General features: G+C 43.8%; 1 protein-coding gene across 1 annotated transcript; it reads left to right on the top strand.

Moving 5' to 3' along the window:
- The first annotated feature begins 26243 nt into the window (after positions 1–26243).
- Positions 26244–114894, top strand: LOC124722673. The gene is made up of 8 exons (XM_047247817.1): positions 26244–26259; positions 53342–53460; positions 72229–72405; positions 76256–77036; positions 99124–99332; positions 105129–105314; positions 108925–109057; positions 113845–114894. Exons 1-8 carry the CDS (start codon positions 26244–26246, stop codon positions 113967–113969), a joined length of 1746 nt encoding a protein of 581 aa, XP_047103773.1. The 3' UTR covers positions 113970–114894.
- Positions 114895–144179: the final 29285 nt, after the last annotated feature.

The raw sequence follows: 144179 nt of genomic DNA, 5'->3' as shown, positions 1-144179 counted from the left end.
TTGCCTCTGGGTTCTAGGTTTCGGACGTCATTCAAGAGACGAATGGCCACATTTGGATTCAGCTGACATTTCTAAAGCGTTAAAAATCAATGAGCAGACTCCCTGTAAACTTTTAGCAACTATGGATGAATTTACATTGGTGAAAAACCATCCAAAAACATTGAAATCAAAAAATGACGGCATAGTACACTAGTTTATCCATTTCACCGTAATACAAATAATATTATTTCTTCAAGAAACGGTATTATGGAAACTATTCTGCAATTGATACTAACAATTAAGTTATTCGGTATGAGAACCAACATAATGAAAACAAAATTTCAGTACCAACTTCATCTCTGTAACTGGACGAGACATGTTCTCTTTTCTTTCCAATTTTCACTAACAGGGAACTTATCTCGTATCATCCATGGGGTGACTTCCTTGGAAAAGCTAACTGGCTTTTTCCTAAATTTTTTTTTCATTTTAAAAAGTATTGGCTGGGACCAATATGTTTACGGGTAGGTACTCCAAAACCTTTCGTATCTTTATAGCCGTATCAGTTTATTCCAAATTAATTTTTCTAGTTTATTTTCTGGGCACAGTCCGTCATGACACGATCACGTCTCTAATAAAAGCTCTTCTCTGGAAACCCTACTTCCTCTGACGCGCTACAATGGAAGCAGAAAGTACGGAAACAAAAACAATTTAAAAGATTCTATGGAAGAAGGTGAACGGTAAACAAAAATTTACATCATAAAGAGTGTACTGATTACTGATAACTACGTTTTGTTTCAAAACTTCTACTTATTTTTGCAATAATTTCTCTTCGGACAACATGTTACTTTCTTAGATTGTGTTCTCCTACTCTGGCATAATTTTTACGAAATCCTTTGCTGTTAGACGCAGTTGGAACCAATGACTTTGGTGGAGAGGGAGAAGGAGCTACATATGAAAAACAGTAGGTGCAGTTGGTTTATTCTGGTAGGGTTCGGTTTATTCTAATAGAAAATACGTAATAATCACTCATTGCAGAATTTAAGACAGTACAGTGTACATCCATTAGCAGCTCAGTTTGAGACACCTAACCAGTTGCGTATAGCTCGCCTGCGATGAAAGCGACGACGTGAAGAAATAACGATTCTACGTAATGGAGCTATTCTGATCCATACCCGCTTAACCACTGCCGACAAATCAAGGCTATTGATCAGAGTTGAGTTCAAGACGCGCCCGTCTTTATCGATGGCGTCCCAGATACGTGCAACGGAATTGAGGTCAAGTGATTTTATGGTCCACCCAAGCGCTCTCATGTCACTGGAGAGATCCTCAGACCATTCTGGCAGAATTAGGGAGAGACGAGGTACTGCATTGTCTTGCTGAAGATACTGGACGTCTACGAGATGCTAATGACGAGCAAATGGACGCCCAGAATCTGAGAGTAAGTTCTTGTGAGACAGCAGTCGACGTATCTGTTTCCCCACTTCATTGTCTATCAACTACGCACACTAGAGGAGAATATCACCACCACATACCTGAACGCTAACCTGCTGTCAAGTTGGAATCATCGCCTCATGTTGTCCTGACTTATCCTATTATCAGTATGTCCCGAAATTTACTGCGACTTATCAGTCTAGGTGACATTTTTCTGTGCTTCTAATGTGTAAGGTCAGTCGTCTTGTAACTATTCCAAACTCTTTGCACTATCACAAATGTTGAACAGAGGTACACGTGTGAGGCAGTGTGTGGTGTTGTGGGTGACGTGGCTCCACTTCTTTTTGTCCAGCGCTGAATTACTAACTATAATCAACGGCAACTGATTTCAACACTCTGTTGCCCATTGCAGTTGACTATGGTGACCCAAAAGGACGTACTCACAGCGCACAATTTATATGGCCGAATCAAATTCGATGATGTCATGCCTCTTCCCTGTTCTGTGCTCGACTGTACGTTGTCATCAGCATAAGGTGTGACTGTTCTGTGTAACGTTGGAGCATACCACTGGCCGTGAAGACGGGAGCAGTCACTTTCCATTACAGTAGCTACTTTAATTCAACAGCTTAGAGTTAGCTGCCATTCTTTACACCAGTCACAAATCCTGTCCAAGTCATCTTGTATCCTCCTACAGTCACTCAACGACGACACCTTCCCGTACACCACAGCGTAATCAGCAAACAGCCGCACATTGATATCCACCCTATCCAAAAGATCACTTATGTAGATACAAAACAACAGCGGACCTACCACACTTTCCTGGGGCACTCCAGATGATACCCTCACCTGCGATGAACACTCACCATTGAGGACAACATACTGAGTTCTATTACTTAAGAAGTCTTCGAGCCACTCATATATTTGGGAACCAATCCCATATGCTCGTACCTTAGTTGGGAGTCTGCAGTGGGGCATCGAGTCAAACGCTTTCCGGAAGTCAAGGAATATGGCATCCGTCGGATACCCTTCATCCATGGTTCGCAAGATATCATGTGAGAAAAGGGCGAGTTGCGTTTCGCAGGAGCGATGCTTTCTAAAGCCGTGCTGATGCATGGACAGCAACTTCTCTGTCTCAAGAAAATTCATTATATTCGGACTGAGAATATGTTCGAGAATCCTGCAACAAACCGATGTTAAGGATATTGGTCTGTAATTTTGAGGATCCGTTTTTCTTACCCTTCTTATATACAGGCGTCACCTGCGCTTTTTTCCAGTCGCTCGGGACTTTACGTTGGGCAAGAGATTCGCGATAAATGCAAGCTAAGTAAGGAGCCAGTGCAGTAGAGTACTCTCTGTAAAACCGAACTGGAATCCCATCAGGACCTGGCGATTTATTTATTTTCAACCCATTCAGCTGCTTCACAACCCCAGGGATATCTATCACTATGTCCTCCATACGGGAATCTGTACCAGACTCAAACGGCAGTATGTTTGTACGATCCTCCTGCGTGAAAGATTTCTCAAATGCTAAATTTAAAATTTCAGCTTTCGTTTTGCTGTCTTCCGATGCCAGGCCAGACTGATCAGAGAGTGACTGGATGGAAGCCTTCGACCCGCTTACCGATCTTACGTAAGACCAGAATTTCCTTGGGTTTTCAGCAAGATCTTTTTTTCTAAGGTATGACGGTGGTCGTGGTTGTATGCTTCGCGCATCGCTCTTTTTACAGGAGCACGAATCTCTACTAACTTTTGCCTGTCCTCATGTACAGTGTATATTAGCGAAATATCGCCCTCGCGCTATTTCCATCACTAATGGTATGTTAAATTTAAAGAAGCATTCGACGGTTAGTTATAAAGTTGTAGTTACGAGAGTCGTTCAGTAAACAACGCCTCACATTTTTTTGTAATCTCTTATAAATATAGGGAAATGTCGTCTTATGTGCTTCAGATTTTATGTTCCTTCTACACATAGTGAAATTTCAAACAATTTCGATAGGTGGCAGCGCCGTAGTGGGCCATCAAAGTAACGTCTACACAAGACACTGGTTATAAACAACGTGCTGTAATTGAATTCTTGGTTGTAGAAAAAGAAACTGTGGTGAATATCCATACACATATGTGTGCAGTGTACAGTAATGATGTAGTTGTTGGCAGTAATGTTGGGCGATGAGTAGAGAGACTTGACAAGTCAGGAAAGGCAGAAACTGAGATGCATGACCGGCCACGTTCGGAACGTACTGTCACAGCCTCTGCTCCCTGCATGGCGAATCACGCGGATGACAATGAAATTATTCGTGCAGACCAGTATATCACTACTGACAGTTGACTCTGTAGCTATGGATGACGATTGGAAGTGCTTAAGCAATAACTGAGACTCTTCGATACTCAATACTGTGTTCAAAATGAGTTTCACAAAAGCTCAGAACATATCATAATACCCACACTACAGCCACATCATCTGAATTACTGAAGCAGTTCGAAGCCAATGGAGAGCCCTTTCTGTCATGAATCGTTACAGGTGACGAACCTGGGTGCATTACTTTGAGCTTCCACCAATAGGGAATCCCTTATCTTAGACAACGCAGGCGTAAGGCCATAGAAAGTGACGTAGACTACGTGTGTAGAAAAATAGAACATGTGAAAGAAATATTGACTGATATTGCAATCAAATTCCAACTCTTAAGAATCCATGTGTTCTGAGAAAAAAAAATTGAGGGCCATTATTTACAGAACGAGCCTCGATGTTCAATTTGCCATTGAGCTCCACCATTTTATTCTGGCTTCCCCATTGACATCTTATGGTGCTGTGGTGTCGGGATTGCCATGTATACCAGGACTATGGACATGTATTGGTAAACAAACACAAATTAATTGCCTGACTTTATTTCTTTGAGATGACGATTAAAACTTCATGACTACCTCTTGATAAAATGTGGACAACCGTGCACAGTACAAAACAGAACTAGGTTAAGTAATATACATACTACTTTTTTTTCATAATATGAAAGTTGCGACCCAGAAACGTGTACACATACCTGAATACAGACATAAGAAATAGCTTTCAAACAAAATCGAGGGCCGAGTCAAACTGCCATTCTCAAGAGAAATTTGCTAGAGTACATGAGCATCGCCGAAAAACTTGAGAAATGTAGTGATGACACAGTAACCTGCAGATTAGTAAACATTTTGCTTTCCTGTAATGTACAGTACTTCCCACAGTTGTGTTTGTTCCTTTCTTCTCGTTTATTTTTAACAAAGTTTAGGATGGTCATTATTGGTTAAAATCGATAGTCTGAGGGAAATATTTTGTAATAACTGAATGGAAACCCAGAAATAAATTATCAAGTGATATATTCCCCTGTATTTTAACGTAGTTCGAATAATGTCTAAAAACAAATTTGGGCCTGTAGACCCCACATTCTCAACGGCTGACTAGTTCTATGTTAACAGACGTAAGTATGTTGTCTCCAAAACGGTAAGGGCTCATCAGATAAATTGGTTGTTGAACTCAGTTTTTCAGGTGTCTCTACATCACAGATGGCGAATTACGGAATGAGTTCTTCAGCAACATGAAAACAACATTTGTGTCTGGTTATTGTCAACTCCAAGGTAAAGCTCTGTCCCTAACCATGCCAATTATCTTGGTGCTACTTTCTAGCGTGCTTATCTTACAATGATCCAATAATTACTGCAATAAATCTTTCTCTGATGAGTCGCTCTATAGAAATTCTGTGTATCAGGATCTTTATCACTGAAGAACGAAATGATATTTCTGTATTAACTGTCCATCATGCAGATGTTGAGGATGTTGAGGATGGAACTACACTGTGACTGGATGCCGAACATCTGCAGTTTCAGTCTCACTCCATATGTTCGTCAATTTCAGAGCATTCGTATTTTATAAATGCACAATTACAGTACCACCGAGCGAGTTGGCGCAGTGGTAGCACACTGGACTCGCATTCGGGAGGACGACGGTTCAATCCCGCGTCCGGCCATCCTGATTTAGGTTTTCCGTGATTTCCCTAAATCGCTCCAGGCAAATGCTGGGATGGGTCCTTTGAAAGGGCACGGCCGACTTCCTTCCCCATCCTTCCCTTATCCGATGAGACCGATGACCTCGCTGTTTGGTCTCTTCCCCCAAACAACCCAACCCCCAATTACAGTACCACTAGCAATTCTATTTCTTAAAGAGTAAAGAAAAAGGATCTAAATAGTGTTGATGATGTTCTGATCCCTGAAGATTTTTCTAGAAGACCAGATACAGTGATACCTCCACCGGGGGCCACTTCCGCCATCTCACAGCGCCAATGGCCCTGGAGGAGGTGGAAGCTGATGTGGCGAGCACCCGAGACGCGGATACTGGTGCCATTCTGCAACCACACAGGGAGTAAACGGGAGGGCCCTCGCCTCGCTTAAGAATGGACACCTTGCGAAGAGCTTGACAGATAATGAGAAGCGTGCCAAAAACTGATGGATTCTTACATCGTCTAAGACAGAGCGTCAAAAATGCACACGCGAAGGTATGTTTATCTTCTAGACTGGCAGCAGCCGCTTTAGCTACCGTAGAAAGTAAGAACGTGTTGACAGGCACTGGGAGGAGCGTGCACAAAGCGCAAAGAATTCGCACAGGTTAGCATCTGAAAGAAGTCAGCCGGCTTAAAAAAATGTTTTCTGGACAGCACGGATGCTCCTTATAATCCAAGAAGGCCAGCAGGTTCTTAGACGGAACACAGGCTCGAGACTCTCCAGGCTTCATGTAGGTTTCAAATGGTTCAAATGGCTCTGAGTACTATGGGACTTAACATCTGAGGTACTCAGTCCCCTACAACTTAGCACTACTTAAACCTAACTAACCTAAGGACAACACTCACATCCATGCCCGAGGTAGGATTCGAACCTGCGACCGTAGCGGTCGCGCGGTTCCAGTCTGAAGCGCCTAGAACTGCTCGGCCACTTCGGCCGGCCTCATGTAGGGAGATCCGTTATGAAGACTCTTGTGTGTCTGCTTTCACAACAACTTCGAATGCAGAAAAACAACGAAACAGTGGGCGAGCAATGCTGGGAACAGACTTCACGGTGAAATCGTGAGGAAAAAGCCAGTTCCCGAGTAACATACCAGCCCACGCAAGATAGGAAATTTCCCCCTGCACGGAGAAATGGCGATCATTCATTAGGCGGCTTTGCAAATTTAATTCGCCAGTGGCAATGTCGAGAGGAAGAAAATGTAAAGGGAGTTGTTGATCTTAGTGACAGATGAGGAGTGAAATAAGAGAGAGTCGGTGAGATAGAGCGAAAACAAGAGGACGTGTGGGCTCTTCCATCCATCACCAAAGACCACATTCCAATACTGCGATAAAGCTGCTTCGCCTACGGTAACACACGGCTGGCAGTCACAGCGGAGACCGTGCCTGGACCTAGCCGCAAGCCGCTGCTCTTTAATGAAAGCTGTCGATCTGTCGATTCACCACCGCGGCTACGAGGCGACATGCCGTTCCAACACAGCGACTGCCACCGTCAGCACTACACGACGATTGATCAGGAATAATGGTGAGATGGTTCATTCCCCCTTAATAAATGAGTCTTGTCCACGACCAGTCAATTCGGCCCTAAAGTTTGTAATTTTGTTTTGTTTTTGTAAACGGTACTGGAATAATTACATTTCTTTCATGTTTTAATCATCTAAGCAATCTGTTCCATCCACACATCAAACCCTTGGACTCATAATCTTTCGTGTTTCACTTCATTCAATTACTGATGTCACTTAATTATTAGTTCCTTATGTGGGGGCGAACTTCTGCTAATTTGTACGCTATGTGATATCACGGACAATTCGGCGCCCAGCGTGGGGCAATCTCATTAGTCATGTACATGTCATTTCATGGTAGAGAGCACAGGAGAATTCTCAGTTCACTACATTTTGGCACCCAGCGTAGAGCGGTCTCATTGGACGTGGGGGGCGGGGGCTCATTGTCCTACCGGAATTTTCCAAGCCCATCGGAATGCACAATGGACATTAATGGATGCATGTGATCACAGGATGCTTACGTACGTGTCACCTCTCAGAGTCACATCTAGACGTATCAGGGGTCCCACATCACTCCAGCTGCACACCCTCCATACCTTTACAGAACCTCCACCAACTTGAACAGTCCCCTGCTGGCACGTAGGGTCCCTGGATTTACGATGTTGCCTCCGTATCCGTACACGTCCGTCCGCTCGATAAAATTTGAAACGAGACTCGTCCGGCCAGGCAACATGTTTCCAGTCTTCAACAGTCCAATGTCGATGTTGACGGGCTCAGACGAGGCGTAAAGCATTGTGTCGTGCAGTCATCCAGGGCTCCGAAGGCCCATATCGATGATGTTTCGTTGAATGGTTCGTACGCTGATACTTGTTGATGGCCCAGTATTGAAATCTGCAGCAGTTTGCGGAAGGGTTGCACTTCTATCACGTTGAACGATTCTCTTCAGTCGTCGTTCCTCCCGTTATTGCAGGATCTTTTTCATGCCACAGCGATGTCGGACATTTAATGTTTTACCGGATTCCTACCATTCATGGTACACTCATCAAATGCTCGTACGGGAAAATCCCCACTTCATCGCTACCTCTGAGATGCTGAGCCCCATCACTCGTGCGTCGACTATAACACCATGTCCAAACTCACTTAAATTTTGATAACCTGCCGTTTTAGCAGCAGTAGGCGATCTAACAACTGCACCAGACGCGTGTTGTCTTATACAGGCGTTGCCGATCGCAGTGCCGTATTCTGCCTCTTTACAAATCTCTGTATTTGAATACGCATGTCTATACTAGTTTCTTTGGCACTACGGTGTATGTATGGAAGATGGGCGCTGAATTCGTTAAATTCTAACCAAAATCAAATGATGAAACGAATTAAGGATTCGAATAACAGTATTTAGATCTCTTTAAAGTCAATCCAACAGATTTTATGCGTTGATTAATTACTGTGGATCAATCACCTCTTAAACAGAAACGAAATCACAATCAAAAGAGTGTACCTGACCAAGTTTTCTTAAATCAGATAACGCCAAGTCGATTTCACCTGCTGTAAAATTTATGCGGATTGTTTTCTAGAAAAGATAGGGTTTTTCTTACTTATTGCCCTTTAGTAATAACTGATGAATGCCATGAAAGTGTTCCGGACTAACGAAGCGAGAAGATACAAGAGGCCTGGGTGTAGAAGATAAAATCATCTTTCGTCAGATGAATGGACCTATTTTGGCAAAATGAAGACAGAAAGATTTGGAGTCCGTCCTATTCTCCAGGCGTCTAAATAAATTTTTGTGTCGAGTCAAGTAACGTGGTGATGCGGGAGTTGATGGAATTTTGCAAACCCTCCACAATTGCAGTAAAGGGATTTACTCTACTTTCGGGAAAACGTTTGGAGTTTGGGCAGTTACCCAAAAGAGAACTACGAAGAAAAACAAATGCTTATTTTACCTAAGGAAACTATCTTTCACTGTTGTTGTTGTGGTCTTCAGTCCTGAGACTGGTTTGATGCAGCTCTCCATGCTACTCTATCCTGTTCAAGTTTCTTCATCTCCCAGTACCTACTGCTGCCTACATCCTTCTGAATCTGCTTAGTGTATTCATCTCTTGGTCTCCCTCTACGATTTTTACCCTCCACGCAGCCCTCCGGCACTAAATTGGTGATCCCTCGATGTCTCAGAACATGTCCTACCAGCCGATCCCTCCTTCTAGTCAAGTTATGCCACAAACTTCTCTTCTCCCCAATCCTATTCAGTACCTCCTCATTAGTTACGTGATCTACCCACCTTATCTTCAGCATTCTTCTGTAGCACCACATTTCGAAAGCTTCTATTCTCTTCTTGTCTAAACTATTTATCGTCCACGTTTCGCTTCCATACATGGCTACACTCCATACAAATACTTTCAGAAACGACTTCCTGACATTTAAATCTTTATTCGATGTTAACAAATTTTTCTTCTTCAGAAACGCTTTCCTTGCATTGCCAGTCTACATTTTATATCCTCTCTACTTCGACCATCATCAGTTATTTTGCTCCCCAAATAGCAAAACTTCTTTACTACTTAAAGCATCTCATTTCCTAATCTAATTCCCTCTGCATCACCCGACTTAATTCGACTACATTCAATTATCCTCGTTTTGCTTTTGTTGATGTTCATCTTATACCCTCCTTTCAAGACACTGTCCATTCCGTTCAGCTGCTCTTCCAAGTCCTTTGCTGTCTCTGACAGAATTACAATGTCATCGGCAAACCTCAAAGTTTTTATTTCTTCTCCATGGATTTTAATACCTACTCCGAACTTTTCTTTTGTTTCCTTTACTGCTTGCTCAATATTCAGATTGAATAACATCGGGGAAAGGCTACAACCCTGTCTCACTCCCTTCCCAACCACTGCTTCCCTTTCATACCCCTCGACTCGTATGGCTGTCATGCTGCTTTCTGTACAAATTGTAAATAGCCTTTCGCTCCCTGTATTTTACCCCTGCCACTTTCAGAATTTGAAAGAGAGTATTCCAATCAACATTGTCGAAAGCTTTCTCTACGTCTACAAATGCTAGAAACGTAGGTTTGCCTTTCCTTAATCTTTCTTCTAAGATACGTCGTAGGGTCAGTATTGCCTCACGTGTTCCAACATTTCTACGGAATCCAAACTGATCTTCCCCGAGGTCGGCTTCTATCAGTTTTTCCATTCGTCTGTAAAGAATTCGCGTTAGTATTTTGCAGCTGTGACTTATTAAACTGATAGTTCGGTAATTTTCACATCTGTCAACACTTGCTTTCTTTGGGATTGGAATTATTTGAAGTCTGAGGGTATTTCGCCTGTCTCATACATCTTGCTCACCAGATGGTAGAGTTTTGTCAGGACTGGCTCTCCCAAGGCTGTCAGTAGTTCTAATGGAATGTTGTCTACTCCCGGGCCTTGTTTCGACTCAGGTCTTTCAGTGCTCCGTCAAACTCTTCACGCAGTATCATATCTCCCATTTCATCTTCATCTACATCGTCTTCCATTTCCATAATATTGTCCTCAAGTACATCGCCCTTGTATAGACCCTCCATATACTCCTTCCACCTTTCTGCTTTCCCTTCTTTTCTTAGAACTGGGTTTCCATCAAAGCTCTTGATATTCATGCAAGTGGTTCTCCTTTCTCCAAAGGTCTCTCTAATTTTCCTGTAGGCAGTATCTATCTTACCCCTAGTGAGATAAGCCTCTACATCCTTACATTTGTCCTCTAGCCATCCCTGCTTAGCCATTTTGCACTTCCTGTCGATATCATTTTTGAGACGTTTATATTCCCTTTTGCCTGCTTCATTTACTGCGTTTTTATATTTTCTCTTTTCATCAATTAAATTCAATATTTCTTCTGTTACCCAAGGGTTTCTACTAGCCCTCGTCTTTTTACCTATTTGATCCTCTGCTGCCTTCACTATTGCATCCCTCAAAGCTACCCATTCTGCTTCTACTGTATTTCTTTCCCCCATTCCTGTCAATTGTTCCCTTATGCTCTCCCTAAAACTCTGTACAACCTCTGGTTCCGGTTTATCCAGGTCCCATCTCTTTAAATTCCCACCTTTTTGCAGTTTCTTCAGTTTTAATCTACAGTTCATAACCAATAGATTGTGGTCAGAGTCCACATCTGCCGCTGGAAACGTCTTACAATTTAAAACCTGGTTCCTAAATCTCTGTCTTACCATTATATAATCTATCTGATACCTTTTAGTATCTCAAGGTTTCTTCCATGTATACAACCTTCTTTCTAACAGCTACAACAATTTTCATCTTGTCTGTTATACAGGGTGTTCGAGGAGGATCGGTCAATGCTCAAAAAAGCATAACTTAAGAGCTATGAGCACTTGTTCAGTAAAAGAGATGTGTTTCACAGTCGTAAAGATGAACAAGTGCTTCAGGTATGCGCTTTACAGCGTATGTTTACCGGCCATTTTTTATTGTTTTTGGCGGTACTACCATCCCTAGAAATATCGAAAGCAAAGAGCTCGCCGTAGAAGAGATTTGTTTCACAGTATCGAAGATGAAGTAGTGCACATCGCTCTTAAGATATGCATCATAGAACGCATGTTTACTAGACTTTTTGCTTCGAATGGTCGTTCCTGTTATATCCCTGGTACCTCCGGACATCCCTGTAGCAAAAAGCCGGTCATTCCACGATAATGCTGTCTCAAAAATCCAGCCGCAGTTATCTGAAATCTACGCTATAACAACACAAGAACTGAAGTCCTTGACTGAAGCGATACTTCAGGGCTTTTTATTTTTTTATTTATTTAGCCAAGTAAAGAGTGAAAATCTCATTCTGAAAACATCCCCCAGGCTGTGGCTAAGCCATGTCTCCGCAATAGCCTTTCTTTCAGGAGTGCTAGTTCTGCAAGGTTCGCAGGAGAGCTTCTGTAAAGTTTGGAAGGTAGGAGACGAGGTACTGGCAGAAGTAAAGCTGTGAGTACCGGGCGTGAGTCATGCTTCGGTAGCTCAGATGGTAGAGCACTTGCTCACGAAAGGCAAAGGTCTTGAGTTCGAGTCTCGGTCGAGCACACAGTTTTAATCTGCCAGGAAGTTTCATGAGGATTTAAATTGTGGTCGTTAGTAGCAATAGACTTGTGAGAATAGATGAGAGAGGAGAGGATTAGGCATGTGACAGAATCACAAATAAAGGAGAGAGGATAAAAAGAAGTTACATGACAAAACGAGAAACGAAGAGATATGGCAACGTAGCTGGTAGAAGTTATGAATATTTACTTCGAATTACGACGGAGAGAGCAAGTCATGTACGGTAATTTTTAGGGAAACGTTATGAGATTGAAAAAGGCAAGCGCTCCAGTTTCTTTTAAAACGTATTTGTGTATCAATTGTGTGCAAATTGCAGGTAAGCTTGTCACCGAGGCGTACAGCAGCAATGGAGAAGGAGTTTTTGAATGGGTTCGTTATGCGTAAGTGGAAGGTACTTGATGTGTGATTCGTGATGCGTGGTGCTGGAGTGCATACACACCGAGGAATCGTTTAAGTACGAGCACAAAAAACGTATTGTTGTCTCTAACTTGTCTGGTCGCAACAATCCTAACAGGGCGTATGAGGCACTGACATGGTCAACTGGATGGATGTTGCAGATCTAAATCACACAAGTACTCGTGGTTAGTTCGAACCGTCTAGAATCTATAGGTTTTCCTACTGTCACACCGCAGTACTAGCGTTTCGAAAGAATGAATGAGTAAACGAGTGATTGCACAAGTTTAACATTCACGTCCTGTGGAAGGGTGTTCTCTAAACTTCTGGAGGTCACAGAAAGTAGTGAAAATCTTTTTACACTTGGAGACTGTATTTCCCGTGCCGTTGAGATGTTCAACCAAAGCTACAACAAGGTATTTCACCGTTTTCTCTAACAAAAATGGCTCTGAGCACTATGGGACTTAACATCTGTGGTCATCAGTCCCCTAGAACTTAGAACTACTTAAACCTAACTAACCTAAGATCATCACACACATCCATGCCCGAGGCAGGATTCGAACCTGCGACCGTAGCGGTCACGCGGTTCCAGACTGAAGCTCCTTTAACCGCACGGCCACACCGGCCGGCTTTTTCTCTAACAGTGTCGGGATACCATTTAGAAGCATAGAGTTAATTGTTCGCAGCATTGAGGACTGATTAATATCCGATGAGTCATTGAAACTGCTTGGGACTTCTTCTCCTTTAGCTTACGTAACACGTTTGTTTTTGCGATTTCAGCAATGAAGACTGTTATTTATTCACCTGAACGATGGCAGTATTGATAGCTTCAGTACAAAAGAACAGAACTGACAAGACGTCATTGACATACAAGGGGGTCAATTCCGAACCCTGGACTGACCTCCGTCGCATTCCTGAAAGAACTAGTTCCAGACGGATATGTTATTTCCATAGACAGTACGCTACAGTCAATTACTCAATCAGTTTTCAAACTACGTCAGTACTTCATCCGAACATTTTTGCTGTAGCATTTTTTTTAAGTAGTATGGCACACACAACGGCGTCAAATGCTTTGCTGATATCTAATAGTACCAATATTGTGGTCTCCCGGTTGTCTACGGCATATTTCAGGTCATCAGTTACCTGAATTAGTGCTGTTTTCTGTTATGGTGATTATGAAAATCGGATTGATATTTGTGAAGTACGTCGAATTTGTGTAAGTTTTTAGTCTGTCGATTGTGAACAAGTGCTAGGAGACAGTTAGTACAAGGGTGACGGGCTGGTAATCCTAACGTGATTGTTGCTTTCCTGCTCAGGCGGGATCATATCACGCTACTTTTCTATCCAATGGTATAAATCCGTTTCACGAGAGGAAAATTAATTGTCTCCAGACGTTCTGTAATGTGGTTATGCTGATGTGATCGTTGCCTGTCGCTTCAGAAAAGATTCTCGTTATTACACTCGGTGTTGTTTATATTGTAACACGTTTTAAGTGGAAAGGGACTGTGTTAGGTATGTGTCCTGGTGCTCTTGCTGCCAATAGTTTATTGGCGTATGAGGGATGACTTCCCGCAGTCCAGATACGCCCCCTCATTAAACTTTTAAACTTTAACAACAAATGGGATTCACAAAACTCAGTTGTCGGCACTTGAGTTTAGATGAGAAGCTACAATGACCACTAATATACGGGTTGGTGGAGGCACTGGTTACGTCGCCTTACACCACTAATTCAGAAATGATTTTATGTAGTTAGAACAGAAAAAGGGGATCAAGGCGCTGGAAGGACGCTGCCTCAAGGTGTTATCGCAATAAATTACCGACAAATTCTAAATTTTAGAGCAAAAATACACAAGATATAAACAATTGTGTAAGCGCACGATAGCACTTTACCTGGGATTGTTAGCCTGATTCATTATTCTTTAACCCATCTTAACACTTTTCATTCGGTTACAAATCTAGGTTTTTATACAAGAAGTATGCAATTTTGGAGATAATTAACTGATTATTTATCATTTTCCTGGTATACAAATATAAAAAAATCGAACAGATTTATACCTTCTATTAACATACATATTTGTAAAGAAGCAAATTAAAATTAATGCGACGACGAGTTCACTGGTGACGAAGGATATGTTCGGGCTGCGGACGTAATAAGGCCGTGACGTTCTAAGGAGCCACCCCAACTTATGCCTTAAGTTATTTATAAAAACTGCAGAAAACGAAGTCAGACAGCCGGAGGAGGTTTCGAACCGCATTTCTCGCCGATGGGTGTCCAGTGTCTTCCCCACAGCGAAACAACAGTCGCTTCCTACACTTCTCCTTATATTTATGGCCACTGTCGCAGACGGGCAACATCTTATGTATGAAATCGTTCACTTAGATAACTATGAAAGCACGCAATTTCCCAAGCTATAAAATAATTATTAATTATTTTACCTGTCTAAAGATATACAGAAACCTAAGAGACACCGGGTGCTTATAATTAAAGGGCAGCTACTCACAGAGATATTGTGTGAAATATAATTATTGTAGGGCAGCGAAACTAGGTACATATTCTAATGCGTTAACACGGAACCGATTTACGTTGCAAAAAAAGTTCCAATTTTGGCCCCCAGGTGCAAACCTGGCTCTGTCAATCCAAGAAAGACGTACAGAACTGTTTCCATATGTAAAGGATTAGAAACGTGACATGGACAGAGAAGGTCAAACAAATGAAAGATGCATAATACCGATTTATTATTAACCGCTGCTTACATAATTTGTTCAATATGGACACTGCAGACGTCAACGAGTTGCTGCTTCCGTAAAGCTATGTGTCAACAGTTGCTCGCAGCAGTTCCGCTTGAATCTGAGCGACGTGTTCCTGTATACTGCCCTTCAGATCAGGTAGAGACCGAACATATCTTTGGTAAATGCGTTCTTTTAGGTATCACCGGAGCCAAAATTCAGATGGATTCAGATCAGACGATCTTGCAGTCTATGCATCTGAAAAAAAACCGGAAATAACACATTCCTGGAAGGTTGCACTGAGCAGATCTCTCACTCGGCGAGCGACATGAGGTGCTGCCCCATCTTGCATGAAAACGGTGATTTCCATACAGTTGCACTCTTCAAAATGAGGAATCAAATGCTGTACAAGGAGGTCTTTATAACGTGCAGACGTCACGATACACCTGAAGAGCCTCTAGGTGTATTCTCTTCAAAGAATAATGGACAGATAATAAAAGTTCTTGCGAATCCACACCATAGCCACATACGGCGAGTGCAATGACTCTTCGTGCACAGCACGGGGTTTAATAGTACCCCAAATTCGGCAGTTCCATATATTCACTGCACTCCGTAGTGTAAAATGTGCCTCATCGCTGCACATGCCATCGACTTTGGTCTGTACCAGAAATCTAAGAGCAAATTCAGAACTCTGCTGTGAATGATAAAGTTCCTGTTGCTGCACAGTCTGGATCTTGTACGGATACCATTCCGTACTGTCGACTGTGGGACGAACAGTTATCGTGACAATGCAAGAGTACTAGCACTATCCGGTGCACGTGTTGCATGGCCAGTTACAGCAACAACTTCCACCGGTATAGGACGCCTTCCTCTTCCACGTGACACACTAAGCTCATCTGCATTTTCAAATTTCATTATCACCTTCTTTAAACAATTTAATGACATCGGGCCTCTCCTCATACCTTTCAGTAGGCGATACTCTCCCAATGAAGCACTGTAATTGCTGCCGTTCACGTAAAACAGTTTCACTAACAGCGCAATGTGTCTCTTGTCGATAGCCATACTGTTCACTCAGGTTATGGCTTGTCAAATGACAGCGTCGATGTCACACCTACATACAAACAGTGTACAGCACCAGATTTGCACCTGGTGGCCAAAGCTGGAATTAACTTTTTTCAGCGCAAATCGTATCCGCTTTAATGCGGTCAGCATATTTATCACTCTAGACCTCCATAAGGAGCTGCACTTCTAACCTCCCCGTATGTCATCTCCATATTCTTCAATCATTAAATTTCCACTGCCGTATAAAGGACCACAGTCTAACGTAACTTCGTTACTTCCACATATTTCCTAATGCCGTCTGTTCATCTTCCAGCAGCTCGTCGTCTCGTATTTCCTGAAGTATAGGAATGGACTTTGTTAATCTTTTCACCACACATTCTCCTGGTCACAAGCTCCTCCCATCTCCAACCCATCTTCATTATTAGTAATCTCAGCTAGAGATTCAGACTCATTTATTTATCTTTCTCTCTCTCTCTCAAGAAGAAAAAAAGGAAGATTAGATATTAACGTCCCATCGACAACACAATTACATACCGAGCATAAGCTCGGACTCAGGAACAAAACGGACGTTTCCTCTTCACTGGAATCCATCCCTGCATTTGACTTATTTTAAAGAAATCACAAAAAAACTCCATTTGGACTGCTGGACGGAAATTTGTACCCCCGTTCCAGCCCACTGACTTACGCGACCTCACTCGGTCACTTTACCCGTCCCTTCAGGTAGTTCTCAACGCGCATCTCTCCGCTGGTCGCTGACCAATCATGACTTCTCAGCAGTTTTCACATGTAAAGTCCACGTTTCACTACCATAAGTCAAAACTGGTAATACACTGTTAAGCTTTCATTTTCAGTCATATTGAGAATTTTGCACTGAAAATGCTATTTACTCTGCCAAAAGTCTACAGGCTGCTTTTAATCGTCTATTTACTTCTTTTTTTGCCACCTACTCGTCGTCCCACATCGCCCTACATACAAAAATTCATCAACTGCCTCTGTCGTTTAATTGATAATTCCGGCCTACCTTCAGACTTCCTAGTAACAAATATAAAGCGTGTTTTAAAAAGAACAGTTAATATTTTAGTAGGTGACAGCAGAGACTCGAATAAAACGTACCACATAAGATGTGTCTAAATAGCTGCGAAAAACAGCTAGTTACGGGGATACGTTTTCGTTTCTCGTGTTGGTAGTTCAGTTGCTATTTGTTTATTTGTCGATTTTGATTTTTGTTTTGAAGTTAAAGCTGTGAAATTGTGCTAAACTTAAAAAAATGAATTTTTCAACTGTCGTTCTTAAAACTGAGCCTCCAGCATTGTTGAACAATCATTCTTTGGCTTGAATCATGGATATGTTCTTTCAGCATGAAGAATCCCCTGCACATTTTAGTAGTCAAGAAACACATCATTTAACCGAACATTCTTCGGAAGATGGCTCAACAGGAATGGTTACGTTTCATGGCCACCTAGGTCGTCGGACCTTTAGATGTTTGCTTGTAGGGATATTTGTAATGCGAATTCTACAAAGAAAAAGTAAACACAAGAGACGAATTCATCGTTCCCATTTTGAATAGTGTTACCAATTAGAAAACCACGAAGACGCCCTCTTGAGTACAAATAACTGTTTGTTCTTCAGATGTTCAGCGGTTCTGATGAGGATGTATTAGCCACATAGAAATGTTGATACAAGACATGATACGTAAATAATTATGAACTTTTATACTTTCATGGTGGCTCGTAACCGAAACCGGCAGTGGTTATTAAAGACGTATAGACAGCTGCGTGTCATAGATTTCATAAACGTCTTAATAGCTTTTGGCAATCACTTTAACAAACTGTTTGGCTCAAGAAGAGTTGCGCGCGTCGGGAGCACTGAATTCGGTGGTGGTATCTAAGGAAATCGACTTTCAACGTGACAATTTGCCTTTGCTGAACACCTTCTGTGAGTATTTGGGATACATTCCAACAGCTGTATCTCTGTAACCAATTAAAACTGGACACGTTATTCGGAATGTTTTATTCGAATTACTCTGTACTATCATCCCACAAAACATGTACTATTCTTCCTAGACTGCCTTGTAGACCTTCTGATAATACGGATTAGTTGGGAAAGTATGAAAAGCTTTCTTTTGATTAATCTAATGCTGGTCAGTCTGTCACTACATGGTGTTGCCCATGCTAACAACTCGCATTGTGTTTTCTGTGACGTCCATTCGTAGCTACTACTGTCCCGTTCCCATGGTGCTATCGGCACCATCACAAGGTGCAAGCATAGATTTTCCAATATTGGCATTGTAGATTGCTGCAGTGCCAGTGGTGGTTCTCCTGAACGTAGCACAAAGTTCACATAGATTTATTCATCCCAGAGAAATTATTACACAAGGGAAACCATGTCGAGCTTCATAAGGATGAGGCTAAAGTTCTAAATCATCTGCAGTGTCTTGGACATTTACATCTACGTCTATACTGCGCAGTCAAATGTACAGCGTGTTTTGGGGTGGAGTACGGGTGCCATTAACTTTCTTATTCTGATCGCGAATGTTGCGTGGGGAGAATGATCCTGGCGACAAACGTTCAATTTCTCTGCTAATGAACTTTGTCATATGCACTGGAAACGGTGCGCATTGATTACCACACTATTACCACTACAGTCCCCTAGAACTACATAAACCTAACTAACCTAAGGACATCACACACATCCATGCCCGAGGTAGGATTCGAACCTGCGACCGTAGCAGTCGCGCGGTTCCAGACTGTAGCGCCTAGAACCGCTCGGCCACCCCGACCGGGAAGGAACCTTAATGTGAGTGCCTAAACGAAACCACTGCCTATGTCAAACACCATCCACATATTTAGCTCTGTGAAGAAATAAACATAACAACTAATTAATAAATTAATAAATGATCACTGTCAAAAAAATTTGATGTAAGCTACAAATGTTTTAAAAAATGGCCTCATAGTTCGTGAAGTGATTTGTTAAAAGTCGGAATTACAGATTACAGAAATACTGTCACATCTTTGAATTACACTCGAAAACACGTACATTTTTTTATCGGGAAAAGTGACTAAGCAAGAACAATGATGATTACAACACTTGCAAGATAGACGTTACTTCTTGCCCCACACGCAGTCTCTTTCCTAATACTTAAGAATTCTCTACTAAAACATTTTTGAAACTTAAAATTTGTTGATATTTTTCTAAATCTCCAGGTATAGACGACAGAAATTTCTCAGGGCCACACAACAGCTGACTGCACGATCTTCCTAATCAACCAGACAAATATGCTCTAATACTTTTCAAAATTCTAAAATTATAATTTAAATATCGGCGACTCATTTGCTGTACATGATTTCGAGCTTTATTTAAAGGCGAGTCAAATGTTTCTCTTAACTAATTTATTTCTTACTTTTATACAAATCATTTCACAAAATCTCTGACCTTTTTATTTTTCAAGATTTGTTCAGAAATTAGGAAATATAGCATATTTAAATATCGATTGGTATTCTATTCTTATTAATCTTACTAGCTATACCCGGCGAACTTCGTTCCGCCTCTGACAATCTTTGTATGTTATAGCTGACTCGACAAACGTTGTTTTGCCATATAAATTATCTCTAGGGAATATTTTGGTAGAAAAAAATAACTAACTTATTGTAAGTATGTGATGATTTGGTATATGGGTGGAAGAGGCAGGGAGCTCTGTGAACGATGAAAGAATATAAAAATACGAAACACCAAACATTTATTTTTTTTAATTTATCGTAATTTATTCTATGAATATATATATATATATATATATATATATATATATATATATATATATATATATAATGACAATATTACTTAAAAACAATATCAATACCTAATGCAATAGAGTGTACAATATTTTTTTGTCATCCCATCTTTAGCTAACACAAACAAACTGGATGGTTTGCCCACTCGAGAGCATGCCACGTATAACTGTCCGTGTGGAAAACACGGTATGCTCAAATCTAAGCCACTAACAGCATCGTTTGGCCTTGAGACTTATTGACAGTCACTGCAAATACCAATCTAATTGGAAATTGAAACATTTTAAACTGAATTGCATATATGTGTGTATAATAGGGATTCGTGGTAGTAATATATTTTCACCTTGGAATTTGCCATTTAAAATGGTGGCTTCGACAACGTTTATCATTAATTTTTTAATGACTAATCGCGTGCCGTTACACAGCCGTGGTGGATTCAAATTACAAAGCAAAATAACGAGAGATCTAACCTTCAGTTGTAAATTATGCGGTGACATGCCTGGTAAATCTAATGGGTTCAAAAACTCTGTTGGATAATTCACAGCTTCGGTGGCATCGCAAACAGTATCAATAGATTTGTATGACACCACGTCCCCTAGCAACATCTGTTGTGTCTTGAGATCCAGTTCGTTGACGTCGACATTTTTTGCTGCTAAAATTCCTCTTTCTGCCAGCCTCTCATGATTAGTGTATTGTGTGTGTATATCGGGAAATATCTGGTCAATGAGAGCATCTTGCGAATTAATGATTGTGCGGAAATCGGTCGGTAATTTTATGCATCCAGTTTCATTTATAGTAACTTTTCCATCGCCGATATCTAACAGTTGTTTTGAGAATGTTTCGGCAGATGGATCTTGAAGCATTTGAAAGCGCATTTTCACTTTCAGTTGTACTTTTTCAACATTACGCCCCAGTGGCGATAATTTTAAGCACGCGTTGATCTCATCAGCGTACGTTCAACGTGGAATAACGGGAAGTGTTTTCTTAAATCACGTGAAAGGAGTAACAGAGTGCCGCCAAGTAGTTTGTCGTTGTTTTTTATATCTTTCAATGTCCTGTTCAACGCCTCAAGGGAATGTTAATGTTCCATAGTGCATTCATCCCAGATGATAATTTTACACTGTGTCAGCACTGTGGCCATGGACGATTGTTTTTTTATTTTGCACACTGCGTCTGTCGTATTTTGAATATTTAATGGCAGCTTAAATACTGAATGAGCTGTTCTGCCTCCATCCAATAAAGTTGCCGCAATACCAGATGATGCAACGGCCAATGCGATGCCATTATTTGATCGTATTTCGGCGAGAATTAGCGAAATAAGGAATGTTTTGCCAGTTCTACATGGTGCATCTAAAAAATAAAAAGAATCCACCTTGTCCTGCTGAAACTGCGAGCATAATGTGGTCGTAAATAGTTCTTTGTTCCTCATTCATCAGTGGGACATTGCGAGTAACAACCGCTGCCATTCCTATAGTATTGTATTGCAGTTCACGATTCATTTCAGTGTTCATTAAATCAGATGCACTTCGATTTGGCGAATGCATACCGAAATGACTGAGTTCTAAGTTGGCAATGACAATGCAAAGATCCTCAATAGCAATCAATGTCTCATTGTACATAGCGTCGGTGAATGCTATCGTTAGATGGTTGCACCGTGTACTACGTTGATACAATATATCCTCGTTCATTGAATCTTTGTGATTATCCCACAATGTCTCTGCTCGAGCCGGGCAACATGTAGTCAACACTATAGCGAATAGTAGACGAATTTGTTTTGCTATACAGTTCAATGCTGCTTCATCAAGCATACATTCCCACTGGTTGTCGTCTTCCAGCAAGCCCAGTGCAAGGCATGCATCTTTATATGTTGGATACTGTTGTCCATTCACTTTACGTATATCTTGAAATGACAATGGGCCGGTAACATTACCCAACAACAGTCGAAGATAAAAACACTCAGTCTGCCTTGGATTCATTGTAAATACTCGCCCCAAGGTGTTTGATTTAAACAAACTGGGACATGCATCAATCGGTGTGCCTTTCTTGCGGGGCATCCATTTTTTTTAACAATATCAAACAGCAATGGATTAGTGGACGGATCTGGTATTTCCGCAGAAATTATACTATCGATTCCTTCAGGACGGATTTTGTCGATTAACGAAACAAAAATGTGTGCATGAGGAAATCCCCGCTTTTGCATTCAAACGTACGTCCAGCAACGTGTGGGACCCAATACATGTAATTTTGTAATAAAACTTATTAAAGACTTTAATTTTTGTCTGAACACATGTGCTGGAATGTCATGACGATGTATTGCATTTTGGCCAGGCAATAGCAAAGATGTAATTACCGGCCATTTTGGATAGCATGTGAACGTGATAAATAAACACGGTCGTCCATATTCGCGCACGGAAGCCAGAGCATCCTGTATATATTCTTGCATATGACGTGGACTGCCTGTGTACGATGATGGTAGAATGACAGAGTTACCGATTTCGGCGGCGTCGGCGTTGTTGACAATAGCGTCTCGCAAGTGAATGTATTCTTCCGCACGCAGCTTTTGTTGATTAAATCGAAAGTATCGTAGTCGTTCGCTCTCTATCTTCACGTACATGTCGACCATGAATTGCTGACAGAGCTCACGACATCGTAGAATGACGTTGTCCTGACCGCGTCTAATCATCAACCGATACGCATAATAATCCTTCGAACTAACATTCTTATTTGTTTCGGCTCCTGCAATATATATTAATGGATATTAATTAAAATTAGTTAAGTTCAATAATAAATTAGGAGTAATAAATGCAGCTTTTTTTTTTTGTCCGCAGCTCGTGGTCGTGCGGTAGCGTTCTCGCTTCCCGCGCCCGAGTTCCCGGGTTCGATTCCCGGCGGGGTCAGGGATTTTCTCTGCCTCGTGATGACTGGGTGTTGTGTGATGTCTTTAGGTTAGTTACGTTTAAGTAGTTCTAAGATGTAGGGGATTGATGACCATAGATGTTAAGTCCCATAGTGCTCAGAGCCATTTGAACCATTTTTTTTGCAGCTTTTTGTTAAATGAGTAATTATCAAGTTTATAATGAATAAAGTACCTGTTGCGGGATCTCGGTGTTTAATATTAATGCAATATCCGTCTTGTCCCTTCCAAAACATTAGCGGATATTGGAGAGCGTCATATGAACGGTGTGTATCAGCAATGAAATGGAGATTATTATTTCTTCTACGAATCACGATTCCTCGTGTAGCTGTACGATCGTCAACCATGATTCCAGCAACGTCGTCAGCAACAGGTGCATTGAATCTACGAATGTGCTGTCCAGCAGGTGTTTATCAGAACTGATGACAATAGCGTGATTATCGCTTTGTAATTTGTGCATGTGTGATTTGAATGTTTTCAACAGTTCATTGTGCTCATTCAGTAGAGCGTCCAGCTCGCCGACGATGTGTCTGGCAAAAAGTGAATTGAAGTTATTGTAGCCACAACGTGCTTCCACGCGTGCATCCTCACCGCCCGTAAAGTAGATTTTAAAAAATGTTTGTGGTAACTTTGTCATTGGCAGCAATGAGACTACTTTGTGATAAATGTGGCCTTTGATTTTGAATGTTGAATGGAAATGTTTGACCATTTACAGCATTATTCTTAACTATTTCTGTTGCTCCGAACGATATCATTTGGAAACATGAATTGAATGTTCGAATTGACTTCAGGAACAGGTCAGAATGTGTTTCCGTACCGATAAGTAAACCGTTCAGTGGTTCAGACAGTGTATCAATTTCCTGACGCGCAACACATCCCGGCTGGCTCGTTTTTAAATTTAAGAGCATTACAGTTCAGGCATTCCTTGTCCATAGCACTAATTACCACTTTTTTAGGAGCATAATATTGAATATCTGGCCGGCCGGGGTGGCCGAGCGATTCTAGGCGCTTCAGTCTGGAACCGCACGACCGCTACGGTCGCAGGTTCGAATCCTGCCTCGGGTATGGATGTGTGTGATGTCCTTAGGTTAGTTAGGTTTAAGTAGTTCTAAGTTCTAGGGGACTGATGACCTCAGTAGTTAAGTCCCACAGTGCTCAGAGCCATATGAACCTTTTTTTTTTTTTTTTAAATGTCGGGCTCATACTCGAATGCCAGACGCAGTAATGATTCAGATGTAAATGATCGATGTACCTGTTGGCGTTGTTGTTCATTTGTTCTGTGTCGGCTAACTATGAAACGGTGTGCTTGTCTTTGTTCTAATCTTCTTTGTTCATTCCGTTCAACTCGTGCATCTTCTGATTCTGCTTGACGGAATTGCGCCATGCTCACACGCGCATTAGTATTACCTTGCTGGATTTGTTCTTCTGTCCTTTGGGCTCTTGTATTTCGCATGCCTGCAGCTTTACGTGTTTGACGACCAAAGAAGCCCCTTTGCCTCTTCTTGGCGTTGTTCACTGTACAAAACACACATTAATAGAACAAACTGAATAACTCAGTGATGAAAAACAGTATAGTAATAATGTATTTATTCTTTGATTGTAGATCGGCCACTATTATTTCTAGCGTTTCTACGGTAGAACGTGCGGATTTAACAATTGCAGCCGGCTCGTCCATGATCATACAAACATAGCGGCAATTTCGTGTCGAAACGTGTTCGCCAGCATTATGAATAAGGCCAAGCCCACTCGCATCGAATTTTATCGTACGTAAGAATATTGTACGATTAAATTCTTTTAGAGGAACAAAGGAGAGCATAGAAACTTCTTTGTTCCACTACAAGAATTTGATCGTACGATATATTTCCGTACCATAGAAATCGATGAGTGTGCGCTAGGCCTAAATGTCGGTTTGGCGAATGACGCGTGCTACCTAGTTAAACTTCTCGGTCTAGTTACGTCGATTCAAAAAGGGATATTCGAGTCGTTGCTTTTGATACGTTTTCTTCAATTACCTATCTATCGAATAGTGGAAGACTATCACCGGTAGACACCTGGCGGGGATAACTGATGAAGTGATAATTGATCAGTTATCGACCGGGGTTGAAAATTATTAAATTACTAAAATCGCTATTAGAAAATGGGGATTGGTGGTAGAAGGTTAGGGATGTGTGTATTTTTTAATGCCACATCATAAAAAAAATAAAAAGTTCTGTCTAAAAAATAAGAAAAAATTTTTAGGGTGGACCACCCTCATCGCTTAGGGGTATGAAAAATAGATTACGACCGATTCTGAGACCTACCGAATATAAATGTAAAATATCATCAGAATCGATCGAGCCGTTTGGGAGGAGTATGGCAACTAACACTGTGACACGAGAATTTTATATATGGAAAAAAGATTAATTAACGAGTGAAGTTGGTACCAATTCGCGGTTTCCACCAATCTGTTATTGTCAGTATAAGGTGTTCAAAAATGGTTCAAATGGCTCTGAGCACTATGGGACTTAACATCTGAGGTCATCAGTCCCCTAGAACGTAGAACTACTTAAACCTAACTAACCTAACGACATCACACACATCCATGCCCGAGGCAGGATTCGAACCTGCGACCGTAGCGGTTGCGCGGTCCCAGACTGAAGCGCCTAGAAACGCTCGGCCACAACGGCCGGCCGTAGTTGTCAGCATAAATATTTCTCGGTTTTCTCGCTACGTCAGATTTGTGTGCACACTCAAGCTTTCAACTTCTCTGTCGTCAGGAAGTCATTAAAACACTGAGTGTCGAAATAATCTGCTGCACTGAGAAAGCGGAAACATTCATGTAAAATTGTATAAACGCCACATTAGAGGGTTTATAGTACATCAACAAGATATACTAGCGGGTTTATTCCATTTCGACAGTTGTGTCTAAGTTCTCACGATGAAGCCGTAAATGGCTTCGAAGTCGACCGTAGATAAAGTAAACAAGGAGTACTGCCCAGAGTAAAATTAGTGTGACAGTTGCCTTTACGATCCGTAGCAAAATAATTCACAGCCTAAGTCTCTCACATCCAAGGTCATAGAAGCAACATACGTAGTGCAACAGAAGTACCCTCCACCACTCACTTCACAGTGGTTTCAGATTATAGGCATAAACTAAAACATTTGTGAGTCAGTGTGCAGCAGAACAGCGGTTGTTATTTGACGTTAGGAGGTACTCGCGTTAGCTGGGGATGCAGCGTGGCCGTGGCCGAGAGCGGGCCATGGTCTCTGGCGGTCAACTGAGGGCAGGCCGTGCCTCGGCCTTGATGGACCGTTGCACGAAGCGGAAAAGCTACTGGGGCAGGGTGAATGCCCGGTGATGCTATAAGCTGGCGAGCGCCGCGGCGCCGTCGCACTCCGCGATGGGACTACCCGCAGGTAAGTCGTTCTGCCGCCAGGGAGCTCATACACAAACGTTACACTGTATTCAGAGCGTCGCAGAGTGAAATTTGATATGATCATCATATTCAGTGTTTCTACTCGTAGTACAACTTTTAGTGGAAATTGGTGACATTTTTAGCGTATACCCCGAAATACTAAGTGAACTCTGAAGTATTATTACAGTTTATGGACTTTGTAACTATTAACGAGTTATTTTGTCCAATATTTTTCTTCCGACACAGGGTGTACGTTACTGTAAGGATTATTTTTATTGAATTGCAGCACGAGCTGCACAAGAATTTCTCCGCGGACGGTTTAGGCTCGTAGGTCGTGTTATATGCTTACAGCTGAACAACGGAAGCCCATTCATCAGTTGGCGTGCACTCAGCGTGACAGGAAAGCTTTTTGTTGTTTATTTGTCACCACTGTAAACAGCCTAACAGCCGAAACCGGTCACGGTGAAATTTTGAGCAACTGGGGCTGAGATTCAAGAAAAATATTCACAAATAATAAGACTTAATTTACGTAGAGGTAGTTAATGGCGTATTTAAAGAATTTCTTCCTAACCTATAGCATAGGTACAAAGTTTACTTTTATCTGATGATTTCAGGTTTTACTATGTTAATACTTGATCAGTTCAATGCAGATATGGTTCAGATAGTAGGTAGTGGAAGTTAATGACTCGTGTGGTCTGACGTATGTAAGCGGCATTTCCTGTCTGCACTGTAAGCCAATGAGTCTTTCAGACTTCATTGTATATTAAAGACAAGTATGGTAAAGCAGTTCAGACACTTGAAACAGTTTCTGTAACGTGATACTATGAAATGATAAACGATAAATATTGAAGCATATTTATCACAACATTCAGATTAACCAAAGGTCTTTGGCTTCGTCGGCAAAGTGAACGGATTTGAATGGCAAATAAAGATTGTGGTAACAGACTGAACTGTAAAGTAGCCTAATGTTTACGTTTGCGCATTATTTAAACTTTGCCGTATTTAATGCAATTTTCATCATAAAAACTAATATTGCAAGGTAACGTCAGAATACCTATATTTAGACAACGTACTAATGAGTATTTTGGTACAAACTATGTACATATATTGATGCATAAATTATGAAAAGTGCAAGGGAATCCAGTACGTAATTTATACTAACCAAAGTGAAAATGTACATATGAGTATCATAATACTTCAGGAAGGAGAGAGTTGTCTAAATAGTACCTGCAGTAAACGAAGCGATGTGACCCACTTCAGAAGAAAGGTTCAAATAATTATTTTTCTTTGATATCGTTCAGCACCCGGTCGGAGACTTAGTTGAAAAATTGGAAAACTTAGCTATTGTCAGATTGCGGTTATATGGAAGCATACGGTTTTTTTAGTATTAGATATTTCAGAGGAGTCGAAAATCTACGTTCATTTGTTTCTATAGGGTCGTTGCATCCCCAACCGGGGAACGCAGTGCCGCCTCCGGCACCGTCGAGAGTTTAAATATGCCTTACCTGTGTTACTGGGTTTCGAACGTCCTCGGTAGCTGTTGGAACCTAATCAATGTTATTTCTATTTATATTACTGGTGCATCTGTGAGGAGGGGGAATGGAGGGGAGTGTTACCGTCCATATAGTTGCGAAGCCGAAGCCAGTTAAAATAGCTCGACTGTCTGAAGCCATGTGAGGCAGTGGTCAGACACTGTACTTACAGTACGGGTGTTCGTGACTTAAATCGCAGTATGGTCATCCAAATTTAGGTTTCCCTGCTTTCCTTAAACCGCATACAGCGAATGCCGAAATGGTTCCTTCCCCACTCAGAGCTTGTACACGGTGTCCAATCACCTCATAGTCGGCGGGACGTAAGACATTCCTTTTCTTCCTTCTGAAATTGGAAAAAAGCACAGAACTCCTACTAGAAAGTAAATGTACACTGTTGACACTGTAATATTGCTCAGCGAAAATTTTGCACTGATGGTATTTACAGATTGTTTACAGCCCCTGGATATTTAAAATTCACTTCTGTCTGCCACAGGCTGTTGCGTAACATACTGCCATCAACATACGTCTTAGGCCTCACTCGTTTTGAAGTCGTTACAATTCAATGCAATGTATGTCACTACGTAGCACGCTCGCAGCTGCACGTGCCTATTTAAAAAATGTCCTACGTCAATAGCTACGAAATAAGTGATTCGAGCTAAGGCCATCTGTGAGCTTAACAGTACTGGACCAGACATGTTGTAGCCCTAAATACAGCGCCGTCAGCGTATAGACAATTTCCGAATAAAAAAGGTCGAATTGTGCGGTTGTGAATAGATGTTTTGGGCTACCTTACATAGTTACACATTCGCACGCAGTATGGGAAAAGGGAATACCTTTACAATGCTTCTCACGAAGGAAGCAACTCACCAGAAGCAAAATCTAGTGCGGTGTTCAGTCGAAGTCAAATGTTTGACAACATTATGTTGGGCAACCGAGTGTCATCACTAGATGGCAGCAAGCTAGCGTATCCACCTTAATATTTGGATATAAACTAGTAAAACCAACTGACTGTTGTCACTTCCTGGATTTTTGACTTTGAATTTCTGAAACCTCTCCCAGTTTCTTCCGGTTAATCGTTTTCTGTTACATTGGGTTCCGAACTGAATTCTCGCGATCTCCTGTCTTAAGGAGTAACTTCTGCAGCAGACAATACCGCTCATACAAGCTTCGTAAAGAGCTCCCATTGTAGAGAAATAATCTACGTTGATGAGAAGGCACCGTAGACGTTGAGGAGAGGAAATCAGTTTACGTACCAGTGACAACCGTCGCTAGTTCTCATTTTGAAAGCTATAACAAAATTTCTAAACAGTAAACAGAAATCATGCTCTACTCTCAACATACCACATCCACGATCAACATTTGTTAGCTCTTCATAAGCCATAGCACAGTTTCTTACTAGATCACTTCAAAATTTTCGTCTTAGTTTTCTACTTATTCTCGACTACTAGAAAGAAAACTGTAATATTAACGAGAACATAGATTTGAATTTAAATAACAAAATGAAACCTTAACCGAGCAAAGGGTAACAGGTCTACGTGCATTGTTGTTGTTAATGAAACATGTGAACAGCCATTAAATTCAGAAATAAAGTACACGTACTTAATACGGAACATCCCATAGTGTAGTTGGTTGCCGTTATGTCACCTGGCATAAAACTGTCTACTGCAACAACAACACTAGTCTGCATCCACCACAAACAGCAGCATTAAGTTGTAAAACTGAAGCACAGGAGGAGCTACGATGAGGTTCGATGTCTTCCCAGTACCTGTTACTACAACGCCAGGATGTGCGTAGGTCTCTAATCCACAACGCGTGTTTTATCTTGCTACTAATGGCTTCTGGACAGAAGAAGTAGAATCGTAGCGAGTCCTATTCCCGCTGTATGGAGTTTTTGCCAACAACCTCTGTACGTAAGCAATACTTCATGTCTCTCATAGGTGAGAAGGATTTATAGTGACTGATTCGTGCAGCACACTAAGTTTTCATGTCACAACAACGTACATAATGATGGAATTGGACACATCTAACTCCTGTGAAATCTCTTACGAAAGGCATGAGATTAGGACCGCGTATTCCATATCCTCTGTTGCTGTTATGGTAGAAAACACACAAATTTCTACATGTCATAGTACAGTCGATCGCTCTCTCGGTTACAGCAAAATAAAATATTTTTGATGATGCATAAAAATCTTGGGCCCTTTTTGCTCGCTTGGCTAACTCCAGACAGTAGGTAATTTAAAGATTGCAGTAACTACTATGGATACTGCGTGGCATTTTCACACAAATTTCCGATAAAATCAATAGTCAGATGCATGATATATTAACAACTCAATGTCACAAAAGTAGTGGTCGTTGGGCAGGACGCGGGCAGCAATCTTTAACGCGTAGCAGTGACTCTGAGGAAAGCATGACTCGCGTTCCGCTGTTACAGAGCAGGCGTTTACGTTTTTCTCTTCCATAAGGAGACGTTTTCGTTCTGTTTTACCTCAATTTTGTAATTATTCCATAGCGACTAGGTAATCAACGCTCATTAAAAATACCTCTCAAAACTACTTCCAATCGAACAAATGGTTCAAATGGCTCTGAGCACTATGGGACTTAACATCTTAGGTCATCAGTCCCCTAGAACTTAGAACTACTTATACCTAACTAACCTAAAGACATCACACACATCCATGCCCGAGGCAGGATTCGAACCTGCGACCGTAGCAGTCCCGCCGTTCCGGACTGCAGCGCCTAGAACCGCAAGACCACCACGGCCGGCTCCAATCGAAGAAATTCAGTGTAGTTACAAAGTTGTTGTGCAGGACATCATTGTAATTATTTCTCTGCCTTAGAACATTCATTAGTGGCCCTCATTCAGTAGTTACTGAAGCCCTTGAACATTAGTGTTAGTTTTAGTATTACGATTAGTATTATACAGTAATTACAAAGATGGGATAGGTCGTCGGTACACTCCTTTTGGGCGACAGTTTACAAGCAGATTTCTTGTAATGTGTTACGTGGGTGAAGTATATGTTACTCATTTAAGAATGTTAGTATACGTGTTACAACATGAGCATTTATTTTTGCAGTATGCATGAGATGCTTCCCCTTCAAAACTGACCGAAAAGCTCAGTGTACTTTCGTGGAGTGGAGATAACAATGTGGAGGTATAAAAAACAGTTGTTACCAGTGCCATATTCAGAGACGTTGTACAAGTTCGTAATACTAATAATTGAGGTGTTTCATAAGATCAGATGTACTTTTAGTCTCGTATCTCCATAGGGAGGAGATGTAGGATGTCAAACTAAGAGCATACAATACGTATTTCCGAAAAAAGAAGAAATAAGCTAATATACCACCCACAATTCCCAGGTGAAATGGTCGTCACGGAAGAATTTTTCTATTTCTTTTTTTCTATTTCAAAGGTAATAATACTTGTCACAACAGGGAAATGCAAACCTTCTGAGGTGTATATACATTTATTAGGTTATTGCAGCCACGCATCATGAAAGAGAAAAACAGTTTACAATACTCATTTACATTACTACCCTGAAGATGTATAGAAGCCATTTTTAACTAGCATATTGATGCTTTTACAGATATAAGGGTGTCTCTCAATTCCTACTATAGGCTTCTAGAGGTTGTAGAAGTTACTTAGCAGGTAGTTTTGCTAATTTCTGTTTTAGACATTCAGATTCACTTGACAAAGTTGGTTAGTCAAATAAGTTTGACGTACTGCTACAGGAAACCTTTATTAAATGTTGCCTTGCCAGTACTTCTCTTGATCCCTAGATTCTATTCCAAAATAATGTTAGTAGGCTTTCTTTACAATGGGAGAAATCTTCTTATGCCTAGTAACCATGGACTCCACGCAGATGCAGCAGAAACTGTAGGGCGTATTGCTACAGGCACTGACAAGAAGCATTTTCTAGAAGAGAAATACATATTTCAAACTAAAATTTTATCATTGTGCGACAAGGTGGTTGTATATAGCCTTTTGACTTACAGTGTTAGTGATAGTTACTAAATTTAACATTCATTTTACGTATAAAAATTTAACTGTTTAAACATACTTAAATCTTATTATTAATCGTTTAACATTGTGAGCAATAAAATAAAACTGAAAAACAGGAACCAGCGGGGTTGGAACCAAAGTTGTCGATCTTAGGGTCCGCGGTCTTACCCACCTTTTTAATATTTTATTTTACTTTTTAGGGCCTCAAAGCTTCTCTTAAATAATTCCTTACTGTCACCAAACGTGTCTTCATAGGCTAGATTTCAGTGCCTTTGTTGAGTGCGTGCGTGACCTCATAATGAAATAATGTTGATACCACGAAATACAATTTTGTCATTCTTCCTACTTCACAATGCATTAAATTCCTGTTCCAAAGCAAAAAATTAACAAAATTCAGGCACATATTACTCTAGGCTGAATAAAATGTATTTCTTTTCACTTCAGAAGAAAAGGAACGTTTTTCAGGACACAATGGAGGAAGGTTTCTATATCTGCTGTAAAAAAAATTCTTCTAATAAAGCAATTTTCTGTTATTGGTTATCATGACATAATATAAGATTCATCTTTCTAGTGGGTAAAAGTCAATTGTCCTTTTTTTCTTTTGAGCAAATTTATATTATCCATGTACTTGTTTCTTCTTTGTTGCCGACTTCCCTTTCTACTCACACACATGTGTAACTTACATGTCATAGCCATAGCAGTGTAAGTCTCTTCTATAGTTTGTTTGATCACTGCGTCGGTTATCTATTAACTGGGGCGATTCCTTGATCATCATATACAGCATGTTACCAAATGTTTTCCGATGATTGTCATCCTGTGCAATCCGAAAATATTCCCATTAAATATAGGACAAATATTCTGAGAAGGTAGTCTTGGTTTTCAGTGTAGCTGACTGTATGTACGATCAGCCATAGCCGGCCGGTGTGGCCGAGCGGTTCTAGGCGCTGTAGTCTGGAACCGCGCGACCGCTACGGTAACAGGTTCGAATCCTGCCTCGGGCATGGATGTGTGTGATGTCCTTAGGTTAGTTAGGTTTAAGTAGTTCTAAGTTCTAGGGGACTGATGACCTCAGATGTTAAGTCCCATAGTGCTCAGAGCCATTTCAACCATTTCAGCCATAGTGCTGCATTTTGTATAGTAATAGGGTATCGCGTGCGGTCAGGCCGCGTCGGTTCTCGAACGTTCAGATAGCATGCGTTCGTCTCATCAATGATGGCTAGTCGGTAGCTGAGAAAATCCCATATGTCCTGCGCTGCTCCGCAAACAAATCTGTGTGCGAGCGATTCAACGTTTCCGCCTTTGTGGCAGGCGGCTGTTACATTGAGGGGGGATTCTGGGCAATTTGTTTGTAGTACGGATTTTGTCAGTGATAGATACCATCGTGAGCGAATCCGTGAAGGCCGTAAGGCTGGTTAATATTTAGCCACAGAACTGTCCAGTTCACCTGCGGTTCCCACTCTTCAATAGTGTTTCCACGTGCGTCCTTTTCCGTGATTGTACACTACTGGCCATTAAAATTGCTACACCACGAAGATGACGTGCTACGAAGGCGAAATTTAACCTACAGGAAGAAGATGCTGTATTGTGCAAATTATTAGCTTTTCAGAGCATTCACACAAGGTTGGCGCCGGTGGCGACACCTACAACGTGTTGACATGAGGAAAGTTTCCAACCGATTTCTCATACAAAAACAGCAGTTGACCGGCGTTGCCTGGTGAAACGTTGTTGTGATGCCTCGGGTAAGGAATATAAATGCGTACCATTACGTTTCCGACTTTGATAAAGGTCGGATTGTAGCCTATCGCGACTGCGGTTTATCATATCGCGACACTGCTGCTCGCATTGGTCGAGATCCAATGACTGTTAGCAGAATATGGAATTGGTGGGTTCAGGAAGGTAATACGGAATGCCGTGCTGGATCCCAACGGCCTCGTATCACTAATAATCGAGATAACAAGCATCTTATCCGCATAACTGTAACGGATAGTGCAGCCACGTCTCGATCCCTGAGTCAACAGATGGGGATGTTTGCAAGACAACAATCATCTGCATGAACACTTCGACGACGTTTCCAGCAGCATGGACTATCAGCTCGGAGACCATGGCTGCGGTTACCCTTGACGCTGCATCACAGACAGGAGCGCCTGCGATGGTGTGCTCAACGACGAACCTGGGTGCACAAATGGCAAAACGTCATTTTTTTCTGTTAACAGCATCATGATGGTCTCATCCGTGTTTGGCGACATCGTGGTGAACGCACATTGGAAGCGTGTATTCGTCATCGCCATACTGGCGCATCTCCAGGCGTGATGGTATGGGGTGCCATTGGTTACACGTCTCGGTCACCTCTTGTTCGCATTGACAGCACTTTCAACAGTGGACGTTACATTTCAGATGTGTTACGACCCGTGGCTCTACCCTTCATTCGATCCCTGTGAAACCCTACATTTCAGCAGGATAATGCACGACCACATGTTGCAGGTCCTGTATGGGCCTTTCTGGATACAGAAAATGTTCGACTGCTACCCTGGCCAGCACATTCTCCATATCTCTCACCAATTGAAAACGTTTGGTCAATGGTGACCGAGCAACTGGCTAGTCACAATACGTCAGTCACTACTCTTGATGAACTGTGGCATCGTGTTGAAGCTGCATGGGCAGCTGTACCTGTACACGCCATCCAAGCTCTGTTTGACTCAATGCCCAGGCATATCAAGGTCGTTATTACGGCCAGAGGTGGTTCTTCTGGGTACTGATTTGTCAGGATCTGTGCACCCAAATTGCGTGAAAATTTAATCACATGTCAGTTCTAATATAATATATTTGTCTAATGAATATCCGTTTATCATCTGCATTTCTTCTTGGTGTAGCAATTTTAATGGCTAGTGGTGTATACAGGGTGTTACAAAAAGGTACGGCCAAACTTTCAGGAAACATTCCTCACACACAAATAAAGAAAAGATGTTATGTGGACATGTGTCCGGAAACGCTTAATTTCCATGTTAGAGATCATTTTAGTTTCGTCACTATGTACTGTACTTCCTCGATTCTCCACCAGTTGGCCCAATTGAAGGAAGGTAATGTTGACTTCGGTGCTTGTGTTGACATGCGACTCATTGCTCTACAGTACTAGCATCAAGCACATCAGTACGTAGCATCAACAGGTTAGTGTTCATCACGAATGTGGTTTTTCAGACAGTGCAATGTTTACAATTGCGGAGTTTGCAGATGCCCATTTGATGTATGGATTAGCACGGGGCAATAGCCGTGGCGCGGTACGTTTGTATCGAGACAGATTTCCAGAACGAAGGTGTCCCGACAGGAAGACGTTCCAATCAATTGATCGGCATCTTAGGGAGCACGGAACATTCCAGACTATGACTCGCGACTGGGGAAGACCTAGAACGACGAGGACACCTGCAATGGATGAGGCAATTCTTCGTGCAGTTGACGATAACCCTAATGTCAGCGTCAGAGAAGTTGCTGCTGTACAAGGTAACGTTGACCACGTCACTGTATGGAGAGTGCTACGGGAGAACCAGTTGTTTCCGTACCATGTACAGCGTGTGCAGGCGCTATCAGCAGCTGATTGGCCTCCGCACTTACACTTCTGCGAATGGTTCATCCAACAATGTGTCAATCCTCATTTCAGTGCAAATGTTCTCTTTACGGATGAGGCTTCATTCCCACGTGATCAAATTGTAAATTTTCACAATCAACATGTGTGGGCTGATGAGAATCCGCACACAATTGTACAATCACGTCATCAACACAGATTTTCTGTGAAAGTTTGAGCAGGCATTGTTGGTGATATCTTGATTGGGGCCCCATGTTCTTCCACCTACGCTCAATGGAGCACGTTATCATGATTTCATACGGGATACTCTACCTGTGCTGCTAGAACATGTGCCTTTACAAGTACGACACAATATGTGGTTCATGCACGATGGAGCTCCTGCACATTTTAGTCGAAGTGTTCGTACGCTTCTCAGCAACAGATTCGGTGACCGATGGATTGGTAGAGGCGGACCAGTTCCATGGCCTCCACGCTCTCCTGACCTCAACCCTCTTGACTTTCATTTATGGGGGCATCGACTACGCAACCCCGGTACCAAATGTAGAGACTCTTCGTGCTCGTATTGTGGACGGCTGTGATACAATACGCCATTCTCCAGGGCTGCACCAGCGCATCAGGGAGTCCATGCGACGGAGGGTGGATGCATGTATCCTCGCTAACGGAGGACATTTTGAACATTTCGTGTAACAAAGTGTTTGAAGTCACGCTGGTACGTTCTGTTGCTGTGTGTTTCCATTCAATGATTAATTTGATATGAAGAGAAGTAATAAAATGAGCTCTAACATCGAAAGTAAGCGTTTACGGACACATGTCCACATAACATATTTTCTTTCTTTGTGTGTGAGGAATGTTTCCTGAAAGTTTGGCCGTACCTTTTTGTAACATCCTGTATATCGTCTTCTTAAGAATCTGTGCGTTTCTGGGATACTGGCGCGAACATAACTAAATTCAAGAAAATATATCTGGATGAGTTGGTATTCTGAAGGAATCGTAGCGAGGTAGATCAATGGCACTATGTTCGTTGGTCTCATGCTAGTTAAGAGACTGTGCAGAAGGGATGCGCATTAGGTTGATGAGGAGCGCCGCGAGTTTGTTTCTAATTCTAATGAGACAAGACCACCCCGTGAGCGAGGCAAGATGAGTGCCACGAACTGTACTTGTTGCCACAGAGAAGAAAACAGCTGAATGCCAGCTGAGTATTCGCCGCCAAACCTTCAGAGAGCGGAAGTACTTGGGTAGTATCGTAAATGTTGCTTGCGATGGATAATTGAACTTTTGTAGGAATATCAGGTGTCTTCCAGAGTGCAAATTCAGCGTGGCCCTGATGCGATTGAGAAGGTTCACATATTATTAGTTAACGTGCGGTCATGTATGGTCTCCCAGTAAATGGTAAGAGAACAGTGTGAGCTTTGTTACTCCGCCGATGTCACCTCAGGAGTTTTGCCAAAGCCACCAATGAGGGGAAGTATGGTGGTCTTCCTAGTGTTGGTTCGAGCACCAGATGCCTTCAAGTAGATTTTTAAATAAGTCTTCCAGGGAGGCCAGGTTTTGTTCGGAAGAGAGACAAACACGTCGTCTGCGTATGTTGTGCAGCAGATTCACGTGTTCTGTTCCCAATGAAACTTATTAGTGATTCAAAGGCCTCAGCATACAGAGCCTTCGACAGTGGGCGTACTTGTCGGACAGAGAAACAGACCGACCAATACGGGGAAATTTTATGAAGTGACGAGTGATAAAAATTTCAGAGGAAGCATTTGGTTACGCGCCGCGGAGGATTGCCGTAATACGAGTGCTGATATCCCGTTCTCGTCAACGCTTCTATTAAACTAATGGCTCACACGGTCAATCGCTTTAGAAAAGTTTAAAAATAAAATTGCTTCTTCAGTTCCGGCCGCTGCTGCGGAGAATATCGCATGTGTGTTCCACACACTGCAGTGAGAATGCTTATACGTGTTGGCACAATATTGGTAGCTGCGTTGTCTTCTCAAAGACTGATTCCATACGAGTCTTGGTCGAGCGCGTAATGAATCTGAAATCTGCATTAAGCAGCGTGATAGGCCGCAGGCTGCATACAGACCAGTTTCCGTGAAAACAACGACACTTTTTTTTTCGTAGCGTTGGGTACTTTGGCGCCTCGCCAAACGTCATTAGCAATAGCATGAAGGGATTCTCTGAGCATGTAACAGAACTGGCAAATTTCTGCTCAGAGGCCATCAGAACATGGCGACCTTCCCTTAAGTGCGCGGAAGGTTGCGCTCTCAATTTCGTCAGTTGTGAATGGAGCTTCCAGAGTGATTCTATCCACCTCTTGCAGGTGTTCTTGGATAGTGCTATGCACTGCGTGACCAGGGTGATCGATATTTTGCCTGTCATAGGGGGCACTGTAACACGCATAGGCATAGACTGCCTGTGTACAGAGAGAGTGGCCATAGGTGAAGTTGCCCGTGATTGGTTGATTAGCTTTGGAGCCATTTTTCTGCCAAACGTCTCTCGCGCTTCCTATGTTCGCCATGCTTTTGAGTTGAAGTTCAGAGGGCTTTTGGAAACGATTAAAAGGTATTTGAATTATTGAGAGACTTGTTGTGCGTTGTGCATGCATGTTCTATTTATTTGTATATCGTTTTTAGTACGTAATTAGCGTTTGCGATCTTAAATACGAGTTGAAATAATGAAGCGTTTTCTGATGAAGTCGGTAGGCCTACTTGTGGCCTAGTGGTTCTAGGCGCTTCAGTCTGAAACCGCCCGACCGCTACGGTCGCAGCTTCGAATCCTGCCTCGGGCATGGATGAGTGTGATGTCTTTAGGTTAGTTAGGTTTAAGTAGTTCTAAGTTCTAGGGGACTGATGACCTCAGAAGTTAAGTCCCATAGTGCTCAGAGCCATGTGAACCGGTATGCCTACATGTTTGAAATAAGCACCTTAGTAATTGTACAGTATTGTTTTTAACATCTGTAATTCGTACTGCAGACGTTCGTAAACGATACCAGGTTGTGCTGCATTTGGTTGTAAACAACTGCTTACGACTTTCATTCATCGGACGTAATACAGGTATGTTAAATCTTTAGCGTTATGCACTTCCGATACAAAACAAATGCTATACACTATTTTTTTTATTTACGTTACCTTCATTGCAATACGTCTAGTAAACGAACTTTAAACGAGATAAATGCAAGTAACGAATAATTTTACAGCAACTGTATCAAATTTTCCTGTGCTGTACGTAGTAGGCTACTATGAGTATATTATAGCTGTAAAGAAAGGCATTTAACGAAAGATTTCGCCATATTGTCCCGTGCTTTTGATTCGGCGAGTGTGTACTCCACTACTGCCCATTCAAAAGTCCCGCCAGCAGTTTGGCAGAAAAATGGCCGCCGTATCGTGCGGTTGGCCACTCTCTCCCTATACAGGCTCTCTACATAGGCACAGTCACAGTTCCTCTCTGGGTAACTTCTTGCAAGCCGGAGCCATTCACAAGTTCAGTATCAGTTGAAATTTCCGCCGGCGTGCAAGGCGCAAAAACATGGAACAGCGATACCCTTTTTCTCGCCAGCTATGTCTTCTGGTTGAGCCTGAAGAAATACTCCCGACAGCTGCTTTTGCAACACGTCGGTGATTTTTAGCTTTAAAAAAAATTTGATCTTTGCATATGTTGCAGCGCCTTGGATATTAGATATCTGGTAAAGGTTCCTGATACATTCATAGTAAAATTCTACGCTCGTTTTCACCATAACAGTTTCGCCTGATATATTGTTTCACTATTGACAAAAGCCAAGGCTTTTCGTAGCGAATCCACGATGTCAAAGCATCGGAATGACGGTGTCTTTGTAGAAGAGCTTAATCACAATTAGGTCTTAAGTCATTTCTAATCTTGGGATTTGCAGGAGATCAGTATTCAGCTTGCAGTAGCCGAAACCACGAGAGACCTGTCGTCTTTGAAGATTTATAAAACAAGAGTAGGCACAGTGGTCAGAAAAACTGATTATCGCTATGCCATCGCTCGTCACATGCGGTTACAGATCGGGAGAGACATATCTTATTCAGCCTGCTTGCTACACAGTGGGACAGACAGTAAATGATAAGCGGGGACCACGAAACTGTTCTCATTTGTCAACTAGATGAAGACCGGTGACTAGTTTCTAGTTAGACACTTTATAAAGTTGGGCGACTGATCCTTGGCATAGAGGACGCAGTTGGTCACCAGCAATGAGTGGCGGATCACCATTGGTGACGAGAACTCCTGGCAGCTCTCTTTAGAAAACAAGGAACGTTTGTCTTCCTTGAGTGGTGGTGGTTAGTGTTTAACGTCCCGTCGACAACGAGGTCATTAGAGACGGAGCGCAAGCTCGGGTTAGGGAAGGATTGGGAAGGAAATCGGCCGTGCCCTTTCAAAGGAACCATCCCGGCATTTGCCTGAAACGATTTAGGGAAATCACGGAAAACCTAAATCAGGATGACTGGAGACGGGATTGAACCGTCGTCCTCTCGAATGCGAGTCCAGTGTGCAACCACTGCGCCACCTCGCTCGGTCTGTCTTCCTTGAGCCTGATGGAGCATAGAGGTGTATTATTTGTATTTCGTTGATCGTACATGACGTACGTCGAGCTTTAAGATGTCGCTGGACATTAGTAAAAGGAATGACGCCACGAATCAGGATTGCAGTCCAGTAGAATTTTTATTACGCACGTTAACAATGGCTATATAACCTACAATAGTGATATCGGTGATGGTAACGTCCTGAAGAAGAGCAATATTGGCCACCGTGCCATACAGAAAGTCTGCAAGAGTATAGGTTTCGTGGCCACAAATACTCCGGGTACTACTGCTTGTAGTGATATTACACTGAAGTGACAGGTAATGGGACAGCGTTATGCACATATACAGATGGCGGTGGTAACGCGTACGCAAGATATGAGGGCAGTGTATTGGCGGAGCTGTCATTTGACTCTGATGATCTATGTGAAAAGGCTTCTGATGTAATTACGGACGAACGATGGGAGCAACGGACTCTGCACGCGGAATGGTGGTTGGCGCTAGGTGGACGCGAAATAACATTTTGGAAAACTTCAGTGAATGCAATATTCCGAAATCCACAGTGTTGAGAATGTGCCGAAAATACCAAATTTTAGGGATTAACTCTTACCACGGCCAACGAAGTGGCCGACGGCCTTCACTTAACACCCGAGAGCAGTGGCGTTGTCATTACTAGCAGACAAGCAACACTGACAGAAATAACCGCATAAATCAATGTGGGACGTTAGACGAACGTATCCTTTAGGACAGTGCGGCGAAATTCGGCATTAATGGGCCACGGCAGAAGACGATCGACGCGAGTGCCTTTGCTAACAGCACGACATCGCCTGCAGTGCTTCTCTTTGGCGCGTGAGCATATTGGCTGGACCCTAAATTGCAAAACCGTGGCCTAGTTAGGTGAATACCAATTTCAGCTGGTAAGAGCTGATACTAAAGTCAGAGTACGGTGCAGACTCCACGAAGCCGTGGATCAAATTAGCCAACAAGGCACTGGTGGTGGTGTGGTTCCATAATGGTGTGGACCGTATTTACATGGAATCGCCTGATTGTTCTGCTCCAACTGAACCGATCATAGACTGGTAATTATGTTCGGCTGCTTGGAGACAATTTTCAGCCAAACCACGATTGAATTTTTGTGGATGACAATGCGCCATGTCACCAGGCCGAAGTTGTTCGTGATTGATTCGAACAACATTCTGCACAATCCAAGTGACTGATTTAACCACCTAGATTTCCCGACATGAATCCCATCGAACATCTGTAGGACGTAATCGAGAGGTCAGTTCGTGCACAAGATCCTGCATCAGCAACACTATCGCAATGATTGACTTTTGTAGAGGCAGTTGGCGCAATATTTCTGCAGGGGACTTCCAACTACTTGTTAAGTCCATACTACTCCGAGGAAAATGAGATCCGATACGTTACTAGGAGATATCTCATGACTTCTGTCGCCTGACTGTATAACTCTGGCGCTGCATCACGGTGTTGTAGTTGCAGTGCAGCATGAGGTGGCATTTCATTCTTGACTTCTGTCCACCAGTGCGATGTTTCGGGCGTTGCGGGTGGGTCTTTTTCTATGGCTGTAGTGCCAGAAGTGACACCACGTGTAGAATCCGAAGAGGTTGGAGCTCCCTTTTGTAAAATCTCTTCGCCTGTTTTGTAAAGGCCTCGTCGCTGCTGCTGGAGTTTGTGAAACGGCTTCTGGTGCAGTACACCGCTAAGACAATTTCTCCCTGCCACTATTACACAGCTACGCCCCAGGATCAGGCAACAGGATCGGAGAACGAAGCTTCTACAACACTCCAACAAGTTAGTAAGTCACACAAATGTGTTATAAAGGTTTGCTTATCTTTGTTACTTGTTGAATGATTAAGTCTGCAACACTGCATGTAACGTAACAAAAAAAGGGCCCTCAATGGCTAAGGGCAAATAATCGTAGGTGGACTTCACAGTTCATAGCTAATGAAATTTACAACTACTGTCTGTTCACTAAGAGTTCACTAAACGACGTTCCCTGTCAGACCTGGACGAGGACCCATAACCAGGTGGGCAAGAGCTGCTCTTCTATCTTCCGAGTAGTCTTCTGTCTTCTGTCTTTGGGAGTCCGGTCAGTGGCGGATTGTACTCGGCCGGCAGTTGGCAGAGGCGGAGTCGATATCTTCATCCTCAGCGCCGCCTATGGCGTTGGTGGAACTTGCGCAAGCGGCGAGTGTCTATGGCACTGGCACCAGCTGGCATTTTTGTGCCTGTGGTGCTTTTGCTCTGGTTCTGGCTGTGTCTTTTTCGGACGACACAGCATGTTCAGCTTCCTTTTGCGCCCCGGAGTGCGAGACGTTATTCTTATTCTTATCGGGTGACATATAGGGTGTCTGCTTTTCCTTTGCCCCTCATATTCTTGTTACATGTCTCTTTAGGTCGCGTTTCGTCGTCGGAACGCGGTATGGAACCTGTGACGGTAACCACGGTACTGTCAGTAGTTACACTTGCTTATTTCGCCGGGAATTTCAACGTCTGAGTGGCAGATGAAACCCTTTGAGCATCGAGCTGCGTTCAGAAGACATAGGGTATCTGATACTCCCTCAGAAACATGTGAGGTCATCTCCTCCGTCACTATAGCTTCCTCCGATGCACGAGTGTGGTCCTCGGTAAGGGTAAGTGCGGCTGCCGGCAGCAGTGAGTTCGCCTCAGCGGCCGCGCCGGCCGTGTTAGCTAAAACATTACAAGAGAGCACGGGAGGGTAGCTGTTTATTTGCTGGAGCAGCATCTGGCTAGCTTCGCGTGGAAGTTGCACTGGCTTGTGCTTACTACAGTTTACCCGCAAGCGCTCTGTTGACCCGCAGAAGGAGCAGTCCACTATAAGATATGGATGTCCGTATGCCACTAGCGGACAGATACAACGGTATATGCTTAAAGTCAATACGAATATTTTTAACACCGCTGTGAACTTGGTGGATGTAAGCAGGCAACCGCTTCCCATTAGTGACGCTAAATATGGTTCCATAGGGACATAGCCATCTTCAGATATCAACATTCGAAAATTCGAAGCCGACCGCAGTGGCCGAGCGGTTCTAGGCGCTACAGTCTGGAACCACGCTGCCGCTACGGTCGCAGGTTCGAATCCTGCCTCGAGCATGGATGTGTGTGACGTCCTTTCGACTGACGCCAGTGGGACTTAAAATACTTTCACATAATTGAGGAGTTTCCAGTCTCATTAAGAGTTCAAAATCAAATCCAAATACAAACCGATGATATCTTCATGAGTGATCTTAAGTACATATTTCTTTTATTTACAATGTGTGTGTGTGTGTGTGTGTGTGTGTGTGTGTGTGTGCATGATGACGACGAGAAGGTGAGATCCGGTGCCGGCACATAGCCTACTCCCCGTGAATAGCAGTAAGGGGGCCGCCGAGATCAATCTCTGCATCTGACGGACAGATCACCATCAACAGTGTCGCATGGCCTCACGTATCGGATACGGCGGAGAGGTTTGATACTTTAACCGGGACATTGGTGCAAAGTCTAGTGATAAGCAACTTCACGCCACCACCTGTCCTCCCCTTTCCGGCCAAATACTGGCAGTGAAAATATTTGCCACCATCAGAATTCGAACCGGCTTAACCCCGGGTCGAGCGCCACTGCACAACCGTGCGTTAGCGACCGTGAAAGTACTAATCTGAGAAATTCTAAAGGTTCAGGACGCGGACAATGCCGATGGAAGATGTACTGGATACCAGTTGTTCTATTTAAGTTCGACGTGTTACGTATAGAACGGTGTTACGGCACAAACAAAATCGCGAATCTCACGCGATATGTAAACACACAGCTGCCAACGCGCTGGACGAGAGACCGCTGCCACGGTTGCCACTCGACTCGACTGCTGCACCCTTGCGAGATTTAGTGCTCGAAATTTTCTCATACTCTACGCATAAGTATTTACAGAGCGCTTCACCTTTTCCTATGGCACACTCAGGCAAAATATTCTAGAAACATGATACGAGCATTTACCTGTTTCTGTTCATATAGCTTGCGCCAAAGCGGTGAGCCTCGTTCGTCACCCCCCCCCCCCCCCAAACCCCCCAACCCTCCTATAAGCTTTATACTTGGAGAAGATTAATCTAACTTTAAAACTTCACGTCCTCCTCCAAAGATCTACTGGAAAAGGGCCTCTTTAGCAGATGACCTACAGCAAACACTTTCATGTTTCAATCAGGTGGAATTTTTCACTTTATCTATATTAATTATATTTTTTCACGACTAGTTTCAGCTTTCTAGGCCATTCTTAAGAAGTGTATACCCTACACACTGAAATGTCAGCGTCTTAAAGAGCTGTATTCTTTTTGGCTTACAAATCCTGTTTGTTGGTTTGATATCATTTGTGAAATAAAACGAACAGAAAACACGTGTTTAAATACGCTGACATTTTAGTATGTATACTTTTCTATTGCAGAACCACAACATCAATTTAGAACGGCGTAGAAGGTTTAAACTATTTGTCGAGAAAATTAACACAGCAAAAATGGAAAAGTTAACTTTCAATAAATTCATTACTGTGGTACCTGATACGGAAAAAAACTGTTGTAAAAAAATTTCAGAACGAAGTTTTCACTCCCCATCGGAGTCTGCGCTGACAGAAAACTCCGTGGCAGATCAAAACCGTTCCGGACCGAGACTCAAACTCGAGACCTTTATCTTTCGCGGGCAAGTGCACTCGATACCGGTTCCTACTGTATTTGCCTTTCAAAGAGCGCTGAAAAACAAGTGTTCGTCCATTTCATTTGCATACCAGCACTTATTCGAGAAAAATGTCGTAATTTTAGTGCGATTTCCCGCTCGCATTCAAAGAGAAACGGCATAATTTTAGTGCGATATGTACAGCGGGCCCGGTGATAACAGGCCGCCACTGGAAACTTTATTTGGATTGTAGAAACAAAGAGCTAATACTAAATGTAAACTGATATAAGCTACTCACATCATTTAACAAAGTCAAGATAACCACAAAATTCCACACGCTCTTTTCGTTAGAATCTGTTTAATCTGAGTCTTTGGTTGAAGATATTTCTTTGGAAGAGAAATATGAACAGTGGTACTTTTTTTATATACTGCAGTTATACACGTAATGCAGTTAAAATGTCAATATTTACGCACAGAAGAAACGTTTCCTCCAGTTAAATCATAGCTTAAGACTCTGTGTAACAATGACCTGCATATTGAGAAAATTATATTAAAAACATGGATGGAACCCAAACATCTAAAAAATGAAGCCGAAACACAATTACTGCCGACTGCTAAAAAGCAAATTTCAGCTACTTTAGTACCTAAAATGTATCAGATTACACATACATATCCTTGAATAGCTAAAAAACTGTCTTATAGCGAATTTCTTGTTTCATATTTGAATTTCTCACGTGAAACCTCTTTGTAAACGCATTTCCACAGGAGAAAAATGATCCCTGTAGGTCTTTGTAATAAAAAGGCAACGTGAAACATTCTCTACCTAGAGGAGAAACAGATTTTTGCTCATAAATGCCCCCAGTCTTCGATGAACTCTCATTGCATATCACTGCGCCGCTCCCTAGCTTTATTGAATAAGTAGATTCCATTCCTGAAGTGCAGGTTTGGGAGATGGGCAAAATACCCATCACGGGACTTCATACACCTTCACGGACTCAAGTTTTCACATCCACATTTTCTTTTCATAGTGGAATGAAAGAAGGTTATACGATACAGCATCTGGTCGATACGGTTGATGTTCTGATAATTCATTTCCCAAACGCCCTCAGTTACCCTAATACCAAGGCGCCTTTGTGCGGGAAGGTTCATTTTCCTGACAAAAAACTTTTTTTTTCCTTTTGCAATCTAGGCTTCTCCTTGCGTATTTTGTTATCTAATCGGTGCAGAAGACTCAAGTGACCCTCATACATATTTTGCTCCTTTGCAAGATAAAAAGTAGTAGTTATCTCCTTCGTATCATGGAAAGCAGCGCTTGTAGGCGCTTCAGTCCAGAACCGCGCTGCTGCTACTGTCGCAGGTTCGAATCCTGCCTCGGGCATGGATGTGTGTGATGTCCTTAGGTTAGTTACGATTAAGTAATTCTATGTCTAGGGGACTGATGACCTCATATGTTAGTCCCATTGTGCTTAGAGCCATTTGAACCATTTTGGAAAGCCGAATAGAACGTTTGCCACATGAAACTGACAACAACTTTCCTGCTGGAGTGCCATCGGCTCCCACAGGTAGCACAAACAGAATATTATGATAACATTGAAACTTACGTACTAACAGAAAGGGAAGAAATGTCATCGAAATCAGAGGATCTAAGAAGAAAACTTTCCTTAATTGGTAGTCGCCTTTAAATTCTTTCTTTGCATAGATATTTCGAAACAAGGTGTGTGTATTTTGGATAAATATTAATGCTCCGTGACAGCTACACTTACGTTTATTTTTTCACGTTAGTATTACAGTTTCATCTGTTACCTATTAGATATTACCGAGGAGCTGTGTGGAGTGAATCTTTCCATGTTCAAAATGGCTCTGAGCACTATGGGACTTAACATCTGAGGTCATCAGTCCCCTAGAACTTAGAACTACTTAAACCTATCTAACCTAAGGACATCACACACATCCATGCCCGAGGCAGGATTCGAACCTGCGACCGTAGCGGTCTCGCGGTTCCAGACTGTAGCGCCTAGAACCGCACGGCCACTCCGGCCCGCAAATCTTTCCATGTGATCGATTGGCGTCCCTCAGCACCAAACCAGCCAGTATTTGGAAACTCTGGGCGGAAAGCAGCCTAACTGCGCCTAGGCTAATCAACAAGTTTTATAGCTTCGGACAATACGTAGATTCGGCTGTATTTCGTCGTGCATCACACTGCAGAATTAAGCAGCGGGGAGCAGAGTGAAGCAGAGTCCTGCACCAGCCGCCGCCCCTCCAACTAATGAGCTCTTACCGTTCCATTAAGCGTAACGGCTCCCTTCCAGAGCCACTTTTTTACAGTCACCTCGTTACTCACGAGGGTTACCGTCTTCGTTATGTCATTGCTAAGTCATAATTCCCGGGTCCCTACAAAATCCTTCCAATTAATCTACATTTTTCTCGCCATTTTTTATCAGTTCCGGAAGAGGCGCCTGCTCTGTTAAAAATGGTAGCGGTAACAGTCTTGAAATGGGCCCATCTAATGGACAGCTACTGAATTAAAGATGTTATCTGGACCCTTGCTTCTTTATAACCAAATCTACGTGCACTTTGCCTGCCTTAAAAGGTGCTTGATACAGTTGGCAGCTAAGATTCACTTTATAAGTCGGATATCCTTTAAAGTCATTTTCTGTCTTTCACGAAAAACTACATAACGAGCTGTGTATATGGCATTAAGTTACCGTTTCAACCATCGATGGCGCAAGCGTTCGTTTTTCTTTTTCCTTTTTTTCCTAGTTGAAATAGCAAGGAACGTTAGCTGCGCACGTGACACCTTGCTACGAAGTTGCATACATTTTTTTGTTTTTCGTCGGTGGAAAGAAAAGTGGCGAAACGATCCCTCGCGAAAATATCGATTGGAGGGCAGAAATGGAGTTTCCGTTCAAAATATTCAGATCTACATCTACATGGGTACTCTGTAAATCACATTTAAGTGCCTGGCAGAGCGTTCATCGAACCACCTTCACAATTCTCTATTATTCCAATCTCGTATAGCGCGCGGAAAGAACGAACACCGATATCTTTCCGTACGAGCTCTGATTGCCCTTATTTTATCGTGGTGATCGTTTATCCCTATGTAAGTCGGTGTCAACAAAATATTTTTGCATTCAGAGGAGAAAGTTGATGATTGGAAGTTCGTGAGAAGATTCCGTAGCAACGAAAAACGCCTTCCTTTTAATGATGTCCAGTCCAAATCCTGTATCATTTCTGTGACACTCTCTCCCATATTTCACAATAATGCAAAACGTGCTGCCCTTCTTTGAACTTCTTCGACGTACTCCGTCAGTCCTGTCTGGTAAGTTTCCCACACAGCTCAGCATTATTCTAAAAGAGGACGCACAAGCGTAGAGTAGGCTGTCTCCTTACTAGGTCTGTTACATTTCCTAATTGTCCTGCCAATAAAACGCAGTCTTTGGTTAGCCTTCTCCACAACATTTTCTATGTGTTCCTTCCAATTTAAGTTGTTCGTAATAGTAATACCTAGGTATTTAGTTGAATTTACGGCTTTTAGGATGGACTGTAACCGAAGTTCAACGAATTCCTTTTAGCACTCATGTGGATGACCTCACACTTTTCGTTATTTAGGGTCAACTGCCAATTTTCACAACATTAAGATATCTTTTCTAAATCGTTTTGCAATTTGTTCTGACCTTCTGATGGCTTTATTAGTCGATAAACGACAGCGTCATCTGCAAACAACCTAAGACGGCTGCTCAGATTGCCTTCCACATCGTTTATATAGATAAGGAACAGTAAAGGGCCTATAACACTGCCTTGGGGAACGCCAGAAATCACTTCTGTTTTACTTTCAGAATCGGTGAGAACCGAGGAGCCGCCAGCACCAGCCATAGGATTCCCAAAAAATCTGTGGATCGCATTAACGTAAGTCGAAACCAGTCATGATAAACAAATGTTATGGCGATCTCAACTGTTGTTTTAACCAAAATAGTGGCATTTTTTGTGCTCCGACAATAGCATTTTTCCGCTAGTCTACTTCTTTTCCCTGCTAAAGCGGGACACGTAACTCTTAAAAAATGTATCGGTCAGTAAAATGTACATAGTTCTCTTATGTGAAATTGAAATAACTCGAAATTATATTTACATCTCAGACCTCACACTATGTGCAAAAAAATTTGCATGTGCTTCAGTACTGAAACATGGGGTTCCCGGATGATAATGGTGAGCCTTCACAGCGTATTTCTCCGTGCCTCGTTAGTTCATAAACCACGTTTTTTCCTCGCACTGGATTTCACATACCAATTTTACGTGAGTATTTTACGTGTACAAGTAGGGTAACTTTGAACCTCTGTATCTCTGAAAGGGGTAAATACATGAAGAAAATTTTTAAGATTGTGACAGAAAAGGATGTCAGGAATACATCGTAAAAATTTCAGCCATTAACTGTGTATAGCCGTCTCGGAAGCCGCGACTATATTTTGGTACCCAAAAAACTAATTTTTGAGGTGTTTTTCTATAATTTATAATGATTTTTGAAATTTGGGAGATACTCCTCTAAAAAAATGCCTAGCTAATATACAGTTAAAATCTGAGCAATTTGCTGTTGTTATTTATTATTTAGATTTCTCCTCGTACAAGATTTTACTTGTAGAAGTAGAGTAAATTGAAACCTCTGTATTTTGGATGCGGTTAAAAATACGAAAATTTTCTTGGCTATTAGATATCAGGACCTTAGGAATACATGGTTGAAATTTCAGACATTGCTGTGCATAACTGCTTGGAATCCTCAACCTATTTGCTCCATTTGCCTAAGCAGGAGAAAGTGTGTAATAGTAACACTTTAACACTGTACTGCAGGGCACTGACACTAAGACGAGCCTTCTGCTGAGTTTGAAAATGGTCCCAAGCCCAAGGGATATCAAATACACTTCACCTATCTTTTTATCGCCAATAGAAACAGAGGAATGAGAACCAGAAAATCCCGTGCTTATGCGCGGCGTTTTGGAACATGTTAGGTACGCATGCTATCGCATGCATACCAACTATATATATGTGTGCACTGGCAAGAAGCCAGACATATCGTTCACAGCCAAACTGTCGTGTTCCATCGTCCATCGTTTTTATCTTCGATGGGTTCCTTAACTGTAATATGGGTTCCATGATACCATAAATCTACGAACTAAAAACACCTGCCCAATTATCGTACTGTGGAAATGACAGTTACAGTTCACCTTTGAATCGGAATCAACGGTAGTTACTGGCGCATTTTCAAATGGCTGAGAGGTAAAAAGTAGCTTAAAGCCAGACTAAAAAACTTCGGGCTATGATTGGGATTAGATTCCTCGACCTTTAGGTTTCTAGGCAGGCACCTTACCGTCCGATCAGTTTTTTTATTTCGATCTGTTTCTTCGTAATTTTTCGCCAGGGGTTCTTTGCCGAAGTCGCTCTACATTTTTCAAATAACCATTGTACAATATGCGTCAGATGAGTATGTGCCAAGCAAGATCGTAAGAGATGGAAAACAGCCACCGTGGTACAACAACCGAGTTAGGAAACTGCTGCGGAAGCAAAGGGAACTTCACAGCAAACATAAACATAGCCAAAGCCTTGCAGACAAACAAAAATTACGCGAAACGAAATGTAGTGTGAGGAGGGCGATGCGAGAGGCGTTCAATGAAGTCGAAAGTAAAATTCTATGTACTGATTTGGCAGAAAATCCTAAGAAATTTTGGTCTTATGTCAAAGCGCTAGGTGGCTCAAAACAAAATGTCCAGACACTCTGTGACCAAAATGGTACTGAAACAGAGGATGACAGACCAAAGGCCGAAATACTAAATGTCTTTTTCCAAAGCTGTTTCACAGAGGAAGACTGCACTGTAGTCCCTTCTCTAGATTGTCGCACAGATGACAAAATGGTAGATATCGAAATAGACGATAGAGGGATAGAGAAACAATTAAAATCGCTCAAAAGAGGAAAGGCCGCTGGATTTAATGGGATACCAGTTCGATTTTACACAGAGTACGCAAAGGAACTTGACCCTCTTCTTGCAGCGGTGTACCGTAGGTCTGTAGAAGAGCGCAGCGTTCCAAAGGATTGGAAAAGGGCACAGGTCATCCCCATTTTCAAGAAGGGACGTCAAACAGATGTGCAGAACTATAGACCCATATCTCTAACGTCGATCAGTTGTAGAATTTTGGAACACGTACTATGTTAAAGTATAATGACTTTTCTGGAGACTAGAAATCTACTCTGCAGGAATCAGCATGGCTTTAGAAAAAGACGATCGTGTGAAACCCAGCTCGCGCTATTCGTCCACGAGACTCAGAGAGCCATAGACACGGGTTCACAGGTAGATGACGTGTTTCTTAACTTCCGCAAGGCGTTCGATACAGTTCCCCACAGTCGTTTAATGAACAACGTAAGAGCATATGGACTATCAGACCAATTGTGTGATTGGATTGAAGACTTCCTAGTTAACAGAACGCAGCATGTCATTCTCAATGGAGAGAAGTCTTCCGAAGTAAGAGTGATTTCAGGTGTGCCGCAGGGGAGTGTCATAGGACCGTTGCTATTCACAATATACATAAATGACCTTGTCGATGACATCGGAAGTTCACTGAGGCTTTTTGCAGATGATGCTGTGGTGTATCGAGAGGTTGTAACAATAGAAAATTGTACTGAAATGCAGGAGGATCTGCAGCGAATTGGCGCATGTTGCAGGGAATGGCAATTGAATCTCAATGTAGACAAGTGTAATGTTTTGCGAATACATAGAAAGATAGTTCCCTTATCATTTAGCTAAAAAACAGCAGGTCAGCAACTGGAAGCAGTTAATTCCATAAATTATCTGGGAGTACGCATTAGGAGTGATTTAAAAATGAATGATCATATAAAGTTGATCGTCGGTAAAGCAGATGCCAGACTGAGATTCATTGGAAGAATCCTAAGGAAATGCAATCCGAAAACAAAGGAAGTAGGTTACAGTACGCTTGTTGGCCCACTGCTTGAATACTGCTCAACAGTGTGGGATCCGTACCAGATAGGGTTGATAGAAGAGATAGAGAAGATCCAACGGAGAGCAGCGCGCTTCGTTACAGGATCATTTAGAAATCGCGAAAGCGTTACGGAGATGATAGATAAACTCCAGTGGAAGACTCTGCAGGAGAGACGCTCAGTAGCTCGGTACAGGCTTTTGTTAAAGTTTCGAGAACATACCTTCACCGAAGAGTCAAGCAGTATATTGCTCACTCCTACGTATATCTCGCGAAGAGACCATGAGGATAAAATCAGAGAGATTAGAGCCCACACAGAAGCATACCGACAATCCTTCTTTCCACGAACAATACGAGACTGGAATAGAAGGGAGAACCGATAGAGGTACTCAGGGTACCCTTCGCCAAACACCGCCAGGTGGCTTGCGGAGTATGGATGTAGATGTAGATGTAGATTCGATCGATAAGAAATTCATGCTTTTTTTTTTTTAATTTATTGCAGAAGGTGATCAGTCCTCTCACTGAACCATCTTAACTATCGTGCAGGCTACTGACCACCAGGCCTGACATTGAGCTACTAAAAATCTTTGTATTCTCCAACTTACACCAATGCGTCAAATATACAGATACAATTTTGAAAAAAATGCCTATTATGCTGTGGTATAATTATTTTTATAGCGTCTTCCAGAACTAATAGTCACATCGGTAATGAAATAAATATTCTAACCAAATTTATGTGACCAATAATGATTAGACTTGCTGCCTGCGTACGCCAGGCGCTCCCAGTTCAATGACAGGTCCTTGAAGTGACGTTTGTTTTTTGAAATTTCTAAAATTACTTCTTAACAGTGTACCGTTTCCTCTCGTAATTGGTAATTTTCTTCTGCAGTATTTACTGTTACATTTTCGTGGACAAATAACTGCTGCACTTAAACGATCAAATACCTAAAACAGGAGGTAGTACAGTCTGAGTATCGATAGAGGTACATATACTGTATGAAATCTTACGGACAAAAAATAAATGTAATAGACCTCGCTGTTGGGGATACGTAATCACTACAGGAATGGGTTAAGAGAGAACTTTGTCATAGCCTTTCCGAGGTATTAGAAATTGTCACCTGCATTCCATACCAACGGGAAAAATAACAGTTGACGGTTCAAATGGTTCAAATGGCTCAAAGCACTATGAGACTTAACATCTGAGGTCATCAGTCCCCAAGACTTACAACTACTTAAACCTAACTAACCTAAGGACATCACACACATCCATGTCCGAGGCAGGATTCGAACCAGCGACCGGAGCAGCAGCGCGGTTCCGGACTGAAGCGCCTAGAACCGCTCGGCCACAACGGCCGGATCGGGCTGCCGCAAATAAAGTTTAGGGCAATTGCGTGTTGCACTGTTAGGCATGCCAGTTTCTTTCACTGTCATCTACCGGATACTGTTCATTGCTTACTAAGACAGTTGCTGTTGAATACCCAGTTATGTTGGGTTCTGAGACAATACGCGGTAATGTCCGAGCAAAAAGTAGCTGCTTTTGCAACTCTAGGCAGTGAGATTTCAAACGGCAGAGTATAGGTTCCAGAAAGTCACTTTGCTCAGTTTCTGTCCCGTAACACGCCACAAAACCTAAGGTGTGTGTGAACATGAAATTGCAATGATGCAGTTATGACAGGGAATAATGACACAGCTGACGGGAACGACGGTCACATGATAGTAGACAGCAGTTAACTTACTGGTTTAGAGCTTCTTTGACATTGATACGTTGCTCTTCCACAAATATTTTTACTTTGTTCCAGGTTTGATTCTTCTGCTGCTACCCGCGTTTGGCCACTGCCTGCCGAGGCAGAGAACGGGTGCAGTTTCGGACAACTTCGTCGGCGATGGCACACAAGACATTGCTTTCTCCATCCTACAGGTAAATCTTAATGACCTTTTATCGAGATAGGGCTTCTAAAAGTAACGATTAAAACTGCAGGCCTCTGTTTATATAGCAAAGGAAATTCATTTCATGTGGGCTAGTAATTCGCTTCGCGACCCAATGAGTTTTGCGCCCGATCGGTCTACCTTTCTACGACTGTACCAGGCGTTGATTCAGTCCCGTCTCGATTATGGGGGCCTGGCTTACGGTTCGGCATCGCCTTCCGCGTTGCGGTTGCTTGACCCCCATACTTCACTGCGGGATCCAACTCGCAACTGGAGCTCTCCGCACAAGCCCTGTAAACAGCCTACTTGTGGAGGCTAGTGACCCTCCATTGCGGATCCGGCGCCAACGACTACTGGCCGCTTATGCTGCACATGTTTGTAGCTTGCCCGGGCATCCAAACTACCGTCTCCTGTTCCCCAACTCGGTCGCCCATCTTCCAGAACGGCGGCCCCGGTCAAGATGTACGATCGCGGTTCGCGTCCGGGCTCTTCTCTCTGGGGTTGAGTTTTTCCCTCTCCCACCTCTTTCCCCGGCCCATATACGCATACCACCGTGGTGTGTGGCCCCCCCCCCCCCCCCCATGCCTTCGGCTGGATTTGGCGCAGAGCCCGAAGGACTCAGGGCCTCCGCCGCGCTTTCTTTCCATCCTTGCCGCGTTTACGGCTCTGACGTGGTCTATACAGACGGTTCGATGGTTGCTGGTCGAGTTGGTTATGGTATTACTCTTTGGGATCATTCTGAACATTCTGAACAACATTCATTGTTGGCTGGCTGCAGTGTTTTCACTGCCGAGCTGGTCACCATCCCTCGCGCCCTAGAGTATATCCACTCCTGCTCAGCTAAGTCCTTCGTTATCTGTAGTGACACCCTGATCGGTTTACGAGCTATCGACCAGTGTTTCCCTCGCTCTCGTCTGGTGATGGCTATCCAGTAGTCCATCCATACTCTTGCCCTTTGCGGTCACTCCGTGGTTTTATATGGACCCCGTGTCATGTCGGCATCCCGGGTAATGAACGTGTTGATACGCTGGCCAAACAGGCTGTCGGTGCACCGGCTTTGGAGATTGGCCTTTCGGAGTGTGATCTCCGTTCAGTTTTGCGGCAGAAGGTCCTTGGTACCTGGGGTGATGAATGGCGCACCCAGTCTTCATCCAACAAACTTCGGATCGTCAAGAAGACTACCGGTGTCTGGCGCTCCTCCTTGCAGCCCTCTCGCAAGGACTCTGTTGTACTCTGCCGGCTGCTAATTGGCCACACCTGGATGACGCACGGTTATTTATTGCGCCGCAAGAACCCACCTCTCTGTCGATGTGGTTCAGCATTGACAGTGGTCCACATTTTGTTGGAATGTCCACTTTTAACTGCGCTCAGGCAGACGTTTGTGTTACATGATACGCTCCCTACAATGTAACGGATGACGCTGCCATGGCAGGTTCAAATGGTTCAAATGGCTCTGAGTACTATGGGACTCAACTGCTGAGGTCATTAGTCCCCTAGAACTTAGAACTAGTTAAACCTAACTAACCTAAGGACATCACAAACATCCATGCCCGAGGCAGGATTCGAACCTGCGACCGTAGCGGTCTTGCGGTTCCAGAATGCAGCGCCTTTAACCGCACGGCCACTTCGGCCTGCTGCCATGGCAGGTTTAGTTCTGAGTTTTATTCGTGCAGGGGGCTATTATCGCTCGGTCTGAGGGTTTGCCTCTTTCTTTTGTGTTGATTCTGGCCTTTGGCTTACGGTTTTGGATTGGGCTTTTTAGTGTCAATCTTGGTGGTTGGCTTTTCCGTTTTTTGTTTCCATGGTCGGCCAACCACTGTAACACACTGTGTGTTTTTAATTCCTCTTTTCTGGTCTTTGTCTATGTCTTTCTTGTTCTGTGTCATCCCTTGTCATCTCCGTTGCTAATTTTTGTTCCTTGTGGATGTTTCATGTTCGTGGAAAAAGGGACCGATTGCCTATGTAGTCTGGTCCCTTCAACCCCCACAAACCAACCAGCCAGTTTTGCGCCCATTGATTGGAATTTTTGTACTCAAACCCATACGTTCAGGTATCTTAAAGAAGAAAGACGGGAAATCAAGGTGCCGTCGACGACGTAGTCATCAGACATAGCACAAGCTCAGCGTTGCGAAAGACGGGGAAAGAAATCAGCCACACCCAATTGCACAGGAATCATACTGACACTTGAATTAAAGGATTCACGGAAACGATGAAAACCTAAATGTGGATAGTCGAATGGCATTTTAAAACGTCTAGCGTCTTAACAAATGGTTATTACACATGTTAAAAATCACAAAAATGCGGGACTTAAATTATTTAAATAGGAAATCAGTAAAAAAGTTGCCGAGCACTAAGAATGCTTTCACACTTAAATTTCTGCTTGTAAAGTGTATTTTCCTCTTCCCTGTCTAGACTATCTTGATCCAGTCTTCCAATGTATTATCTTATGCGAAGTTGGTCAAACGTCACTTCCAGCATGTTGCAAAATTTTGTTACCGAACCTTTTGGTGTCCTGGTAGAATATTTCTGTAGGTAGTGAAGTAGGGAAAGTTATCATACCGTCTGATGTTACTTTCATAATTGATGCAATGTCCCAGTAACCATATTACGGTGTTACGTTTTGTGGTCGGATACAGTTTGGATGCAGGCCGTTGTAGGTTGGTTTCGAAGCTCCATTTCAGCAGGACAAGTCTATCCCCGATAAGCCTCCAGTTGTTAAAATGACCACATGAAGTGAAACTGTGAAAAAAAGGAATCGACTACTCGACATGAAGAGCATTTATTTATGGCACTAAGTACTATTCTGCAGAACTTTTAGTTTGTTGTAATGGTCCTGTAAACAACACTGTACCATATGTATATAACGTCACATGTATGCATTTTGAGGACGGTTTGCTCAGTCTTCCAGTCGGTGAGCAGTTACTTGTATGTTGTTGGACTTACCCTCCGTTTCAGTTCACGCTGAAAAGGTCTCGTCTGGTGGTTCCTCTTTAGCGCACTAGCGTCTATGTCACGGGCTTGGAGGTAGAATTCACTAATACGTTGTAGCAGGTGTTAGCTTTGCTTATCTCGATCTGGGTATACATACTTCTCCATCGCACGATTTCGAAAAGATGTGTAGTGATATTGCCGGGACTTCGGTTTAACAGTGTTATATCCTCTTGAGAAACAACGCCTTACATTTCTGTTGATATGAAGTAGTTCTAGGCCGTCAGTCTCCATCGATTTGGTTAGCGTATCATACGACAGCTTGAATATGCTTCCATTTAATATGTATCTGCTAGTTAGTCAAATTATCCTTTGCCTTGGATTTTAGGAATTGGAAAAAAAACTGCGTGACATATGCGTAGTATTCGTTGCAGAATACGTAAGTTTTTAAGATTCTAACTTTTTAAAGTTATGTTCACGACTCGCCATTTATTCTCCATAATTGCCCCTTTTGTTCGTGACATATCTGCGACTTTTTGCCGCGCGGGATTAGCCGAGCGGTCGAAGGCGCTGCAGTCATGGACAGCACGGATGGTCCCGGCGGAGGTTCGAGTCCTTCCTCGGGCATGGGTGTGTTTGTCCTTAGGATGATCTAGGTTAAGTAGTGTGTAAGCTTAGGGACTGATGACCTTAGCAGTTAAGTCCCATAAAATTTCACACACATTTGAACATTTTTTTGCGTCTTTTTGATGATACCTTCAGCGGACACCTATGTAAAATGACTCCTAGTGTTCTGAGGTTGTCTAGAACTCGTGCCCACGGTATATCTAGGTTGTCGAAATGCCTTACATTTACGATTTTACATTTTGAGTCAGTTACGCCTGCGACGCGACGGTATATTCTTCAGTGGCTCGTTTCATTCCTTAAGACAGCGAAGTCATCAGCATATTCCCTTAGGATTAGCGTTTGATCAGTCATTGAAATACCTGATAAATTTTCGTTGACATTGTAGCAACGGCTCAAACGACAGCACGAAAAGAAGCATAGAGGGCGGACGCCGATGTGGCATACCGCATTAGATGTTAAAACATTTTGACCGTCGATAAATTTGTACTCTAGTGGATATGCCAGTGATCATATTTAGAATTTTATTACATACTCTTCCAGACAAACTTTCTCCATTCTTCTCGTTACATATTGACGACCGGAAAGATGAAAGGCTTTATGGAAGTAGACGAAAAAAGTCAAACAGCAGCAGTCAGCCGAGAGACACGCAGCAATAGGGAAGTAACCGATTTTGTGACTTTTACGAGTTCCTAACTAGGAGCGAATTTTATATCAACTGAGTGCTTTAATAGTTTCGTAAGTTTAATATCTAATATCCACAGTTCTCGCGTTTTCGTTTGCGCTGGAAACTAAACCGATTTCGTGACACATTACAACTTTCTAATCAGGGGCGAATTATTTAGTTTCGCTGAGTGCTTCGGTGGTTAGATTTTTTAATCTCTGTGTATTAATCTAATTTATTACACACATTTCCTGCGTTTTCGGCAGGGTCTACAGTATTGTTCCGCAGCACATGCCGATAGTCCGTTTATGTGGGTAGTTTAGTTTCCCACAGTCTTCAGTAATGGACAGGGACTGTGACTGTTGTGTGCAGATGTGAGCGTTGTTGGTGACACTTCGCACTCAGCTCCAGGCTGTGATAGCTTCGGTTACACACTTTAGGCTGCAGTGGATGAGCACCACTGTTGTGTGCCAGCCATGTGGATCCAACGGACGTTCAACACATCAGAGTCCTCCGATCAGTCTCGCTCATAACCAGCCCAGTTACATCTTGCACTGAGGTTGACCTCTCACCTGTGGTCCAGAGGGAGGTCGCCCCAGGCTGTACCAGGCGGCGAAATACTTCCCACATGTAAGGCCTCCCCAGTTAGCCATACAAATAGGTTCCAGGTGCTGTCTGTGGCTGACACTGTCGCTGAGCCAGATGCCATCGCCTGTCCTGTTTCAGAGGAAACCATTCAGCCTGCAAGACGCAGATAGAGGATGGGTTTATTGCTGGTTCAGAGCTCCAACATTAGGCGCATTGTGGGGCCCCTTCGGGACATGGCTTCGTATAAGGGGAAGAAAACCAGTGTGCACTCCGTGTGCATACCTGGTGGAGTCATTCCAGATGTGGAAAGGGTACACCCAGATGCCATGAAGAGCACACAGTGTAGCCAACGGCAGGTGGTGGCTCACGTTGGTACCAATGATATGTCACTTTGGATCAGAAGAGGTTCTCACTGGTTTCGAGTGGCTAACAGAACTGATAAAAGCTGCCAGTCTTTCTTGTGAGATGAAAGCAGAGCTAACCATTTGTAGCATAACTGACAGGACCTATTGCAGGCCTCTGGTACAGAGCCGAGTGGAAGGTCTGAATCAGAGGCTGATGGTTCTGCGACCGTGTAGGCTGCAGATTACTCGACTTGCCCCAAAGGGTGGTTGGGTTTCGGGTTCCGTTGAATAGTTCAGGAGTCCACTACACATTCAGGAGGTGGCTACTTGGGTAGCAGGGGCTGTGCAGCATGGACTGGGTGGTTTTTAGGTTAGAGGCTCTCCGTAAAACACCAAAAGGGCTTCAGTCAAAATGGGTGCAGGCCGAACACAGGAAGAACGTAGTTACAGGAACCATCGGTATAACGGTTGCAAATTGTCATACTGTGTTCGGAAAGTACCAGAGCTCCAAGCGCTAATATAAATCACTGATGATGAAATCGTTATAAGCACTGGAAGCAGGCTGAAGCCGGAGATAAGCACAGCCGAAATTTTTGCGAGAAACCTAATGGTGTTCCGAAAGGATAGGCTAAACACGGAGGACCGAAGACCTAAGCAGTTTGGTCCCATAAGATCTTGCCGCTAAACACGGTGGGCGGTAGCGTATTCGCTGCTGTTAGAAGTAGTTTATCTCGTCGCGAAATTGGAGTAGCCGGCCGAGGTGGCCGAACGGTTCTAGGCGCTACAGTCTGGAACCGCGCGATTGCAACGGTCGCAGGTTCGAATCCTGCCTCGGGCATGGATGTGTGTGATGTCCTTGGGTTAGTTAGGTTTAAGTAGTTCTAAGTTCTAGGGGACTGATGACCTCAGAAGTTAACTCCCATAGTGCTCAGAGCCATTTGAACCATTTTCTTTTTTTAAATAGGAATAGATAGTTCCTGTGAGTTAGTATGGGCAGAGATCATTGTTGGCAACCGGGATAAAATAATAATTGGATCCTTTTACCGACCTCCCAATTCAGATGATACAGTTGCTGAAAGGTTCGAAAAAAACTTGAGTTCGATTTCAAACACTACGTGACTCACACGATTATAGTTAGTGGTGACTTCAATTTACCCTCGTTATGTTGGCGAAAATACATCTTTAATTCTAGAGGTACACATAAAATATCCGAAATTGTGCTAAACGCATTCTCTGAAAATTATTTCGAGCTGTTAGTTCATGAGCGTACGCGAATAGTAAACGGTTGTGAAAACACACTTGACCTCGTAGCAACAAATAATCCTGAGTAAACAACTAGCATCAAAACGGATACAAGTATTAGTGGACACAGGGCAGGCTTAGCGAGATTGAATGTTGTATCCCCTAAATCCTCCAAAAATAAAGGAAAAATATACCTGTTAAAAAAGCCGACAAAGATACAGTTGACGCCTTTCTGAGAGACAATCTGCACTCATTCCAAATCAACAATATAAGTGTAGACCTTATGTGGCTTGAATTCAAAGAAATGTTATCAGCAGCAATTGAGAGATAGATACCAAATCAATTAACAAATGACGGAGCTGATCCTCATTGGTAAACAAAACGGGCCAGAACACTGTTGCAGAAACAACGGACAAACATGCAAAATTTAAACTGACGCAAAATCCCGAGGATTGGCGATCTTTTACAGAAGCTCGAAATTTAGTGCAGACTTCAATGCGAGATGCTTACAATAGTTTCCACAACAAAAGATTGTCTGGAGACCTGGTAGAAAATCCTAATAGATCCTGGTCGTATGTGAAGTATGCCAGCGGCAAGACACAATCAATGCCTTCTCTGCGCGATAGCAATGGAGGATACTAACGAAGACAGTGCTGCCAAATCAGAGCTGCTAAGCAAAGCCGCCCGAATTGTCTTCACAAAAGAAGAAGAAGTAAATATCCCATAATTCCAAACAAGAACAGCTACCAACGTGAGTAACGTAGAAGTAGATGTCCTCGGAGTAGTCAAGCACCTTAAATCACTTAATGAAACGAAATCTTCTGGTTCAGACTGTATACCAGTTAGGTTCCTTTCAGAGTATGTTGATGCAATATCTCCATACTTATCATATACAACTCTTCGCTCGACGAAAGATCCATACTCAAAGGCTGGAAAGTAGCACAGGTCACACCAATATTTAAGAAAGGTAGTAGAGTAATCTACTAAATTTCGGGCCCATATCATTAACGTAGATATGACGCAGGATTTTGGAACGTACATTGTGTTCCTATATTCTGAACTACCTCACACAGTCAACAGGGGTTTAGAAAACATTGTTGTTGTGAAACACAACTAGTTCTTTATTCGCATGAAGTGTTGAGTGCTATTGACAAGGTATTTCAGATTGATTACGTATTTCTGGATTTCCGGAAGGCTTTTGACACTGTACAAGAGAATCGGCTTGTAGTGAAATTGCGTGCTTCTGGAATACCGTCTCAGTTACGTGACTGGATTCGTGACTTCCTGTCAGAGGGGTCACAGTTCATAGTAATTGACGGAAAGTCATCGATTAAAACAGATGTGATTCCTGGCGTTCCCCAAGGTAGTATTATAGGCCCTTTGCTGTTCCTTATCTATATAAATTATTTGGGGGACAATCTGAGGAGCCGTCTTAGGTTGTTTGCAGATGACGCTGTCGTTTATCGACTAATAAAGTCATCAGAATTTGCAAAACGATTTAGAAAACTGTGTGGTGCAAAAATTGACAGTTGACCCTAAATAACGAAAGTGTGAGGTCATCCACATGAGTGTTAAAAGGAATCTTTTAAACTTCGGTTACACGATAAATCAGTCAAATCTAAAGGCCATAAATTCAAATAAATACCTAGGAATTACAATTACGAACAACTTAAATTGTAAGGAATACAGAAAATGTTGTGGAGAAGGCTAACCAAAGACTGCGTTTTATTGGCAGGACACTTAGAAAATGTAACACACTATGCTTGTCCGTCCTCTTTTAGAATGCTGCTGCGCGGTGTGGGATCCTTTCCAGATAGGATTGACGGAGTAATCGAAAAAGTTCAAAGAAGGGCAGAAAATTTTGTACTATCGCGAAATAGGGGGGAGAGTGTCACTGAAATGATACAGGATTTGGGGGGACATCATTAAAACAAAGGCGTTTTTCGTTGCGACGGAATCTTCTCACGAAATTCCAATCACCAAATTTCTCCTCCGAATGCGAAAATATTTTGTTGACACCGACCTACAAAGGGAGAAACGATCACCATGATAAAATAAGGGATATCAGAGGTCGTAGGGAAAGATACTGTGTTCGTTCTTTCAGCGCGCTATACGAGACTGGAATAATAGAACACTTTGCCAGGCACTTAAATGTGATTTACAGAGTATCGATGTAGATGTAGGGCCCATTTGATGCTGGACACGTCAGTTATTCAACTGACGTCACTAAATTTCAGAAACAGCTGACATTATAGTCCTTCCAGGGATGCAAACCTGATGCCTTTCAAGCACTTTTTAAGCAATAACGTCATCCTGTTGTTAATAGCTCTGGGGACTGTTTTGTGGCCAAAACTCAGCTGTGTAATAGGCCACAGATTTTCAAAGCTTTTCAGTCCGTTTTTATTTGGTGCGAGAACAGTTTTGCACTCTTTAATCTCGTCAGGTACAATTCCGCCACGTTTTATGTCATTTAAAATCGCAATGAAAGTATTTCCGACGATATTCCAGAATTTCAGCTGGTCCTGCAGCTTGATGAGCTGGTGATTTAATAACAAATTCAAATACTTCAGCCGCGCTAAAATCAGCTAAAAATTCTGTTTTTAGTGGTTCCTGTTTGCCATTTGTATGGCTTTAGCTATTAACAGCTCATCGGTGCGACTTTACTCCGTAGAACTCTGGTAATGCCATCCTATTTCATTCACCATCTCGATTTGGTGGTATATTTCTACCCTATGCTTGTAGTTCGTGTACAAATGAGTGTCTGCTGTTGGTTCGATTTTTGGTGGGGTGATACAGGGACGCTGTCTCGGTTCCTATTGTGGAGCTTGCTTCATAATTAAAGTCATCTCTTCCCTTTTGATTGAAATGAGTTTAATTTCTTTATCTGTTGCTTGTGTTCGTTTGTGAGGTTGGAGTTTTCGTACAGATATCTATGGATGCTGAAGTATAATTCCATGGTTTTCTTTACATTGGTTTTATGTCTTCCATGAAATACTAAACATGTTCGTAAGCATCTTTTAGCTGTTGTGGTCCAACAGTCAGCTTTCGACGTGAATCTACGAAGTGAACGTATGAAGTTGGTCCATGTTCAGACAACTCAAGTCTGTCTGTTATCTAAATGGGAGACGTTTGACGTCTATCGATCTTGATGCCTTTTTGTGGGTTATTCGTCTAGGTTTAACGTTGACAACGCAGAGTGATCAGGAAATGGAGTGGAGGTGACACCTATATTGAGTACTCGTTGACGAATGTTCTCTTTTTATCACTTTCGATGGCCTAAGTCGACCGTAGGAAAGTGTGTTGCACAAATGTGGGGTATTTTAACTCGCGTGTATCCCTGAGCCGCAAATTCTTCACAAATTCGCGCCATTTTTTACAGCATTTCAAATTCTGTCGCTGGCCTTTCCGATGAAGTACACAGACAGTCGCCTCCACTAAGCAGATTAGGCGTGTTTTGTCTGAGAAGGTAAATTGTCATATTTAAACAAGGCTGTTCGTTCCGCCTTTGTTTCTGCCTGATTGGACGTAAACTTTTAGAGGGTGTCGTAGTAAAGTTTGCACGCGATTCCTCTCCTGGATTCTAGTTTCTAAATATCTTCACCTGGGATATCTTCATGCAGAATGATGACCGTGCCTCTGTTTGCTTAGACTGCCATATTCACGGTTTTTTTGAAAGCCAAGTGCCTTTCTCTCTTCTTTTGCTCTCTTTAAGAGCATAATGTCGGCATCAGTGTCATATTAATTGCTACAGTGCAGCTATTTTTTAATCGTACGTTATTCTGTTAATGTTCAGAGTAAGAACTGTGTGTGCCTGCGAAGTTAGTTATCTTTCTCGTTTTACATTCATTCGGATTACTTCGTCTTCGGATCACTTCATTTGAGGGTCTTTTGCAGTGTTGGATACGTGACATTCACTACCTTTAGCTATGTTTTAATAGTCATTTTTTTATTACGTTAGCGTTGGGTTGTACTTCCGTACAAATCAGTGTACTAATGCTATCTCGTTCTACAGGTAAAAGTGATGGGAGGGCCATACTGACAGTCTGTTCTTATTCCACGTCTGTGACTTCGTGTGCATGGAAATCGGCTGTATTTTTTCAGCTGGTATGAATTTACGTCATGACTACCACTTCCCGAGTTCTTGTGTACTCCAGCTGCCCTGATGGAAACGTTGGCTATGGTAGGCTGGCAACGGGATTTTTACAGTATCTAGGTTTCGTGAGGTGTTTGTTTTCCTTGCTCGCATTGTCTGCTACTATTCGCTGGGGCCCCTGGTGGTGAGCATTACTCTCGGAAGGCGTGGCCATGACTTTATGATGCCGTTCGGGTAACTGATAGAATTCCTGTGTCATGGAATCAGTGGCGAACGTATTGTCTCATATTGTCGGACTCGGGTTTTTTGAATGTCTATAGACAGGTCACGTTTCGGTAATGCCGTCGTCGGAAACAACCTTTCTACGTTCCTCGTCTCTTGGTAGTTGTCATTGTAACTAGGTTTTTAGGTATAGATTTTTCAGTAACTGGTTTGCTTTCCAACGATATAAAATCTTTTTCACGTCAAGTTCAGTTTTTGCTCTATTCTGGATGGACTTGGTAGTATATAGTCAGGTGATGGACATTCAGTTAAGAGATCTGCTAACGTTAATTTCGTTGCTGTAAAATTTTACAAAACAAAAACTATTAAAGACAGTTCTGATGAAGGTGACCGCTTTCCTTACAAGTGAAACACTGGCTTGAGTATGAAACCTGCACCTTATTTTCTGCAGACATGATATATGACAGAATATTAACTTTTATTTCCATTTCTACAGATCACACGCCACTGGTAACTTTGCAACCCATATAGGCTGTACTAGCGCTCTCTTCTGTTCTTAACTATAGCAGACTTGAATAGTATCAATCGAGCACAATATTATTGCATCTGGAAGTGTGGGTGCTTCGGTCGGCTTATCGTGATTTTTTATCGTGATACTTCACGAGGGCCGGCCGGTGTGGCGGAGCGGTTCTAGGCGCTTCAGTCTGGAACCACGCGATCGCTACGGTCGCCTCGGGCATGGAAGGTTGTGATGTCCTTAGGTTAGTTAGGTTCAAGTAGTTCTAAGTGCTAGGGGACTGATGACCTCAGATGTAAAGTCCCATACTGCTCAGAGCCATTTGAACCACTTCACGAGGACAGGCTGAACCACTTGATAGTATACGCTCAGCAAGTCTTGAAGTCATGCTCAGTGCGACACGTTTTCCTTAATAATCACTCTAGTTGTTACCTTGGCCGTCACCACATATTTGTGAAACGACCTTTGGAGGCCCAAGTGCAAATTACTGTGGTCGGGTACTAACCATTTCAGATGTGTTATCTACTTGATATGGGAGGTTACAGACACGAAAAATTGCATAATTATCGTCTTTGCTAATAAGATACAGTACTTAAAATTCAGTTCTGCCTCCTTGCTTGGTCAGTAGTCGATCGAATAACACAGGATTCAACAGTTCTAAGAAAACGTTGTACTGTTCCAGGTCGTAATACGCCTCGTGAACTTGATAACATGTGATTCCTACTACATACACTATCCAGTCGTGTACTTTCAGACAACTTGGTTACACAGAATCTTTAGACTTGTCGAATTTTTCCTTGTAACTTTGACGTTTTTCCAACTAACCTGAGGAGTTACTAGCAAATGAACACTAAACAACGCAGTTGACAGAGCAAGAACATCACACACAGACCAAATGTTAACGTAGATGACACAAAACTAGTCAACTGCACTGGAGACTAGAGTACACAGAATGTCCGCACGCTACTGGGTGCCAGGAGGAACTGACTGCATCACATAGATATGTAAAGCATTTCATATTTCAGTGTACATTAGATAATTATTTCACAAAGTTGTACAATTCTCAGTATGTTTTCAATCCAATAGGTCAGATTTAATGATGCGAATGGTTACATTATTCATTAAGAGCGCTGTTAGTAGCCTGGATTAGAGACCCAGTTTGGGAGCAAATTTCAGTATATGTCTCGCTCTGCTACACAGTGCGAAACTGATTTAGGAAAAAAATTTTTGTAAATTTTCCCAGAGAAATAAAATTTCAGATGGCGTGTACAAGACTGAATTCACCTTCCATTGAGGCTGGAAAACCTTCACCAGCTGGTAACACAGACTAAACGTCAGACGTGTTAAATACGCATTATTGTAAGTGAATGGACTGAGAGTAATAGTCTTGAATATGCGTTTCAAAGCATAAACGGGCATGGTCCTGGTGTGACCCGGATGGAGTAGTGGTGGGCTCTGCGACATGGCTTCTATAACTAACGTTGAATATGACACACAAAACAGCAGGAATAGCCAATTCTAATCAGTAGCGCAATTGAATACAGCGTAAAGTTCGGCAGCTATGTCGCTGGACAGTGAACGCATTCTGAGATATGTTGATCTCACACAAATTCATCCATCTCTATAGTGCAAAATAAGGGGAGATGATACAATTCACTGTCGTGTTCACAGAACCAGTCCTGAACGATGCGAGCCATGTGAGTAGGGGCCCTGTTGGCTCTGAAAACAGCATCACCACTGGGGTACAAACATTGTATCATGGCACGGATCTGATCAGCCATAACTGTCACACAATCCTGGGCAGTAATGACACCTTGCAGAGTAGTAATGGAGCCCATGGAATACAACAAAATGGCTGCCCAAATCACCGAATCCCCTAGATATTTCATTCCTGGGACGTATCTTCGGCAGGATGTTGTTAACAACGTAAAACAACTCATTCGACCGAAAGACTTTCTTCCATTTTACCATAGTCGAGGTGTTCCGGCACAACGTTTTCTTGTCACGGGAATTGCATCGTTAATGGGTAGTTCGGGAGTTTCAGCTCGCCCTACAGTGCCCTACTTATCGAGCTCTCCTCATGTTTTGGTGCTGGCAGGATTCGTGAGTGCGGCATTTAGTTCTGTAGTGACTTTTGCAGCTGTCGTCCTCTTATTGTTCATCACTCCTCTTCAATGACCTTCCGTCACGATCACTCGACACACTCTTTCGTTCGCGCTGTGACTAAGCGGATGACGTTTTTCCGCATTCCCAGTATATATAAAACTTACACATGCTGCCTCCTGAAACACTTAACATTTCGGCTATCTCGATTACGGAAGCCCTCACCATACGACCACCAACAATTTGCGCAAGTTCAAATTTACTTAGCTCCGACACAACGCACTCAAAACTACATAGAACCTTGTAGTGACCCTGAGTGACATTCACAAGCTACGGAGGGCATTACGCAGATGCCGTTCGTGCCCAAACACAAAAACGCAAACTACCGGCTTCGCTACCATCTGCTTTTACAGGGTGAGAGTTATTGGACTGTACTACCACTACTACTACTACTACTACTACTCACACCACGTGATCAGGCCCAGTGGACCGCACGCTTCTACAGGTTTCCTCCTCCACTGTATTCTGTCCATTGCTACTATCCGCCATCCGTCCACATCTACTGACACTTGGTTTAAATCTTGATGGAGGCCATCCCTCCAACGCTTCTTGGGTCTCCCTGGGGTCTCCTTCCTGTAGGTGTGAAATCCAGGAGCTTCCGAGGCCATCTGTGATCCTCCATCCGGCGCCACATGTCCAGCCCACTGCATTCGTTTGGCTTTGACCGTTCCTACTATGTTGGGCTGCTGGTATAGTTCCTCAAGCTCTTGGTTGTATCTGAACCTCCATTCCCCTGTATCTGCATCCAGAACCTGACCGAAGATCTTCCGAAGCACTTTACTCTCAAAAACGAGGAGCTTATTGAAGTCCTATTTCCGGATACTCCATGTCTCACAGCCATATAGAACAACAGGCTGGATCAGGGTTTTGTACAGTCGAATCCTGAACTGTCTGGAGAGATATCTGGACCGAAGCAGTTGTGCTAGGCTGTGGTAAGATCGGTTTCCTCCTTGTATTCTGGCATTGCTCTCTGCTTCACATGACGAGTTCTCAGTGAAAAGTGCCCCTAGGTATTTGAATTCATGCACTCTCTTGTAGGACTGGTCTCCAACCTGCAGTGATTGTAGATGACCAGCAGTCTGACAATGACCACGCGTCATAACGAGGTACTCTGTCTCGGCTTCGTTTATGTTTAGCCCAAATTTGCTGTTTGCCTCCTTTAGTGCTTCGGTCATTTGCTCCAACTCCTCTTCAGACCTAGAGAGTAAACAGATGTCGTCTGCATAGGCTAAGTATGCCAGTCTCTTTCCTTCAAATTCAATCACTTCGTTCTCTTAGAAGGTCTCGCGTACGATCTTTATATTGAACTATATGAAATAAAATCGTCATAACTTTTGAGTGGCTTGCGTTAGGTGGTTCAGACTGCACAGTTGGCTGCGGGCATAATTAGAATTACTATGTGCATGCACACGCGCCTTGTTGTGGTCGGCTATTTGCATGTGAAAATGTCACGGTACAGCGTGCCTGAGCGTATAGCGCTTGTGGAGGCCTACTATGCGAGCAATAACAGCCCGACTGCGGCTCAAAGGAAGTTTGCGACAGAGTTAAGGCTGAAGGCAACCGTTCAAAGTGTGCTAACAACCAAGAATTTGATTCGCAAGTTTGAGAGAATGGGTACCGTTCGTTATGACAGTGTTGGCAATGTCGGTCGTCCAAAAAGGGTGAAAACGCCTGAAAACGTGGAGAACACACGCGCCGTAGTGTAAACCAATCCCAGAAAATCGATCAGACGTGCTGCACAGCAGATGGGAAACAACTGGGACACACTGCTACGAATTGTTGTTGGAGACCTGCACCTCTTCTCATACAAAATTCAGACCCATCAGCCATTAAGCCCCAGGGCCATGGAACAGCAGTTGTTTTGCCAACAGAATTGACGAACGGGCCTTTGATGTGTGCTTTAGCAAAGAGGCCCACTTTCGTTTGGATGGGTTCGTCAATAAGCAAAATTAGCGCATTTGGGGGACTGAGAAACAGCATTTCGCGATCGAGAAGCCTCTTCACCCTCAACGGGTGACTGTGTTGCGTGCAGTGTCCTGTCACAGAATGGCTCAAATGGCTCTAAGCACTATGGGACTTAACTGCTGAGGTCATCAGTCCCCTAGAACTTAGAACTACTTAAACCTAACTAACCTAAGGACATCACACACATCCATGCCCGAGGCAGGATTCGAACCTGCGACCGTAGCGGTCTCGCGGTTCCAGACCGTAGCGCCTAGAACCGCTCTTCCACCCCGGCCGGCTGTCACAGAATAATCGGTGCTATATTGCTTTAAGGCACGGTGACTACCGAACGGTACGTGAAGGTTCTGAAAGATAGTTTCATCCCCATTATCCAAAGTGACCCTGATTTCGATGAGCTGTGGTTCATGGAAGGTGGGGCTCTACCCCATCGAAACAGGAGTGTTTTTGATGTCCTGGAGCAGCACTTTGGGGACTGCATTCTGGCTCTGGGGTCCCCAGAGGTCACTGGCCATGGACCTCGGTTGGCTGCCATATTCTTCGTGTCTGAACACAAGCGATTCCTTTTTATGTGGCTATATTAAAGGCAAGGTGTACAGCAATAACCGCCAAAACCATAACTCAGCTGTAAGCAGCCATTCAGGTCACCGACAGCATCGATTTTCCGGCACTACAGCAGGTCATACAGAACTTCATATACGTCTGCACACCATCATTGCCAATGAGGGCAGGCATATCGGACACGTCATAACGTAAATCCGAATATCTGTAGTGACGTTTACATGTTGAATAAAGTACGTGCACTCCGCAGTTTGGTTTGTAACTAGTTTAAGTTTGTTTCATATAGTTAAATAGTTGTCACCCTAGGTTCCAGCGTGCATATTCGAAGTGTTCAGATATTCATGTGAAAACTCTGTACTTACCATGTAAATTGTCAGACTTGAGGCAACATCTCAACCACTCTCTCTAACAGGTTACTTGGCGGTGATAATGCCGTTAGCTGGTCACCAAAAATTGTTAAGCGCTTTTTAATGAAATGAGATGGGATGAAGCTAGAAATGTCTAGGAGAAATGTGGATACGCGAGGTGAGCAAGTTAGTATCATGGGAACTGCTACCGTGGCCAAGGAACCGAAGAATATATTAAGACAAACACAACTAGCTCTTTATTCACATGAAGTGCTGAGTGCTATTGACAAAGGGATTTCAGATCGATTCCGTATTCCTGGATTTCCGGAAGGCTTTTGACACTGTACCACACAAGCGGCACGTAGTAAAACTGCGTGCTATTGGAATATCGTCTCATTTATGTGACTGGATTTGCGATTTCCTGTCACAGAGGTCACAGTTCGTAGTAACTGATGGAAAGTCATCGAGTAAAACAGAAGTGATTTCAGGCGTTCCCCAAGGTAGTGTTATAGGTCCTATGCTGTTCCTTATCTATATAAACGATTTGGGAGACAATCTGAGCAGCCATATTCGGTTGTTTGCAGTTGACGCTGTCGTTTATCGACTAATAATGTCATCAGAAGATCAAAACAAACCGCAAAACGATTTAGAAAAAATATCTGAATTTTGCCAAAAGTGGAGTTGACCCTAAATAACGAAAAGTGAGGTCATCCACATGAGTACTAGAAGGAACTCGTTAAACTTCGTTTACAGTTAAATCGGTCTAATCTAAAAGCCGTAAATTCAACTAAATACCTAGGTATTACAATTAGGAACAACTTAAATTGGAAACAACACGTCGAAAACGTTGTGGGGAAGGCTAACCAAAGACTGCGTTTTATTGGCACGACACATAGAAAATGTAACAGACATACTAAGGAGACTGCCTACAATACGCTTGTCCGTCCTCTTTTAGAATACTGCTGTGCGGTGTGTGATCCTTACCAGGTAGGACTGACGGAGTACATCGAAAAAGTTCAAATAAATGGAGCACGTTTTGTATTATCGCGAAATATGGGAGAGGGTGTCACAGAAATGATACAGGATTTTGGTTGGAAATCATTAAAAGAAAGGCGTTTTCGTTGCGACGGAATCTTCTCACGAAATTCCAATCACGAACTTTCTCCTCCGAATGCGAAAATCTTTTGTTGACACCGACCTACATAGGGTGGAACGATCACCACGATAAAATAAGGGAAACCAGAGCTCGTACGGAAAGATATAGGTGTTCATTCTTTCCGCGCGCTATACGAGATTGGAATAATAGAGAATTGTGAAGGTGGTTCGATTAACTCTCTACCAGGCACTTAAATGTGATTCGCATAGTAGCCATGTAGATGCAGATGTAGACAAGCAGTAGGATATATGAAATTGTAACGCCAACAATAGACTAGAACAATACAGAGAAAAAATTTCTCGGTGATACTAAGTCTGTACTAACATCTGTGAACCCACATAAACCATTCTGCTTTCAACGACTTTGTCACCATCGCTTCGAAAAGCGGGATTAGCCGAGCGGTTTGGGGCGCTGCAGTCATGGACTGTACGGCTGGTCCCGGCGGAGGTTCGAGTTCTCCCTCGGACATGGGTGTGTGTGTTTGTCCTTAGGATAATTTAGGTTAAGTAGTGTGTAAGCTTATCGACTGATGACTTTAGCAGTTAAGTCCCATAACATTTTATACACATTTGAGCATTCACCAACGCTTCCAAAATACTTAATTCCTTGTTGGTAAACATTTCGTATGACTAGGGCCTCCCGTCGGGTAGACCGTTCGCCGGGTGCAAGTCTTTCGATTTGACGCCACTTCGGCGACTTGCGTGTCGATGGGGATGAAATGATTATGATTAAGACAACACAACACCCACCCAGTGCCTGAGCGAAGAAAATCTCCGACCCAGCCGGGAATCGAACCCGGGCCCTTAGGATGGACATTCCGTCGCCCTGACCACTTTTTTTTAATCTCACTTTGTTCGTTTTCGTTCGTTTCATCTGCTCGGGGCGGACGTCGCAAGACACCCGTTTCAGTTCGTCGTTGATCCATTAACTCAGTTTTTTATTACAGAGGGTAGCTAACCCTCTGACCGAATACGCTGAGCTACCGCGCCGGTGACCACTCAGCTACCGCGGCGGACTCCTTGTTGGTACCCGCGCGGTCGGGGCGAGTTGTCACGGCCCGCGCGGCTCCCCGCGTCGGAGGTTCGGGTCCTCCGTCGGGCATGGCTGTGTTGTCCTTAGCGTACGTTAAAGTTAGATTAAGTAGTGCGTAAGCTTAGGGACCGATGACCTCAGCAGTTTGGTCCCATAAGACCTTACCACAAATTCAAATTTCCCTGTTGTTAGTTCTCTTCTGACATGCCTGTAATATCCCATCATTAGCATATCACCCACATTCCGTTGGGAGTTTCGACGGTAGTGTAGTCTACAATGCTGACTGCCACACAATCTTTCACGCTGCTGTGCCGTAGGAGTACGCAGAGAGCGATCAGAACGTGGCTTTCTCGCCTCTGGGCTACGCGACTCTGCTGGCCGCTGCGGCGGAGGGTGCTTCCGGCATGACGCGTCGCCAACTGGAGTGGGCCCTGCGCCTGCCTGACGACAGACAGCTGACGAGGAGCGCCTACCAGACCGCCCTGCACGCCGTCGTAAGTATCGTAGTAGTGGTCATTCTTTAACCACTTCTGCTTTATTTCGTAATCCCGAAGGCAAACTAGTATAACTTTGTCACGACACTGAACACACATGCAAACACCATGCCTCCAAACGGCTCAGTTGTTCGAGCATAACGCATTGGCATCTGATCTCCTTCATCCAAAGATTAAAAAATTAACATTTCCTTAAAAAGAGAATGTGATTTATTTGGCCAGATAACCAAAAAGTAGGAATAGACTATAAAGATAGAAAAATGATATGGAACCTGTACAGAAACGAGACAGCAGTTATCCGTGGACGGATAAAACAAGTAGAGGTGCAGATACGGAAAGGTGTCCGACAAAGTTGCGTACTATCCCCTGTTATCTTTAACCTATACATTGAAGTGGCGCTGAAAAAAGTAAGGGAAAATTCACAGACAGGTGTAGTAATTCATGGCCAACGAATAGATATGATATGCCGATGATATAGCTGTCCTGGCTGAAAGTGAAGAAGATCTTGTAGTCCTACTGAATAGAATGGATAAAGTTATGGGGGAAGAGTATAATATGAGAATTAATAAAGCAAAAACAAAAGTAATGGCATGCGGCAAAAAAGATCTAGTGAAAGTCTAAATTCATGTAGGCAATGAACTGCTTGAACAAGTTGGTAAATTTACTTACCTGGGCAGTAATATTACCAGGGATGGAAGGATCAAGGCAGAAGTGAGAAGTAGAATTGCTCAAGCAAAGGCTGCTTTTAACAAGAAGAAAAACATCTTAACATCTAAGAGCATCAGCCTTGAAATCAGGAAAAGATTTTTGAAATCATATGTGTGGAGTGTGGCATGCTATGGGTGTGAAACATGGACTCTCGGGACAGAGGAAGACCAGAAGCTAAATTCTTTTGAAATGTGGTGCTATAGACGCATGCTCAAAATAAAATGTATCGACAAGGTCACAAACGAAGTGGTTCTGGAAAGAACAGGTGAGAAGAGAAGCTTCTGGAGTTTCATTGTTAAAAGAAGAGTGCAATTTACAGGCCATCTATTCAGACATAAAGGACTCCTGAACACAATCATATGAGGATATGTCGAGGGAAAAAGACCAAGAGGAATACCACGACTGAGGTACATGGATCAAATCGTGAAAGATGTGGGATGTAACACCTATAAAGAAATGAAGAGAATAGCTGAAAGACGCACAGAATGGAGACAAGCTGCCATTGTAGCTGTTGCAAACCAATCCTTGGATTGACCACTACAGAAGAAGAACCAAAATATATCGCCACATGCCACTGGTGAAGTAGACATTCAGATTAGTAAAGAAAAACTTTCTGTAATTTTCGTTAATACTTCCCTTGGCTACAAGATTGGGAAAACCCAACGCACTTCTCTTGCAGCTTCTGTTAGTCAGGTGCAAGAGTTAAAAATACCGTCACTGCGATAGTTAGAGGCAATCATTACACACTATCCGACTCAGATACTGAACATGACCACAAATAATACTAATCGGTACCCGCCATCGACTTATTTATAAAAATTTAGTCAGTCAGCTTATTATGACATCCTGTGGTTTAGAGTAATTAAATTGCTTCTTCTGTTTTAAAGCAATGTTACGTTACTAGAGCATTCTGAAAAGTAATACCTTCGTTTTCTTTGTGAAAACTGTTGATGCTGTTAAAATAAGACATTATCAACATTCTACATCTTTATTCTTCACGTGTTAATTTGTTAATACCGTCACTGTAAAATGTTTGGCCGTGTTGACAGAGCCAAAACCTTGCCTCCGCTTTCACCGCTGCAACACTATCAAAGTGACGTCCTCGAAACTGTTCTTTAAGTTTGGGAAACAGATGAAAATCGGATGAGGCCAATTCGGAATTGTATGGAGGATTATCGATGAAAATGAGCCCGAGGTTTCGGACTGTTGGCAGCGCACGTGTGTGGTCTGTCTCTGTCATGCCGAGGGAGAGGGTGCCCGGATGTGGAGCAACTTTTCGAAACTCTATTACAGTACGCTGTTTCTCGCGCACCGACGTAGTTAAATTGCAAACCGCCACGTTAGAGGCTACAATTCGGGGCCCTCTAGCGGCAAAGGACTGGAAACGTGCAGACATGAATAACGAGGATGCAGAAGTTATTAGCACTTGTTTGATTCAAAAAGCTTTTTCACACAAATAGTAGATGGCATCACTTTTTAGCGCACCCTCATACTAGTTGCATCGTAGGACATTCAGCTTTATAATTTTGAAATTTACTCAACGTCGACCATCCCCACACATCGATATTCTGATAAGACATTATTTTAGCCAATTACTACTCTCAAATTTTGAATTGAGAAACATTCCCTGAAATATAATCCAAATTAAGAAATTTCTGTGTAAAATCAAGACAATGAAGAGGCTGAGGAAATAAATTAAAAACACGAAATATAGTGTGTATCAGGATGTACATTAGTTTTGAATACTGCGTTACTTGACATTACTCTGGACAAGGATATGTGGTGGTCTTCAAAAGATGAAAATATTGGCGTTTCGAGTAAATGAATGGGACAGAGATAGGCACCTAAGTTTCGTAATGTATATTGTATTTAATACCAATAAAACCTTCCATCTTGAAACTTCCTGGCAGATTGAAACTGTGTGCCGGACCGACACTCGAACTCGGGACCTTTGCCTTTCGCGGGCAAGTGCTCTACCGCAAAAGGCAAAGGTGCCGAGTTCGAGTCTCGGTCCGGCACAGTTTCAATCTGCCAGGAAGTTTCATATCAGCGCACACTCCGCTGTAGAGTGAAAATTTCATTCTAGAAACCTTCCATCTTGTCAGACATATAGTGAAATATCGTGTAGATGTCCGGTGCTAATCTACAGACAGTGCTTCATCCTCCGTCGAGAGAAGCCACGAAGTCTGTGTCGCTTGAGGCGTATGAATCACTAAATGTCGTATTTTAACTGACTGCATTTCATATCGTGTAACTTTGTGTAACTTGCCTTCTGTTTCAGACAAGTGTAGCAACGCTTTCAGGTTTTGTGAACTCAAGCTTAAGAGCCCATTGTTTGGAGGTCTTAATGTGTTGACGGAATGGCTGACTCACCCTTTTGTGTCCACTGATCAGCTAGCTACATGTATTACTTTTAGCTTACTGAGGAAGAGATTAAAATGCCCTTATCATAAGAAAAACTTTTAATACTGGATTTTCTGTGAGAAAACTTTCATTATTGTCTGATTATGAAGTAAGACTAATGTGTTACGCAGTCTAAATTATACCAAATGAAGTAAGTTATCTCACATTATAATTAGACCGTTAACATATACTGTGAGACTTTTTTCCAAACTGAACTTAAATCTAAGTGGTACAGCGTCAGCTAATAATTGCAGTGGACAGTAACAATCTTTGACGTCTTCCCCCCATTTGCAGCTCACTTACCATCATTCATAATTATTACCTCTTAAACTAGCTGAACGCAGTAAGTTTTTAAAAATTGGTGGGATAGATCCAATTTTCAGTAGCGTTAAGAGCAGACACAGTAAAAATCTGCTTTCACACATGTTACATTAATTCTTCGTTGGAGAGAAAGGTGCAGCCGATACTTCTATTCCCCGTGAACAATAACTTACAAACGTTATCGAAGTCTAAAATGGAAGTCCCATTTTACGTTTATAACAACACTTCAGTTGATAACATTTTGTTACCAGACTTAACTAAAACGCGCTCTTACATGACAAAAATGTCCACGTTGTCCAAAAAAATAGAAAATATACATATAATACGTATACTTACTTCGTCTCTGTAGCAATATCTTTTAATGAAAGTAAATAGATGTTACTGTATGTTTTTAACGTTATTTTTATTTCTTTTTTAGATGGACGATGGTGCTAAGAACCAAGGTCTCAGATCGTGGTTATATGTGTACAGGAACTTCACAATAAACGACGCGTACAGCCAGGTTTTAAAGAAATACTATTTGACCGAAGTCAAAAACGTAGAGAGAATTGCAGACCAACCAACCACAATGCCAAATGAAGACGTGATGGAAGTGGACAAGGGAAAAGGAGATGAAATGAAGAAGCCCATGGAATCCGAAGAGAATATGGAAGGAAACAAGCCTTCGAAGAAAAAAGAGAATGAATCGGAGTCTAATAAGACAAATACAGAGGCAAGCGCGGAAGACAGTAATCCACACAAATCGCACGAAACACCTATGATGGCGGTGGGAAATGCAGAGCCAGTTAAAGAGGAAACGAAGAAAGATTCAATGATGTCACAAATGGATGTGACGTTGCCAGTTAAAAACGTGAACGAAAAGGACCATGAAATGGAAACGCCGACAAAAGAAAAAATGCCCATGGCCAGTAATATGCCATCGAATCAGGATACTTGGTCGAAGGACAACATATTAACGCCAGAGCAGAGTGCTATGTCTGAAACAGCTATGTCGGACAAAATTGATACGATGGTAAAGAGAGGGAGAGCAGCTGCAGATATGAAGCTAGGCTCCATGCTCGAAGACTCACTACGGCTGGATGCCATGGACGAGAAAAACCGCATTGAGCAAGCCATCGCACAGGATGAAGCCCGCTCTCCTTTAAAGGTCATCATGTCAGGACTCTCGGCTAACAACTTCGTCCGAAGAACTGCTGAAAGTAAGTGGCTTCATTCACAGCTCTACATCCTAATTAAATGATTTTTTTTTGTTTTTTTTTTGCTCGTCCCTTACTTAAATAATTGCATAAGCTTTGGGTCCGTGTATCATCCTCTCCCCAGTAAGAGGAAGTTTCTTGTTTTGTTTTCTTACTTTCCTTAGTCTGACCATTTCCCTGAGCAATATTTTATTAGTATACAGGGAATTACAAAAAGGTACGGCCAAACTTTCAGGAAACATTCCTCACACACAAAGAAAGAATATACACTCCTGGAAATGGAAAAAAGAACACATTGACACCGGTGTGTCAGACCCACCATACTTGCTCCGGACACTGCGAGAGGGCTGTACAAGCAATGATCACACGCACGGCACAGCGGACACACCAGGAACCGCGGTGTTGGCCGTCGAATGGCGCTAGCTGCGCAGCATTTGTGCACCGCCGCCGTCAGTGTCGGCCAGTTTTCCGTGGCATACGGAGCTCCATCGCAGTCTTTAACACTGGTAGCATGCCGCGACAGCGTGGACGTGAACCGTATGTGCAGTTGACGGACTTTGAGCGAGGGCGTATAGTGGGCATGCGGGAGGCCGGGTGGACGTACCGCCGAATTGCTCAACACGTGGGGCGTGAGGTCTCCACAGTACATCGATGTTGTCGCCAGTGGTCGGCGGAAGGTGCACGTGCCCGTCGACCTGGGACCGGACCGCAGCGACGCACGGATGCACGCCAAGACCGTAGGATCCTACGCAGTGCCGTAGGGGACCGCACCGCCACTTCCCAGCAAATTAGGGACACTGTTGCTCCTGGGGTATCGGCGAGGACCATTCGCAACCGTCTCCATGAAGCTGGGCTACGGTCCCGCACACCGTTAGGCCGTCTTCCGCTCACGCCCCAACATCGTGCAGCCCGCCTCCAGTGGTGTCGTGACAGGCGTGAATGGAGGGACGAATGGAGACGTGTCGTCTTCAGCGATGAGAGTCGCTTCTGCCTTAGTGCCAATGATGGTCGTATGCGTGTTTGGCGCCGTGCAGGTGAGCGCCACAATCAGGACTGCATACGACCGAGGCACACAGGGCCAACACCCGGCATCATGGTGTGGGGAGCGATCTCCTACACTGGCCGTACACCACTGGTGATCGTCGAGGGGACACTGAATAGTGCACGGTACATCCAAACCGTCATCGAACCCATCGTTCTACCATTCCTAGACCGGCAAGGAAACTTGCTGTTCCAACAGGACGATGCACTTCCGCATGTATCCCGTGCCACCCAACGTGCTCTAGAAGGTGTAAGTCAACTACCCTGGCCAGCAAGATCTCCGGATCTGTCCCCCATTGAGCATGTTTGGGACTGGATGAAGCGTCGTCTCACGCGGTCTGCACGTCCAGCACGAACGCTGGTCCAACTGAGGCGCCAGGTGGAAATGGCATGGCAAGCCGTTCCACAGGACTACATCCAGCATCTCTACGATCGTCTCCATGGGAGAATAGCAGCGTGCATTGCTGCGAAAGGTGGATATACACTGTACTAGTCCCGACATTGTGCATGCTCTGTTGCCTGTGTCTATGTGCCTGTGGTTCTGTCAGTGTGATCATGTGATGTATCTGACCCCAGGAATGTGTCAATAAAGTTTCCCCTTCCTGGGACAATGAATTCACGGTGTTCTTATTTCAATTTCCAGGAGTGTATGATATGTGGACATGTGTCCGGAAACGCTTACTTTCCTTGTTAGAGCTCATTTTATTACTTCTCTTCGAATCACATTAATCATGGAATGGAAACACACAGCAACAGAACGTACCAGCGTGACTTCAAACACTTTGTTACAGGAAATGTTCAAAATGTCCTCCGTTAGCGAGGATACATTCGTCCACCCTCCGTCGCATGGAATCCCTGATGCGCTGATGCATACACGGTGGTGGTGCCCGGTAGCGACCTAGATGCGTTCTATAGGATTTTCTATACAACCCACAAAATTTTTATTAGTACATTCTAACGAAATTATACAAAACATAAACACTATCAGGTCAAAAGTATTCAAGTAGCTATATGCTACGCAGAACTGTCCGCGAGAAGTCACGAGGGGGCGGACCCTCCAATATAAAAGGTGTGGACTTGCCAACACATCTGAAGCTGCCCAAGTCGACTGTTCCTGATGTCAATGTGAAGTAGAAACGAGCAATTAAATTTTTCTGTGCGAGTCCTTATTTCTCTTATTTTATAGTGATGATAATTTCTCTCTATGTAGGTGGGTGCCAACAGAATGTTTTCGCAATCGGAGGAGAAAACTGGTGATTGAAATTTCATGAGAAAATCCCGTCGCAACGAAAAACGCCTTTGTTTTAATGATTGGCAATCCAATTCGCGTATCTTGTCTGTGGTACTAACTTCCCTACTTTGAACATTTTCGATGTCATCCGCTAGTCCCACATGATTCGGATCCCACACCGCACAGCAATGCTCCAGAATAGGGCCGACAACTGGGGTGTAAGCAGTCTCTTTAGTAGAACCGAGTGAGGTGGGGCAGTCGTTACACACTGGACTCGCATTCGGGAGGACGACGGTTCAATCCCGCATCCTGATTTAGGTTTTCCGTGATTTCCCTAAATCGCTCCAGGCAAATGCCGGGATGGTTCCTTTCAAAGGGCACTGCCGACTTCCTTCCCCGTCCTTCCCTAATCCGATGAGACCGATGACCTCGCTGTCTGGTCTCCTTACCCCCCCCCTCCCAAAAAAAGAACCTTTAGTAGATCTGTTGCACCTTCTAAGTGTTCTGCCAATGAATCGCAGTCTTTGGTTTACTCTACCCACAACATTATCTATGTGATAGTTCCAGTTTAGGTTATTTGTAATCGTAATCCCAAGTATTTAGCCTTCAAATTTGTGTGACCTATCGCGTAATCTAGATTTAGCGGATTTCTTTTAGTAGTCATGTAAATAACTTCACACTTTCCTTTATTAAGGGTCAATTGCTACTTTTCTCACCACACAGATATCTTAACTAAATCATTTTGAAATTCGTTTTGGTCATCTGATGACTTTACAAGACGGTAAATGACAGCATCATCTACAAATTATCTAAGAGGTTTACTCAGATTGTCTCCTGTGTCGTTAATATAGATCAGGAACAATAGAGGGCCTATAACACTTCCTTGGGGACGCCGGATATTACTTCTGTTTTACTCGCTGACTTTCCGTCTATTACTACGAACTGTGACCATTCTGACAGTAAATCACGAATCCAGTCGCACAACTGAGGCGATATTCCATAGGCACGCAGTTTGGTTAGAAGACGCTTGTGAGGAACGGTGTCTAAAGCTTTCTGGAAACCTAAACTATATGGAATCAATTTGACATCCCCTGTCGATAGCACTCATTACTTCATGAGCATAAAGAGCTAGTTGTTTTCTTCAAGGTAATTCATAATGTCCAAATACATCGTATGTTCCAAAACCCTACTGCAAATCGACGTTAGTGATATGGGCCTGTAATTCAGCGGATTACGTCTATTTCCCTTTTTGGGTATTGGTGTGACTTGAGCAATTTTCCAGTCTTTAGGTACGGAACTTTCTGTGAGCGAGCAGCTGTATACAATTGGTAAATATGGAGCTATTGCGTCAGCATACTGTGAGAGGAACCTGACTGGTATACAATCTGGACCGAAGGCCTTGCCTTTATTAAGTGATTTAAGCTGCTTTGCTACACCGAGGATGTCTACTTCTATATTTCTCATCTTGGCAGTTGGTCTCGATTGGAATTCAGGAATATTAACTTCGTCTTCTTTGGTGAAGGAGTTTCATAAAACCATGTTTAATAACTCTGCTTTAGTGGCACTTCATCAGTGACGTCACCGTTGTCACAGCGCAGTGAAGGTATTGACTGCGTCTTGCCACTGATGTGATTTACGTATGACCAGAATCTCTTTGGGTTTTCAGCCAGATTTCGAGACACAGTTTCGTCGTGGAATTTATTAAAAGCATCTCGCATTGAAGTACGCGCTTTATTTCGAACTTCTGCTAAACTTTGCCAATCTTGGGGATTTTGCGTTCTTTTAAATTTGACATGGTTCTTTCGTTGCTTCTGCAACAGCGATCTGACCCGTTTTGTGTACCATGGGGATCAGTACCATCGCTTATTAATTCATATGGTACAAATCTCTCAACTGCCGTCGACACTATCTCTTTAAAATCATTCCACATCTTTTCTACGCTTACGTGACCAGATCGGAAGGAGTAGAGACTGTCTCTTACAAAGGCGTTAAAAGTATTTTTAATCAGTTTTAATCAGCTTTTTGAAGTAGATGTACTTCGCGTTTCTATTTGATGGTTGTGAGTGTTAGGGTATTCAGCCTAGCAGCAACTGCCTTGAGGTCGCTAATCCTATTAAGATTTCATATTTTAAGGGAGCTGCCACTCCTCTGGACTTCCACACCTCACTGAAAGTGAGCCCAGCAGAGTTCAAGACAGTATAAAGGAAACGGTCGTTACACTCCATATTAATGTCCTGATGCTTTTGATCAGATAGCGTACTTGAATTGTTCATGAAGTGTCTTAGTACATTGGATATTCTCTCACTAGTAGCCTTAACGCAGATGACTCTTGATCCTGGTAGTGTCAAACATGAGCAACTGTATGCTAAGGATCTCGTAACAATGACTTCGTAACTTACTGACCACGCCTGTAAACACCTCTTTACCAGATGAAAACCACCAGGGTCCAGTTCCTGAAGACACTGCGGATTAGACAGTGTAATTAAGAATGAATCTGCAGGGAAAACCAAATCAAAGACAAGATTTTTGTTCTTTTTAAAAAAATTACTTTGTATTCAGATTCGCTAAAACAGCTCGCGTCGCTAATGTTAAAGACAATGTGGTACACTGTGCAATATCATCCGTTGAATACGGGTACTGCAGTAAGTTACTAAGATTGTTCCTAATTATTCTCGGCTATAGTGGCAATGTTTATGAGCCGTGACTGTGTGGGATAATTAGTTGTAATTTCTGTTACCAGTCGCTTTATTTTTTGTTTTATGATTAATCCAACATAATACAACGCATTTCGAACATGTTCTTTTCATCTTCAGGCGTTTATACATACATACAGAGAAATGTTACTTAAAAATAAATCGTCGTAAACTAGGATTAATCCAGAACTCTTTGTCCATTGTGTTACTGTAGCGGTTGGTGTGGCATTTGGGGGGAGAGGAGGGGGCCAGTGGATGGCCAGAAATCGAAGTCATTGATGTCTTCTGCTGATTTTCTTCCTTGTGGTTGACTGTGTATTTATAGGATGCAGATAGTTTTGCATCAATTGTGAGTTACGAAACTAGCGTGAAAGGCTTTTGAATGACAGTTGATCACTTACGATTTCATCACCTTGCAGCTTCATTTGCATCACTGGTGTAATGGCGGAGCTGTTGATTAATATTACACTATTGCACATTGTATTTTCTCTGATTTCCAAAGTAATTCACTGCACAAATTGCTTCGACATACATGTAAACATTATGCACATAACACAAGATCGCGGCCTTGTAGCATGTGAGTCAGTGTCGATTATAGAGGTTTTGTATCGATATTCTTGGTACTGACAGATTTGTAGTCATTTATTTACATCTACACATCTTCAATCTGTTGCTGGAAATGGCTTAAGACTGTTGAAGAACTTGAGTCTTTGAATTCGATTATCTCATTAAGAATTTTATATCCATGCTTTGTATTATGTATGAAAATTTCCATTTCTTATATGATATCCTTTCTTTTACTTTTCCTATTTTGTATAAAATTTCGAGGTCGTCTTCGATTTTCAAAGGGTGGCTTGTGTCTTTAATGTGAGTGGCTACTGCTAATTTATTTATCGAGCCTGTAGCAGTCTAAACGTTTGTTGAATCGCGTTCTGAAATTTATGCCTGTTTGGCAGATATAATATTTATTACATTAGCTGCAGGTAATTTTCTAAATGTCAGATGCATCAAGACTTGTATCTGGTGGTTTTATATTGTGAATAAGCTTCCCGCTTAGGTTGTTGCTGGTGCTGAAGCTGGTTTTTGCATTTGTGTTTTTGAATAGTCTTGCTAATTTGTCAGATACTATTCCAAGATATGGCATTTTTACATATTTGACTGCTGGGTTACTGTCAGTTGTGAGTGTAGTTAGATGTTATTTGTTCAGTTTATTTTTTATCTGTTGTGACATGGTATTAATTAAGAGAAGGATCATACCCATTGTTTGTTGCGGTATATGTTATGGGTTCTATTTCTTGTTGGAGTTCTGTATGTTGAAGTGGAAATTTATGTGCTCTGTACAGCATTGATCTACAAGCAGCTTTTTGTGGGAGGAGGGATATGTAGAGGAGTTTGGTGTAATGGTGTCGGTGCCAGTAGGTTTTCTATAATCATTGAAAGCTACCTTTTGGTTCTGTTTCTATATGTTTATATCAAGAAAAGGTATGGTGGTGTTCTCTTCCTGTCCAAGGGTGAATTGAATATTTTTATGTATGCTATTGAATTTGTTAAAAAGGTTTGTTACTTCATCCTCCGTGCCATAAAACAGAATGAGGGTGTCATCTACACATCTCTTATAGAATTTAACTTTGCTTGTGACGTTATCGTTTAGTGTCAGTATTTTATTTTCTCTATGGTTGATAAATATTTCAGCTATTAGGCCACTTCCATGTGCTTCCCATAGCTAGTCCTTGGTCCTGCTTGTAAATTTTATTGTTAAAAGAGAAGTAATTATGTGAGAGTACTAAATTAAGTATATCTGTAAGTTCCATGATTTCTGGTTTGCTCATTGTCTTGTTTCTCAATAGGTTAATACTTATCTCAACTGTTTCAGCTACAGGTATATTGCAGTAAAGGTTTAAAATATCTAGGGACAGAAGCTTAGCTTAAGGTGGTACTGTCAAATCTTTCAAACTGATAATAAATTCATAGCTGTTCTTTAAGGAATATGATTTTTCAAATGTGTGTTTTTCTACAAGTATGTCATTTAGTTCTTAGGCTGGGCTTGTTCCTTCTTGCTTCCTTATCTGACGTTCGGTAGAAGATACCTCACTTCTGCAACTTCGTCAAGGTTTGGTGATTAATACGAAGTCTTGCTGTACAACCTGTAGCGCCTCGAAATTTCTTTTCGAGTCTTATTCCCAGAATTAATTTAGACGGAAATTTTCACTGTCGATTGTATTGTCGTCGGCAATAGTTGAAAGTCCTTGTAGTGTTCATTAACTTCCTTTGGTTATCGATGTTTCACCTTTAGTCACAGCCAAACTCACACAGACTGTACTCCATCGTCCCATCTGCCTGAAAATATTAGTTTGTCAGCGGATTTCTTAAAGTACTTCCACCCAACTAACTGTGTTACTTTTCGTTCTCTTATATCGTATTATGATAGAGCGTGAAATCTATTACTCATAAAACTAAATTTTGTGTACTTTTATTGCTGAGATTTCACATCAAGCGATAAACTCGAAAGAAATTAATTAGTATCCCTCTGTTCCTATTCTTCTTCTTTCGCCCTTTCGTTTCATCCTGGCAGTATTCCGTACTTCCTTCAAAAAGCTGAAGATGTAATGTCACTACCACAAGCCACTGGAATACATAGTTCTAAAATCTCACAAATAATGTGTAGTAAAGACTTGCAATGCACACTCGTTTCTCAGAAATCATGTGTTCCACAATCAAAATTTTATCTGTTAATTACTTACTACTACTACTACTACTACTACTACACAATGTTCATCACAGAGATTCTGAGATCACATATGTCACACCAGGTGACACATCTACCTAACTACTCTGAAATTCAGAGTTTCGTGCTTGGCAGTGTTCATCGAACTACCTTCAGTGTGAAACTTCCTGGCAGATTAAAACTGTGTGCCCGACCGAGACTCGAACTCGGGACCTTTGCCTTTCGCGGGCAATTGCTCTACCATCTGAGCTACCGAAGCACGACTCACGCCCGGTACTCACAGCTGTACTTCTGCCGGTATCTCGTCTCCTACCTTCCAAACTTTACAGAAGCTCGCCTGCGAACCTTGCAGAACTGCAAGTTCATTAGGTTCGCAGGAGAGCTTCTGTAAAGTTTGGAAGGTAGGAGACGAGATACTGGCAGAAGTAAAGCTGTGAGTACCGGGCGTGAGTCGTGCTTCGGTAGCTCAGATGGTAGAGCACTTGCCCGCGAAAGACAAAGGTCCCGAGTTCGAGTCTCGGTCGGGCACACAGTTTTAATCTGCCAGGAAGTTTCATATCAGCGCACACTCCGCTGCAGAGTGAAAATCTCATTATGGGTACCTTCAGTGTGTTTATCTATCGTGCGAATCTCGCATAGCACGCGGGAGAAACGAACACTTAGTTTTTCGTGCGAGGTCTAATTTCTCTTACTTTATTGCCACAATCATTTTTCCCTTTGTAGGTGTCCCAACAAAATATTTTAACATACGGAAGAAAAAGGTGGTGATAGACATTTCGTAGAAAGATCTCTCAGCAACTAAACAACCTTGTTTTAGTGACTGCCAGCGTAACAGGCGTACCGTATCCGTGACTCTCTCCCCTATTTCGCGATTATGAAATGCGAGTGCCCTTCTTTGAACATTTTCGATGTTAACCGTCAGTCCTATCTTGTATGGATCGCATATCGTACGGCAGTACTCCAGAACAGGACGGACGAGCGTAGTGCACGCAGTCCGCTTAGTAGATCTGTTAAATCTTCTAAGTCTTCTGTCATTAAAACGCAGTCTGATTTGCCTTCCCAACATCATTTTCTGTCTGATTGCTTCAATTTATGTTGCGGGTTATCGTAATCCCTAAGCATTATTTGACAGACAATTTTTTGTGATCTATCGTGTAACCTGATTTCACTGTCTTCTTTTAGTACTCATGTGGATGACGTCACACTTTTTATAGTGCGTTCCACTGACCCTAAACCACAGCCATTTGCGACTTCAATGGTGTCAAGTTAGAGGTTCGAGGGCTGCTGTTGTTTTGTTTACCAAATTCTCCACCATGATATAATTAACTTACACTCTTCTCCCCCCCCCCCCTCCCGTCCCCCACCTTTCGAAATCAAGTCGTGTCATAGATTGCAGGTTAGTGTGGACAGTTTCATTCACGTAAATGTTATCGTAGGCGAAGCAAACTATTCGTTCGCCGAGGACGATGGAGGAAGTAAAATGTTGCCTGTTAAATCATACGAATCTTTCTTTCCCAGGTCCCACACACATGCCTCAGACGTGGAAAATCAGATGCACATTTTAATTGCTAACAAAAAAAAACAAAAAAAAATGGCTCTGAGCACTATGGCACTTAACATCTGAGGCTATCAGTCCCCTAGACTTGTAACTACTTAAACCCACCTAACCTAAGGACATCACACACATCCATGACCGAGGCAGGATTCGAACCTGCGACCGTAACGGTCGCGCGACTCCAGATTGAAGCACCTAAAACCGCTCGGCCACACCGGCCGGCTAATTGCTAACATGAGTTGCAATAAAATCCAAAACATTTTAAAGAATCCATGACCTATTCCTGTATGGAATTTTTTTTCCTACAAAGTTCTTGGACTGCTAAACTTCACTGTACTGTCAAGAAGACATCTAATATCCAGTAAGGTTGTTGAACACGCGTGCATATGCATCTGAATCCTTTGTGATACTGCAAAGCCAGTGCATTTTAAGATTTTTTACTTTTGTTATTTATCATAGTGCCTCTGAAAAGTGTGTATATTGCATAAAAATGCCAACACTCTGTGAAACGGATACAGCTGACTCCCTTCTTTTTGTTGTCACTACCCAAATTGGTGCTCAGTCCAAAAACACTGTGTCCAAAGGATGTTAAAACCCTAAATCTTGTTCCGGTGCTAGATGTAAAATATTAACTTCACGTTGGAGATAGCTATATGTATTCGTATTTGAAACGCAAAAGCTGACAGCTAAATTAGGTATTTCATTGTTCCCGCTAGTCGGCCGAATTGACTTAGAAAAATTACAGGGAGCCTGAATCAGGATATCTGAATGTTCTGCAAAGCAGGACATAAGGTGTGTAAATATTTACATTGGGTTAGTGTCTACATAGCGTGGTTTCTTGCACTAGCTATTAATTTTGAAGAATAACTTCAAAAAAAGGCATGACCTCGTATTATTTTTCGTCTTATTCATGGATTCACAGTACATCATAGAGCTCATAAGTAGCAGTAACAACAGACCTTCCAGCCTCCGTCCCCAAGGAGCAATTGATGTTCAGCTCAAAAGCCTTTATAGTGTTAGTCGGATTGTAAACCAGATAGAGGGCTGAGTCTTCACTACAAAAAACGCGGGATTCTTTTGTAGAACGCGAAGTAATTCGCCAACGTTCCATAAAGCTTCCATCATATATATATATATATATATATATATATATATATATATATATATATATATATATATATATACACACAATAATGATAGTGAAAACTGCAAAACCACCATAGACTGGTCGTAAATGAACTTCAGCTGAAACAGAGTATACAGTAATGCAAATTGTCAATTGAAGGAACAGCAATGAAAGAACACACGGAGAAGATGTAAGCCACTACTCCCAGCAATAAGATCGGCACTGAATACTACGCAATCATTAGTTTCAAACAAATCTCTAATGTACTACATTTCAGACACTGTCTGTCATTATAAAGCTCTTGCAATCGATAGCAGACAAACGTCACGAGCGAATGGCAGACAGACAAAGGTTGGTTGGTTGGTTGGTTGGTTTGGGGAAGGAGACCAGACAGCGTGGTCATCGGTCTCATCGGATTAGGGAAGGAAGTCGGCCGTGCCCTTTGAGAGGAACCATCCCGGCATTTGCCTGGAGTGATTTAGGGAAATCACGGAAAACCTAAATCAGGATGGCCGGACGCGGGATTGAACCGTCGTCCTCCCGAATGAGAGTCCAGTGTCTAACCACTGCTCCACCTCGCTCGGTCAGACAGACAAATTCCCAGACATAAACCATGGTTAGTGTTAGAAGTGAAGGGACAAGATAAAGAGAAGATGTCGTCTGTACCGTGCAGAGTAACTATCTCGAACATTTAGACGAGCACAATCATCCTGTAATACAGCACCAGCAATTTACTGAAAGGAAAGTCGTCACCCAGACATTTACAAGATGATCTTGCAGTCGGTGATGTGTACCTGCAGTTGGGAGCATTATGGATCCCTCTTTATAAGAGACAGCGTCACAGCCGGCCGCTGTGGTCGAGCGGTTCTAGGCGCACCCCCTGCTGCTACGGTCGCAGGTTCGAATCCTGCCTCGGACATGGATGTGTGTGATGTCCTTAGGTTAGTTAGGTTTAAGTAGTTCTAAGTTGTAGGGGACTGATTCCCTCAGATGTTAAGTCCCATAGTACTTACAGCCATTTAACATACACTGATCAGTCAGAACATTATGACTACCGACTTATTATCGAGATAAACCCGTCCTGGCGATAGGACCATCACCTGGCGACGAATGACTGCTAGTCAGACACAGGCATGGGACATGTATCAGTGAGCGTGCTGTCCGTGTGTAGGGTGGCGAAGGCTCGAGATTTGAGTTCGACCGAGGGTAAGTTGTAACATCCCGGAGGCTCGGCACGAGCATTTCGAAAGCGACACGACTTGTCGGTGTTAGAGGAGCTCTGTGGTAGGCGTTTTCACCACGTGCCGAAACAAATGTGATGACGTCGTAGTTTGGGCAAACTGGTAAAGCAGGACAGGCGGTGAACTGTGGCGCAACTAACATCAGACTTCAACGATGGGCAGAGTGCGTGTGTGTCAGAACACAAAGTGCACCAACATTCCTAACGATGAACCTCCGCAGCCGAAGACCCATGCACTTGCCAATGTTAACACCACGACATCGGCAACGAAGACTGAAATGGGCACGTAACCATCGGCAATGAAAACCGCAGCTCTTGTCTAGTGGCTAGCGGTGCTGCCATGGATCATGGGGTCACAGGTTCGATTCCTTATCGGGTTGGAGATTTTCTCTGCTCGGGGACTGGGTGTTTGTGTTGTCCTCATCATTTCATTCATCATCATCATTCTTGACAGTGGCTAAATTGGACTGTTTCTAGAATGAAATTTTCACTCTACAGCGGAGTGTGCGCTGATAAGAAACTTCCTGTCAGATTAAAACTGTGTGCCGGACCGAGACTCGAACTCGGGACCTTTGCCTTTCGCGGGCAAGTGCTCTACCAACTGAGCTACCCAAGCACGACTCACGCCCCGTCCTCACAGCTTTACTTCTGCCAGTACCTCGTCTCCTACCTTCCAAACTTTGCAGAAACTCTCCTGCGAACCTTGCAGAACTAGCACTCCTGAAAGAAAGGATATTGCGGAGACATGGCTTAGCCACAGCCTGGGGGATGTTTCTAGAATGAAATTTTCACTCTACAGCGGAGTGTGCGCTGATATGAAACTTCCTGGCAGATTAAAACTGTGTGCCGGACGGGGCGTGAGTCGTGCTTGGGTAGCTCAGTTGGTAGAGCACTTGCCCGCGAAAGGCAAAGGTCCCGAGTTCGAGTCTCGGTCCGGCACACAGTTTTAATCTGCCAGGAAGTTTCAGATTGGACTGCGAACAAAAATTGGACTGTGTAAAAACTGGGGCATTGTACTGGCGCTTATGACCGCGCAGTTGAGCGCCCCACTAACCACATATAATCATCATTGGCAACGGACGTTGCTGCAGTGGCAAAACGTTGCATGGTCTGATGAATCCCAATACCTTCATCATCCCGATGAGACGGAAAGAATCCGTCGTCATCCAGGAGGAAAGCTCCTTGATACCTCTACTGCAGGAAGCAGACAAGCTGGTGGCGGCTCCGTTATGCTGTGGGGAACATTCACGTGGTCTCCAAGGAGCCAGAGGAGCTTGCACAAGGCACCGTGACGGCCATGAAGTATCGTACACTGTTGGCAGACCACGTACCCCACTTCATAATGATTATGTCTCCCGACGTCAGTGGCATTTTTCAACGGAATGGTTCGAGGAACACAGTGGTGAGTTCCTATTGATGTTCTGGCTCCCAAGTTGCCAGATCCGAACTCGATCACACACATCTTGGATGTGATTGAAAGTGGTGTCAGAGCTCATTGCCCCCGTCCCCGCAATTTAGGAGAATTAGGTGATTTGTGGGGGCAGATGTGGAGCAAACTCCCTCCAGCGACCTGCCAAGGTCTCATTGTTTCCATGTCACAGTGCGTCGCCGCTGTTACCTGTGCCAAAGGTTGACGTACTGGTTAATAGGTAGATCGTCACAATCTTCTGGCTGATCAGTGTATTAGTCCGGTATTATGGATAATCTATCCATGAATGTAGAGCGGTCGATTTGACAGTGAAACGGAAAAGAAAATTAGCAATGGTACAAGTGCCTCTCCGTCATGCACCAATTGGTGACTTGTGAAGTATGTATGTAGATGTTCACTCCTGGAAATTGAAATAAGAACACCGTGAATTCATTGTCCCAGGAAGGGGAAACTTTATTGACACATTCCTGGGGTCAGATACATCACATGATCACACTGACAGAACCACAGGCACATAGACACAGGCAACAGAGCATGCACAATGTCGGCACTAGTACAGTGTATATCCACCTTTCGCAGCAATGCACGCTGCTATTCTCCCATGGAGACGATCGTAGAGATGCTGGATGTAGTCCTGTGGAACGGCTTGCCATGCCATTTCCACCTGACGCCTCAGTTGGACCAGCGTTCGTGCTGGACGTGCAGACCACGTGAGACGACGCTTCATCCAGTCCCAAACATGCTCAATGGGGGACAGATCCGGAGATCTTGCTGGCCAGGGTAGTTGACTTACACCTTCTAGAGCACGTTGGGTGGCACGGGATACATGCGGACGTGCATTGTCCTGTTGAAACAGCAAGTTCCCTTGCCGGTCTAGGAATGGTAGAACGATGGGTTCGATGACGGTTTGGATGTACCGCGCACTATTCAGTGTCCCCTCGACGATCACCAGTGGTGTACGGCCAGTGTAGGAGATCGCTCCCCACACCATGATGCCGGGTGTTGGCCCTGTGTGCCTCGGTCGTATGCAGTCCTGATTGTGGCGCTCACCTGCACGGCGCCAAACACGCATACGACCATCATTGGCACCAACGCAGAAGCGACTCTCATCGCTTAAGACGACACGTCTCCATTCGTCCCTCCATTCACGCCTGTCGCGACACCACTGGAGGCGGGCTGCACGATGTTGGGGCGTGAGCGGAAGACGGCCTAACGGTGTGCGGGACCGTAGCCCAGCTTCATAGAGACGGTTGCGAATGGTCCTCGCCGATACCCCAGGAGCAACAGTGTCACTAATTTGCTGGGAAGTGGCGGTGCGGTCCCCTACGGCACTGCGTAGGATCCTACGGCCTTGGCGTGCATCCGTGCGTCGCTGCGGTCCGGTCCCAGGTCGACGGGCACGTGCACCTTCCGCCGACCACTGGCGACAACATCGATGTACTGTGGAGACCTCACGCCCCACGTGTTGAGCAATTCGGCGGTACGTCCACCCGGCCTCCCGCATGCCCACTATACGCCCTCGCTCAAAGTCCGTCAACTGCACATACGGTTCACGTCCACGCTGTCGCGGCATGCTACCAGTGTTAAAGACTGCGATGGAGCTCCGTATGCCACGGCAAACTGGCTGACACTGACGGCGGCGGTGCACAAATGCTGCGCAGCTAGCGCCATTCGACGGCCAACACCGCGGTTCCTGGTGTGTCCGCTGTGCCGTGCGTGTGATAATTGCTTGTACAGCCCTCTCGCAGTGTCCGGAGCAAGTATGGTGGGTCTGACACACCGGTGTCAATGTGTTCTTTTTTCCATTTGCAGGAGTGTATATTAGACCACTTAATTGCAACTGTAGTAATAGTTTTATGAATGCCTTAATATTTCTTCGGCCTCAGGCGACAAGGATCCGAGACACTTACCGAAGAAGTTGGTAGCACGGATGTTTTAGATCTGATCTCCGTTGTAGAGGCGCTACACGTACTGCAAAATCCCGTCATCATCTCAGTCTTAAATTTCTTTCCCGTTCCATGCATTTGCTTTATCGTTGATAATACGTATGGCTTCAAAACGTTGCCAGTAGGCGTCATTAATTCTGAAAATAAATTTACGCGAATTTTTCACAATTTACAAGCGTTATATTGCTTTTAACTACACCAATTTTGTAAAATTCATACCAGGTTTCCTTGTTAAGTGATGTTTTTCTGTAGAAAGCAACCTCGCAGCGAACGATCTGAATGTGATGAACATTCTTTCTTGTTTAGAATTGAAACTTATTGAGAAAAAGAACACTTATCACTGTGGCTTGGTTCAAATGGCTCTGAGCACTATGGGACTAGAACGTAGAACGACTTATATCTAACTAACCTAAGGACATCACACACATCCATGCCCGAGGCAGGATTCGAACCTGCAACCGTGGTCACTGTGGCTTGCCAGCCACCTAATGTTACTAGTGCAGTCTACATCTAGGGTTATTGGCTGCGGTTTGTCTCTCACGCAAGTCACATGTCTCAAGACACGTAGTAGCTTGGTCAGCTGTACCATATGGTGTCCAACATGTTTAGTATCTCTTAGAAGACTAAACCTACCAATTTGCTTCAGTCATATTTGTAAGTAATCGCGCACCTTGAACTTTTTATGCATGGATTTTTTATTTTAATTTCTATTCGTAATTCTAAAGCAATAGCATTCAGAAGTTCTGCTATTTGTTGAAAATTATGGTTACAATAGCTGTCGTTTAGCGAGGCGGGTGATTTCTTAAGTCTTCAGTGACATTTTACAGAGCTAATAAAGAGACCTGCCGTCTACCTCCAACTACACGAACACGTGGAGCACTATTTTTCTTTTTTATTTATTCCGATTTTCATGCGAATAAAGCTCTTTTGCGACAGCCACACGTAAGGATTCTTGGACCGTAGTTCTTGTAAGATCCCGTCGGCACGTGCGCGGTGGCATTGATTGGATGAAATTGAATACAGGCGCAGACGGCTGCTTCTCGGCAAGAACGACGTCGAGAGATGCCTTTGTGCTTGACCTTAGGAAGCATCGAGCTTCCACGCGTTGCTTCCCACAAAGGCTGTCAACGAGATAAAAATCAGAACGCTGAGAGGAAACTACGCCAGAAAACTTCTGAATTATACAGTCCTTCTTGTAGCGAGCATACTATCCACATTTACGTGAAAGTACTAATGGCAAATATTTCGTGGAGTATATTCAATTAAAGTTTCAATGTTCACTTCAAGCAAAAAATTTTTTTTTCTTTTGGGATTACTTTCACTGACATTCACAGATTTGACAACATCGGACAAAAGTTTCGTAATTCGATCTGTGGCTTATGATGCATTAAACATACAAACACTAAAATAAAATGGCTCAAGTGGCCTTGAGGACTACGGGACTTAACATCTGAGGTCATCAGTCCCCTAGACCTTAGAACTACTTAAACCTAACTAACCTAAGGACATCACACACATCCATACCCGAGGCAGGATTCGAACCTGCGACCGTAGAGGTCGCACGGTTCCAGACTGAAGCGCCTAGAACCGCTCGGCCACAGCGGCCGGCAAACACTAAAATAACGTGAAGTATTAGCATGCTCGTAATTCACTAGTAATGTATGCATTACTACTTAATCGGCATTAAGAACACAAATTGCAACGTACTAGCAAAAGAGAACAAAATTAACAGAATATTTGTACTCTGTGCTGATAAAGGGAGGAGTATGACATACTCCAATTACCTTTAAAGCGTTTCCAAAATTTCCGCTCTTTTTACGGGGCGAGCTCTGGCATTCGATCCAAGAGGAAGATAAAATCACGTAACGGATTACAGTACACACTGTCTGCATCTTTTCTCAAGTGCAACAAAGACACGCTGTCTTTTCTAAGGTACTTCACAGACGTGAAGATGTTTGTCCTCTTGGAAGAAAGCGATTATATTGTAATTTGGAAACGTAAGGACAAACAATCTGTCGTGCACGTTTACTTAGTTACAGAAAATGATACCAAAGACCACCTTCTTGCTAATGGTACGGAAAACGTTCATACCATTCATTTCACGTGTTATGTTGGGAAGTGATAAAAACTTTATTCGATCGTTTCGTAGGTCTTACGACAATTTAGTACCAACGGTACGTAAAAATTTATGACAAAATGGTAAAATGGCTCTGAGCACTATAGGACTTAACATACGTGGTCATCAGTCCCCTACACTTAGAACTACTTAAACCTAACCAACCTAAGGACATCACACGCATCCATGCCAGAGATAGGATTCGAACCTGCGACCGTAGCGGTCGTGCGGTTCCAGACTGAAGCGCCTAGAACAGCTCGGCCACAGCGGCAGGCAGATTTGACACAGGTGGTGTGGCAGTGGTAGGTGTTCTGGAACTTGGCCTAAAACCACAAACACACAGATGTATAATTGCTGTCAGTCAGTTCTAAGAGAAAATACCATCTCCCTAACAAAGAGCGTAATGCTGCGTCTAATGCTCCCTGAACAGTATCGTCTCGCAGGTAGCGTATCAGTTTTAAACTCGCGACATACCAAATAATCTGAATTAGATGTGCACATGTCTCTGTCGATATGGGACTACCCCTTTCTCATAAGCTGCGCGTGTCTATTGTACTTCCACAACCATTTGAGATTATGGGCAAACTAAATAGATCCTAACCCCCACCTAGGGCGAACTCAAATCGTTCATGTGTTGAGCTCCTTCCTACACGCATATCTGTAGGAAAATTTTTCTACGTTTCAAAGCACTTTTTATACGTTTCAAAGCATGGTGACCTGAACTCATTTGAATTCACGGAATAATGGGTAATGGCGTTGGATTTCAGACCGCCAAAAAATGAAAATCAAAAATTTCGTATGGAGTAAGACTTCCTATTCCAGAAGTGGTGTAAATATAATAAAAATAAGAGCAAAGTAAACTGGTTCAGAGTCGATATAGGGTGCTTAATATCATTTCTCTATACTGTCATACAGCCTCCTGTTGGATTGACAGCTTATATTTTATACCTACGAAAAATGTGAGAAAATGATCACAAAATGGAGAAATATGCCTTCATTATTTGCCACTAGAAAAGGCATCATCAAATGAAGCGACGAACTGAGTTACCTACACCATGTTTCCTAACGGCACGAACATATTCAGGATATTTTACTTTGTTCCCAATAAACGTGACGATTTCTCGCTGAAACCAGTTGCACAAAATTAGATAACTGGAACTATAGAAAGGTTTGTACTCATTAGTTTAGATCGTACAGAATATTTTGTGCCCTCCTGCGAATCACATTTCGCGAGCATTCACTCTGCCATTTGTATGTCTTCACTCTCCGCTGTCGGCCTGTACTTCAGTATATTGGCATCAGCTGTACAAGGGTTTGTCTATTCGCTCTTTGATTGAGGAACTGCAGTGCCAATTGTCGTAATTACCGAAATCTAAAATTCATTTTAATATCACCTGAGAGTAGATGTTCATTTAGCTTCGCTGCTCATCCACGAATAAGTATCTTACATGACGGACTGCATCTTTGACCGATTAATCGTGCAATCAACGAAAAAGTTCTCAGTTTCTTGAACTGACTGTATTTAGCTAACTACTACAGCAGCAATATTTTCACGGTAGCGCAACTATAAGAACTGTAAATTAAATAGTGAATAGCGCTGTATCGTGGAGCAACTTAGTTTTAATTAGTTTTGAGTAATTTTCTATTTTGAGAAGTATGGTTTCTGCTTAGTTCTGCAGTGTAATCGAAAACGATTGACTTAATATTTACGGCCGTTGAATACGGCGCACCACCGTCGCGGGGCAGTCTGGTCTGCTGCGAGTACATTTGCAGTTGTATGGTTGGTTTAGCTTTCAAGTGGCCTTCAAATGTCCGTCCGCTGGCCCCCTGCCCCCGTTCATTACATGGTTCAAATGGCTCTGAGCACTATGGGACTTAACATCTGAGATCATCAGTCCCCTCGAACTTAGAACTACTTAAACCTAACTAACCTAAGGACATCACACACATCCATGCCCGAGGCAGGATTCGAACCTGCGACCGTAGCAGTCGCGCGGTTCCGGACTGAAGCGCCTAGAACCGCTCGGCCACAACGGCCGGCCGTTCATTATATGACAGCAGGAGATTTTGTTGCAGTTCATCTGCGAACTTAAACGATATTGCAGCCATTAGAGTGAACTCGCTATTATATTACATTAAACATACCTGCTACCGAGTACTTGCGCAGAGAATGACTTAGAACTTAAATCTATTTGGTGTTTAGCTAGTTGCGGGCAACAGCTGTATATAAGCGCTAAAAAACGATCTTACGTTACGCAGTGCCACAGAATGGGTCTGGCTTAAAGAAGTGGGCACTTTTAGTACTTAACCATGCGATTTATAAGTAGATGCCCTCGCTTTTTACTAAAGTGCGCTGCGTATTTGCCCTTCTACAATTGAATTCAATGGCAGAAGGTACTTAGAATTGTTCCACACATTAAGGTTCCTTCCCGTTTTATTGGTGTCTGGAGCGTAAGATGAACGACAGCTTAAATGTATCTTTACGCACTGTGATCAGTATAATCTTGTTTTCACAGTCCACCCTAGAGAGATGTAGGAGGTTCTATTATATTCATAGATTCATCAATATCATTTCTTTAAACTATAAAGCTGACTTTCATGGAATACATGATGTGAAGGACAATCAAACAACTTAAAATCAAAGATGGCAAAACAGTCTACCTTAAACTGAGTGAAATTTCAAATCCGCAATAGCTGTTTGTGATTTCCCTAAAGTTCTAAATTATGTAAAGGTTCCTTAGCTATGGCTGCCCGACCTGTAAGGTAATTTGTGTTTCATGGAATAGTTTACATCTAGCGTAAAACATCTCCCAGCTCATTCTTTTCATCATTTCCATGGCGCTCTTCTGTGAGTTAAACTTGTCTATTCGAGCAGTTATTCCTTGTGTACGTTAGGTATCCGCGGTTGTCTATTGGTACGGATCTCATGCACTCGAACAATATACTAAGAGGAGCCGCAGTAATACTTTGATGACAATGTCCTTGTTTAACTTGAAATATTTTTCCAGTATCATACGAATGAAAAAAATTCTGCTGCATGATTTCATACTGTTCAGTGTATCCGATCAACCCAGTTCATATCTCCTCAAATTTATACCAAGAAGAGACTTGTTGGCAGTTCAAAACTGTGTGCCGGACCGGGGCTGGAACCCATTACACCAACGAATCTGTAAGACTGAGAAATGGTACTGTAGCTTTTCCGTTTTGTGTAGTGCAGAATTTTACATTTCTGAACATTTAAAGCAAATCGCCAATCTCAGTACAGGTTTGAAATCTTATAAAGAGCTGTATGATTTGTAAGAGATATGAGGAGATTGTCTGCTAGGTCATTAATGTACGACACTAACAGTAAGCATCCCAAGATACACTACTGGCCATTAAAATTGCTACACCACGAAGATAACATGCTACAGACGCGAAAATTAACCGACTGGAAGAAGATGCTGTGATATACGAATGATTAGCTTGTCAGAGCAATCAGACAAGGTTGACGCCGGTGGCGACACCTACAACGTGCTAACATGAGGAAAGTTTCCGACCGATTTCTCATACACAAACAGCAGTTGACCGGCGTTGCCTCGTGAAACGATGTTGTGCTGCCTCGTGTAAGGAGGAGAAATGCGTACCATCACGTTTCCGACTTTGATAAAGGTCGGATTGTAGCCTATCACGATTGCGGTTCATCGTATCGCGACATTGCTGCTCGCGTTGGTCGAGATCCAAAGACTGTTAGAAGAATATGGAATCGGTGGGTTCAGGAGGGTAATACGGAACACCATGCTGGATCCCAACGGCCTCGGATCACTAGCAGTCGAGATGACAGGCATCTTATCCAAATGGCTGTAACGGATCGTGCAGCCACGTCTCGATCCCTGAGTCAACAGATGGGGACGTTTGCAAGACAACAACCATCTGCACGAACAGTTCGACGACGTTTGCAGCAGCATGGACTATCAGCTCGGAGACCGTGGCTGCGGTTACCCTTGACGCTGCATCACAGACAGGAGCGCCTGCGATGGTGTACTTAACGACGAACCTGGGTGCACGAATGGCAAAACGTCATTTTTTCGGACGAATCCAGGTTCTGTTTATAGCATTATGATGGTCGCATCCGTTTTTGGCGACATCGCGGTGAACGCACATTGGAAGCGTGTATTCATCGCCGTACTGGCGTATCACCCGGCGTGATGGTATGGAGTGTCATTGGTTACACGTCTCTGTCACCTCTTGTTAGAATTGACGGCACTTTGAACTGTGGACGTTACGTTTCAGATGTGTTACGACATGTGGCTCTACCCTTGATTTGATCCATGCGAAACCCTACATTTCAGCAGGATAATGCGCGCCCGCATGTTCCAGATCCTGTACGGGCCTTTCTGGATACAGAAAATGTTCGACTGGTGCCCTGGGCAGCACATTCTCCAGATCTCTCACCAACTGAAAAAATCTGGTCAATGGTGGCCGAGCAACTGGCTCGTCACAATACGCCAGTCACTACTCTTGATGAACTGTGGTACAGTGTTGAAGCTGCATGGGCAGTTGTACCTGTACACGCCATCCATGCTCTGTTTGACTCAATGCCCAGGCGTATAAAGGCCGTTATTACGGCGAGAGGTGGTTGTTCTGGGTAGTGATTTCTCAGGATCTATGCACCCAAATTGCGTCAAAATGTAATCACATGTCAGTTCTAGTATAATATATTTGTCCAATGAATACCCGTTTATCATCTGTATTTCTTCTTGGTGTAGCAATTTTAATGGCCAGTAGTGTACTTCCCTGGCGCATGAGTGAAGTTACGGATTCTCCCTCAAAGATGTGCTACGTACTCCCTACTAAGAAATTCTTAAGTCACAACTTCAACATGACACCACTGACGAGCATACTTCGGTTAATAAGCGTTCGTCTGGTACAATTTCTGTGTAACCAAAAGCGGTGTATGGCGAAATATTTGTGGGGTGGCTTTGCAACGACAGGTTGATGTGTTGTAGACACGACGTCGCCGTCGCAGATGCTGTTATTCAACGGACTGTACGTCTGGGGCCGGTGGGCTGTGCCCTTCAGCCGCGTGGCTGAGCCGCAGCCGTTCCACAAGACAGGCTCTGCTGAGGTGTTTGCGCCTATGGTCCGCGCTGCCGGCTCCATCCGGGGAGGCAACCTGACCGACCTCGACGCCGTTGCGGTGGAGTTTCCATATGAGGTACTGTACGTCTTCACCGAATATGCACTCGTTAGAGATGTCAGCAGGCATGAATATTCACACCTTCTGTTACACATTCACAACTTCACTGTTTAATCTTATTCACTGGCCGAAAAAAAAAATCACAGACCAAGGAGGAGCGGTGTGACAAAAACGAATGTTGAAAGGCTTGTCTCTAAATCTGAAAGATGTGTATTAAAATTTCGCTCCAGCCGCGGAAGAGTGGAGCTACTAGCGTAACTGTGAGGATCAAATCAGGTTTGCTTTAAATTTACTCTGTAACGGTAGTGACATGGTGAGTTGACATTGTATTGTATTGTATTGTATTGTATGTTAACCGGGGACCTAGAAACGACGGAGAGGCTCCGTCCACGCCGCAGCCGTAGTTGTCCACAACCCCACGACTACTACCGCAGTCCACTTCACCCCTCCGCCGCCCCACACCGAACCCAGGGTTATTGTGCGGTTCGGCCCCCGGTGGACCCCGCCCCCCCCCCCTCCCAGGGAACGTCTCACACCAGACGAGTGTAACCGCTATATTTGCGTGGTAGAGTAATGGTGGTGTACGCGTACGTGGAGAACTTGATTGCGCAGCAATCGCCGACATAGTGTAACTGAGGCGGAATAAGGGGAACCAGCCCGCATTCACCGAGGCAGATGGAAAACCGCCTAAAAACCATCCACAGACTGGCCGGTTCACCGGACCTCGACACAAATCCGCCGGACGGATTCGTGCCTGGGATCGGCGCTCCTTCCCGCCCGGAAAGCCGTGCGTCAGACCGCACGGCCAACCGGGCGGGCGAGTTGACATTAGTCAAGAAAAAGTGACAAAGACGCAATTATCATTACCGCACTGAGTTTGAACTAAGTCGTGATATAGGGCAACTAGAAGCAGAATGTTTCTTCTGCATTATTGCAGAGAGACTTCGCAAGAATGCAGCCACTGCACAAAATTGCTGACAGCGACGGTCACGAGAATGTAGGGTCGCAAGAAGACCGGACTCCAGCCGGCCACGTGGTACTACCGAGAGCGAAGACCGTAGTGCTCGACGTATGGGTCTCGCGCATCTTACTGCATCTGCAGCAGCAATTTTCATCACCCCCCCACCCCCATCTCAACCCTCCCTAGGGGCGCACCGCTCTTTGCCAGGTTCGCGGTTGGCTACCACGGGGCCTCAGCCTTTGTAGCATCTTTCCCCTTCCATGCTACATGTCTGTCCTCTTGCTGTTCTTTTCCCTCTGCCTTGGGGAACATGCCTGAGTTGTTTCTGGAAACGAATTCCGCATTTTCGGTAGTCAGTATCAGAAAACTCTCCACTGTTTTTTATTCTTTTCTTCTTTCACTTCCACCTTCTCCTGTCCTTCCTCCGTTTGAGGCTCCTCTTTTTCTTCGTCCTCACTGTGCGCTCCTGAAGGCGATCCCACGCATCTGACGAGTGATAGTTGACTGTGTAACGCGTAATTCCCAGCCCCAGGTCGACAGGTAGAGTTCGCATGCACCCCCTGGTACAGGTCAGGCCCAGGGAGCGGTGACTGCGTGGGCTGCTACCTTCCCAAATTGCCGACTGTCAGGTGTTCTGGAGGTGCGACCAGAGGTGTGAACAGTCACCTAAAGCGCGTGCACCCCATTCTGAAGGGGGCCCCATTTGGAAGGAGCGCCATCAGAGATGCTGGCAATCATGGAGGTTTTCTCACACTGAGCGAATCATCTTCACATTCAACGGCTACGAAATGGAATGAGGCTAAAGCTTCAAAGACCCTCCCACATGCACCACGGTTCCCCGTGGTTTCACATACTGATGACAGTCAGCCCTTTTCCACAGTAAATCTGTTCAGTATTCAGAAAAGTGCTGAAGCAATTGCTGGCCATGTGAAATCCTGCTCTAGTTTACGCAGTAGCACTTTGCTTTTGGAAACTGCTTCTGATTCTAAAGCACAACTGCATGCAGCTTCGCTCCTCCATGCCTATCCTATTCGTGTCGAGGCCCATCAAAGGCTGAATTCTTCATGTAGTGTTATCTACACTAGGCTGCTCGATGGTCTGACCGAGGCAAAAATCCAAACGCACCTCTTTGATCAGGGTGTCATTGCAGTACACTGGGTGTCTCCTTAGTGCCCACATGCTCTCTCTCTCTCTCTCTCTCTCTCTCTCTCTCTCTCTCTCTCTCTCTCTCTCTCTCTCTCTCTATCTCTCTCCCTCTCTCTTGGTAGAGTGTTTCTTCCATCAAAGATCAAATCAGGTTATGAAGTTATCGCAGTCAGGCCGTTAATACTGAATCCGATGCACTGCTGCCAGTGTCATCGTTACAGCCACAGTCGAGAGTCCTATAGACACCCAGGCCAATGTGTAAGCTGTGGTAGGGATGCATGAGGGCGCTTGTCCTCCTCCTCCTCCTCCCCACTGCACCAACTGCAATGGCGACCCTGCCGCCTTCTCCCGCAACTGTCCAGTATATCTGGATGAGCGGGCTGTCCAGGAGATCCGGATGAAGGAAAAGTGCCTTATCCGGTCGCTCGCAATTTGTTTGCTAGTAGGAAACCTTGCATTCTACCATCTGGCACCTACAGTACTGTTCTTGTTACATTTCGCTCCGTGAAGGATATGACAACGCAGACATGCGACCTCAAATTTAACACCACGGTTGTGAAAGCGCCCAACGTCGCGGTAGCGTCCCCATCTCCTCCTCCAACTGTGTAACGCGCCACAAAACTTTAACCTCGAGGGACAAAAAGTCCGGCGAAGACTTTCTACGTCCCTCCAGCCAGCCAGCCAGCCAACTAACCAACGAACCAACATCTGAGTCTTCCTCCGCAAACCAGAATGCCTCGAAGAAGTCAAAAACAAACGGCCGTCTACTTCGCAGAGTCGAAGATCCTCTTCGATGGTGTCGCCAAGTGATAGCTTCGCCTGGCCGACCTCCATGTCGCTGGTGCCCACCACTACCAGCTTCTCTGCCCTCGACTCCGCTGGCCGACAGAAGGAGAATGTCGACGATTCTGTAGACATAATGGAGCAGTATCCTCCTGCATCTGGGCTCTGTAGCAGCGAGCGTTCGAAGGGTGGCACTCGGCAGCAGCCAAGGTTACACCCCTTCATTTTTTCCTCGTCATGACTCTCCTCCAATGGAACGTTCGCTATCTTCGATCCAACAAAGAGGATTTACGGCTACTATTAGAATCGCAGCGTCCACTTGCTGCCTCCCTTCAGGGAGCTCTCGCATTTGTTTCCAGTCCGCTTTGGCCTTCCCCTGAGGACGGCTTCCATCTCGTGGGGGAGTTACGCTGCTCATACAGTATGACATTCACAGTCCTCGTACCTCAGCCCGCTAGTGCTTACGTTCCCTCCGATGATCTCTGTGTTGCTGTCTGTCGGTAAGTGGTGTCACTTTGGGATCGTCACTGGTCCTCCCTTCATGAAACAAGCTCCGCGTTATTAAGCTTCTCCCATCACCTTGGACGACCTCTTCTCGGCCCTCTCGCCTTGAGATCATTTTAGCTAGGTTGCGCAGCGCGCGGGCTGTCGACCGCGTTTTACTTTTTATCCGTCGTAGCAATATGGCGAACGCCATTTAATTTTTAGTTCATGACCTCCGTTTCTCTATAGAATGTTTAATAGACCTTTTTCCGCGTCCCTGTTTTTAGCTGTCTTCTCTTCCGTCGATTGGGATGAACTTGTAATCGTTTTAACTCCTCTTAGTCTGTGTTCTACAGTCCTGATGTAGGCGCGTATGACCCTAGTTGTTTATGCGCCCTAAACAAAACAAACAAGGACTGCTCAGTCAGACGCCTCGTAACGTGCATTTCACTAACCCCAAACCACTTCCATTTGCGACTTAAGGGATACCAAGCGGAAGCTCATTGGATGGTAGGGTGGAGGTATTTTGCGTTTCCTGATGACAGCTGATTCTCCTTGGCGCCAGTGACGGTTAGGAGGTGGCCAGTTCAGATCCTGCAAGCATCGTGCCTGCATGCCTGACACTGTGGACATACACCTAAAGCAGCAGGAATACTATCGTTGCTATCCCATGCAATCAGAATGCAAATCTGTTCGTCCTTCTGGTGATTCGATCTATTGTGCCGCCGTTCACGAACGGAATTTTTGAAATTCGTGGTAAGGTCTTATGGGACCAAACTGCTGAGGTCATCGGTCGCTAAGGTTACACACTACTTAATCTAACTTAAACTAACTTACGCTAAGGATGACACATACGCTCATGCCCGAGGGAGGACTCGAACCTCCGACAGGGAAGCCGCGCGGACCGTGACAAGAAGCCCTAGACCGCTCGGCTACCCTAAGACGAACGTCATTCCAGGATGTGTCATCCAACAGGATAATGCTCACACACATACCGCTGTTGTGATCTAACATGATGTACAGTGTGTCGACATGTTGCCTTGGCCTTGCTCGATCACCATATCAGTCTCCAATCGAGCACATATGGGACATAATCAGACAATAACTCCAGCGTCACCCACAACCACCATTGACCGGCCAAGGCGTGGAACCCCATCCCACAAATTGACATCCGGCACCTGTACAACGCAACACGTGCTCGTCTGCATGCTCACATTCAACGTTCTGGTGATTAAACCGATTATTAATGTACCAATATTTCATATTTTCAATGACTTATGACGTGCTGACATTAACCTGTTGTCTTGCAATGTAAATCACTTACATATGTTACTTAGATAAATGTATTCCCGAAATTTCATTACAGCACATTTTTTGGTATTGCGATTTTTTTTTCCGCTCGTGTATTACAAAGGTCACCAATAATGGTTCGCTAGGTAATGTATGAGGGCTGATCAACAAAGACTAAGACTGATTTTCTCCTGTAGCTGCTGTAATAGTTTCCTAACTATATCATGAATACTGGAAAAGACTGGGTTTTTATGTATGTCCATAGGCCGCAGCACCCTCGTATCGATAGGTTGATAGTAATGCTTTATTTTGTAGGCACTCTTTGAATTTCGCATGTAAAGCAAGGGATGTGACGCTAGAGGAACAGTACGACGCAAAAACTGTGTTCGTTTAAACTATACAGCCACTGAAACTTACGAAAAGCTAAAGCAAGCGTATATATATATATATATATATATATATATATATATATATATATATATATATATATATATATATATACAGGGTGTTCATGACATCCAGTCTTACAAATTTACTGTCTCTGATGGACACACGTCCAGATCATCCGCTCTCAAAACTCCATCTCACTCACCTCCAACTGTGCAACGCTACGCACTGTTAACAGCCAACTGCTGAACACTACAATAGCAAATTCCAACAATGCCCCATACTGCACACAGCACAGCCAGTGATTTTCATACAGAGCGCTACGTGGCGTTACCAATATAAAAACCTAAACAGCCTACTTACAAGGCTAATATCTTCATGTGCTTGTAGAGCTGATGTTGAGATGTCTCAATGTACCAACACCGTTGGGATTACAGTTGCTGGCTGCTTGGGCTCGTAAAATGCTATAACGTACAGTAGAGAGAACTGAAATTTCTGTGCTTCTTACTTCCAACGCCAGCGATCCTTATAACTTAAACAGGGGACATTCGTTGCAGAGAACATGGAAATGTTATAAATTTCATAAAATTTTCAAAAAGCGTGTAGGTTCTTTTTGTTAGGTGCCAATAACCACTTTCAACAAATAGGGCCATGGCTTGTTTTGACTTCATGGTGTTCTGTGGCTGTTCAGTATCAACTGGATTCCGTTATGTCTGCAGAGTAGCGGAAAAATCCTGTGCTGTAAAGGTAAAGGGCTGTTTCAGGGTGGGCAGTACTCGCTGCTCGTGCTGGTGCCCAACGCGAAGGGCGGCCTGGCCAGCATGCTGTCCGACCTGTCAGTGTTCTCCCTGGCCGAGGTGATGGAGCGGCTGGTTGCCCGAGACGTCGAGGTGGTGCTGCCAGCCTTCAGCATCCAGACCGTCACCAAGCCACAGCGAGCCCTCTCCCGGGTATGTCCACATCCCATCTCTCCTCTTTTTATACGGCACTGGAGTCAATGTACAGAGAGAAACTGAAACGGTAAATCCAGAACCTATGCCATTAGACTAAAATAAGAAAAGCTTGGCCCTCTCATTGTTTACAGTAGCAAACTTAATGTGGTGTAGTGTAGCGCACGTCGCGTAGGTTGAACTGTAATCCACAAGTGTTTCTGAGAAAGGTCTGTCGTCTATTCACTACATACACACATCAAAAAACTTTTGCTCCTGAAGATAGACGTTGACTGTGGATATTGTATCACAGACACAGTCACTTTGACTGTTCAGAGATGTCACTAAACCCGTCCAAAGATGTAAACAAACATGCATGAGCAGCGCCTATTAGACGGATGGGGTCCGACAACCGATCACTTAGTCATTCCACCAGGAAAAGGAGGTGCACGGCTCGTGTTGTCTGCAGTTCAACCATGCCTAGACGGTCAATACCGCGGTTCGATCACGTCCGCATAGTTATTTTGTGCCAGAAAGGGCTCTCAGCAAGGGAAGTGTTCAGGCGTCTCGGAGTGAACCAAAGCGGTGTTGTTGAGACATGGAGGAGATACAGATCGACAGGAACTGTCGATGACATGCCTCACTCATGCCGCCCAAGGGCTACTACTGCAGTGGATGACTGCTGCCTACGGATTATGGCTCGGAGGAACAACGCCAACCATGTTGAATAATGCTTTTCGCGCAGCCACAAAACGTCGTGCTATGACTCAAACTGTGCGTAGTAGGCTGCATGATGCGAAACTTCACACCCGTCGTCCATGGCGAGGTCCATCTTTGCAACCACGAGACTCTGCAGCATGTTACTGATGAGTCCAACAAAGAGTCGAATGGACCGCTCAGGATTGGCATCACGTTCTCTTCACCGATGAGTGTCACATATGCCTTCAACCAGACAATCGTCGGAGATGTGTTTGGAGGCAAATCGGTCAGGCTGAACGCCTTACACACAGTGTCCATCGAGTGCAGCAAGGTGGAGGTTCCCTGTTGTTTTGGAGTTATATTATGTAGAGCCTACGTACGCAGCTGGTGGTCATGGAAGGCGTTGTAACGGCTGTACGATACGTGAATGCCATCCACTGACCAACAGTGCAACCATATCGGCAGCATATTGGCGAGGCATTCGTCTTCATGGACGACAATTCGCGCCCACATCGTGCACATCTTGTGAATGACTTCCTTCAATCCGGCCGGAGTGGCCGTGCGGTTCTAGGCGCTGTAGTCTGGAGCCGAGCGACCGCTACGGTCGCAGGTTCGAATCCTCCTTTGGGCATGGATGTGTGTGATGTCCTTAGGTTAGTTAGGTTTAATTAGTTCTAAGTTCTAGGTGACTGATGACCTCAGAAGTTAAGTCACATAGTGCTCAGAGCCATTTGAACCATTTTGAACTTCTTTCAGGATAACGACATCGCTCGACTAGAGTGGCCAGCATGTTCTCCAGGCATGAACCCTATCGACAATGACTGAGATAGGATGAAAAGTGCTGTTTATGGACAACGAATACAGGCATGCATCAGTGCACGAGGACGTACTACTGTGTAATAGAGGTACTGGTGTGTACAGCAATCTGGAATACCACCTCTGAAGATCTCGCTGTATGGTGGTACAAAATGCAATGTGTGGTTTTACTGAGCAATAAAATGGCTGGAAATAATATTTATGTTCATCTCTATTCCAATTTTCTGTACAGGTTCCGGAACTCTCGGAACTGAGGTGATGCAAAGCTTTTTTTGATGTGTGTATATGATGTACTACTTTCCTTTCTCCCATCTTCCTTATACTCCTCTATTTCAGTTGTTTCTCTGTTTCTTTTTTCTCGGTTCTGTCTCTTTTTTCTCGGTTCTGTTTCTTTTTTCTCGGTTCTGTTTCTTTTTTCTCGGTTCTGTTTCTTTTTTCTCGGTTCTGTTTCTTTTTTCTCGGTTCTGTTTCTTTTTTCTCGGTTCTGCTTCTTTTTTTATCTGTTTCTATTTCTTTTTTTTTTGTTTCTGTTTCTTATTTCTCCTAGTTTCTGTTTCTTTTTTTCTCTTTGTTTTTGTTTCTTTTTTTCTCTTTGTTTTTGTTTCTTTTTTTCTCTTTATTTTTGTTTCTTTTTTCTCTTTGTTTTTGTTTCTTTTTTTCTCTCTGTTTCTGTTTCTTTTTTTCTCTCTGTTTCTGTTTCTTTTTTTCTCTCTGTTTCTGTTTCTTTTTTTCTCTCTGTTTCTGTTTCTTTTCTTCTCTCTGTTTCTGTTTCTTTTCTTCTCTCTGTTTCTGTTTCTTTTCTTCTCTCTGTTTCTGTTTTTTCTCTCTGTCTCTGCTCTTCTCTCTGTCTCTGTCTCTGCTCTTCTCTCTGTCTCTGTCTCTGCTCTGCTCTTCTCTCTGTCTCTGCTCTGCTCTGCTCTTGTCTCTGTCTCTGCTCTGCTCTTATCTCTGTCTCTGCTCTGCTCTTATCTCTGTCTCTCTGTCTTTTTATTCGGTCTTTCTCTCTCTTTCTGTCTCTCTTTCTGTCTCTCTCTCTTTCTGTCTCTCTCTCTTTCTGTCTCTCTCTCTTTCTGTCTCTCTCTCTTTTTGTCTGTCTCTCTCTTTTTGTCTGTCTCTCTTTCTTTCTCGCTCTCTTTCTTTCTCGCTCTCTTTCTTTCTCGCTCTCTTTCTTTCTCTCGCTCTCTTTCTTTCTCTCGCTCTCTTTCTTTCTCTCGCTCTCTTTCTTTCTCTCGCTCTCTTTCTTTCTCTCGCTCTCTTTCTTTCTCTCGCTCTCTTTCTTTCTCTCGCTCTCTTTCTTTCTCTCGCTCTCTCTCTCTTTCTTTCTCTCGCTCTCTTTCTTTCTCTCGCTCTCTCTCTCTCTCTTTCTCTCGCTCTCTCTCTCTCTCTTTCTCTCGCTCTCTCTCTCTCTCTCTCTCTCTTTCTCTCGCTCTTCTCTCTCTCTTTCTCTCGCTCTTCTCTCTCTCTTTCTCTCGCTCTTCTCTCTCTCTCTTTCTCGCTCTCTTCTCTTTCTCTCGCTCTCTCTCTCTTTCTCTCTCTCTCGCTCTCTCTCTCTTTCTCTCTCTCTCTCTCTCTCTCTCTCTCTCTCTCTCTCTCTCTCTCTCTTTCTCTCTCTCTCTCTCTCTCTCTCTCTCTCTCTCTCTCTCTCTCTCTCTCTCTCTCTCTCTCTCTCGCACTCTCTCTCTCTCTCTCGCACTCTCTCTCTCTCTCTCTCTCTCTCTCTCGCACTCTCTCTCTCTCTCTCTCTCGCACTCTCTCTCTCTCTCTCTCTCTCTCGCACTCTCTCTCTCTCTCTCTCTCTCTCTCTCTCTCGCACTCTCTCGCACTCTCTCTCTCTCTCTCTCTCTCGCACTCTCTCTCTCTCTCTCTCTCTCTCTCTCTCTCTCTCGCACTCTCTCTCTCTCTCTCTCTCTCTCTCTCGCACTCTCTCTCTCTCTCTCGCACTCTCTCTCTCTCTCTCGCACTCTCTCTCTCTCTCTCGCACTCTCTCTCTCGCTCTCGCTCTCTCTCTCGCTCTCTCGCGCTCTCTCTCTCTCGCTCTCTCGCTCTCTCGCTACGAGTATATACTGATGGAGCAATATAACGACAGTTGTTGTCATGTGGTATTACTTTGCTACAGCTTGGTGTTACGCATCTGTTCAGCCGTGAGAGGGCTGACTTGAGCGGCATCTCCCAGGAGGCTGAGCTGTTCGTGGAGGATCTGGCACAGGTCACTAACATCAACGTGGAAGAGAGTAACAGCCAGTCCACAGGTAAGTGGCTGTTGTGTGCTAACATCACTGCGTTTTGTTATGACTTCGTGGTATCAGAGAGTGGAAAAATCTATTCAGTGTGTTCAGTCACAAGATGTTAGGGTTATATACCGTCCAGTAAAGGGCAGGATCCGTCCAGATAAACGTGCACGCTAAAGCATTTATTACGATTCGGGGAGGTAGGCCGGACCCATATCGAAATCGCTCGGCGGATTAACGAGGAGGGTCCCTGTACCGGTCAGCCTGGACGTGGTTTTCGCGGATGGCTCCTACATCCGGCTAGATAAACACTGGACTAGTACCCAGGTCAAGCCTCAGTTACACGATTCGAAAACATTTAAAACAATTTTCGCATACTTTTACATCAAGAACAGTACACGCAAACCGTTCCGATCATCGTATAATAACGTTAGTGATGAATGGGGATGGAGTGAAACGAATAATCGGGAGAATTGAAGTACTGATATTGCTAGAATTTTTGAAACTGCATCCCTTGTAAAATTTGGTATGTGCTGACAGTTCAAGTAAATAAATTGTTGTTGCAGTCTTGACATACGACCTTGTCCCAAGGATAGTTACGTCTTAAAGCTTCTGCTCCTATGTTATTCAATTAACTTGTGTTGAACAATTCCTACAACGAGTTCAGTGCTTTTGACGTAATCAAACACGTTTCCATATCAAAACTAAACATAGAAATAGCTTAGATTTCCTATTCTGCGCATTCGCTATGTTAAGACACACAAATCTCTCATTGGCATAGTTCGTCTAGTCGACACGTTGATTTTTTTCTTAATGGAGTACTGAGTTAGTTCAGGATGATACGGGAATGGGTCGTGACATTGTTGCGTGCATACACCCTAGCACACTTACGGCATATGCTTGAAATTCCCGCGCTGCCATTCGAAACAGTTTTCTTTGGTTTCCCTAAATCTAATTGTACTGTGAATGTTTGTTTAATTGTTCTGTATGGTACCATCATTGTGTCTGAGACTAATAGTTAAATCTAGATACTAATAAAATTGAGGACATTCATGGTTCCTAGCAAATAAGGGTTGATAAGTAGTGATGGATTTGCTACTTTTGCTCCCAATAGCTATGAATTCATGTGGTCTGTACAGTCTTCATGCTACCATCGGAGATGGGTCTTTCTTAGTTACTAATCAATAAAGTCTTGTACATCGGGTTGCTTTTTTACAAAAAACCTTTTTCCGACAAGAAAATTCCTAATTGTGCGTTTCAAGAAGTGATCCTCGCACCCCTTTCCAACCATCCAGACAAGTTTCCCCGAAGCATTTAAAATGCTCGACTGTTGTCTTCAACATGGCAGCTTATTCAAAGGTGTTCGTGTACCAACTAGAAGGAATACACTATTGTCACTATTTACAAATTCAGAAGTTCCCGTTCCGAGGAACGCCTATCAAATCGGTAACTATCCAATATGGCTATGACAGGTTTTTCTGGCAGTACATGACACTCCAACTAAGTAGAACTTAAGTTCACATGCGTTGAAGTCCACATCAATAACGTTGGGTTCGCATTAAAACCTGTCTCGAAGGGAAAGAAAAAGAAAAAAAAACTGACAGGAATGAAACTGAGAAGACAGGCGGCAGTAAAGTAAATGCCGTAAATGCCAACCTCAGCCTCTAACTCGCTGTCCGCAGCTAGTGGTCTAGTAGCTATCATTGCTGCATCTAGATCACGGGGTCCTGGGTTCGATTCCCGGCCGGGTTGGGATTTTCTCTGCCTGGGGACTGGGTGTTTTGTAATGTCCTCATTATTTCATCATCATAATTTGCGGCAGTGGCTAGACTGAACTGTGACAAAATTGGACTGTGTAACAATTGGGACTTTGTACGGGCGCTGATGACCGCCAGTTGAGCGCCCCACAAACCAATCACCATCATCTAACTCGCTGTTACCACGCGTTACACGTACACGGAAAGGAGGAGAGTTGAACGAATGTCCGCGCTTGCTCAACCATAGCTGGTCTTTTACTTCCACCAGCCTAGGATTTTTCTAGGTGATTGTCCATAATCGGTTTAACGAATAGATGGTTCCCAGTTTCCTCTTCTATCAACGGAATTTTTTCAGGATGCTGAAGGCAGGCAACTACAGGAGAAACAAGACGACTGGACAGGAACGTGTAATAAAAAAAATCACAAAGAAGCAATGTGAATACAAATTTTTCCAAGATACAAATTGAACGAAACCCATCACTTGGACTCTGGGTAAAGTGCCTTAGTAAAACGCAGTGACAGAGACGTAAATTTATTATGTATTAAGGGCTCAGCCCATCTAAAGCTATAGAATATAATAAAAAATCTGACTTTCTTTTTAGGCCACGAAGAAAACGTTAACTGAATTAATTAGGTTAACATCGGTAGGTTACTGAACTTTGGTTTACTTAACTTAAATTGCATAATCATTAGTCATACTACTTTTTGAAGGAAATCAGTAAATAAATAAATAAATAAATACATACATACATACATACGTACATACATACATACATACATACATACATACATACATCCTACAGTTGTTTTCCGTTTACCCATTACTACTTCGAATACATTATGTGGCAGCATTACACTACTAAAATTTCCTTGCATTTACGTGTGTGCGTACTGACATAAAGTGAAGCACCCAAAAGATGGTCCGATGTCAGAGTAACTTCATACACTTACACAAATGTGGGGGTACATAAATGATTAAAATTGGAATTCTCTGCGACAGCTAGAACAGTCACGAGAGTGCATTAGTGTTAATAGTGTTCAGTGTTCTTGCCAGGTTTTGTAACGTACATCAGGGACGTGAACAGCGTCAGATGCCAACTGATAGCTGTGTAAGACACGGAGATACCACGTATTCGTGAGACAGTGGTATCGACACCAGATAGTTTAGAAAGAGCCACATTTTGGGTCTCCATTCGGACGGATGATTGAATCGTGCAGTCACCCTATGTTGGACTGTATGGGGAAGAAAGTGCAGCATACGCGTCAGGGTTCCGGTCGGCATCGTCTGACCGCCACAGAGGAGGACCGTCGGAGACTTGCAACATCCGAACTAGGGAATTACCTTCACATGCGTAGACTGCCGTTAACACCATCCAACACAGACGTCTTCTTGTGGAGTGGTGCAGTCACTGGGAAGCACCTACTGCTGATGAATGACAATGCACTTTGTTTAGCAATGGATAGCGTCTCTGCACTTCCCCGGATGACCATCGACGATGAGTGTGGTGGTGACTTGGGGAAATGGCCTGTTCTTGCAATGGGAGAGAGACGGTGGTGTTATTCCCAACGTCATGGTGTGGGGAGGCATCGGGTATGAATTAATGTCACGGCTGGTAGATGTTTAGGTAACTGTGACCGCACAACGGTTCGTCACGTTACCTCACATGAGACACTATCGTCGAACCATTTTTCAACAACACGACGCTCTCACATTCATTAAACGTGTCCCTATGAACCTTCTGCGTGATCGTATGGTACTCTTGTGGCCACCAAGTGCTCAGAGATCTGTCCCCGATGGAACATCCGTAAGACCAGTTCGGATGCAAACTCTGTCCCAACGCCAGTATTCAGGATATCAAAGACCAGTTAAACCAGTTGTGACGTAACTTGCCGACAAGCTACAACGGCTTTCACACCCTTCCCAACTGAATAACTGCTTGCATCCCGGCCAGAGTGGGTGCAGCGTCGTACTGATGACTGGGCACATACAGTACAGTTCTTCGTAAATTTTACTCAATTCTGTAATCACTGCTGTAACATCAGATACCCTCTCAAACACGAAGATCGGTTTTGTTTCACCACCTCCTTCCACCCCCCTCCCCCATCTGGATGCTTCACTTGGGTGTTATGCAATGTGTATGTGGTAATTATAAAGTCAATGAAAAGTTTCAGAAAATCGGTACAGATAAATAGCGCCGGCTTCTAGGCGCTTCAGTCCGGAACCGCGAGACTGCTACGGTCGCAGGTTCGAATCCTGCCTCGGGCATGGATGTGTGTGGTGTCCTTAGGTTAGTTAGGTTTAAGTAGTTCTAAGTTCTAGGGCACTGATGACCTCAGATGTTAAGTCCCATAGTGCTCAGAGCCATTTGAACCATTTTTTGATAAATAGCAAATAACAAAGTAATAAATGGTATAGTATATGAAAGGGACTCAGTTTAATAATATCTCTAAGTGTTCTGTGTGTCCGCGCCACACATCTACTCGGTAGTCAGATTCTTCCCATACCCGACTCAGCCTGTCAGGAGTGACGGAAAAAACAGCTGCTGGGACGCGGCGTTGCAAGCCTTCGATGTTCTGTGGTAGAGGTGAACCATAAACGCTATTCTTGATCTAACATGGAAAGAAAGAAATCGCAAAGCGTTTCCTTTGACGACCATACTGATCACTAGGTAGCTCCAGGTCGGTGACGCGACCCATCCAGTGAAGTGCCAGTGTGTCATTAAGATAATGTACACAATTTTGGAAATATAGATGAGCGCCAACTCGTTAAAATGTGAAATACCTGCTATCACTTAAAAGCTGAGGTACGAAACTTTTTCAGCAGCTACAGATGGTGCCGCCCCTGCCAGCTATTTTCCAAACTTGTCGCCACCGTGTTCAAAAAAATTCATGAGTTTTGACTTACTGTACAGTTCGTTGCAATATGTTTCACCATTTCTCTATCCCTGTTCTCTAAAACTTTTTCATGCACTGGCATAGTTGTGAATTAACACGATGACCAACTTCAACTTGGTGTGTGTGAAGAGGGCTCAGACTGTATTTTGTTCGCAGGTGGTACTCAGAAGATGAAGCGTTTAGTGATCGACCGACCATTCGCGTTCTTCGTGTGGGAGAACAAGCAAGACTTGCTGCTGGTAGCTGGAAAGCTGGAGGATCCGCTGCAGCCGACCTACTGACTCTACAACTTCGTTTTCTTAATTTATTCCTAATTTATTATCCCTCGAAAGAGACACTGACACTGTTACAACAAGCGTATATCTGTCTCTTGTTCTTACTGACTCTGCTGCGAACTGTTTTATCACGGAATATGCTAGAAAGGTCTAACAACCTAGCATCGTAATTTATACAGATTACTATCGGATGATAACCATACGTCATTGCAGCACGAAGTTCAGAAGTGACAGCGATTATAGTTACAACTTAAGAAGTTGGTTACTATACGAAACTTCATTTTGCTTACTTTAATTAATTTTAAGTGCATTTGGAGGAAGCACGCTCCATGTCTTGATAGTTTTATTCTGAAGACGATACGTTACATGAATAAGATGGCGGAAGGACGATGACGTACGCTCTACTACTAACATGGGTTTTATTGCCCGAAAAGTCTCAAACGGCCTTGGTGTTAATGAATTAAGTTGCTCAAGGTGACTTAATTCATGATACTGCTTTATAGTCGGTAAACTGTGCCTTCCTACTAAGATAAGTACATGTGCCTGTGGTACTGTGGTAATTCTGAAGGGGAACATGTTGCTTTGCTTGCAAATTACTCGTACAAACAATTACTGTTTACTGCCGAGCACAGTGTCTACACAGTACGAATTGTTTGCATTGTATCAGTATCCTGTTTTTTTGCGTCTCGCTCATAGGTTCTGACGCCTTCTTAGATTTGTGTATTATCGTTCTTTTAAGGTGCCACATGGTTCTTGTCTTAGAAGCGGTTTTCAATGCAAAAAGTATGTACTTGCCTGGTGATTTGTGGTTCTGTGTCTACAAATGAAAAGGAAAAAATTGTCTACTGTACCCGTTCTAATTGCCTATTGGTGTAATGTGCTGTAATATAATTTACTTAATTTTTCATTATTCAGACATACAGCAGTTTTCCTCCGGACTGATATTTCAGGAGTTGTATCTGATGATACTCTAAATAAAAGAGTGCAATCTACATTCCGTGTTTTCATTGTCACTGTCACACCAGTTACAGGTTACTTTCGTGCCTGCTGCAAGGGATTGCATCGCTTTATGGTAAAAAAAAGGTCAGTACACAATTTAATTGAAAAACTTGTCCACTCCCTGAGTACATACAGTCGAGTGCTTCGAGGAACAGTTACCCGCTCCAGCTCTTTCCAACGTTTTCCGTGTAGCATTAACATTGTAAGACTCTGGTAGCTTCAAGCGACAAAGGAAACACCTTTAGATGAATCTTTGCAAGATAGCGCAACGTAAAAGGCACTGGTTCTTGTTCAAAAATGTTGAAATGTGTGTGAAATCTTATGGAACTTAACTGCCAAGGTCATCAGTCCCTAAGCTTACACACTTCTTAACGTAAATTATCCTATGGACAATAGCCGCACTGTCTATGACTGCAGCGCCTTAGAACTGGTTCTTACTCCACAAGAGTGAGGATCAAATCCCATACGGTCAAACTATGAGGTTCACCGTAGATTTTCTGCATCGCTTATGGCGAATGCCGCAATGAGTTCTCTGAAAATTTCAGATTTACTCCCTCATCATATAGTTTGAGGTTGTCTGTCTCTAATGATTTCGTCGTCAGCGGTAATTTAAACTTTGACCTTCTTTCTTCTATTTTTTATGCGTTTAGCAACCATAAATATGACACACTAAATACACTTAGATGACAAGTCATGAGCTAACGATGTGCAGATGACGGTAGTACCGCCTACACGAGGTATAAAAGGGCAGTGCATTGACGAAGCTGTCATTTTCTCAGGTGATTGATATGAAAAGGTGTCAGACATGATTACGGCCACACGATTGAAATTAGACTTTGAACGCGGAATGGTAGCTGGAGCTAGACACATGGGATATACAATCGTTAGGAAAGTTAATATTCAGCCGGCCGGTGTGGTCGTACGGTTCTAGGCGCTTCGGTCTGGAACCGTGTGGCCGCTACGGTCGCAGGTTCGAGTCCTGCCTCGGGCATGGATGTGTGTGATGTCCTTAGGTTAGTTGGGTTTACGTAGTTCTGATTTCTAGGGGACTGATGACCATAGATGTTAAGCCCCATAGTGCTCAGAGCCAAAGTTAATATTCAGAGATCTACAGAGTCAAGAGTGTGCTGAGAACACAAGATTTTTAGGCATTATCTCTCACTAGGAACAACGCAGTGGCCGACGGCCTTAACTTGGCGACCGAGAGCAGCGACGTTTGTGTCAAGTTGTCAGTGCTAACAACCAAGTAACACTACGTGAAATGACCATAAAAATCAATGTCTGACTTCAGACGAAAGTATCCGTTAGGACAGCGCGGCGAAATTTGGTATTAATGGGCTATGCCAGCAGACAACCAACGCGCCTGACTTTGTTAAGAGCAAATCATCGCCTGCAGCGCTTCTCCTGGGCTCGTGGCTATTTCGGTTGGACCCTAGACTATCGGAAAACCGTCACCTGGTCAGATGAATCCCTTTTTCAGTTGGTAAGAGCTCATTGTAGTGTTGGAGTGTGTCACAGGTCCCATGGAGTCATGGACCCACGTTGTCAACAGGTACTGTGCAACCTGGAGGTGGTTCCATAATGTTTGGGCTGTCTTTTCACGGTTCAAATGGCTCTGAGCACTATGGGACTGAACATCTGAGGTCACCAGCCCCTAGACTTAGAACTATTTAAACCTAGCTAATCTAAAGACATCACACACATCCACGCCCGAGGCAGGATTCGACCCTGCGACCGTAGCAGCAGTGTGGTTACGGACTGAAGGGCCTAGAACCTCTCGGCCACAACGGCCGGCTGTTTTCATGGAATGAAGTGGGTCATCTGAATGTTCGCCTACTTAAAGAACATTTGCAGTCATTCATGAATTTCATGTTCGCAAACTATTTTTATGGATGACAATGCGCCATTCCACTAGGCCACAGTTTTTCGCAATTTCTTTGAAGAACATTCTGGACAATTCGAACGAATAATTTGGCCACCCAGATCGCCCGACTCGGATCCCGTCGAACATTTATAAGACATAATCGAGAGGTCAGTTCGTGCACAAAATGTGCACAGGCAATACCTTTGCGGTTATGTACTGGTATATAGGTAGTATGGCTCAATATTTGTGTGGGTGGATTTCCTGGACTTCCAACGACTTGTTGAGTCCATGCCACGCAGAGTTCCTGCACCATGCCGGGCAAAATGAGGTGCAACACGATATCACGAGGTATTCCATGCCTTTTGTCACCTCATCGTAAAGTGGAAAGTTTCTAAAATAACTTACATAAAAATTTCCGGGTATAAGTGCTTGGAAGCTTACAGAGTGGACGACCAAAGGTGTGCAACTTCAAGAGTCTGTGGAGCTACCTACAACGTGCTGACATGAGGAAAGTTTCCAACCGACTTCTCATACACAAACAGCAGTTGACCGGCGTTGCCTGGTGAAACGTTGTTGTGATGCCTCGTGTAAGGAGGAGAAATGCGTACCGTCACGTTTCCGACTTCGATAAAGGTCGGATTGTAGCCTATCGCGATTGCGGTTTATCGTATCGCGACATTGCTGCTCGCGTTGGTCGAGATCCAAAGACTGTTAGCAGAATATGGAATCAGTGGGTTCAGGAGGGTAATATGGAACTCAGTGCTGGGTCCCAACGGCCTCGTATCGCTAGCAGTCGAGATGACAGGCATCTTATCCGCATGGCTGTAACGGATCGTGCAGCCACGTCTCGATCCCAGAGTCAACAGATGAGGACGTTTCCAAGACAACAACCATCTGCACGAACAGTTCGACGACGTTTGCAGCAACATGGACTATCAGCTCGGAGACCATGGCTGCGGTTACCCTTGACTCTGCATCACAGACAGGTGCGCCTGCGATGGTGTACTCAACGACGAACCTGGGTGCACGAATGGCAAAATGTCATTTTTTCCGATGAATCCAGGTTCTTTTTACAGCATCACAATGGTCGCATCCGTGTTTGGCGACATCGCGGTGAACGCACATTGGATGCGTGTATTCGTCATCGCCATACTGGCGTATTACCCGGCCTGATGGTATGGGGTGCCATTGGTTACCCGTCTCGGTCACCTCTTGTTCGCATTGACGGCACTTTGAACTGTGGACGTTGCATTTCAGATGTGTTACGACCCGTGGCTCTAGCCTTCATTAGATCCCTTCGAAACCCTACAGTTCAGCAGGATAATGCACGACCGTATGTTGCAGGTCCTGTACGGGCGTTTCTGGATACAGAAAATGTTCGACTGCTGCCCTGGCCAGCACATTCTCCACATCTCTCACCAATAGAAAACGTCTGGTCAATGTTGGCCGAGCAACTGGCTCGTCACAATACGCCAGTCACTACTCTTGATGAACTGTGGTATCGCGTTGAAGCTGCATGGGCAGCTGTACCTGTACACGTCATCCAAGCTCTGTTTAGCTTAACGCCCAGGCCAGGAGTGGTTTTTCTGGGTACTGATTTCTCAGGATCTATGCACCCAAATTGCGTGAAAATGTAATCACATGTCAGTTCTAGCATAATGTATTTGTCAAATGAATACCCGTTTATCATCTGCATTTCTTCTTGGTGTAGCAATTTTAATGGCCAGTAGTGTATTACGATTAACCCATTCTGTTGTTATAGCTTCTCCGCTAGCAACACAATACTTCTCGCCTTCTTTTATACTTGCGGGTTCACCTTCATGACATCAAGCTGTCAATTCCGCATGACCAGTCCGCAGCTCGTGGCCAAGTGGCTAGCATTGCTGCTTCTGGATAACGGGGTCCCAGACTCGATTACCCGGCTGGGTCGGCGGTTTCCTCCGCCCAGTGATGTCGTCATCATTTCATCACTATTCGGGAAAGTGGTGAAACTGGACAATGCAAAGATTGGGAATTTGTATGGACAGTGATAACCGTTGCGGGCTTTCAAAAAAATTAATGGCGACCCTCATCTACGTACCCTCAGACTCAGAGTTGAAATGCTAAAAGTTTTGGCTGGTTTCGTTGTCTAGGGGCTGGGATACGTAGTTGCCGCATTGCAAGCCAAATACTGCTGAGTCTACAGTATACAATATGAATATAGTCAAGATTCGAATGGTCGCTGGTTCCTATCACTCGGTAATTGCGAATTTTGAATGTAACATAGAAATTTATTAATGAAAGATTGCAATTAAATAAAATCTGCAGGTACTATTTTAAAGACTTTAAATGATGAGTACGATAGCAGAAGTACCTTTAAGAGTGACATTTATTACTATAAAACACTTCTTGGTGTCGATGGTCCAGCAATTAAATAAAATAAAAGTTGAATAAGAGGGAAACATTAGATTCCTACTTCACGTAATTAGTTATGAGGAACAACATAGCTCGCAAGATATTCACTTCTCGACGCATCTCCCGCGACCACATACAAACTGCTCAACACTCTCCAAGTATATCCTGCGACCGTCTATCGCGCCTTCCCGTCCAGCACTCCCCAGAGTCCTGTGCGACCTGATGCTGCTTCCCCACTTCCATACAGTCTCTCCATTGACTTTGGTCGTCGCCTACACTAGTAACGAGCGCTGTGATTGGCTAGCGCGTTCCCACCATGTGTCCAACCCAACACACATTCACAAACATATTGAAACACATACGAAATATTGGATTTACGTTTAAATAACTTGAAATCAAATAAATATTCCTACGGCTGGACCATAAACACGCTCAAACACACATTATTAAATACATAAACAGTTTAAATAAACATCCATCAAAGGAATAGATGCAAAAGTTGGCCAGTAGCCTAATGCCTATGTGCTTTCTAAAACACAGTAAATACTTGACCAATTTCTTCATGAATAGTATATATCAGATATAACCAAAGACATATACGAATAAATATATTTATAAGCATGCTGCTACCGTTTTTTCGTATAACTGTTGAGTACTTATGGCCTGACGCGATCAATAGTAATTGGCCATTTTGACCTCCAATAACTCACGTACTATTCAAGTTACGTGCCTGTAATTCATAGCAATTTAGGTTTACACTAATAGCTTTCTAAAGACACGTAAATCGACAAGATCGGATGAACCGTTTAGATTTAGGAAATTCGTTGCCGGGTGTTACTGGTATAATTCACAGTCAGATACTAAGCTTTAAACTAATAAAGATATTGAAAATCTGATTACACCATCAAAATCATCGTACAAATAATGGTAATGCACATGTTTCTTTCTGAGGTATCATGATTCCTCTGGCTACTATTAACTTCTACATGAACTGTGAAATGTCTGCCATTATGGTTTCACAAAGTCCACCATCTTTGGCACTCCCGGCATACAAATCTCCTTAATTGACACAAAGCACAGTCCTCGACACAGCGTCAACATGGAATTCCCAGCCACGTGGTTGGCCTTGACCATGCGCTGGGGCTACCCCTCTTGTCCGCATCTCGTGGTCGTGCGGTAGCGGTCTCGCTTCCCACGCCCGGGTTCCCGGGTTCGATTCCCGGCGGGGTCAAGGATTTTCTCCGCCTCGTGATGACTGGGTGTTGTGTGCTGTCCTTAGGTTAGTTAGGTATAAGTAGTTCTAAGTTCTAGGGGACTGATGACCATAGATGTTAAGTCCCATAGTGCTCAGAGCCATTTGAGCCATTTGAGCTACCCCTCTTGCTCCGGCTAACGTTCGGCACCACGCTGTTGCTGACGAGTCCTGGCTTGCCGAGTGGCCCACGCAGCCACGCGAACTCCTAACTTACAATATTTTCGGGGCCCCACAACTCGCCCATTACCTCACAACGTGCAGTTGAGCCCATCACCAACCAAATGTCGTCGTCGTCGTCGTCGTCCGCATGACACAAGGATCTCCGGATACTTCGATCAGTTTATGAAGATTATAGGAGACTTGAAACGCATGGAAATGTACTCAATACTAAAATGTATAGAGTAATGATAATTTTGTAGGTGGTATGTTATCCTCAAGGACTGTAGCCATAATTTCTGGATAAAGTTTTTGTGTGTGTGTGTGTGTGTGTGTGTGTGTGTGTGTGTGTGTGTGTATGTGTGGACTACATGCCCCTGAGAATTAAAAGTATTCGCAAACAGAATGCATATTCATTGTTGGCGAAATGTCGAGTCGTTGATCTGCACAGTAGCCACTGGGCAAATGCATGAACTCATCTCCTAGATTCCAATACAAGGTAAGGCATCACTCCCTCGCCCCACTACGAGGAATAGTCATACAGCTTTATCACCACGAAGCTCTAGTCATGAAACTTTGATTGTATAAATTCTTTACGTAGGTACCCTTCAGAACGACTCATTTTCCAAATCGGTGGATGACTCATCAGATATATTTGTCGTAGTCTATCTTTCGGTTGTTGAGGAAGAGTTGCACACCGAAAACTACAACGTTGTCATTCTGGCAGTTGCTGTCATGCAGTAATCTCTTTATTCAAGGAAAGAAGGTCTGGGTGCCACAGCAGAACAACAAGAACGTGAGGCAAAATTTATAGCCCAAATCAGCATGTATGGTGGTTATATGCACAATGAGCGGAGGCTTGTCATGAAGCAAGAACGCCCCATTGGACAGCTTCGTGTAAACTCGTCAGGAGATTTCGGTAGCACGCTCCTGGAACGGCTTGTCCGCTTCGAGCAAAATCTGTTATAGCCATATCACTGCTCTCCCTAAAAGCGTAATAGCCTTTATCGGAGGTGTTTGCTTTGCTCATTTGTCTCGCAGATTTAATGAAGCGCCCAACGTATCTCCACGATGACTTTGCAGCTAAAGAATTCATCTAGATTGAGCTGACACAGCGGCAACACTTCCGCTGTGTATCGATTCTACGGACATTTTGAATGGATGTGAATATTCACAGAAATCAGCGGGCGACGATCTTTGGCATATTCAAAATGTCTTGTCTCATAAGATGTTGAAAACTGAGAGACGTTTCTATACGATGCTTCAGTGTTACCCATTTGCATATAATTTATCCTCTTAGTGTAAACTGAAAGGTGGTTGTTCATATGAATGAGTCAATGTTCCGAATAACAAAATAGCATATAGAATATACGGTATGTAACGGGTCGGTAAAAATCAGACACGCTTGAACAATGGCCTTCGTGCAGTTCACGAACTGAGGCTCCAGATACGTTTCACCGCCATCTTTTGGGTAAAAATGTTTTCAATGATTGCACAGTTCACCAAAATATGATGCAGGCCGTACACTTGCATCAACTCAGCGTGGTTTGTTGCACCGTTGTTCCACTTCAAATGCAAAGCCGAAATAGTGCACACTGCTTTCCTTAATTAATTGGCTCTACCATTACGTTTTGGCTCTTCTAATGGTGTTCTGTCGTCTGTGGCGCGAGGAATTTAAATGTAACACGACTACGGACATGTACTTGCAAACAAAAATTGAAACGTCCCCTTGGAAAAATTATAAATGACTGTGCTTAAACTACACACAATATTTTTTTAGCGCAACGCAATCTGACTTTGAAAAATCCCTACAAAGAATGGCCCTGACTAACAATAACTTATACCTTTATGAATCACTTACCTAACAAAAATCTTCGTTACTCGAACTACTGCAATACAGCGAGCGCCACTGCTGCCATCTAAATAAAGATTCAAACTACTGAAGGTACTAACTACTGAGAGGCACAGTTAGCAAATGAAAGATTTTGATAGAGAAGAAACAATGTATTTACCTTAAAAGTGTTCAAAAGTCATATTATATATATATATATATATATATATATATCAGTTCATGACATCCAGTCTTACAAATGTACTGTCTCTGATGGACACACGTCCAGATCATCCGTTCTCAAAAATCCGCCATCTTACTTCTCCACATCCACCACTGCTGGCGGCTCACCTCCAACTGCGCAACGCTACGCGCTGTTAACATCCAGCTGCCCAACACTACAATGGCAGACAACAGTGCAAACTAGCCACAGACTGCACACAGCACAGCCAGTGATTTTCATATAGAGCGCTACGTGGCGGTACCAGCATAAAAACCTAAACAGCCTACTTACAAAATCTTTGCGTCTAATTTTTTGTTTTCCGAGTTAATGATGAAAACTTCGAATACCCCTCGTAATACCACAGCTTTGACCAATGCCGGTCTGTAGGAACACTGGGAGCTTATAGTTCAATCGGCCGCCCCCTTACGGTGTTGGTGCATACGTTCGTAGCGTTTTTCCACAAGTCTAATAAACATAACAGACACACCTAAGACACGTTAGTCATCAATAATACATTTTTCTCCAATATTTGCAATAATTTTCCAACTGTGTGGTAACCTTTTGATTCTGCGACTGTAGAATTCACGTGGCTTTGAAGCGAAGAACTCGGCGAACCGTATTCGGAGCGCATTTTCATCGGAAAGGAAGTTCCTTAAAGGTTGTTCGATAGAGAGCGGCCGGCCGAAGTGGCCGAGCGGTTCTAGGCGCTACAGTCTGGAACCGCGCGACCACTACGATCGCAGGTTCGAATCCTGCCTCGGGCGTGGATGTGTGTGGTGTCCTTAGGTTAGTTAGTTTTAAGTAGTTCTAAGTTCTAGGGGACTGATCACCACAGCAGTTAAGTCCCATGGTGCTCAGAGCCATTTGAACCATTTGATAGAGAGCGAAAAACGTGAAAATTTGAGGGTGCAAGATCAAGTAAACATGGTGTGTGTGTATGTGTGTGTGTGTGTGTGTGTGTGTGTGTGTGTGTGTGTGTGACACTTCCAACCCATCTCCTGTACAGCTGTACAGTCTTTGTTGTCAGTCTAGCAGAATGCGGGCGCGTGTTATCGTGAAGTAGCATCACTCCCCGCAGTCTTCCTGGTCGTTGTTCTTGGACTTCGTCTGCAAGACGTCTCAGTTGTTCACGTTAAATGTTAGAAGTAACGATTACACCTCGGGGAAGCATTTCGTAGTACATCACACCGTCGTTGCATCGCATTATCGTTTGTGGATGCGCGCAGGCTTTTGTACGGTAAGTTGCTACTTTGTTTGGGCTCAACCATTCCTTTCTTTTCCTTATCTTAGCATAAAGACACCATTTCTCATCACCAGTAATAATACAGGATAGGAGTGATCGCTGTTACTCGCGACCAGCAAACAGTTCCACATATGGCAATCCGCTGATTTTTGTGATTCTTGCTTAGAGCATGTGGTACCCACACATCCGGTTTTTGAATCTTTCCTATTGCATGCAAATGTCGCTCGACCGTGGAATGACGACATTTCACCACATTTTCCAGTTCTATAGCACACTGACGGGGGTCACTGTGGATCAAAGCGTTTGAACAATATTCACCAAACCCCCGGAAGTCTTCCTGAACATGGAGTCACTAATGTAAAAATTATTCTCCTTAAAACGAGAAAACCGTTTTCTTGCCGTGCTCTGTCCAACAACATTATCCCGATAAATGGAGAAAATATTTCCGGCTGCCTCCCCTGCTGTCATCCCTCTACTGCTCTCAAACAGGAGATTATGTCGGAAATGTTAAACTTTCTCCACTTGAACTTCATTTTCTAGCGTCCACAGCTCCACACACTATCTCCCAATGACAAAACGCAAATCGACAATCGATAAATAAACCCATAGCAAACGGAGAACCAACATGGAAAACAGAAACTCTACGAACTAATGCATCAACCTAACACAAACTTTCGCCTCGTGTCTCGACCTAGGCAGTACACCAGAGTAGAAGTTTTGGGACACTTTTCTTGCGTATTTGTTGTGGGCGCATTCGGCCAACACTTTTCAAGAGAATGGCGAGAATGCAGTAAGCTTATAGTATTCTGGTTGCATTCACATAATTGGAAACTGCGATAGCATTGAAGTTAGGTAAAGCCTACATCTACATCTACATTTATACTCCGCAAGCCACCCAACGGTGTGTGGCGGAGGGCACTTTACGTGCCACTGTCATTACCTCCCTTTCCTGTTCCACTCGTGTATGGTTCCAAGAAAGCCTCCGTGCGCGCTCGAATCTCTCTAATTTTACATTCGTGATCTCCTCGGGAGGTATAAGTAGGGGGAAGTAATATATTCGATACCTCATCCAGAAACGCACCCTCTCGAAACCTGGACAGCAAGCGACGCAGAGCGCCGCTCTTGCAGAGTCTGCCACTTGAGTTTGCTAAACATCTCCGTAACGCTATCCCGCTTACCAAATAACCCTGTGACGAAACGCGCCGCTCTTCTTTGGATCTTCTCTATCTCCTCTGTCAACTCGACCTGGTACGGATCCCACACTGGTCCTTTTGCCCGTTAATTTTACGTGTGGACTTGTTTTCAGTTGCCGCAGAATACGCGTGGATCGGTATTGGCCACATGGTTAGCCATCTATAAGTTCCAAGTGCCTTACAGACAGATACTCTCACTCGTTAGTCTATTTCTAAACAGCTCGTAGAATTAGTGTTATATAAGTTTATGCCGTGGTAGGGGGAAGGGTTCTTAAATGATACTTCTCGATGTTTGTCATTAACTGAAACGGTTGACTTTGTACGCCAGATATAATATAAGATTTTTCAAACATTTTGGCGTCACCAATTCGTTATCTTACACCTTTATCTTGTTCACAAATTCAACCAAGTGTACGTAGGACCGTTTTAAGGCTCAAGCGACGCAGGCTGCCGCTTGGGATGCCAAGCTGTTAGGCGCTCCAGGGGATTCCAAATGCAAGATTTTCAAACATTACTAGCCACAATTAGCAACAAAACTGACATGGGTGAAAGTGCACGACAGAAAATGGACGGCAGCAAATCATAATTTATATATATCATAATATATATTTTCCCTAATATATTTTCAGTAATGCAAGTACGGCGACTTCGGTGCGGTTCTTAGAACAATACGTCTGGGGGAACAAGACTTTACAGTAAATAATTGTTTTCGCCAAACAAGCTCTACATTTTCAAGTTATTTGGTAGAGTAGAAGTTTTTCTCTCACCCTATCGACCGTACGAGACCCGATATTAATGTACTTGGTGACCGTGTACTATGAGATTTGTAATTAATGTTACAGCTCGGTACGTTTCTTCTGAGTAATCCTCCTTTCGTTGCGCAGGGGTGAAATTTACCACCTTAGAAGTCAGATTGCGATGTTAATGGGTAACATTATGTGTCTGGGGGTATTTCTCAGAATATAAATTGCTTTCATAATCTTTTATGAACACTTTGGTATAGTTTCAGGAGTAGTGACAGGATTACAGGGTGGCACGCTCTTTCCTAAAAACTGTTGCAGAGGTAACAAATGAGGTTAGTTTATGTTTGTTACGCTAAAAATATTTGAAAAGCATAGTAGTGAAATCCAGCTGATTCCCTGGCGGCCAGCCGGCCGCAGTGACAAAGCGGTTCTAGTCGCTTCAGTCTGGAACCGCGCTGCTGCTACGTTCGCAGGTTCGAACCCTGCCTCGGGCATGGATGTGTGTGATGTCCTTAGGTTAGTTAGGTTTAAGTAGTTCTAAGTCTAGGGGACTGATGACCTCAGATGTTAAGTCCCATAGTGCTTAGAGCCATTTGAACTTGGCGGCCATATTCCCTCGGAATTAATCGTCTAAACACTTGCACGATTTAATGTAGCAACAATTCTGAGTTCAGTTACTTAGTATCCCATGGAGACCTGTGCATGGACATACAGTGAGGCGATACGTAACAAGGACGTATTGAATACACGGCACGAATCACAGCAATTGTTCTTCATTCCAAAGGTGCACCAACGTGGTATAGTTCAAGTTTTCATAATTTTCAGACTGATATGCACTAAATTCAGCTGGTAACATTGCACGGGCGTGTGTGTGACATGCCTGTTCCCCAGTAGAGGGAGTTTTACGCTACAGTCAAAAGTCCCTTTACAAACAAATGCATCAAGAATACTAAACCGTTGCATATTACTCCACTATCCGGCAACAAAGCATTGTTTGACGTGTAAATGCGCCGTATGAATGTGGATCAGATTATTTTCCTTTGAGTGAGATACGATGAAAAGCTGATTTAAAATTAGTAGCTGCTTCGCTGGCGATAATAGATCCTTTTCATCGTTGACGTCCAAATGGCTGACACACGGAAACCTATTTTTCCAGATAAACTCTCAAATCCTGAACCGGCCATCCAAATTTAAGTTTCACTAAACTTTTTTAAGCATGTACAAAAATGATGCCTTCGGTAAGACCGTGAAATAGTCTCTTTTCCACCTGAGCATTACTTAGTTTCTGACTTTCCGTTTCCTTATTTATTTGCAGAACCATAACTTTCGTCTGACATTTCTCCATAGTGCTTAGAAGCAGTCAGCCACGGGCAATCGATCCAAATGTTAACACCACGATATTGTAAATACTAGCGAACAATAAGAAGATGATAACATTTGAAAGTAAGTACTTGCACAATATTATTATTGCCGCTGTTATTATGAGTAGTCATATACTTAAGTTATTGTGTTACTATTGTTGCGGATCTGCGTCACTCCCTACGCCATCGAAGCCGGTGGTAGCGTCACTCTGCATTTGAGCTCCAGGATTTGCTGGCGTTCGATCGACCCCAGCCAGCAGCAGCAGCAGAAATAGTACCATCGAAACTGCAGTCGAATGCTACTACTACAACTAATACTACCAGAATGCTGCCACTACTCTTCTCTAATACGTATAATTTAACAGTAAGTGATTCAAGGCGAGTGAATCTGGGTTTAGTGCCTGACAGGGATATTGACGTTGCATTGATTTAGAGCATGTGCAGTGGAGTGGTACTAAAGTGCGCTACACGTGGTTAGAACCAGACTACTTGTGTGGTATGATCGAATACACAGAAAGAAAAATAACGAGTAGAGTCTTTTATTTAATCCTATTAGTGTTCTAATTTTAAAGCACTGAAGCAGTAAAAGTAGTTACACGTGGAGAAGCAATGGTCGAGTTACGAACCGCATGAAACATTCATGTGCAGCGAATTTCTGAGAACTATATTGTGCACTAATGATTGCGTCAGATAGACTGTGTTGCTGGCTGCAGTTTGTTAGAGTGGCACTCCATTAATGTAATACCTATTCTTCGTGCCAACAAAGAGAAGCTAGACCAACTAGGGCAATATATAAATACGTATATTCCATATATGACGCAATCGGTAATAGTTGAAGCTATAAGTGGGAACTCTGGGGACCCTGAATATACTGATGGGGTACAAATGTAAGTGCTCAGAGAGGATTAAATGAAATAGAGGCCGAATTTATGGCATATAAACATGAACTGTTGGGGCAATAATCTGCATGAATGTGCGTATGTACGAGGGGGAACCCAAAAGAAACCGGATTGTTGTCATAAAAAATTTATTGATGAACCTTTTTACAAAATTACATCAGTCACCTTCAAAATACTCTCCATTACATGTGATGCACTTGTCAAGTCTCTTTTCCCACTGTTGGAAGCATGTTTGGAACTCTTCAAGTTTGATATTGTCCAGTGCCCTTTGCGAAGCCTCCACATCTTCATAACGCTCCCCTTTTAGCGTTTTTTTCATTCGTGGAAATAGGAAAAAGTCGCACGGGGCTAGTTCCGGCGAATACGGAGAGTGTGGAACGACAGACCACCTCTGAGATGCCAAATAGTGGGTCACTCGTAAGGCCGTGTGTGCTGGAGCGTTGTCGTGATGCAGGAACCAGTCACCTGATCGCCAAAGTTCCGGGCGTTTCCTCCTCACATCCTCTCGCAGACGCCTTAAAACATCCAAGTAAAAGTGCTGGTTAACAGTCTGTACAGGGGGTACGAATTCCCGATGCACAATTCCACGAACATAAAAAAAGACAGTGATCATCGTCTTCACATTTGACCTCACTTGCCTTGCTTTTTTTGGTCTGGGAGAGTTGGGAGTCCTCCACTAGCTTGACGCTTGCTTGGTTTCTGGGTCATACCCGTAACACCAACTCTCATCCCCTGTAATGACTTTGTTCAATAAGTTTGAATCACGTGCAATATCTGTTTTCAAGTCCTGATACACATTCATGCGGATGGTTTTTTGCTCCTGTGTGAGAAGGCGCGGAACAAATTTAGCAGCAACACGTCTCATGTGCAAATCCTCACTCAAAATCCGCTGGCACCAGCTCCAACTGATTCCTGTCTCTGCTGAAATTTGGTCGATCGTTTGGCGGCGATCGTCGTTGATCTTTTAGCGGACCTTTTCAATGTTCTCCTCATTTCGCGATGTTGAAGGGTGTCCAGAACGAGCTTGGTCTTCAACACACATCTCGCCACGTTTAAAGCGCCCAAGCCACTCGAAAACCTGTGTGCGGCTCATAGCGTCCTCCTGGAAAGCTTCCTGAAGCATTTGGTGTGTCTCTGTTGCAGTTTTTTTTTAAGCAGGAAACAAAACTTCACACACACTCTTTGTTCTTTTAAAGTTGCCATAACGACTTCGCAGAGGTAACTCGCCAACAATCAGAGAAACACAATACCATACTTGCACGTTCAGCTCTTCACTGACGCCGTCTGCACAGTTGCTTCATGAAAGTCTCTACTAGCACCATCTAGCGTGAGAACCCTGCACTACATCTACGAGTGGCAGCGCCCTCAGAGTCCGGTTTCTTTTGGGTCCCCCCTCGTATATAAAAATTTCAATAAAGTTAAAAATTATTTTTTCCTGTCAGATATCGTTATCAATACACACTGAATCGCCAGAGGAACTGGTACAGGCATGTGTATTCAAATACAAAGATACGTAAACACGCAGAACACGGCGCTGCGCCGGCCGCGGTGGTCTAGCGTTTCCAGGCGCTCAGTACGGAACCGCGCGACTGCTGCGGTCGCAGGTTCGAATCCTACCTCGGACATGGATGTGTGTGGTGTCCTTAGGTTAGTTAGGTTTCAGTAGTTCTAAGTTCTAGGGGACTGATGACCACAGATGTTAAGTCCCATAGTGCTCAGAGCCATTTGAACCATTTGAAATTGAACACGGCGCTGCGGTCGGCATCGCTTACATAAGACAACAAGTGTCTAGCGCAGTTGTTAGATCGGTTACTGCTGCTACAATGGCAGGTTATCAAGATTTAAGTGAGTGTGAACGTGGTGTTACAGTAGGCGAACGAGTGATGAGACACAGATCCTCCGACGTAGAGATGAAATGGGGATTTTCCCGTACGAACATTTCACGAGTGTACCGTAAATATTAGGAATGCGGTAAAACATTTGATCTCCGACATCGCTGCAGCTGGAAAAAGATCCTGCTAGAACGGGGCCATCGAAGACTGAAGAGAATCGTTCAACGTGACAGAAGTGCAACCCTTCCGCAAATTGCTACAGATTACAATGCTGGGCCATCAACAAGTGTCAGTGTGCGAACCATTCAACGAAACATCATCGATATGGGCTTTCGGAGCCGAAGATCCACTCGTGTGCCCTTGATGACTACACAACACAAAGCTTTACGCCTCGCCTGAGCCCGCCAAAATCGACATTGGACTGTTGATGACAGAAAACATGTTGCCTGGTCGGACGAGTCTAGTTTCAAATTGTATCGAGCGGATGGACGTGTACGAGTATGGAGACAATATCAGGAATCCATGGACCCTGCATGTCAGCAGGGGACTGTTCAAGCTGATGGAGGCTCTGTAATGGTGTGGGACTCGTGCAGTTTGAGTGATATGGGACCCCTGATACGTCTAGATACGACTCTGACAGGTGACACATACGTAAACATCCTGTCTGATCACCACCATCCATGCATGTCCATTGTGCATTCCGACGGAGTTGGGCAGTTCCACCAGGACAATGCGACAACCCCACACGTCCAGAATTGCTACAGAGTGGCTCCAGAAACACTTCCGCTGGCCACCAAACTCCTCAGACATGAATATTATTGAGCATATTGAAGATACCTTGCAACATTCTCTTCAGAAGAGATCTCCACCCCCTCGTAGTCTTACGTATTTGTGGACAGCTCTGCAGAATTCATGGTGTTACTCCAGCACCACTTGAAACATTAGTCGAGTCCATGCCATGTCGTGTTGCGGCACTTCTGCGTGTTCGCGGGGACCCTACACGGTACTAGGCAGGTATAACACTTTCTTTGGCTATTCAGTGTATTAATATAAAAAACATACAGGCTTACAGGATATATTTCATTAAATGAAGAATAACAATTTTGTCCAAAAAACTCTGTTTTATTATTATTTTCATATTTAACGTAGGCGTTTTGAGAAAAAAAGGCGCATCAGAAGGAGTAATCCGAATGGAGCAGAAATCGGTAGATGTGTCGTACATGTACAGACAAACTAATGGTTACAATTTCAGAAAAATTGGATGATTTATTCAAGAGAAGGAGATGCACAAATTGAACAAGCCAGTCCACCTCTAGCCTTTATTCAATCAGTTTTTCGGCTTGGCATTGACTCATAGTTGCTGTATGTCCTCCAGAGGAATATCTTGCTAAATTCTGTGCGATTTGCACGTTAGATCGTTAAAATCACGAGCTGGTTAGAGGGCCGTCCGCTTAGGCTGGCAACCAACCGCCGTCTAGGGCGTCTTCACACACATCTTCAATGGTCAGTGGGTCCTGGAATCACGTTGGCTGGCGTACGTGTGGTGACGGTACTTAAGACTCCTTAGTGTACCGCACCACAATCGACAAGCCGCGATCGAATCATTCGTAGCGCAGCAGCTGTATGGGTTGGCATTACGAAATATACCTAGGTGCGCCAGACGCCGCAGCAGCCACACCGTCGGCATAACGTGTGTGGAGAGCGATTGGTCGATGCCTCATTAGATACCGGAGCATTGAGCTACGGCCACCGTTTCCTTCAGTGCGCCGAGTCGTGTTCAGTCTCCAGTTACAGCCGAGTCTACAAGCTGCGGTGTCCGTCCATCGTGTCCGAGACTTATACTCCGTAGGCATCATAGACCAGCTCCCGATTCTACGTAGGCACCACTCAGAAGCACAGTGACAGACCTTTAATATTGTAAAGGACTTGTAATAATTACTGCTGGACAATTCACAAGAAGAAGCAATGATTAAGTAGAGTATTTCTTCACATTTAATAAATATCATAGGTACTGACCCAGTTGACTTTTGGTCTGGTGATGTAATATCTTGCGCCAGAAAACCTCCCCTACCGTAAACTAAATAAACTTGGTCATACACTCCTGGAAATGGAAAAAAGAACACATTGACACCGGTGTGTCAGACCCACCATACATGCTCCGGACACTGCGAGAGGGCTGTACAAGCAATGATCACACGCACGGCACAGCGGACACACCAGGAACCGCGGTGTTGGCCGTCGAATGGCGCTAGCTGCGCAGCATTTGTGCACCGCCGCCGTCAGTGTCAGCCAGTTTGCCGTGGCATACGGAGCTCCATCGCAGTCTTTAACACTGGTAGCATGCCGCGACAGCGTGGACGTGAACCGTATGTGCAGTTGACGGACTTTGAGCGAGGGCGTATAGTGGGCATGCGGGAGGCCGGGTGGACGTACCGCCGAATTGCTCAACACGTGGGGCGTGAGGTCTCCACAGTACATCGATGTTGTCGCCAGTGGTCGGCGGAAGGCGCACGTGCCCGTCGACCTGGGACCGGACCGCAGCGACGCACGGATGCACGCCAAGACCGTAGGATCCTACGCAGTGCCGTAGGGGACCGCACCGCCACTTCCCAGCAAATTAGGGACACTGTTGCTCCTGGGGTATCGGCGAGGACCATTCGCAACCGCCTCCATGAAGCTGGGCTACAGTCCCGCACACCGTTACGCCGTCTTCCGCTCACGCCCCAACATCGTGCAGCCCGCCTCCAGTGGAGTCGCGACAGGCGTGAATGGAGGGACGAATGGAGACGTGTCGTCTTCAGCGATGAGAGTCGCTTCCGCCTTGGTGCCAATGATGGTCGTATGCGTGTTTGGCGCCGTGCAGGTGAGCGCCACAATCAGGACTGCATACGACCGAGGCACACAGGGCCAACACCCGGCATCATGGTGTGGGGAGCGATCTCCTACACTGGCCGTACACCACTGGTGATCGTCGAGGGGACACTGAATAGTGCACGGTACATCCAAACCGTCATCGAACCCATCGTTCTACCATTCCTAGACCGGCAAGGGAACTTGCTGTTCCAACAGGACAATGCACGTCCGCATGTATCCCGTGCCACCCAACGTGCTCTAGAAGGTGTAAGTCAACTACCCTGGCCAGCAAGATCTCCGGATCTGTCCCCCATTGAGCATGTTTGGGACTGGATGAAGCGTCGTCTCACGCGGTCTGCACGTGCAGCACGAACGCTGGTCCAACTGAGGCGCCAGGTGGAAATGGCATGGCAAGCCGTTCCACAGGACTACATCCAGCATCTCTACGATCATCTCCATGGGAGAATAGCAGCCTGCATTGCTGCGAAAGGTGGATATACACTGTACTAGTGCCGACATTGTGCATGCTCTGTTGCCTGTGTCTATGTGCCTGTGGTTCTGTCAGTGTGATCATGTGATGTATCTGACCCCAGGAATGTGTCAATAAAGTTTCCCCTTCCTGGGACAATGAATTCACGGTGTTCTTATTTCAATTTCCAGGAGTGTATTTTATATCACTGTCCACGGTTTTGCCGAAAATTAAATTACTCATTATTTTGTAAAAGTCCTTTTTTCAAAATCTCACATCGCGAGAGCCCTCTGTTCTGAGTTTAAATCAATGCACACCTTCAACCAGGAACGCTGCAGAAGGAGATTCTGTGGGTGCTAACAGCAAGTTTCATCCAGAGGCATTACTGGAGGTTTTTATAGTGAACTGTATAATGGTGTTTGTTCCCTAGCGATGTCATCAGCTTCGGATTGGAACCGTTTCGCGGGACTAGAGGCTCCAGGCACAGCCAAGTCACTGCGTTCGTTGTGAAAATCTATGGGGTATTCTAGCTCTGCCTCTAAGGCATATTCCTTACCAGCATCCGCAGCCAGATGTTTGACCTTTCTCCTCAGTCTGTCGATTTTCCCCTTGGACATCCATCGGAACTCTCTAAATATAACTTAAATCGTCAGACAACCTATACTCCTCCTCACTCATAGGCGGATTATTCGCTTTAGTGTATCAACTATTTTTGGCTATCAACCAACAATCACTTTGCTATCTTTATTGCCCAGGGAAGAACAAAAAAGTAATATTTCTTTCAACAGTACATCGCTCTGGCGTCATAGATGATGGTTCCCACAAAAAACTTCCTGAAATTTTAAGCGTTTACAGTAAAATAAAAGGGGGCGTTGATGTAGTGGACCAACTTATCCGCAGCTACTCTGTTGCGCGAGTTTGCCACCGAAGGCCACTGCGGCTGCTCTTTACTTTTCTGGACGTTGGGGCACTGAATGGTCACACAGTCAATCACGAACACAAAATGAAACGTACAGGTTTCTTGAAAACTTTAGCATTAAAACAGTGTCGCCCTCAACTGCATTTACGAGCAACTATAACGACTTTGGCTCTTGAGTTGAAAGAATGTATAAAGCGATTCATACCTACTGTTCAGGATGTATCACCTGATGATAACGAGTTCGCACCAACGAGGAAGCGTTGCATTCACTGTCCAAGAAGAGCAGATAGAGAATTCAAATCTATTTGCCATTTTTGCAAGGGTAATATATGCCCACCTCATACCAAAGCAGTATGCACAGACTGTATCCGAAACGAAAACTAGGCCCACTTAGACGTGTGAAAGTTTATACATTTTTATCAGTTCATATTATTTTATATTTTATATTTTTTATTAGTTTTATGTCTGTGTTGAACTCAAATAATTGTAAGATCTAAAGAAATTGCTTGGTTTTCATAAAGAAATAAATATCATGATAAACTTGTTCCAAAGAGACAATTTTTACATAGTGTAAATAAATAACGTACAATTACTTCTTTATTTTGGTTCAAATGGCTCTGAGAACTATGGGACTTAACAGCTGAGGTCATCAGTCGCCTAGAACTTAGAACTACTCAAACCTAACTAACCTAAGGACATCACACACATCCATGCCCGAGGCAGGATTCGAACCTGCCACCGTAGCGGTCGCGCGGTTCCAGACTGAAGCGCCTAGAACCGCTCGGCCACTCCGGCCGGCCACTTCTTTATTTCATTACGGTCCTATTACGTAACTAAATCCTATAAAATAATACCCAAAATATATGTTTTTTATATAATCGTGTCAGAAACGCACACTATAGCTTACAAGTTATACAAAATGTTCCAAAACATGCTACTATAAGCATTCCAATTACAATTAAATCCGGAGTGACCAGTATGCAGCAACTTCACATTCTTCCTTGGTGGCATCGATGACATTCTGTGGAGAGCATGAAGTTGGACATAGGCTGCAGACAAGAAGATGACTTATTGTCTGTCCTTCACCACATTCACATGCTGTGGAGTCGCATGCAAATCCCCACTTTTTCAAGTTGGTCTTCGTTCTTCCATCTCCAGAACGCAACCTGTTGAGGGTCTTCCATATTGACCAGCTTTCTTCGTGACCTGGTGGGAGGCTTTCGGTCAGGTTCATCCATCCTGCAAGGTGGTTGGATCTGGAACGCCATGAATTGACTCTGAAGTTCGATGGTGGTTCGGTGAGGCTTTCAGTTGAGTGGGGAAAGCTTTTCCTTGACTTGTGCCTTGGTACTGCTAGCTGATACCCGTGTAATACGTGGGTCTTCAGATACAATGCCTTAGACTTTTCCATTCTGGATGCACATTCACGACGGATATCTGGAAGTGGAAGTTTCAAAATGGACTTAACATCTATGGTCATCAGTCCCCTAGAACTTATAACTACTTAAACCTAACTAACCTAAGGACATCACACAACACCCAGTCATCACGAGGCAGAGAAGATACCCATTAGACAATAAACTTTAGCAAGTGGTGTAGATCTCAAACATCCCGTAATGAGTCTGAAGGTTTCATTCAAGACGATATCCACTTGTTTAGCATGACTAGATCTGCACCAGACAGGGCTAACATATTCTGCAGCTGAATAACAAAGAGCTACAGCAGAAGTTCTTAAGATGCGAGGATGCTTCCCTCATGTTGTCCTCGATAATTTCCGGAGAATTTTGTTCCTTGCAGATACCTTCCGTTTGGTGATCAAGCAATGTATTCTGTAAGTAAATGCGCGATCAAGAGTTACTCCAAGATATTTGGGAGTGAAGCAGTGTTCTAATTGCTTACCTTCCCAGAACACCTGCAATTTCCTTGCTGCGTGGTTGAACAAAGTATCAAAATATACGTTATAACAGCAATAAGATGCGGTTTATCCTTAGTGGTCTCTCATGACGCCACGCGACGCCTCACGTTACAAGAAAGGCGCCACGGGTGGAGGGTTAACACAGCATCTCATGAAAGCCCAGGTTCAGTAAAATAGAAGGCAGTATCCAGAAAGTATGTGCTCAAACGTACACTCAGGAACTTCTCACAGATGTTCCTGAGTAGATGTGCATCAGTGTTCGTGTATAAATTTGCACATTCTCCTAAATCGGAGATGTCGAACTGTTGGCAAACATTCACTGCATACTCATACTCCATGTTCGTTATAACTGTAGCTGCACCTGTTAGTTTACTGGAGGATGTCGCTATAGCAGGCAATGTGGCTTCCTTGGATCTCTCTACTGAATCCAGGTTTTAATATGGAAAAACCCCCCTTCTTCGTCACAAGCTGAAACTTTGCATCTTCAGGATATGAGGCTCTGGTGATGTGCATATCCTTCCGATGCATCGTTTCAGCAAGTTTCTTAAGGAATGCTTTCATCAGACGAAGAGAATCCAGGAAACAGAGCGTTACTCTTGACATGACTCTCTTTCAAAACGAGATGTACTTCTCAATGGTGCCAAGGACGTCACTGAGCTTATCTTTTAATCTGAAATAGCCGTAGTGCTGAGAAAAAAGTGAGCATCACACCCACTCAAATTATGAAAGAAAATGGGTACACGTCATGGTAATAATTGGTACTTAAATTTATATGCATTGTGAGCTGCACCACTTAACTTCCCCCTCAGATGATAGTGATCTTAACAAGTAGTTACCACATCTTTATCCAACGGCAGTCCACAGATATGGCAGTCAACGGTTTTCTTGTGCAATAACTCGTTTTCCTGCGTGTTGGTATTGGAGCTTAGTGAGCAGTTATGTCGCAGGATTATCCTCTACATATGAATTAAAATGAGTGAGACTTGAGTAGTATGTGCATACAACGTGGAATGCATTTTCATATGGTATGTTAAGTTTGGTGAAAGTGGTATGGGCAGCAGAGGGATCACCTTCACACTGCACTTCAGGACCTAGGAGACACTCAAAACGAGCGTAAACATAGAAGGGGCAGCGCTCCTTTTGGTGGGCATACTTAAACTTCAGTTAATTTTTATCCTCGGTAGGCATTTCCGCACACACTGGTTCCTGACTTGAGTAGTCAATGAGATGTCTTTCAAGACATACACTGGTGGTAAATGAGTTAGACATCTGTGGCAAAAATACTGTATAAATTTTTTTGTACTCATCTGGGAAGAATCAAGGTGGGAATGATTTTTTCCGCGAATAATGTCGGTCATCACATTCAGAGATCAGCAACAGGTTTACATGTTTGGGATGTTTACCAGCTAATTTGGAGAAGAAGAGGGATCCAATTACTTTATGCTTGATTTCCTCGTTCTAAATAGTGTGCTCATAGTCGTCGTCTTGTTCTGGCTTATCATCTCCCAGGGTTAATATGTGAATCGAATAATCAGGATTCTGCCCTTCAATTTTGGAATGTCCTTGAGTTTTGTGTGGATTTTGATGCCTCGAAAATTATAATGCCTTCAGACACAAAAGTCTTTTACGTATCTGTGCGCTATACATTTTTAAGATAATTTCTGCCGCTAGCCAGAAGCTACCATGCAAGGCTACATACATCCACCTCATCAAGATTCTGGGCATTCATATATACCTTTTTAGCAGTATACGTTTCAGAACAGGTATATAATTGGACTCCGCAATAAGTGGATCAGAAATATCAGAGTAAAGATCGTGGTGATGTACATGGCTGAGAGCCTTCCTTACCAGACCACATTTCCTGCATCTCGATAAACTGGCCTACTATGATGATCTCAGTAAAAGTTCTGGATCCCTCTGCTGCCTCAGTTCGCAGAACAGAACTGCTTTGCATATAACGCCAGATATGGCAAATCATTGTCATATCCATGGAGCTCCCTTTCCAAAATCGCATGACAAGTATTAATGGAAGGGGCAGGATCTCAGTAATCTGCATTCGAAATATCGATCTGAACAAGTGAGGTCCTGCCCCCAAATGTTCCAGCGGTCATTTAGGAGTTCAGTGCGTCTGCAGTACTTAATTTGTGATCTGTAACAGTGCAGATGGGGGTTCTGCTGTTGCTGCCGGGCCTGACGCAGTATTGTGATGATCCCATGTGTCAATCATGAGACAGAGTAGAACACAGAGGTTGTGGCCAAGACCACAGCAAACAGACTGGAGTAATGATGATGTGTGCAGACAGAATTGCTGTGGCAGGAAGGTGGTCGCCAACTGGATGTTCCTGGCTGCAACAATGTGGGTGGCTGGCAGTGCGAGGGATCAGGCTGTGGGGCGGGTGTAAGTGCCCGCAGTGAGGGAGACTGGGCTGCCGAGAGGATGGTGGGGGTGGTCGCTGGTTGGAAGGCCTAGGTTACGGTGATGGCTGCAGTGCAGTCGCTGTGAGACCATTACTTTCAAATAACTCTGTACAAGAAGAAAGAAACGAAATTGAAAAGTATCTAATGACTCATAAATAATAATCAGTACACAGTCATTGGTGGTGATGATGCTTATGATAATGATCATGATTATGATGATAAGATAATGAAGATTCCGGGTATTTATATATAAAGTGATCACCGGTTTCGTATCTGAAATACGCTTCCAGCAGCCCTTGATCGACAGATGTGTTGATGTATGGATGTTGTTGGAGGTGGAGGAGATGTGTGGCACCAACTGGGGGATGCATCAAAAGAATATGGTCGATTCTGAACGACAACAACATAGATGCAGGTGCACTAGTGACTGATGGTTGCAGTGGGATACTGATATTCTCATTAGGTGCACCTGCAAATAAGACCATCTCATACGTAAGTACAAAACATTATTATTTTAGAATAATGGATGAACTACTATTGGTTGATCTTCCACAGTGACAGCACATCTAGAACGGAAGTTAAACACTTAAGGATCACGAGTAACAAAAGAAAATACTGCTTCACTGTGTAAAATATGTGTGGTAATTTTCATCTACCTCCACTAACTCGTACATGATGTATGATACGACATCGAGGACACAGTGTAGTGTCATCATTGTCACCTGATGTGCATGGCCGCTTCTACAATTACCGCCATCATCATCGTCATCGTCATGGTTATTACAGCCTGAGTGTTTCCTCCTCTATGCTGGACGGTGATTGGAGATAGAACAAGGCTGAGGCTGCGCCCTGCAGAGCTATTTATAAACTCCTTCAGGCATGCGGCAGGTGCTACTAAGGAAATCAAGTCCTGGTATGCTGCTTCTTCTCCTCTGCCGCGTGGCACTGCCAGTAGCATCTCTTACCAATAACAAGTTGTCACAGATGCCAGTGTGTTGATACTACTTCTACAGTCATCACTTACCAGCCATAGAGATAAAGTTGGTTCATTTCTCGAACCCACCAGGGGGGCTACAGTTCTTTTGTGGGTATGTGTGTCGTGTGCAAGAGGCAGTGAGCTATTGCTGTATTCCCTTCGCTATATAGACTCCTTCCCATCCTAGATCTTCCTCGCTCTGCCTGTCCTCCCCTTTCTCCCTTCACATTTCCCTTTATGATGACATGGCTATTCCCTCAGTCCTCCTGTTCCCTTTTGTTCTTGTCTAATGTTTCTACTCTCTTTCACTCTCCATTTTTTTGGCTTTTTCTGGTCCCCCTTGGTGTTTGAGCTCCCCTTCTAAATTGTTTCTTAGTGTGAACCATTTGGGAAGAAATTCGTGCGTAGCATCTCCAATGTGGGTTCCTCTCCTCCTCCTTCCCCCTTCCTTCCCCTTCCTTCCCTACCATATCATCCAATGCCTTGCTATGTCACTAGCACATGTAGCCACTCTGTGTGGTGGGGCCGTTATATACCCATCTGGCTGAACCGCCTGACAACATAGGGATCACACTTCTGGTACCCGAGCTGTCATCACCTCGTGTATGCCTAGGAGTGGTTGCTGGTCTTTTCAGGGCATCAGAAGTTCCACCAACGACCACAGCTTTTGCTGTATGGCATGCATGTGGTGATCCTCTGATCAGAGTGGATAGTACCAAGGCGCACACTCTGCACATGAAGCATGCTAAGCACCAAACTTCTGGCCACTCTTCCACAGCTGTCTCTTCAGACAGGATAAATTTTCTCTCTGCTCCTGCTTATGTTTCCTTGACCTTACTCTCACCGACCACTCTCTGGGGGGGGGGGGGGGAGGGGATGGGCCAGGCCCGCTAGCTTGGGGTGAAACCCTTTCTCCATTACTTGGTTTGTTCCAGGACAGACAGGAAGACTTTTGCTGCTGCCAAACCACTGTTTTTTGTAGAACATAGTGAAGATAAGTCTGGTGAAGTTGGCTCACATATTATGATGCAATTTGGTTCCCTACTGATTAAAACCTATTCTGTCAGTCAATTGACTTCCTTTTACGCTTGTGAGCACTTAGGAGAGAACCCAGTGAGCACTGCTCCTCACCATTCCTTAAATATGACCCAGAGCATTATCTTCCACAGGGACCTACTCACTCAATCTGATGAGGAACTCGGGAGTAGTATGGCCTTGCACAGCATTCATTTTGTCTGGCAAGTCCAGGGAGGTCCTAAAGAAAATCATGTTGATAGCAATGCTTTGATCCTGGCTTTTGAGGGGATACCCTCTCCCCCTTCCGGAAAAAGATCAAAGTTATGGTTTACCATTTTGACGAAAACACTTATATCTCACCTGTCATGGGCAGCTTCTGGTGTCTGTTTTGGTCATGTACCTTTGCGATGTTAGGCGACTCCTACTTGCGGAGACTGTGGTCACCCTCTCCATGCGGAGAGTCCTTGCACCCAACCACCCAAGTGCATGAGTTGTTCCAGCCCACGTTCTCTTCACTCGCTGAATTGCCTGATCTATAGAATCGAAGAAAAATTCTGGAGTTCAAAACTCTCTACTGTCTATCCCACTCTGAGGCCCAACAGATGGTTCAAATGGCTCTGAGCACTATGGGACTTAACATCTTAGGTCATTAGTCCCCTAGAAATTAGAACTACTTAAACTTAACTAACCTAAGGACATCACACACACACCCATGCCCGAGGCAGGATTCGAACCTGCGACCGTAGCAGTCCCGCGGTTCCTGACTGAAGCGCCTATAACCGCACAACCACCGCGGCCGGCGGCCCAACAGAAATTCGACCATCTCTGCATGGTATTTTTAAGTCTACCTTGCCTTCTGTTGCTTCCCTTCCCTCTCCTCCTCCTTCTCCTCCTTCCTTGAGCCCTCTGTCCTGACCTCCTTCCATTTCTCCTCATCAGGAGAAGAAACCATCTTCTCTAGCACCTGTCAAGAATGGAGCCCCCTTTAGGAACTCCCTTTGCTGGTGTCTCCAGGTCGAGCAGCCAGTTACTTCGAGTCAGATGTAGGATGCATACTCTGTGAGCCTCAAGGTCACTTATTGTTTTGGATCCTGATATTGCTGCGACTTGATCACTTCCTGACCCCATATCATCCCCTAGCCCTCCAAAGGAGAAGTAGTAGATGTGTAGGTCTCGGTGAGTTCCCTGACATGCCAGGTGTTGTCACCCTCTCCATCTCAATCAGGATTCTCTGCTCCAATGTAAATGTAATGACTGTTATCACTACCTTCCGGGATTGCAGTCTCTTCTTTCTCTCTACTCTGTAGCTTGTATTGTATTGTATTGTTTTGTGGATACTTATTCCCTGACTCTTCGTGGTTTCCAAGCCTTCCCCCAGAACTGGGTTGACCCACTGCAAGCCTCTGATGGTGTCTATTCGTTGGTTCACATGGAAATTACTGGTTCCTGGTTTCCTCTTCATACTGCACTGAATGTGATAACCACTGAGATCCATTTAAACTCTGCAGTAACGATATGCAATCTTTATCTTCCCCCACACTAGCCTCCAACACTTACTGCACTTCTTGCCCTCCTTCAACAGAACCCTCCCCTTTCACTTCCTTTGGTATTTTAACAACCATAACCCTCTGTGGGGTAGTACTGCGACCACTGACTGGGACAGGATTGTTGACGACCTGCTCACAGGGCTTGATAATGCCTTCTCAACATTGGAGCCCCCACACACTTTAATGCAGCACATGGCATTGATTTATAGATCTCTTTCTCTGGATTTATCCCCTCCATTCAGCGAGGAGTTCATGAAGATTTGTGAGAGATTGATCATTTTCCAATCGTCTTATCTTTTCTCCAGCGTCACTTGTCTGGACACCCTCCCAGATGGGCCTCTACTAATGCACATGTTAATGCCTTCTCCTCCACTACCATCCCAGCTGATCCACCACGTGATGGCACTGATGAGACGGTATGGAGTTTGACTAATGCCATTCTTTCTTTCTCAGGTTCGCCCTGACAGAAGACTATCCCTTGGTGGATCACCGACATTGCTGCAGCTATTACAGACCACTGTCGTGTACCCCAATGCCACAAATGGCACCCATTTCTCGACCACCTCCAGCCCTTTAAATGGTTTCGTGCCTGGGCCTCCTATCTTCTTTACCGCCAGAAACAGATTTCTTGGAAGCACTATGACACTGTCATAGATAGGTCTCTAGACTCCCTCTTCGCAGGTATAGACAAAGTTCAGGCGCACTTTTGGCCGCCATTCTCTTACAGGTGCCATGGTAATTTTCCTGGCTAGTATTACCAGTCCAGACTGTATCACAGAACATTTTGCTTGGCATTTTGTCCGGGCCTCAGCATTGGTCCACTATCTACAAACATTCCAACTTTTTAAACACCTTCTGGAACGATTCCCTTTTTTGTTCCCCGCCATCTGGAGCGTTGTAACTCCGAATTCAGCGAGTGGGAATTTGGCACCACCCTTGCTCTTTGACCTGACATGGCTCCTCGACTGGACTGGGTGCACAACCAAATGCTTAAGCACTTATCGGTGGCTTGCCAACATATACTAGTCCTTTGTAACTGTCTCTGGATTTAGGGGGGATTCCCTTGCCAGTGACGAGAATGTGTCATTATTCCTGTTTCGAAATCGGGTAAACCGCCTCTTAAGATTAACAGCCATCGTTCGATCAGTCTAATCTCCCATCTCCCATAGCACCTGCAATCTGCAGGAGAATGAGGTTCCACAGGGTTCTGTTTTGAGCATTCCTCTATTTTTAATGGTTATTAATGGTCTGGTGGTACCTGTGGGACTCACTATGTCCCCTTTTCTGTATGCTCATGACTTTTTCATTTGCTTTTGTTTATCCGCATGGATGTTGCTGAACGCAAACTGCAGGGATCAATACACTGAGCGCAGTCTTGGCCCCTCACTTACAGCTTTCATTTCTCGGCTGCCAAGACCTGCGTTATGAAGTTTTGTCGCTGACTCGCTACCCATGGTGTTAGTGGATGATGCCTTAACGGCTGACCTGGTTCTACAGTTTATGCATAAAAGAGGTTTTTACCCTTCTCCTTAAGGGAGTACACCTGAGCCTTGTCTGCTCATTGAGGGGTTGGCAGGACACCCTGTAGCCTCCTCTGCCCTGAACGAGCAGCAACTGTCTGGGCTAGCTGGTCCACCCCAGCCTTACCCTACCCACTGTTTTGTTCTTCTCTCCCCCCCCCTCCCCCCCCTCTGTCTCGCATGTTGTGTTTGACTTGGTGCTCTTCCTTTGTTTTCCTGCACTTCTATTTCCCTGTACATATTGCTAATCTTTTCTGAATGTTGTTGAGTGGGCTGCCTCTGGAAAATGGCGGGGGGTATATTCCCCACTGCACTTTCTGCTTTTGGGGGCCTTCGCCCTCCTTTGTTCTTTTCCCTTCTTTGATTTTCCCTTATTCCTTTCTCTTTTGTTGACCTTCAGTAGACCTTGGGGTTTGCGTTCCTTGGGTTTCACACACTAGGCCCTTCTTTGATGGGTTGTTTTGTTGACTTTCCTGTTCCTGGTAGAAGGAACTGGTGACTTCGTAGTTGGATCCGTTTAATCATTAAACCAATCATTTCTCGGAGAAACAAGTTCGCAATGTCAGTCAAAGGCGAGTAATTGAACACA

The sequence above is a fragment of the Schistocerca piceifrons genome, chromosome X, assembly GCF_021461385.2.
Source record: "Schistocerca piceifrons isolate TAMUIC-IGC-003096 chromosome X, iqSchPice1.1, whole genome shotgun sequence".
NCBI classification, from domain to species: Eukaryota; Metazoa; Arthropoda; class Insecta; order Orthoptera; family Acrididae; genus Schistocerca; species Schistocerca piceifrons.
This window is presented reverse-complemented; position numbering and strand designations above follow the sequence as displayed.

Excerpts from the sequence above, each read along its gene's own strand:
- LOC124722673 (XM_047247817.1), top strand. Across the intron at positions 53,461-72,228 it reads TTGCTTTCTCCATCCTACAG|GAGTACGCAGAGAGCGATCA; the intron begins GTAAATCTTAAT and ends GCTGTGCCGTAG. Across the intron at positions 99,333-105,128 it reads CGGTGGAGTTTCCATATGAG|GGTGGGCAGTACTCGCTGCT; the intron begins GTACTGTACGTC and ends GGGCTGTTTCAG.